Source organism: Xenopus tropicalis, chromosome 3 (genome assembly GCF_000004195.4).
Source record: "Xenopus tropicalis strain Nigerian chromosome 3, UCB_Xtro_10.0, whole genome shotgun sequence".
Lineage (NCBI taxonomy): Eukaryota > Metazoa > Chordata > Amphibia > Anura > Pipidae > Xenopus > Xenopus tropicalis.
This window is the reverse complement of record NC_030679.2, coordinates 137541616-137685794: the sequence shown is the minus strand read 5'-3', so window position 1 is coordinate 137685794 and position 144179 is coordinate 137541616. Positions and strand designations below refer to the sequence as shown.

General features: G+C 43.5%; 5 protein-coding genes across 8 annotated transcripts; 4 read left to right on the top strand and 1 right to left on the bottom strand.

Annotated features, from left to right (window-relative positions):
- The first annotated feature begins 15863 nt into the window (after positions 1-15863).
- Positions 15864-25848, top strand: cdc37 (cell division cycle 37). The gene is made up of 9 exons (NM_001015912.1): positions 15864-15885; positions 18265-18399; positions 19482-19757; positions 20265-20370; positions 20817-20932; positions 21387-21509; positions 21974-22156; positions 23006-23077; positions 25007-25848. Exons 2-9 carry the CDS (start codon positions 18298-18300, stop codon positions 25142-25144), a joined length of 1116 nt encoding a protein of 371 aa, NP_001015912.1. The 5' UTR covers positions 15864-15885; positions 18265-18297; the 3' UTR covers positions 25145-25848.
- An 11986-nt stretch (positions 25849-37834) lies between these two features.
- tyk2 (tyrosine kinase 2) lies at positions 37835-76887 on the top strand. Of its 4 annotated transcripts, none has more exons than XM_004918815.4 (25): positions 37835-37951; positions 50538-50751; positions 51657-51780; positions 53078-53231; positions 54615-54778; positions 55976-56351; positions 60532-60729; positions 61458-61615; positions 62560-62677; positions 63214-63394; positions 65550-65665; positions 65804-65974; positions 66476-66563; positions 67271-67398; positions 67712-67847; positions 68115-68266; positions 68876-69026; positions 69231-69325; positions 69432-69624; positions 70394-70512; positions 70705-70877; positions 72085-72202; positions 73807-73917; positions 74652-74793; positions 76015-76887. In XM_004918815.4, the coding sequence occupies exons 2-24, from the start codon at positions 50574-50576 to the stop codon at positions 74784-74786; spliced, it is 3537 nt and encodes a 1178-aa protein (XP_004918872.1). In that variant the 5' UTR covers positions 37835-37951; positions 50538-50573; the 3' UTR covers positions 74787-74793; positions 76015-76887. The 4 variants fall into 4 exon arrangements, with proteins under 4 accessions (XP_004918872.1, XP_004918871.1, XP_002939720.2 ...); XM_004918814.4 differs by having other exon boundaries at positions 37836-37951; positions 50541-50751; positions 65547-65665; XM_002939674.5 differs by having other exon boundaries at positions 37836-37951; positions 65547-65665.
- A 3881-nt stretch (positions 76888-80768) lies between these two features.
- Positions 80769-93400, top strand: raver1 (ribonucleoprotein, PTB-binding 1). The gene is given in 14 exon segments (NM_001128048.1): positions 80769-81021; positions 84810-84876; positions 84987-85450; positions 85537-85728; positions 86709-86838; positions 87656-87750; positions 88111-88222; positions 88468-88622; positions 88763-88856; positions 88943-89058; positions 90286-90363; positions 90448-90582; positions 91382-91465; positions 92062-93400. Coding segments are annotated over 14 exon segments (2106 nt in total). The 5' UTR covers positions 80769-80784; the 3' UTR covers positions 92209-93400.
- Positions 93401-98828: 5428 nt separating this feature from the next.
- zglp1 (zinc finger GATA like protein 1) lies at positions 98829-110101 on the top strand. The gene is made up of 6 exons (XM_002939670.5): positions 98829-99400; positions 105202-106023; positions 107839-107942; positions 108226-108319; positions 109325-109480; positions 109982-110101. The coding sequence occupies exons 1-5, from the start codon at positions 99093-99095 to the stop codon at positions 109434-109436; spliced, it is 1440 nt and encodes a 479-aa protein (XP_002939716.2). The 5' UTR covers positions 98829-99092; the 3' UTR covers positions 109437-109480; positions 109982-110101.
- Positions 110102-113978: 3877 nt separating this feature from the next.
- icam5 (intercellular adhesion molecule 5) lies at positions 113979-143462 on the bottom strand. The gene is made up of 6 exons (XM_012953003.3): positions 143157-143462; positions 127307-127576; positions 124637-124873; positions 119423-119683; positions 116143-116403; positions 113979-114087 (listed from the first exon to the last, which is right to left on the bottom strand). The coding sequence occupies exons 1-6, from the start codon at positions 143218-143220 to the stop codon at positions 113999-114001; spliced, it is 1182 nt and encodes a 393-aa protein (XP_012808457.1). The 5' UTR covers positions 143221-143462; the 3' UTR covers positions 113979-113998.
- Between the last annotated feature and the right edge of the window lie 717 nt (positions 143463-144179).

Genomic DNA, 144179 nt, shown 5'->3' with positions numbered 1-144179 from the left:
CTCTAGCCTTATTTGTGTATTATGTATATAAAATACAGCATCTCTAGCCTTATTTGGTGTATTATGTATATAAAATACAGCATCTCTAGCCTTATTTGTGTATTATGTATATAAAATACAGCATCTCGAGCCTTATTTAGTGTATTATGTATATAAAATACAGCATCTCGAGCCTTATTGGGTGTATTATGTATATAAAATACAGCATCTCTAGCCTTATTTGTTTTAGGGTTAAGTTCTCCTTTAAAAAACTGGATCCCAGTGAGTATCTATCAGCCTTCCATAGAACTTAAAGCCCCCTAAGTGAAATTGCACCTATGTGAGTGATAACGAACATCCCACAGACCCCTCATGAAATGTATTTTTATTTTTTTCGCTTCTCTTCCCTCATTTCACCTGCAGAAGATCATTACTGGATTCGCCGTGGGCCATAAAAATAAAATATTAAGGAATACCCAGAGATTTCAAAAACAATTTTTTCATCTGTCTCCGAGATTGCGCCTGTTCCTTTCGCGTCTATAGAACAAAGCAATCTAAACATCCAAAGGGACACATCTGGCCTAGTTTAGCTGGGAGTCTATGGCAGGGAGCGGGAAGAACAGATTCATGTGTTTCTATGGCTGCCAAACAGCGCCGGCATCCAGGAGGATTTTACAGCCCTTTATTCCACTTCTATAGGAGAAGCTGCCAGAATAATAACGTCTGAAGGGTTATTCCTACTGATTTCACAAGTTAATGTCACTTTCCTTTTAATTCTCGCTGATTATGAGTGGGATTTGTTATTCTGGGTATTTGCTAAAGGACACCATGACTCCACTGGGTTTCACTGATAGAGAATTGCAGTTTACAATTAAAAGCCGAAGCTTATTTTTAAATTAACCGTTAGTTTGACGTAAATTGTCCCAGTGATAATCTGGGACAATTTGCAATTGGTCTTCATATTTTTTGCCATTATTTAGCTTTTTGTTTAGCAGCTCTCCAGTTTGGAATGTTAGCACCTGCCTGGTTGCTACGGTACAATATACCCTAGCAACCAGGCAGCAGGGCATAAAATAGGGGTAAGCAGGATGTGCCTATGGGGTAATGGTGGTGGGTTTTTAGAAACCATACCAGCTGGGCAGGGGGTGGGCAGCGCCAGATTTCAAATCCGCCCGCCCCGAGGCCTCCCCCCCTCTCCCCAGTGCTCATGCGTGAACAAACCTCCCCGTGCTGCGCTGACGCAAGTGCGCATGCGCGGCCATTTAAACTCCCATACGGAGCAGTGGGGAGAAGTCTCCATTGCTCCGTATGGCCACTAAATGTTAAAATATTGTTGCGGCGGGGCGGCATAAAATTGTGCCGCCCTAGGCCCGGGCCTTTGTGGCCTCGCCACAAATCCGGGCCTGGGGGTGGGTTTACAATAGGATGGGAAGTGATGTAAACGAGCTGTGCAATTGTGTCTCAGGGGCGGAGTTTAGTGATGAGCGATTTTTTCGCCAGGCATGGATTCGCAGCGAATTTCCGCATTTCGCCACTGGCAAATTGTTTTGCGAAACTTCAGTGAAAACTCGCCATAGAAAAATTCGTTGTGCTGTATTTTTTTTTTGTTGCGCGTCAGATTGGGCGTGGTCACGTTAAACTGAGTGCGGTCTTGTCAAAAAAGGGCTCAGTCGTGTCATAAAAAGGGAGACAAAAAATAGATGCGGGCGACAAAAAAAATTGCACGACATATGCGTTTCGCAAATTTTTCGACATTTTGCAAATTTTCTTGCTGTTTCACGAACTTTATGGTGAAACGGGACAGATTCGCTTATCACTAGTGGAGTTTAGTCAACAAAGCCGCATTCTGAGGCATGGAATTAAGTGGATTAGGTGAATATGGAGGGGAGAAAGAGGCGCGCTGGGGGCGGATCTAAGGCAGGCTAAGCCTGGAACTGATATTACAAATTTACTCCTTGCCCCAGTGGAGCTTACAATCTAAATCCCTATCACACCCGCAGTAGGGCCAATTTTATCAGGAGCCAATTAACCTGCCTTTATTGCACATACAGGCCCAGGACAGCACCTTATCCGAATCTGGCCGAACTATAGATTTAGCCTGAGGAAGCTGTGAAACACTTTTGATGTGTGTTGGCTGATGGCTCGCTGCACTGTAAGAGCTATTTGTTGGCGGGACTGAGAAATAAGTAGACAGTGGCATAACTTTGGGGGCCACCAAACCAAATTTTTCTTCTGGGCTCCGCCTCCCCGGCCAAAATTATGGGTCACCTGCTATGTGGAAAAAAATGTGGGTCACCCTTGTCACACAAAATTTCACAGTTGACCAGCCACCTTGTGTGCGGGTCACCCTACGGATGAAGCAGGCCAGGACCCCCCATTCTCTGTAGGTACACCACTGTGAGTAGATCTTTACTATATTGGTCAGGGTTGGACTGGGGGGTGCAGAGCCCACAGGGGCTTCGGCCTCAGGGGCCCATGTACCCCCCAATGACCCACGCCACTTTCACCCCACTGCAGAGGCCCCCAACACCCTCCCCCAAACGCTCCTAAAAGAAACTTACCTGCGGCGCATCGGGGAAGGGAGACGGTGGATCACAGAAGCGCTCTGGGGAGATCGGATCTGGGCCACCGCGGCCCACTACTTTTCCAGTACCCCAGTGGCCCAGTCCGATGCTGATGTTGGTGAGCTAATTGGGATGATCTGATCGTCTGGCCCCCAATCAGTGTTGCTTTTCAGATAAATATTAATTAGGCAAGACCACCCAAGGTCCCTGTATATGGAGCGATGAGCTGCCTACTCAGTTTGGATGGGTCAAGTGGGCAGCTGCTCACTGGCGTAATGGGCCCCCTGCATATGAGCCTAGATCACATTTGAGTCTCTCCAAACGCCTAACTGCCAGTCTGCTATAGAAACCACTGCCACTTGTTAGGGTGCATGGGAGTCTAAATTCCAAACTGGTGAGCTGCAGAACAAAATGATATAGGAACAAAATAATTAAGGTAAAAACAAATTCCAGATTCAGATGAACCAAGCCTTTCAGTAGGATTTGGTAGAATCCGAGTAGATCAGAATCCTGCAGCATGGCCATTCCCTTTAGTCAGTTGTATAACTTGTGTTTCTGCATCATTTGTATTCCTAGTGTGTAAACCAACAGGATTTATTTCCCCTTAACGCTGATTCAGTGCTTCTTTTATCTCCCTGTAGCTCTGATAGTGTCTGGCTTCTATTGTTCTGCCCCTACTATTACAGATCTCTATTCTTCTCTACTATACCCCGAAGCACAGCTTATTCCAAGCATCATTCTTGGCAAATCTTTTGGCTTTTATTTTAATTGGGCCCTGACTGTGTCTTAATGTTCTAAACTTCTCCTTGGTCCCTCAACACTTCCCAGAAAGGCCTGACTTGCCAAAATATCACTTTATTGTCTTTCAGTCACAAAAAAAAACTTAATTTGTTTGTTTGTTACTATAAATCTACAAATATTTTTAATCAGCATTCTATGGTTATTCCTTAGCATAGATAGTTTTACCAGAAAGGTCTATGTAAGTACAGCCATAAGCACTCACAGAGTCCTCTATCAAAAGAAACACAGGATTTCTTGTCTTCCGTTGTGTAAACATGTTCTTTGGTATCAGACTTCTTCTCTCGTGCCTACACCTTAAAACCTTCTGCACTTTACAACTCTTATTTGGATATTTATTAAAGTGTGTATGTCAACATCACCGGTGATGTTACCCAAAGAAACCAATCAGCAATTAGAATTGAACACAAGTCGCCTACAAGTTAGAAAGCAAAAATCTGATTGGTTTCTATGGGCCAACATGTGAAATAGGCTTACTCACTATAATAAATATACTCCTTAGTGAGGGTCCTAACGTCACAATTCCATATTGGGCTTTTGTACAAAGGTACAAAGTTTGTTCCCTATCAAGTAACTAGGAATGCACCGAACCCACTTTTTTGGGTTCAGCTGAACCCCCGAACCCACCCTGAAGGATTTGGCCAAACCGAATCCGAATTATCATATGCTAATTAGGATTGGAAGGGTTTAAAACTGACCATTTAACCCTTTCCAAATGCTAATTAGCATATGCTAATTTAGTTAATTAGGATTCGGTTCAGCTGGGACCATGGATTCGGCCCGAATCCCTTAACCGAATCCAGGATTTGGTGCATCCCTGCTAGTAAACCCACAGTATACATATCCAGCAGGTACTGTAGCACTTGCTGATCTATTGATTGGTCAGTATGGGTCACTGGACATGGAGCACACTTAGGGGCACATTTACTAATCCACGAACGTCTGAAAAGCGTCCGAATGCGTTTTTTTCGTAATGATCAGTACTTTGTGACTTTTTCGCGAATTGGCGCAACTTTTTCGAGCTCTCAATACGAAAGTTGCGACAATTCGCGAAAGTCGTAATGGCTAGGAAAAAGTCGCGACAATTCACGAACGTCATAATGGCAATGAAAAAGTCGCGACAATTCACGAAATTTGTAATGGCTATGAAAAAGTCGCAACAATTCGCGCAAGTCGTAACGGTTACGAAAAAGTCGCGACAATTTACGGAAAACTCGTAACGGCGACGAAAAAAATCGAAAAAAATACGAAAAAGTCGCAAAATGTTAGTTTTCCAATCCGAATTTTTTTCATTCGGATTCGGATTCGTGGATTAGTAAATCAGCCCCTTAGTGCTGTAACATTACCCCCATTTATAGTTACAAAGGCTTCAATAGCATTAGTAATGTTACATCTCTAGCTTGGTTATATGGTCAGTTGGAAGCCTCTAATTAATTAATTAATTGGGCCCTTCCAAAGCAGTGGATGGAGAAGGCCAGACTGATGGAGAGTCTTCTAGGGCATCTTTGCGCCCCTAGAAAGGTGGCAGTTCCTATATAGAATTGCTGGTCCATAATTATCTCTGCACATTAACTCTCTGCACTCGCTATGGTTTCACTCATGCTGCCTAATGCATGTGTATATATATATATATATATATATATATATAGAATTGGTAATATGTTACCATAGTGATCCATATGTTATAAATATGTTTTTATGACCTGTGCTGATCTGAGCTGCAGTCCTGGGCATTCTGGTGATTATAAAGGATAAAAGATACTCTGCAGCTCAGTTTAATTATATCCATTCATTAGAACACTCTCTTGGCACTCACCGATATATGCAGAATTATATAACATTGTCATTTGTTTAAAAGACCAGTAACGCTATAAAAGTAAAAAGTAATGTTTGTATTTGTTTATGCAGCAACTCCAAAAAAAAACAATTTCTTGCCAACAAATTCCCTGTTTATATCTGAAGAGTTTCATTCACCAAGAATCAAAAAGAAAAAAAATCACATTTTTGGGGACAAAGGAGGACAAGAAGACAAGAAATCCTGTGTTTCTTTTGATAGAGGACTCAGTGCAGCGTTTCTGTGAGGGCTTATGGCTGTATTTTCTGATAAAGCTCACTGAGTTTTTACCTTTCCTTCTCCTATGACATGTTGAGGGACAAAGTAGAAGTTTAGGACCTTAAGACACAGTCAGGGCCCAATTAAAATAAAAGCCAAAAGATTTGCCAAGAATGATACTTGCAATGAGCTGTGCTTCGGGGTATAGTAGAGAAAAATAGTTCTATTTCAACTGAATGGCTGCACCCATGACTATACTGCAGCTGAGTTACATAAACTTTAGCAGGTGTTTCTGACACAAACACATGATACTGTATATACTCGAGTATAAGCCTAGTTCTTCAGCACCCAAAATGTGCTGAAAAAGTCACCCTCGGCTTATACTCGAGTCTGGTGCCATGGGTCCCTCCATACTAGCACCCTCTGTCCTTTGTGTGCAAATTAGGCAACCCGCAACCAGACCCTCCAGTGCCCTGGCCTGCTCCCACTAGCAATACTTATTTCCCCCTACGTGTCCTCCGGGACCAGGTCTGCTGCCAGTTTGCCAATGCGCAATAGCATGGGGTAGTACTCATATTGTTTTTGTTGACCCTCTTCTCTGCTTACAGAGCTAGTTTACTGTTTTTCTTTTAAATAAATATTGAAAAACATATACCCCACTGATGCCTCAATTAATGTAATTGTATAGGTATTTATTTTGATTATTGAAACTTAGCAGTAGCTGCTGCATTTCCCACCCTGGGCTTATACTCGAGTCAATACATTTTTCCAGTTTTCTTAGGTAAAACTAGGTACCTCGGCTTATATACGGATCGGCGTATATACAAATGCAGGGGTAACACTCATTAGGGTTGATGCACTAAGGTGCGCTAAAACGAGCGCTATTAATAGCATGCGTTAAAAATGTTATCGCTGTGTGCGGTATTTAAGTCACGAAGACTATTTTTGTGCGGTATTTGACGCAACGCATGCTAACTAACTTGTCGCGTGCACGCTAATTTACACAGGGCACACAAATAGTCGCTGCGTGAGAAAAACGCACGCCATATTAGCCATACACACCATTACTTTCGGAAAACTACTGTACTGAAAATGCCCATTTCCCTGCAAACTGGCGGCTGCATCACTCTGGGGCCAACACAGACTTGAATAAAGTCCATATTTTATTGCCAAAAGCTCATTAACTGTACTTTTCTATAATTACCGCCTGCCTCAAATAGGTGTTAATTTTCGCATAGACTAATGCGATATTTAGCGCATTTAACGCTTCATATGTATTTGTGAATCGTGCATTACTAGTGGGCCCCAGCGGCCCAGTCCGACCTTTGCCGGCGCTCCCCCTACTGACAGTTCCTCCCCGACGCGTTCAATTTATATGCGCTCGGGGAGGATGTCAGGCGGGGGCCCTGTGGGGGGGGTTAGGGGGGCCCCTGGGGGGGGTTAAGAGACGTGGCTGGGGCACCTGCAGGGCCCCTGGGGCGGGAGCCCCGGTGGGCCCTGCACCCCCCAGTCCGACCCTGCTTTTCATTCGCTTATTAATGCAATACGCTAAAATTAACACATTCGGTTGCACGCTATTTAACGCACAAGATAATACTTTAGCGTATCGTGCTTTTTTTTTCGCGCCAATTTTGACACAAAAAGCATGCGATAACGCTTATCGCACTTTAGTGAATCAACCCTATTATATTTAAATGCACATGAAACAAAAAAAATAAAATTCATATTTTATTCCCCTCACTGCTTTGCTATTTGCTGCTGATGGGCCAAATCTTCTGCCAGGGACCTGCATGTCAACATATATATTTTTTTGTTTTTCTTTACAGGAGAAGGAAGCGCCACCTTGTGTTTATCAGATGGAACAGCTCTTCTGTAAATATGATCTGTACGGGGAGTCACAATGTGCGCAGAAGGGATGTTTGAGATTCTTTAGAAGGTTATAAATAATGTCAATGCCATATTAGACTGTTTGTGTGGCCTAAGCTTCTCACCTCTGCCTGAGAACAAAACCCTATTGCTGTAATTGGTGCCCTTAAGCCGTAATCCAATCAGACTGACACAGGGAGGTCAAAATAGAAACATTCAGCAATGGGGAAAGTGTTACATAAAAGAGAAGCTGGTACCCTGCAGGTTGCAGGTAGGATTTTCGGATGCTGGTACAGAGGCAGGTTACGGGTCTTATGTATTTTTCTTATTTTATATTATATTATTTATATTTTACTCCTGTAAACCTTTTTTTTTTTTTTAAACCTTCCTTTCTACCCCCCAAGCGCAACGGCACTTCCTGTTTAATGGTGGTCAGCGAGTCACGGATCATGGAGTTGGGAGTCGCATTGTGAGTCCAAGCAGGTAGAATTGCAAGTCCGGATTGGGTTTTAAATATTGGTTCCATGCAGGACTCTAATACACAATCAGGAGGCAAGAAAAAACTTTAATTTCCTTGCCACCAACCTGCCCCCCCATATCCCCCTTCCAACACCCTGGTTTACCCTTAGGTCAGGCTGGTTAGGTTTGAAATTTGGGGTACTATCGCAGGTTCAATATTAAAGGGGAAGTAAAGGGAATTTCATTGAGTTGGCTTATGTAAAAAATCAAGTAGCAGCTGTATTATTATTATTATTATTAGTAACATTTATTTATAAAGCGCCAACATATCCCGCAGCGCTGTACAATAAGTGGGTTTCATACATTGGACATACAGAGTAACATATAAAGCAATCAATAACCGATACAAGAGAGAAGAGGGCCCTGCCCAAAAGAGCTTACACTCTACAAGGAGACATACAGAGTAACATATAAAGCAACCAATAACCGATACAAGAGAGAAGAGGGCCCTGCCCAAAAGAGCTTATAAGCTGTACACTGAAAGCCATACGGCAGCTGTAAGTGCAAACTAAATACCATCAATGGTTTGTGGGTTTGGTTTCATTTTACGGCCAAAAATCAATCAGTAACACTAATATCAACCCAAATCCATACCTTATATTTTAGTAATTATAAAATAGATTTTATACTCTGCTACTGGCTGCAGCCTTAGAACTTAGGGTTATAAGGGGCCAAACCATATGGCACTTATAGATAGGTGTTTTCATAAGCTATAATAATAGATGCCATACATTTATGCCAGAGTATGTATATAGTGGGTATGACATTCCCATGAACATTAGAATAGCCCTTCTAGGTCTCTGAGGGCTTGATAGGGTTGCCACTGTGGGACAGTCTGGTTTTTACATAGGTGCCCATATCCCAGAGGTCTGAAAACAGGACTAGCCAGTAACTTTTACTGGACTAGATCAACCTGCACTTATTAAAAGTTTAATTTGTCTATACATAAATAGATCCACTTGTTATGTGAGGTCATAAGAGTGGATCTCTGCCCAATTAAGCCACCCCTTTGCAGGGGCCAATCAAGCTGATCCAGTCATTGGGCTGGGGGCCGAAGATCGGGTCCTATGTCCCATGAAGAGGACTCTGACTGCATCATCATGCTGATGTGGTTCTGTGCCTGTTAAATTACCTGCCCAATAGATATCTGGGTGTTTTTTGGGCAAATATCTGTTGGCTGGGCTGTGGGGAAGGGGCCTGTACATGACACCTTTTATTGGCCTATGTATGGCCAGTGATAGACTAATACCATTAGTCAATAAGAGCATAAGAATTTTTCCAAGACTTGTAGCCAATCAGAGCTTTAGAATGTTTGCAATTTAGAAATGCAACAATGAGGCTGCCATATGGCATATCAACATTCTTCCATATCAAACAAGAGGTAATTATTGTGGTTATTATTATTATTATTATTATTATTATTTATATCAATTTATTTCAATCCCAAGTGTGCATTTATGTTTTTTTATTTTCAAAAACCTGTCCAATTAGGCTTAAGAGAGTAAAAATGCATGTTTCCTGTAATAAGGAGTCTGATGACCCCTAGGGCTCAGCTAGTAGTCGCCTGTCTGGAACGCTCGGCTGGCTAATATACGCTGCTACGAGAGCAGACAGAAAGTTGAAGCAGATCAATAGTATTTATGCAAAGCTTCTCCAGATCCCGTATAAGTAGTGTTGGCAAAATAGAAACTCAATAAATATAGGGGAGGCATAAAATATTTACACCTGCGTTCTGCCTGGCGTTCCTTTGCTGCTTAGGCCTCTACATCTCGGTGCATTTTCGTGTCATTTTCTTTGAGCTAATTCAGCATGAAGGCTATTACATTACCAGATATTCAGAAGCTCTTTGTGAGATGCACTGCCTGAAATCCCTAATCATGCTGATAAAGTGAAAGAAATCTAATTGCACGGTGTGTGTGGGAGAGAGTGCAGAGAGCCGGAGATGGCAGGCAAACTCCAAATAATATAATAAGAGCAAAACCCACAGAGCTGCCTTTGGCGGAGGGTCAAAGCGGGTCATCAGCCCCAAATGCCACTCTCTATTCTCTCTATCTCTGGGACAGAGACCAGGCAATGTCTTGAGATGAATGGGAAGCGATTCCTAAAGCAGGGTTAGACTTAGGGGTGCCACCTGTCCAGTTTTGACCCTGACAGTCTAGTTTTCAGAAGGGCTGTTGGGGTCAAAACTGCCTGCCCAGTTTTCCATATTGGGAACACGGGGCAGGACTTACTGAGATTGACGTGGCGATTAGCTGCCCTGTGATGCCACTGACCTGCCCTTCCCTGCCCCCATGACATCACCGACCTACCCCCCCCATCCCTGCCCTCGTAGTATCACCTTCCACCCCCTGCCCAAAGAAAGAAGCCAAAGTGGCAACCATAGTTAAAATGGCCCACCAGAAAACCTGGAGCAAGGTTAGATGGCAGTAGCTAATGACTCGGTTAATTAGAAGATGAGAAAGGAGAAGTGGAAACATATGAGAAGAATTGGCCTGTGGGCCCCTGGAGAAACTGGGGGGGCCCCTGGCATTCCAGTACGACACTGTACAGAAACCAATGCCTGCGCCTTTTGCCTAATGGTGCCATTAAAGGGGGTTATTGATCTTTGAGTTAACTTTTACTGGGCAAAAGAATGCCCTATTCATATGCAATTGCTCTTCATTGTTATTTTTTATAGTTTTGAATAATTTGCCTTCATCTTCTATATCTTTTCAGCTGCCAAATAGGGGGTCACTGACCCCAGCAACCAAAAATACTACTGCTCTGTGAGAATAAAATGTTATTATTAATGTTACTTTGTATTACTTATCTTTCTATTCAGTCCCTCTCCTATCCATATTCCAGTGTCTCAATTAAACCATTGCCTGGTTGCTAAGGTAAACAGGACCCTAGCAACCAGATAGCTGTTGAAATTCCAAGCTTCCAAAAAGCTAAGTAACTGAAAAAACGCAAAACAAAAAATGAAAAACATTTGCAAATCATCTGAGAATATTAATGTCTGTCATACTAAAACTAACCACCAGTCGACAGGTTCTAGTTCAGCTCTTTGTGTCTTCATCACCTAGCACTTTAGTCGGCACACCCCTCCATAAGCTAGTTGCATATAATTAAATAGGAACTCCACCAAAACACAACTTAAGCTTTTTGAAAAGTAAACATAATTTCAAGCACGTTTGCAATATGCATCAATTACAAAATTTGCAGCCTTTTCATGATTTTTAATGTAATAATATGGTTTGGGACAGTTCCCTAAGCCCCGCCCCCTGTTCCCCTGCTGATCTGGCTGACTACTTTGTGACTCAAATAAAATGTAACAGTAGTCGACTGCCCTGAGCCTGCCTTCAGCCTGCATCCTCCCAATCCCACAATCCCCTGCACACGTGATGTCAATAAGGAAAGGGACATCACTGTGCAATGCATTGTGGGTTATGTTGTTCCTGCATGCTGTCTGTCAGCTGTGGAGAAGTTGTTACAATTTGTAACATCAATGTTTTAGTCCCTCCTCCCCTGCCAGGTTTTTAAATGATGCAGAAAGAGTAGAACTGTTTTGCAGCTGGATTTCAGCATATAAATATAGTATTTATTCAGACATTTTGAAGGAACAGACTACAGTGATATGTATATTAGCGGTTTCTGTGTTGTGTGGGGCTCTTTAACACATTATAGGAAGCCGGAAATCTCTTTAATACCCACTGACCTTAGTGCTCTGCCAAGCAGCACCAATGCACCATGCAAGGAGACACAGAGCTTTAATAAAATCAAAGAAATGAATATGTTGTTGCCCAAGGAGAGAATAAGGAAATTGAAAGAGATCAATCCTCTTTTTTTTTTCTCCTTTCCACCTCCAGGGAGCTAAGCCCCTGACAGTTGATAAATCAGCAATAAGGATACAGAGAAGGGAACAAGATCCTGAAAATAAACCCTTGGGTTTTCTTTATGGTTCTGTGTTGACTTTCATAACTGCAGATCTAATGTATGAGTTCATTCTGTAGATCTGTTTCCAGGTGACAGTCTAGCAGAACTTGTTTACTGAAAAGCCCATCATGATGCCCCTGACTGATTAGGAGGCTCTACTAGGTCTTTGATAGGGATTAGCAAGGACTTGCTTGTTAGAGTATTATACAAAGGATTTTGTTAGTAGGAGCTTGCAAAGATTTTAAAACCTAGTACATGTATCGAACCCCTTATCCGGAAACCCATTATCCAGAAGGTTCCAAATTATGGAACGGACATCTCCCATAGACTCCATTGTAATCAAATAATTCACATTTTTAAAAATGGTTTCCTTTTTCTCTGTAATAATAAAACAGTACCTGTACTTGATCCCAACTAAGATATAATTACCCTTTATTGGGGCAGAACAGCCCTATTGGGTTTATTTAATGGTTAAATGATTCCCTTTTCTCTGTAATAATAAAACAGTACCTGTACTTGATCCCAACTAAGATATAATTACCCCTTATTGGGGGCAGAACAGCCCTATTGGGTTTATTTCATGGTTAAATGATTCCCTTTTCTCTGTAATAATAAAACAGTACCTGTACTTGATCCCAACTAAGATATAATTACCCCTTATTGGGGGCAGAACAGCCCTATTGGGTTTATTTAATGGTTAAATGATTCCCTTTTCTCTGTAATAATAAAACAGTACCTGTACTTGATCCCAACTAAGATATAATTACCCCTTATTGGGGGCAGAACAGCCCTATTGGGTTTATTTAATGGTTAAATGATTCCCTTTTCTCTGTAATAATAAAACAGTACCTGTACTTGATCCCAACTAAGATATAATTACCCCTTATAGGGGGCAGAACAATCCTACTGCATTTAATTACTGTTTAAATAATTTTTTTAGTAGACTTTAGGTAGGAGATCTGAATTATGGAAAGTCTATAATAATAATGTAAATCGCCAGTGGGATGGCATACACGTCGCTACGATTTCCGTAAGTTGCCTGAAGTTGCCTTCAGAGGAACTCTGATCAGACAATGCTGATCATTTACCGATAATTGTCTCTACGTTTTAGCAGAGGCAATTCTCAGTACTCTCTTTTGCAGGTTATTTTCTGGCGTTTATTAGCCTTGAAAAAGTAGCTGCTACTAGTAGCTTTGTGTGTCTTCACCCTTAGAAGCTGTAACTAACAGGCTGAGAAGGGACGGTCAGGTTGGCAAAACAGTCAGGTATAGGAACTTCAAGTAACAATTCCTTACAAAACCAGCCCTATCAGCGAAAAACCATTAACATCACCTATAGGTAACGTTTTACACACATTCATATTTTGAAGAGTAGTTTTTAGTGTCAGTATCACTTTAAGGATAATACAATCACCAACATCCAATCCCAATGGTTCCAATGAATATACAGGTAGGCATTTTAATATATAAATAATCTCCCCTAAGTCATTAATAAATAAGGTAAATTAAAATGGACCCAATATATGCAGCGTAGTACAATAAATAAAATACATTACTATTTCCTAATTAAAACAATAGACGAAAATCATGTTCATTGCCAGGTCTGTTCATTATTCCTTCAGAAAAAGGCAGTATATTGGCCTTTAAAATTAAAATGAAATACCTGATCTTTGTGGTGACTCTGACCTGGTAATTCCTATTCTATTGTTTGTCATTGTTTTGGTTCTTTTGAGCGGCGCTGTGTGTTCTCCCCTTTTGCTGAAAAAGGCTGCAAAATATATGTAGGCACTTTAAAACACATTATAAAGTACATCACCTACCGTACATAGCATGCTTAGTGGACATGGTTACAGCTATGTAATTGTGATTACTGCACCCCGTTCCAGAAACCACACAGCTGGCCACACATTGGCCAATAAAAGCTGCCAATTCTGCCATTCCGGACACAGCTGGTAATATATTGGCCCATGTATGAAGTCATTGAAAGGGCCTGCCAGATGATTCAGACAAATTTTAACACTCCCGGCGGGTGTGACCACCTTGATGGGTCTTTGTAGACTGTATGTAGGGGCCAGGGTTGCCAGATTTATTTTTCCAAACTAGCCAAAGTCAGTTCTAAAACCAGCCCAAAAATAGCCAAAAGCCACTCTGAAAATAACCCAATATGTGCAATGAAAAAAATTCTAAAAAAATAAAAAAACATATGGGTAAACCTGCCTTTTTAAAGTGTATAATCACTACCCAGTTACTGGGATGGCTGATAATTCCCTGCCCTCTGTGCCCAGTCCAGTAGTAGTCTGTCACTACAGAAATAGATTCCGAATGTTGCATTAACCCCAGACTTGAAACATATATGGGTGCGTTGAACTACAACTCTCAGAAGCCCCAAGGTATCCTGAGAGTTAAAGCTTAAGGACCAACTGCAGAACTGCCCCCACATCCCAATAGAAAGTAATGGTACAATCACATACCCTATAGAGCAGGGAGCAGGTTGCAGAACATGCAGGTTGAGTCTGAAAGAGCAAAAAAGAATACAAAATGGAGCCTCTGTCTATACTGCCCAACTGCATGCTGGGTATTGATTGTAGTTTTATATTAATCCTAGCTGTAGGCTAATTGTTAGATACAAACTACATTACCCAGCATGCAGTGGGACAGCCACACTAGAGGGAAAAACTTTGGCTAGTTTCCAAACTACAAACCCGCCAAGGCGCTAAAAAATAGCCCAAATCTGTACCTTGGCTGTACATTGGAACCCCACCTGGGCTTTAAACTAGTAGAAGAGTTATTATAAAATTATGCTTTTTTACACTTTGAAATGGCTTTTACAGATTGTTTAAAGGTTAAATATGCTAATTGCACAATTGTGTGTGCTAATGAAGTGTGAGACTATTTAATCAAGTTCAATGCACTTGTTTTTATGCCTGAAGAAGGCTAATTTGGTCATTTGGCCCTGGGGCCAAACTACGGAATTATAATGACGGGTATAGGCAAGTCATTTTGGGGACTGCATCAACGAGCCGATGCGGTCCCAGATCCGTCAAAATTTTTTAACCTGCCCGATTTCAGGCCAGATGTCGGTCATGCAGGCCCGTCGTTCGTGCCCCTACACGGGCCAATAAGCTGCCGAATCGGTCAAAAGGTGCCCATACACGGGCCGATTGTAGCTGCCAATATCGGTCCCTTGGACTGTTTCGGAAGCTTATTGGCCCGTGTAGGGGCAGGAACGAGGAGCACGCCCGACCGATATCTAGACTCACATTGGCCACATATTGATCGGGCAGGTTAAAAGATTTAGTTGGATCGGGGAACGCATCGGCTCGTTGATGCAGTCCCCGAACCAACTGCCCCATTGCCATTATAATTCGATTGGCCCCAGGGCCAAACGATCAAATTTGCCTACATGTTCCCCGATATCACCCACCCGTAGGATCTTCACGTGTATGGACACCTTAAGGGACCGATATCGGCCGCTAAAATCGGCACGTGTATGGCCACCTTAAAGCACAGATCTGCTTGCCTGGCAATTAGGCACATTTGGTAACTGACCCTCAACCAATACCTAATGGAAACCAATTATATATTGCTTCAAAGTGATTTATATTTACAATTGTAACGACAAGCAGTATTTGTATATCCCTTTCTGTTCTCTGGTTTTGCTACATTGTTTCAGGAGTCAGAACCAGCAGCGCAAACAACAGTAACAGCCAGGCAGACGCTGCTTTGAACAAAAATCACAAAATATCAAAATGATTTATTTTTCTTTTTAATGTATGTATACCAGAAAGCTGCCTAGAATTAAGTTAAAATAAAACAGATTCCGGATGGTGTTCCCCTTTCACAATATAAGCAGTTGTTTCATGTTTTCCTCCCCCTTGGGCCGCCTATAATGTTGATTGTGGAAAAACCCTTCGCATACCATCCTATAAAGCCGTTTCTATCTCCAATTCCCCTCCACAAACCACTCCCTACGGCAGCAAGAACAAACCTGCCTGTCTAGCAAAGGCGGAAGTGACGCAAGGAGAATGGAATAGGCAAAAAAGGAAGTCGGCCCGAAGACTCTAGCGTAAGGGCAAATCAGCCGCGTCGAGGTTAAGGAAGTGATGTCATGGAGTGGGCAGGCTGAGGCAGAGAGTGCAGGAGCTTTCCAGAAGCTTGCGAGGGGGCCTGCAGCTGCACCCTGGTGTGCCAGGTAATGGCTTCTTCCCACAGCTGGCTATTTCTCTTATACCTGCCTGCGGTGCTGCTATATCCTATTTACCTATACGGACAGGCTGTTTGGGCAACAGTTTAAGGCATTAAGCAATACTCCCTGGTATAGTGAGCGCTGTTCTTGCCCGGGTAGCTGTACTACAACTCTCACAATTATTGAACATATACTCCAGACTTAAAGTATACTGGGAGTTGTAGTCTAACAATATCTGGGAGCCAGGCTTTATCATCATTAATGGCTGGGGCACAGTATATTATTTTCATCTACCCCCCCCCCCCCCATATCCCTGCCATGTTTCTGATTCTAGTCCCTGACATGTGGCAAGTAAAGCAGGAGTTGGGGGGTCGCACTGTCACATCTGGGGGGGGGGGGGGGTAACCATCAAATATTACATTACTGTTGTTTTTTTGATTTGCCAGGAAGGATGTAGAGACAAAATTATACCAGGAAATTTACTCACCATAACAGAAAAGTAACTTTATATATCCCCCAGTTAGGGGGGGATTTGGGGTGAGTGCTTATTTGTGCCCTGGGTACCCCTGGAACTATAGCAGGGTGACTGTTACCCCAATGTTTCTATATATCTGTAACCTTGTTATGGGCTAAGGGGGCCCAGCCTGAAGGCCAGTTAGGGGGGGATTTGGGGTGAGTGCTTATTTGTGCCCTGGGTACCCCTGGAACTATAGCAGGGTGACTGTTACCCAATGTTTCTATATATCTGTAACCTTGTTATGGGCTAAGGGGGCCCAGCCTGAAGGCCAGTTAGGGGGGATTTGGGGTGAGTGCTTATTTGTGCCCTGGGTACCCCTGGAACTATAGCAGGGTGACTGTTACCCCAATGTTTCTATATATCTGTAACCTTGTTATGGGCTAAGGGGGCCCAGCCTGAAGGCCAGTTAGGGGGGGATTTGGGGTGAGTGCTTATTTGTGCCCTGGGTACCCCTGGAACTATAGTGGGGTGACTGTTACCCCAATATTTCTATATATCTGTAACCTTGTTATGGGCTAAGGGGGCCCAGCCTGAAGGCCAGTTAGGGGGGGATTTGGGGTGAGTGCTTATTTGTGCCCTGGGTACCCCTGGAACTATAGCAGGGTGACTGTTACCCCAATGTTTCTATATATCTGTAACCTTGTTATGGGCTAAGGGGGCCCAGCCTGAAGGCCAGTTAGGGGGGGATTTGGGGTGAGTGCTTATTTGTGCCCTGGGTACCCCTGGAACTATAGCAGGGTGACTGTTACCCCAATGTTTCTATATATCTGTAACCTTGTTATGGGCTAAGGGGGCCCAGCCTGAAGGCCAGTTAGGGGGGGATTTGGGGTGAGTGCTTATTTGTGCCCTGGGTACCCCTGGAACTATAGCAGGGTGACTGTTACCCCAATGTTTCTATATATCTGTAACCTTGTTATGGCTAAGGGGGCCCAGCCTGAAGGCCAGTTAGGGGGGGATTTGGGTGAGTGCTTATTTGTGCCCTGGGTACCCCTGGAACTATAGCGGGGTGACTGTTACCCCAATGTTTCTATATATCTGTAACCTTGTTATGGGCTAAGGGGGCCCAGCCTGAAGGCCAGTTAGGGGGGGATTTGGGGTGAGTGCTTATTTGTGCCCTGGGTACCCCTGGAACTATAGCAGGGTGACTGTTACCCCAATGTTTCTATATATCTGTAGCCTTGTTATGGGCTAAGGGGGCCCAGCCTGAAGGCCAGTTAGGGGGGGGATTTGGGGTGAGTGCTTATTTGTGCCCTGGGTACCCCTGGAACTATAGCAGGGTGACTGTTACCCCAGTGTTTCTATATATCTGTAACCTTGTTATGGGCTAAGGGGGCCCAGCCTGAAGGCCAGTTAGGGGAGATTTGGGGTGAGTGCTTATTTGTGCCCTGGGTACCCCTGGAACTATAGCAGGGTGACTGTTACCCCAATGTTTCTATATATCTGTAACCTTGTTATGAGCTAAGGGGGCCCAGCCTGAAGTCCAGTTAGGGGGAGCTTGAAGACCTCTGTATTAGCTTTTAGTGGGGGAAATTCAACACAGGACAGATAGTCCTTCAATGCATTTTGTAGAGACAAAAAGATTAGAAAGGCTCCATTACCGTTTGGCCCTAGATTCAGTCCTTGATAGTGATGAGGCAGAAGCAGTTATGACAGTAGGTACTAGTAACTGCTGGAATTGCATTGGCTCTGTCGAGGTATTTTGGAGATAATTATGAACACTTAAGACATAAGAGGATCGTGCTTAGGGCCTTATGGATACATCAGGCTTTCTAGACACACAGGAGCTGCTTCTGTAGCAAGTAGTAATATAGACCTTTTATATGTTTGAATTCTTGTAAACAAGTCTTTCTTTATGCCCTTCATTTCAGTGAATCTCTTGTTTGTCTGATCTCTGCTACACAATGGTGGATTATAGCGTGTGGGACCACATTGAAGTTTCTGATGACGAAGATGACACTCATCCCAACATTGACACTGCCAGTCTTTTCCGATGGCGTCACCAGGTAATGCCACATAGGGGGGAAGATTCTCTCTCCTTTCCTCATTGAAAATGTTTTAAAGGAACAGTAACACCAAAAAATGAAAGTGTAAACTAAAATATAATGTGCTGCTGCCCTGCACTGGTAAAAGTTGTGTGTTTACTTCAGAAAGTCTACTATAATTTCTATAAATAAGCTGCTCTGTAGCCATGGAGGCAGCCGTTCAAAGGAGAAAAGGCACAGGCACATAGCAGATAACAGATAAAACACTATTGTATTCTACAGAACTTATCTGTTATCTGCTATGTAACCTGTGTCTTTTCTCCTTTTTTCCAGCTTGAATGGCTGCCCCCATGGCTACACAGCAGCTTATTATATAAATTATTAGGGCTGGGCGATATACCGCTTAATACCGAATACCGGTGTTTTTTTTTTTAAAACTATATTCATTTTTCAGATACCGCAATACCGGGGTGTCAGGGTACTCACCCGTGTGGGCTGGTCTCGCACGCCTCCTTGCGCACGTACATGTCAAAGCGTGCACGTCCGCGACGCGCTGACAGCACCAGTTCTGTGCATGCGTGGGGGGTATTTAAAGCTATCAAACGCCTCCTCCTGTGCTATGTTGTCTGCGGCCTTGCCTGGGAAACTAAGCCTGCCTGATTTACCTTACGACTTTCTGTTGCCGATCCTTCGCTTGCCTGACTCTGATTTTCGATACTGCAGTAATTATTCTCTAATTTATTAGGAAATGGGGTTAACACCTAATCATGCATGGAAAAAAAAAATACCGTCAAATACCGTGACACCGATATAATTTTGAAAAATACCGTGATATAAATTTTTGGTCATACCGCCCAGCTCTATAAATTATAGTAGTGTTACTGTAGCAAACACACCAGTTTTACCAGTGCAGGGCAACAGTGCATTATATATTTATTACTTTAAAGCTCTTTCATTTTTTAGTGTTACTGTTCCTTTAAGCTGTAACATCTTGAATTCATTTCTGTCTCTGTTTTAGTTGTTTGGCCAAGTAACAGGGTTCCTGGTCTTCTGTTTTGTTGCTAAAGTTTAAACCGTAATGTTTGTCCTCCTCTTCTTTCTAGGCCCGCGTGGAAAGGATGGAGCAGTTCGACAAGGAGAAAGAGGAGTTAAGTAAAGGGACCAGCGATTGTAAGAAGAAGCTGGCAGAGTGTCAGAAGAAGCTGAATGACCTAGGCCTTAAGGATGGAGGACAAAGTGACGTACAGAAGCTACAGTCAGACCTGTGTCAGCTGAAGAAGGAGCAGAAGGACTGGGAGAAGAAAGAGAATGAACTGAGGAAGAAAGAGAAGAACATGCCGTGGAATGTAGACACTCTGAGCAAGGAGGGCTTTAGCAAGGTAGGTGGTGTCTTGGGTTATTCTTCTGAATTTAAAGCACTACAACTGTTTTACAAATAAATGTATATTACGCCCCAGCAGACCAACCTTTACAGTATCACTTAGACATAAGTCCTAGAGTCTGAGTGGCCCATTGACATCACCATTCAGGCTGCATTCACTGGACACATTTCCTGTGTCTTCTCGCTTCCTTTTCACAGCTTTCTGGTGATGTCATGGACTGACAGAAAGTGAGTCTGGACAGCTTCGTAGATAGGGTTTACTTCACTCATAAGAAAGGTATGCCTTTCAAATACTGATATTTAAAGGGTACTAAATAAAATGGTTCTTTAAACTTGGGCAACAGCAGTATAGGTTAATGGAGACGGTAGCCCCTTCAGCCTCCTGTATGCGTAGCGGCATTTAACTATTTTACCTTGGCTAGCGTACTATCCCTTACAGATATAGCCAGGTATGCTTTAGTTACATTGCTTTCTAAATCCAATTGCTCCTCTATTTGGCGGACAGAGTGTATTTAACGTAAAATCTGAAAACAAAGAAGTAACAGAGGAGGAGAAAGAACAAAAGCACAAAACCTTTGTCGAGAAGAACGTCAAGCAGCTGAAACACTTTGGTAAGTGATGATCCATTTTTGCAGTCTATACGTTTACCCCTGGGCTCAAAGGGTGAGTGATCACTAATTTTGGGTGCATTTGGCTTCATTGGGTGACTAGTGGTTGTGCAGGCTGTACCCATTATTGGCTTAGAGCCACATCTTTGACCAGTACCTTTATCATTTGTGTACTAAGTCATTTGCACAGAAAAGGGTCCATGTTGTATTTAAAGCCTGTGTGATTGCCCAGGAGGTATCATGTTGATATTGATAGAGGAGTGAGCAATTCCAACAGAGCTTTTCTATGTAGAAACTTTGCACCATTAGAGGGTTCCGAGGTTTGTTTTAAAACCAGTTTACAGGATGAGAGGTTCCTTGTGACCGGGAAATGAAAGGAAGGGACACTTTCTATTATCGATTGCTCTTTACTGAAGCTGTTCCTCCCTCTTTTTTACCCTTTTCTAAAGGTATGCTGCACCGCTGGGATGACAGTCAAAAATATTTATCCGATAACCCTCATCTGGTGTGTGAAGAGACTGCCAACTACTTGGTCATCTGGTGCATTGATTTAGAAGTGGAAGAGGTACAAATCAACATTTTTGTTACTTTAGATAGGTATTAGCACTGCCACCTTGCAGCTCTGGGGTCCTAGATTTGATTCCAGCCAGGGCAGCATGTATAAGGAGTTTGTATATTCTCCTTATGTTTGTGTTGGTTTTCTCTGGGTACCATGGTTCCTCCTACACCCCAAAAAGTAACAGACAGGTTACTCGGCTCCTGATAAAACTGACACTAGAGTGTGTGGTGGACTTTGCTTGTAAGCTCTAGTGGGACAGAGACTGATGTGACTGATGCATCATCTCTTTAAAGCACAGTGGAATATGTTGGCACAGTGGCACTATATAAATAAAGGATAATAATAACTGTACAGTAGTCTCTGTACAGACTATTAAAAATGGGAGTTAAAGGTATTCTGTAAAATGCCATGATGGAACCATGATATCAACTCTATCCACTGTTTTTCTCCCTTGTCCCAGAAACACGCTCTTATGGAACAAGTCGCCCATCAGACCATTGTTATGCAGTTTATCCTGGAGCTGGCCAAGAGCTTGAAGGTGGATCCCAGGGCCTGCTTCCGACAGTTCTTCACCAAGATTAAGGTGGGTGCTAATAAGGAGCTTATATCTAGACCTTTCCAGCACTGCTTCTCAAATATGCCCAGCTCTGATTTTTAAAGTATAGCACAAATTTCTTGGCTATGACCTCTTTGCACAGATCTAGTCCTTTGGTTGTCCGGCTGAAAGTCTGTGTCCTAAGGGCCTAAGACTGCAATGCAATGCAGTGAGCTCATTGGTTCAATATCTAAATGCACATAGAAAAATAGCATTGTCTTTCAAAAAATACAAAATCAATAAACCTAAATTATGAACCAAGTTATGGTTTTTGCATGAAGATGTCGGCATCACTTTAAGATGCTTTTTGGCACTGATCATTTTTAAAACTAAAGTAAAACTAAAGACTTCTTACTCACCATTGCCACAGTCGGCCATATCCTGTCTTTATTATACCAATACCTGCATTAAGAGCGGAGATTTGAAACTGCCCACTGTTGTTACTTTCACAGACTGCAGACCAGCAGTACATGGACGCGTTCAATGATGAACTGGAATCCTTCAAGGGCCGAGTGAGGGAGCGAGCCAAGGTTCGAATAGACAAGGCAATGAAGGAGTACGAGGAGGAGGAAAGGAAAAAGAGAATCGGTCCAGGCGGTTTGGATCCCGTGGAGGTGTATGAATCTCTCCCATCTGTAAGTGGTGACTCTCTCTCTGTAGGTAGGGATTTAAGTGGTGCTTTATAAACATGACATTTTCCCTCCGCCAAGTTTTGTTCCAGCAACTTAGTGTGGAAGGGCTTGCTTTGTTTTTTAGTACAGATCCCATATGAGTTCTGTTTATCAGATATCAGGGGTGCAAAGGTATTTATTTGCCTTCTGTACACTGCCACATAACCATTTATCAGTCCCAGTCCCACAAAACCACCTATCACATCCCTATGGTCTCACATAACCACCTATCCCATCCTCAGGGTGAACACACATGGAGCTACTAGTAGCAGCTACTTGTTGTAGCTACTAAAAAAAGACAGTGCTGATCATTTACTGATAACTATCTCTACGTCTGTTTGAGCAGAGGCAATTCTCAGTATTGTCTGTGGCAGAATTAGGGAATCTACATACATTTTAATGCAGTGAGAAGGAATGATTTCTGCCACCTCATGCCCTCTTACCCTGAAGACAGGAGAAGATTTCAGTGTTGTATAGAACAAAACAAATTCAGAAATTTTCCATTGCTAAACATGCCCTCTAGTGGTAGACCTAAGAATAGCACCCAAGCAGGAAAAATGATAGAAAGTCCCAATGTAGCTAGGGCAAGAAAGCAGTTCTAATGTGTAGCGCTGGCTCCTTCTGAAAGCTCAGACTCAGGCACAATGCACTGAGATGGCGCCTACACACCAATGTTACAACTAAACATATACATTATTTGCTACGTAAACAATGTCATTTAGTAATAAAAACTACACCTTAAAATCACAATAGAATCCCTTTAAGTTTTTTTAGCCAACGCAAACCAGTCATTTTATTCTGTTTCTTTTACAGGAGCTTCAGAAATGTTTTGATTCTAAAGATATTCAGATGTTACAGGACACCATCAGCAAAATGGACCCAACTGTAAGTTAATTGGGACACAATTGCAGGACCACAGCTTTTCATTTCAGTCAGATTTCCCATTGAGCTCCCCACCGGTGATGCAATGAGCAGAGATTCACTGTAAGTTCTAAGGTGGCCACATAGAGGATGATTTTTCAGGTTATCCTGCTGATCAGTCTATGGGCCCCACAGCTACATACGGTATGAGGCCAAATGTGGACACCTACCTGTCCAACATTTCATTTTAAGAGCAAAGACATTAAAGGAAAACTATACCCTAAATATATTACATAAATAAGCTCATATGTAAAACCCTGTGTTATCTAAATAAACCATTTTCATACAAATATACTATTTTAGTAATATGTGCCATTGGGTAATCCTAAATAGTAAATTTACATTTTAAGAATTAAGGGCCGCCCCCTGGAATCATAGGATTCACAGTACACACAAACAAGCCAAGGCACACATACATGCTAGGCCCCATCAGCCAATGAATGGGCAGAGTTCTGCCTTTTGCTCCCACACTACTTCCTGTTACAGTTAGAGCTGCATTACTTCCTGTCAGGTGATCTCTGAGGGAGCAAACAGCCCTTCACAAAATGGTGGATCAAGGTAAAGGATGTAAAAGGCCAATATTATATTATTGCCAGTTTGGGGAGATTCTTTAATAGGTCACTTAACATAATATAAACTGTCTGTTGGTTAAGCATTCATTATGTGGGTGTAGTTTCCCTTTAATATGAAGTTGGTCCTCATTTTGCCCATAAAAGAGCCTGTAACTTGCACTCTTTTGGGAATGCATTTTGGTGGGATTTGTTCACATTCATACGGAAGAAGGTAAGCACTGATGGGGCTCAGGCCTAGATGTGGCGTTTCAGTGCCTCCCATAGGTGTTCAGTTAGGTCAAGGTCATGGCAAACCATCTCTGTATGTATATGGGGTTATTATCTTGCAGTTGGGGGAGGTGCCATATTGATTACCTTGGCTGTGTATAAAAAAAATTCTTAGCATGCTATGCTGTACTATAGTAATAATGGTGTTAGCAAATAGATATTACTGTTGCATCTTTTACATAAACAGAGACACAGTGCTTGACTGACATGTGAACTCTGAGAATCACTCATGTATTATAAGGGATAATGTACCCCCTACTGTAAATGATAAGGATATTAGCAGTCACTGAGGGGTTCTGTGCCCATATAAAGGCACAAGGCTGCAGGCTGAGTTATACAGGGAACTCTGAGTATCACTCATGTATTATAAGGGATAATGTACCCCCTACTGTAAATGATAAGGATATTAGCAGTCACTGAGGGGTTCTGTGCCCATATAAAGGCACAAGGCTGCAGGCTGAGTTATACAGGGAACTCTGGGTATCACTCATGTATTATAAGGGATAATGTACCCCCTTCTGTAAATTATAAGGATATTGGAAGTCACTGAGCTGTTCCATAAACAAACCAAAAGACTATAGTCTTATGGAAGTCTTATGTTTTATCTTTTACATAAGTTCTAGTGAGTCATCTGACACATGTCACTAAGCACCCATACACGGGCCGATTCTAGCTGCCAACATCTGTCCCTTAGACTGTTTCGGCAGCTTATCGGCCTGTGTATGGGCACTAACGACGCACCTGCCTGACAGACATCTGGCCTGACATTGGGTTAGTTGATGCGGTCCCCAAACCAACGGGCGCCCATACCTGCTGTTCTAATCCGATCGTTTGGCTCCAGGGCCAAACGACTGAATAAGCCCAATATCTTCCACCCATAGGTGGGGCTGTCGGGAGAAGATCCGCTCGCTTGGGGACCTCGCCAGGCAAGCAGATCTTAGCGTGTATAGCCATCTTAACTGATGACATCACTTGTCTACTTTACAGTTATCATAGTTATTCATAGTATTTTATTTTTGTTTTTAATCAACATATTTATTCACTTGCATTGCAGGAAGCAAGATTTTTTATGAAGCAGTGCATTGACTCAGGACTTTGGGTTCCGAATGCAAAGGGAGGAGATGGTACGGAGCCTGAGGCTCCTGACTCAGAACCTGTATATGAAGAGGCCAAGAGTGAAGCTGCTGACTAGATGGAGACTTCATGAGAGACCAGAAGTGGCCAATGGCATTATCAGAAGAGCTCCAGATAGAAATAGGTGGAATTAGCTGGATCCCCAACAGAGCTACTGGCCCATAAGAGGTCCTGCTAATACTATTTATCTTTTTTTTTTCTTTTTATGTGAACATCATAAGGATTATATACATAGAAGCAGCCCCCGTGAATTGTGCATGAATAGATCATTCCAGGGATGGCTGATTCAGGAAAGAACACAACTTCTATTCAATAACACATTGTGGCTTGTTAAATGTCAGTGGGATTGGGGCATAATATTGCCTTTTACTGAAGCATTATGATTGGCTTACCACAAGCTGTTAATTGTCTGTTACTCTGTGTTCTTTTACCATACAAAGGGAAACTAGTACTACCTTGAAATTATGGGTTGCTAATTGTAAACCTTCCTCAAAACAATGGCTTTTTATATTTTCTCCCTTTCTTTTCATCATGTTAATTCAAATTTGTAACACAATTTCAGTTTTCCACTGATTCCTGCTGCTATGAACTTACTGAGAAACCTCCAGATCAGCCAAACGGTGAGAGAGCGTATTCACCTTTGCTGGAAACTGCAGTGATCTATTCAATATCTGTTTCTATTTAGTCCCTTTAGTCTGTTCTGCTTCTGCACTGGGGTTAAGATGTGATAGCACTGAAATAAATATACATTGACTTTTCCACATTGGCTTGTATGCTGCCGTACCTCTTTTTTTATTTCATGAACCTAATAGCACAAAAGACTGTATGCAAAAAACACAGAGTAGTAGGGTTTCCAGGAAGGTCAGTCTGGAGAATATTCTCACTTGAGCAAGGATATAAGTAAAACACAACAGGAGGATTATGGGAACATGAAGGTTGGGCCCATGGCATTTGAGGCATGACTGAGCCATTAAAAGGGGTGTTGGCTTAAAAATTAACTAACATGATGTGGAGCTTGATATTCTGAAACAATCTGCAGTTGGTCTTCACTTTTTATTTTCTGTAATATTTACATTTTTTAGCTATTTGTTTAGCAGCTCTCCAGTTTGGAATTTCAGCAGGCATCTGTTTCTGGGGTCTAAATGACCCTATCAATCAGGTAGTGGTTTGAATGAGAGACTGAAATATGAACAGGAGAGGGGCTGAATAGAAAGATAAGTAATAAGAAATAACAATAACATTGTAGCCTCCCAGAGCAACAGTTGCTGGCTGCTAGGAAAGCTTGAAAGAATCGGAAGAAAAAGGCAAATATTAAACTATAAGGGGGGAAAAAAAGAGACCAATTAAAAAGTTGCTATGAATGAGCCATTCTATAACAAACTCATAGAAGTTGTATGGAAAATGGGCAAACCAAAATCTTTCCAAAAAATTCTATCTGGCCAACCCTGCTTTGCTACTGCCTTACTATGAGGCACAGAGAAGCGCAACAGGGTGGGTGGGTTAGGGAAGGAGGGCTGTGCCAAGGACGGAAGTAGTATTAACTTATCCAAGACTGAACATAAAGAGTAATGGTACTCTTGTAGTCTTTATACAGGTATGAGATCCGTTATCTGGAAACCCATTATCGAGAAAGCTCCAAGTTACGGGAAGGCCATCTTCCATAGACTCCATTTTTATCAAATAATTCAGATCTTTAAAACTGATTTCCCTTTTCTCTGTAATAATAAAACACTAACGTGTACCTGATTATATCTAAGAGATAATTATCCTTATTGGCAAAACAAATCCTATTGGGTTTATATAATGTTTAAATGATTCGTTAGATGAAGGAAAGGCTAAATCACTTGGGAGGCGAAATGTCAGGAGAAAACTGCACTGGTCAGGGGTTAATGCAGGGGAGCAATCTTTTTTTTTCCTTTTGAGGAGAGCATTCTGTATAACAGGTCCCATACCTGTACTTTGTGTCATTGTCACAGACACCAGTACATGTATGGGACCTGTTATTCAGAATGCTCGAGACCTGGGATTCAACCATTAAATAAACCAAATAGGGCTGTTCTGCCCCCAATAAGGGGTAATTATATCTTAGTTGGGATCAAGTACAGGTACTGTTTTATTATTACAGAGAAAAGGGAATCATTTAACCATTAAATAAACCCAATAGGGCTGTTCTGCCCCCAATAAGGGGTAATTATATCTTAGTTGGGATCAAGTACAGGTACTGTTTTATTATTACAGAGAAAAAGCAAATCAATTTAAAAAAAAAAAAAAAAAAATAGAATTATTTGCTTATAATGGAGTCTATGGGAGATGGTTTTTCCATAATTCGGAACTTTCTGGATAATGGATCCCATACTTGTACTGAAGAATTTTTGGTACAAAAAGCATAAAAAAAACATGGCATATGAAGTAGCCAATATTACTTAGAGAACCAAATGCCATACGGTACCTTGCCTCTGAAACCTGCTTGCTTCTATCCGTTGTGTTTGCTTCCTTTAATCACCCAAGGAGCCCCGGAGGATTGCCCAGGTAGGCGTTATTGGCTTTTTCCAGTGACTGACATTGCACCTTCATGTTTATTGATCTGCAGACTAACCGTTAAATGTCATCACAAGAAGGCTTTCACGTTTAGAAATTGATTCAAATAAATGGCACTGTGAAATAAAGGATATTCCCCAATCGTCGGCAACACTGTACATAATCTCTCTGAGCTGCTGCTTAGTCGGACCAGGTTGTAAAGAAACACATTTAAATGAAATGCTGCGTTGGCACATTAACCACTTAATACACAGCAATTTTATGTTCAATAATATATTTTGCACATTTGATTAAATTTCTGGCCAATGTGTAATCATCCCTCCATGTGCTGATCTCTTAGAAGGGTTTGATTTATTAACCTTTGGAATGAGAAAGACCAAACCACATTATAACTTAAAAAGGTAAAAAAGCATCACCAAAATAAGGTTAATGCTTTATCACCCTATATTTAATATAAAGTGTATGTTTAGGGAATGCATGGCATATTGGCTATAAGACCCAGTCCCTCTACAATTCAATACAGAACCAGAAATTTAGCTTGTAATGCAGTCAGAATAAAGAGAGGTCAGAACACAGCTAAGGCCATGTTTCAGAAAGCAGTGATTTATTAAGGACAGAAAGCCGAGAACAGGGTATTTTTTGTAGGGTATTCCTATATAACACTAGGCTCTTGTTCCTTTAGACAGCCCACAATGCACCTGTTTAGTCTGTAATGTGCAGTTCCAGGAAAGGGAGTCTCAGCAGTACCTGCTAATACCATGGTCAGGTACAAGAACAGGGTGAGGGGGCAGGCCTGGGCTGGCAATCTGTGGGTTCAGGCAAATACCAGAGGGGCTGCTGTAAGGTGCCATAGACACTCACTATTTATTGGGCCTATGGGGGGCTGTTTGGGCCTCTGTGTACTGAAAATCAGGCCCGGACTGGCAATCTGTGGGTTCAGGCAAATACCAGAGGGGCTGCTGTAAGATGCCATAGACACTCACTATTTTTGGGGGTGCTGGGAGGCTGTTTGGGCCTCTGTGTACTGAAAATCAGGCCCAGACTGGCAATCTGTGGGTTCAGGCAAATACCAGAGGGGCTGCTGTAAGGTGCCATAGGCACTCACTATTTATTGGGCCTATGGGGGGGGGCTGTTTGGGCCTCTGTGTATGAAAATCAGGCCCGGACTGGCAATCTGTGGGTTCAGGCAAATGCCAGAGGGGCTGTTGTAAGGTGCCATAGACACTCACTAATGATTGGGCCTATGGGGGGCTGTTTGGGCCTCTGTGTACTGAAAATCAGGCCCAGACTGGCAATCTGTGGGTTCAGGCAAATGCCAGAGGGGCTGCTGTAAGGTGCCATAGACACTCACTATATATTGGGCCTATGGGGGGGCTGTTTGGGCCTCTGTGTACTGAAAATCAGGCCCCGACTGGCAATCTGTGGGTTCAGGCAAATGCCAGAGGGGCTGCTGTAAAATGCCATAGACAGTCACTATTTATTGGACTGTTTGGGCCTCTGTGTACTGAAAATCAGGCCTGGGCTGGCAATCTGTGGGTTCAGGCAAATGCCAGAGGGGTTGCTGTAAGATGCCATAGACAGTCACTATTTATTGGGCCTATGGGGGGGCTGTTTGGGCCTCTGTGTACTGAAAATCAGGCCCGGACTGGCAATCTGTGGGTTCAGGCAAATGCCAGAGGGGCTGCTGTAAGGTGCCATAGACACTCACTATTTATTGGGCCTATGGGGGGGCTGTTTGGGCCTCTGTGTACTGAAAATCAGGCCCGGACTGGCAATCTGTGGGTTCAGGCAAATGCCAGAGGGGCTGCTGTAAGGTGCCATAGTCACTCACTATTTATTGGGCCTATGGGGGGGCTGTTTGGGCCTCTGTGTACTGAAAATCAGGCCTGGACTGGCAATCTGTGGGTTCAGGCAAATGCCAGAGGGGCTGCTGTAAGGTGCCATAGACACTCACTATTTATTGAGCCTATGGGGGGCTGTTTGGGCCTCTGTAGACTTGAAATGCCAGGAACTATTTTAAATCCCAGTCCGGACCTGGTGAGGGTGTGTTTTACAGGAACAAAGTAACACTGAGTGCCAAAAAGTAGTATACAGCTAGGACATATGTAGGTACCTTACTAAAATACCCCACTCTATCCTACACTTTTCTTATCCTTTAAAACAACTTGAGACCCTAGACGGTAATAGCTTCATGGGTCCTTCATCTCCAAGATAACAATGTTGCTTAATGGAAAACACTAACCACTATATATAAATAAAGGCACTAAATTTGCCCAGGAGCAGTAACCTATGGCAACCAATAAGGTGTTTGCTTTTAGACAGGTGACCAGCAAATGCCTCCTGCTGAGGGGCTGAATAGAAACATAAGTAATAAGAAATAGCAATAACAATAAAATTGTAGCCTCCCAGAGCAACAGTTGCTGGCTGCTGAGTCAGTGACCCCCTTTTCAAAGCTGGAAAGAATCAGAAGAAAAAGGCAAATATTTAAAAAACTAGGAGAAAAAATGAAAAGACCAACTGAAAAATAGTCCATGGGTAATTATCTCATACTCCAAATAATGGAAATGTCTGATTAAAAAGAATCATTTTATTTGATGGCATTTTCTTACAGCAGTACATTGATTTCCGTTAATTTTGCTTAATGTTATTAATTGGATCAGAATGGAAATCTAATTATGGCAAGGGAATGAGACTATTACGGAGTGGGAGAGGGTAAATAATAAAGAAAGATTACCGAGGGAACCTTATTACACACAGCAGTAGCTGAATCACGCCAAATCAGGGCAGCAAATCAGTACAGACACTTTCCATTCTAATATTCATGCTTTGCTTCTGGCTCATGTCACACTGGAGCAGTACCCAGCAGTGATGAAACGGCACTTTCTTAGTAAGGCACCAAAGTTACCTTAATAGTGCAAGGCAGAAGGTAAAAGATTCTTGGCCACATCCCTAGAGATATCAAAGCATTTAACCCAGCAGGGAGTCCAGGGTTGGACTGGGGGAAGAAGGGCCCACCGGGGCTCCCGCCCCAGGGGCCCTGCAGGGCCCATTACCCCCCCCCCGACGTCCTCCCCTCCAATGCGTAAAATTAACACGTCAGGGCAGGAGCGGTCAGGCATGGGGAGCGCCGCAAGGGTCGGGTCTGGGCCGCCAGGGCCCACTAGAGCTGGGGTCCACCGGGATTTTTCCCGGTGTCCGGGCGGCCCAGTCCGACCCTGAGTGAGTGCCCCCCCAAACCATGCTTTTATCGCTTATAGGACACATGGCCATGGTTAGTTGTGTTGGAGCAGACTTTGCTGTACCCTGTTATTTATGTAAATGACTCCAACTGCCTTCAGATTTCATTGTGAGATAAAGGGTTGTAGGTTGGCAAACACTGATATGTACTGGGGAAGGCCACCCGCCTGGTTTTGACCCAGACAACCCTGTTTTTGGGATCAGAACTGCCTGCCCGGTTTTCCAAATTAGAAAACTGGGCAGGACTCTCCTAGATTGACGCGGCGACTGGCCACTTGCCACGTCATAGTCCCACCACTTGTGATGCCACTGTCCCCACCCTATGATGTCAAGGCCTGCTGCTTTCAGAAAAGGTGGCAACCCTATGGAGGCACCTTAATTAAAAATATATTTTTTTTAAATTTTTCATTGAAAACTCTAATGTGTGTTTTTTTTTATTAAAGGCATTATTAAAGTGCATTATACTCATAAATTTCTCCCAAAACCCTACTAGCCCAGCCCATCTGTTCCACTTCCTGCTGCCTCCTTTCCCAGGCTTTTTGGGGGGGGGGGGCACGCAGAACTCAGCACACTGCACTGTAGGATAGGAACCAATCAGCAGCTAGCCTGACCTGATAGAGAGCTGAAGCCTGTCTTTGCTTGTGTGACTGCTGGGCTGTGATTGGCTTTCCTTCTCCTACTGTGCTTCTGGCAGGGACCGCTAGGACACGCCCACCCCTCGTTTGAAGCACAGACCATAGGACTATAGGAGATCTATGTAAGCTCCAATAAAGGGGCCATATTTAAGGATTACTATCATTTTTAGCCCACAGTGAAAGCTGGCACATACAATATTCATTATTGCCTACAAGTTTGGGCAGGGGGGAATAAACCTGAGCTATATGTTTCCTCGACTCTTAAAAACTCTCATAAAACATGATAAAACCCTCAAACACATAAAAATATAATATATTCATCTTTAAATGGATAATTCAATGAATCTGCATTAGTCTCAAAAAGTTGAATTGAAAAATAGCTTGAATTTTGCCCATACAACTCCCTTTGACTTCAACTTGAACTCGCCAGTTTTTAGATGGTAAATTGTTATATTCCAGTTTCTCGAGTTTTCTGCTCTTACATCTGGAACATTTGTGTTCTGGAACTTTGAATTTGCCATTTTTGCCACCTTCACGGGAGGAAATTCTAATTCAGTGTTGCTGTGTCAGTGAGAAATACCGCGTGATAAGGGTCAGACCAGAGGATTTCCTAGTTGGCTCAAGCCAATCACTGCGGGTTGTTATAAAAACCTGCCACTATTTATATCTAACTCCTGTGAGAATGAGCATTTTTTCTGTTAGGCCGTAGGAAACCTTGTCCAACACTGTGTTAGGCTCTGTTGTTGGGTTTGGAGCCCACAGGCTGGAGCAGCTGGAGAGCTGCATGTGGTGGGAGCAGGGATCGCGGCGGATGGATGGCTTTAGGGTCAGGAGAGTAACAGTGCAGGAGGTTAAGGGGAGGATATGGAACCACAAATTTACTGGTTGGCAAGAACACTGCCAATAAATTTGTATGGCCAGCACTGGCCATAGTTGATGATTTTATTATTGCAGCTGATGTGTGGGTCGGACCTGGCCGGAGGTTGAGAAGAGACGAACACTTGATCCTGCCCTCTCCTTTTAGCTGATGTTGGAAAGGGGCAAGCTCCAGAAGCACTATCCAACCAACAATAAAGCTTTCCGGAGCCTATCTGCAGCACATAAATGAAAAGTTTTTTGTGTTTCAGTAGCAGTCCATTTTTTTGGTCAACACATCACTATCTGGGACTTAATTTTATGGCCAGGAGCCTATGACCAGGGGGCCTGGTGACCAATGGGTAAGTAACTGGGGGCTTTCTAGCTTAGTAGTATGTGTGTATATGCTGGTATAGAACATACAGTGGAGGAAATAATTATTTGACCCCTCACTGATTTTGTAAGTTTGTCCAATGACAAAGAAATGAAAAGTCTCAGAACAGTATCATTTCAATGGTAGGTTTATTTTAACAGTGGCAGATAGCACATCAAAAGGAAAATCGAAAAAACAACTTTAAATAAAAGATAGCAACTGATTTGCATTTCATTGAGTGAAATAAGTTTTTGAACCCCTACCAACCATTAAGAGTTCTGGCTCCCACAGAGTGGTTAGACACTTCTACTCAATTAGTCAACCTCATTAAGGACACCTGTCTTAACTAGTCACCTGTATAAAAGACACCTGTCCACAGAATCAATCAATCAAGCAGACTCCAAACTCTCCAACATGGGAAAGACCAAAGAGCTGTCCAAGGATGTCAGAGACAAAATTGTAGACCTGCACAAGGCTGGAATGGGCTACAAAACCATTAGCAAGAAGCTGGGAGAGAAGGTGACAACTGTTGGTGCGATTGTTCGAAAATGGAAGGAGCACAAAATGACCATCAATCGACCTCGCTCTGGGGCTCCACGCAAGATCTCACCTCGTGGGGTGTCAATGATTTTGAGAAAGGTGAAAAAGCATCCTAGAACTACACGGGAGGAGTTAGTTAATGACCTCAAATTAGCAGGGACCACAGTCACCAAGAAAACCATTGGAAACACATCACACCGCAATGGATTAAAATCCTGCAGGGCTCGCAAGGTCCCCCTGCTCAAGAAGGCACATGTGCAGGCCCGTCTGAAGTTTGCCAATGAACACCTGAATGATTCTGTGAGTGATTGGGAGAAGGTGCTGTGGTCTGATGAGACCAAAATAGAGCTCTTTGGCATTAACTCAACTCGCTGTGTTTGGAGGAAGAAAAATGCTGCCTATGACCCCCAAAACACCATCCCCACCGTCAAGCATGGGGGTGGAAACATTTTGCTTTGGGGGTGTTTTTCTGCTAAGGGCACAGGACAACTTATTCGCATTAACGGGAAAATGGACGGAGCCATGTATCGTGAAATCCTGAACGACAACCTCCTTCCCTCTGCCAGGAAACTGAAAATGGGTCGTGGATGGGTGTTCCAGCACGACAATGACCCAAAACATACAGCAAAGGCAACAAAGGAGTGGCTCAAGAAGAAGCACATTAAGGTCATGGAGTGGCCTAGTCAGTCTCCGGACCTTAATCCAATAGAAAACCTATGGAGGGAGCTCAAGCTCAGAGTTGCACAGAGACAGCCTCGAAACCTTAGGGATTTAGAGATGATCTGCAAAGAGGAGTGGGACCAACATTCCTCCTAAAATGTGCGCAAACTTGGTCATCAATTACAAGAAACGTTTGACCTCTGTGCTTGCAAACAAGGGTTTTTCCACTAAGTATTAAGTCTTTTTTTGTTAGAGGGTTCAAAAACTTATTTCACTCAATGAAATGCAAATCAGTTGCTATCTTTTATTTAAAGTTGTTTTTTCGATTTTCCTTTTGATGTGCTATCTGCCACTGTTAAAATAAACCTACCATTGAAATGATACTGTTCTGAGACTTTTCATTTCTTTGTCATTGGACAAACTTACAAAATGAGTGAGGGGTCAAATAATTATTTCCTCCACTGTAGCTAAAATGCAAGGGTACTTGGCATACAGGATGGTTTCAGTCGTTTTGCAATGGAGGCGGTTTTTGAGAGTTTGGAGCCACACATTTGGGCTGCTGAAAAATATAGTAGGCAAAGTGCCCCCAATCTCCTGATGGGCCATGACAGAAATGGCAGTGGCCTGGGAACTGCGTGCGCCGGCTCTCCCTCCTCCCAGAACTGCTATGGCAGCGCACTCTTTTCCTTATTTTAATGGATGAATAAAGATTGAGTTTTAGAAGTATATCCTGTTGTCCGGTGTGTTCAGCGTTACCGCTACAAATTTGGATTTCTCCCTTGGCTGCGGGTTCGGGGCCTTGGGCACCCGGACCATCTCTGGACTGCGGTGAGCATATTCAATGCACATATGAACGTTTATATACTTTGGATCTGGTGATTGACCCGGGGTTTTCACACCTGGGTCCTCGGCTGTACTTGGTACGGTCTTATCTTTGATTTACCTTAACATTAGTTATACCGAATGATCGCATATTTAATTATTTGTTTATAGTTATTGTTTAGGTGCATTTCTCCTTATAGTGTTGATATGGCAGCGCACCCACCCCAATTGCAGAGGGGAGTGTAGAACATGGCAGGGGGGCCGCCAGGTGGCAGCCGCAGTGGGCCTCGGACAACCCAGTCCAACATTGCTTCGACATACCATGTTATTAGGGATGCACCGAATCCAGGCTATTTTTGAAGGATTCCGTTCGGCCGAATCGAATCTGAATCCTAATTAGCATATGCTAATGAACGGCAATTTTTAACCCCTTCCGATCCTAACTTGCATATGCTAATTAGGATTCAGATTCGGCAGAATCCGTCAGGGTGGGTTCGGTGCTTCCCTACATGTTATGGCCCCTGATCTGCCCAAAGCAGCCTGTTTTCTGAGCTAATGCGGGTGTGTTTCACTAGCATGGGTAATCTGTTTGAGTTGTCTAAAGTACACCAAGGGGCTGATTTACTAATCCACGAATCCGAATAAATCAGATTGGAAACTAACATTTTGCAAATTTTTCGTATTTTTTGCGTTTTTTTCGTCACCGTCGCGACTTTTTCGTAGCCGTTACGACTTGCACTAATTGACGCGACTTTTTCATAGCCATTATGACTTTCGTGAATTGTCGCGACTTTTGCATAGCCATTACCACTTTCGCGAATTGTCGCAAATTTTTCGTATTGAGCGCTCGAAAAATTTGCGAAAAAAAGTCTCAAAATACCGATCATTACGAAAAAAACGCATTCGGATGCTTTTCGGACGTTCGTGGATTAGTAAATGTGCCCCTAAGTGTGAGGACACATGGAGCAACTAGTAGCTGCTACTTGTCGTGGCTACTAAAACAGACAATGCTGATCATTTACTGATAATTATCTCTTATACTGATAAAAAATCTCAGTATTGTCTATGGCAGGGGATTTTCTGGACTTTAGTAGCCATGAAAAAGTATCTGCTACTAGTAGCCCCATGTGTCTTCACCCTAAATCAGTGGCATAGAGCTCTACGGGGCAGGGAGCTCCATCCTCTTGTGTCTTTGACTCTTAACTTATTGCAACTGTATCTTTTATTTATCTGTATTTATTGTTATACTTTGTATCTATTATTATCTTAATAACCCCGTTTGTATTAATGTATTCTACTGTACAGCGCTGCGTACATAAGTAGCATTATAAATAAAGATATACATACATACATAGTAAGAGACACTAAGGGGCTGATTTATTAACATTCAAACTTAAGGTTTTGCTGAAATTCATGTTTTTTGTGCTAAAATTAATGAATTTGAGTTTCTGAGACTCGAATGTTCAAGATTTATTAAGTGAATATACAAATTTGACATCTAAAAGTCATATAGAAGTTAATGGTAGTTGTATGTTATTTCTTCAATTTGAGTTTTTGAATTGATAGAAAATAAAGAGTAGAATGTAATTTTGCTGGGTTCAAGCTTTTTTTCCCCCTGGTTTTACATTTTAGACATTCAAGTTTTTTTTAATAAATGATTCCACATTTAAGTTTGGTAATTTTTCAAGTTTTTTTTTTTTTTAAATTTGAAGATTCACAAATTTGAATCTTAAGGTCCCCATACACGGTAAGATCCGCTCGTTTGGCGAGATCGCCAAGCGAGCGGATCTTCCCCCAATATCCCCACCTACGGGTGGGCGATATGGGGAACTCGAAGTTAAAAAAAAAAATAATCCGATCGTTTGGCCCTGGGGCCAAACGACCGGATTATATAGGCGGCAATGTATCAGTCGGTTCGGGGACCGCATCAACGAGCCGATGCGGCCCCCGATCCGACTGAATCTTTTAACCTGGCCGATGGATATCTGGCCAATTTCAGGCCAGATATCGGTCGGCCAGTCCGCTCGTTTCTGCCCCTACACGGGCAGATAAGCTGCCGAGTCGGTCCAAGGGACTGATATCGGCAGCTATTATCGGCCCGTGTATGGGGGCCTTTAGGCTAATGCCAGACGAGGTGTAAGACGGATATTTCCAGCAAGCGGAAAAGACTAATCTCCCCGTGTGCCAGAGCCCTAAGGGCTCTGGCACACGGGGGAGATTAGTCGCCCGCGACTAAACTCCCTGTTCGCGGGCGACTAATCTCTCCGAGTTGCGCTGACCCGCCATCCCTCCGGCGAACATGTAAGTCGCCGGCGGGATGGCACACGCGGCAGCGCGATTTCCCGAAATCGCCGAAAAAGACTCACGATTTTCCGCTTGCTGGAAATCTCCGCCCTACGCCTCGTGTGGTATTAGCCTTAATAAATACACCCCTAAGGTTCATTTATAAACACAGGCAAATTTGCACCTGGACTGTAACCCATGGCAACCAATCAGATAATTGTGTTCAGTGTTTAACCCACAGCTGGTTAAGAGATATCTAATCACTGATTAGGTTACTGGTTAGGCGCAAATTGCCCAGTGACCCCCACCAGGGGTCATTTATTAACACTGGGCAAATTTGTACTTTTATCAGTGAATTGCTTGTTTTTAGTCAGCTGCAGACAGAGCAAAGGTTAAGATTTGGTTGCCATGGGTTACTGCCCTGGTTTCACAAATATATATATGGGCGACACAGAGAACAGCTTCCATCACAGCACAGCAATTTCAAATAAACAACAGAAGTTTTCACTTTTTGGCTAAAACGTTGCTACATACTGTAGGCTGCGTTGCCTGCCGGGAAGCCATTCACCCCAGGACTACAATAACACTGTACTGTTTCTCACAGGATTTCCACACACCAAAGGCCACACATGCAAACATCACGCCTCAAGCCAGACTACGCTCCATAAACAACGTAGGTAAAAAAAAACAACACTTCCTGTATTGGTCATGTGCTCATAGACCTGGGCAAGCCCCCTCCTGGCTGCAGCCAATAGCAGTGGTGGCGAATGCCTTTATTGGCCAATAAGCGATTTACGACTGCCGGAAGAAGGCGTTGTTAAAATCAGCCCCGCCCAAGTAGCGTCAGGTTTGCTTGTGCCATGACAGACGGAATAGTGGGGTACTCAGCGAAGTAGCACGACGGGTCATGTGACCGCGCAAGGTGAGTTTAGGGACCTAAACCTCCTAATTATCCCCGCCTTACTCATAATTAGCCACGCCTCTTCTTATTTATCACCCGTTGTCTTCCTAGTGACTCCTCTAATTGTTATTATGGCTTATTCTGACACTCTGCACTTATTGGCCGAGTCCCTCCTGTATGTGCATCAAGGTGTGACGGGCTTCTTATAAAATGACTGGGGCATCCGGGCAATCTGTTGCTTCTACTGGTGTATATATATTATTTTATAACTCAATTACCCTTTTGTTTATTTCCCACAATCCTTTTCTGGCTGGTAGCAGCCCGGTTAGTAGCTTATCAGAAATCACTGGGGCCCCTCACAACAAAATTTTCTGGGCCCCCATCCTCCCGTGCCCTGCCCCCCAATGGCCCCTCCCATCAGTACAAAGGACATGCAGACATTGGAAGCCAGGGCCCTTCAGCTCCCACCACCCCAAGCATCCTCCGGTCTCCCCTGCTCCCACCAGCATCCTCCAGCTCCCCCCCCCCAGCTCCCACCAGCATCCTCCAGCTCCCCCCCCAGCTCCCACCAGCATCCTCCAGCTCCCCCCCCCAGCTCCCACCAGCATCCTCCAGCTCCCCCCAACATCCTCCAGCTCCCCATCAGCATCCTCCATCTCCCCAGCTCCCACCAGCATCCTCCAGCTCTCCCCTCTTGATATGTGCCCCGGCTCCCCCCTGCATCTGCACAGCTCCCCCCCAGCGTACTCCTGAGGCTCCCCCCCCAGCATCCTCCAGCTCCACCACAAGCGAATTCCCCCAGCCCCCCCCCCCCACGGCTTTCTCCAGCATCCTCCTGCTCCCCCACAAACGACTTCCTCCGGCCTCCCTGCAGCTTCCTCCGGCATCCTCCAGCTCCCCCCGCAGTGTCCTTCCTCTGACTCCCCTGCATCCATCCTGCTGCAACCAATCAAATTTCCCACTGGCCACCAATGACAGGGCCCGTAGTTCTTTAAAGAGGGCCCGAGCTAAAAAAACTGTATCACGGCCGAGCCCCCTTTAAAGTGACGATCGTCCGGGCCCGGGACAACTGTCCCCCCTGTGCCCCCCTGATGGCGGCCCTGGGTTTGGGCTTGCCATGGCTAGACTGGTCCCTTTCTTGAACATAGGTGGCTGATTAGTAAGACAAATGCTTTAAGGTGGCCCAAAACCAGTGCAGGCAATATATGATTGACAGCTCAGATTTTTAATTACTATTACTTTACCTTTCCATTCAGCACTTCCTAAATATCACCTACATCGCAAATGCATAAGATATTGGGGTGATACAAAGCTTTGCCTTAATAACAGTAATTACAAAATGGTGCCGGCCTGCTAGCTGGGACTGTAAATTCCAAGACTGAAGGAAACAATAATAATAATGTATATAGTGTAAGTAAAGTTTATCTTGCTCAACTAACATGATAGAAAAGGATTTGGAATTATTTCTTAGGGTGACAGGTCCCCTTTAACCACTGTGAGTTATGGATACTACAAATAGCCCAAATCAGACCCTCATTGTTACCAAAATGTCAACTCCCCCTCTAAAAAAGGCATCTGAGCTTGGCTCCTAATGCGTGTGTGTGCATATACCTTTAAATATCACTGTAACCATTATACCCCTCTGCCTGCAGAGCTGACAGAACAAGGGCTTTGTGCCATGGACTTGTATGATCTTCTTGTATATCCTGTATTTATAGTCAATTACTAATGGTGGGGGGCTGGGACATTCTTCTCTGCAGGTGGAAAAAATACCAATGTGCAAATGTGAATTTTCGGTCGGGAGTCCTCACTGTGTGCACATTGAAAGGTGGAAGCCATTCATGCCATTATTTATTACCCCGGGGCAGATCAGCATGGATTGGTGTTTTAACTGCCAATAGGAAATTCCCTTAGAATAAGGACTAATAGAACTCTCAACCCTATTGGTTGTGTAACCAGGAGGAATAATAGATGAAAGTGTGCAGTATTCCATTTGTATTTCCATCTTACTGTGCCTTGGCTACATGTGGACTGTGAGGCATTCTAGGTAATCTGTTATGTACTTATTCTTGAAGGACAACCAAACTCAAACTCAATTTCTCTCTAGGGGCCTCTCCCCATCCCCAGCAAAGAAACATGGCATGGCTCTTCTGCCACATACCGCTCTTGAAAATGTAGAGTTGACCAGTGGGACTGGAGGATACATTGACTGACTCTGCTGTCAAGTAGACCAGATACACTTTGGCCCATGGCAAAAGTACTGGTTGTAGAATAGGACCTGTGCCCTTTCCTTCTTGTATGGCTAGGGGCCATTCTTCTCAAAAGCTGGCACTGTGATGAGACCGACCAGCTAGGGTTGCCACCCAGCTAGTATTTTACCGCCCTTGATATGCCCCAATTTTACCTTTTTTTCCCCCTTGATCCTCTGCATCACTCCTCCTCCGCATCACTCATCCTCCATCGGCCCCTGTGTCATAGCTCTGCCCCTTTTATGTCACTGTCCTACCCCCTTTTGTGCCCCCCCCCCCCCCCCCGCAGGCCAGTACAAATTTAGAAAGGTGGCAACCCCTTCTATTTATGAACTAGATGGTACAGTGGGGCGGAGGGCTCATAAGACCTGCATGCAAGGGGAATTGTGTGGCAACCCTTTTCAGGGGTTCAGATCTAGGAAAGGTTATTGTTCCCACAGGATTCTGGAAGCTGGGGTTCATCAGAAGCTAGGCAGCTGTATATTGGGCATCTGAGAAACAGCTAAACAATGGTTTAAAAGCTTAGAATAGTTTAAACTCTAGTTTATAGTAGTGCTGGGCGGTATACCGGTAAAAACCGATCACCGGTTTTTTTTTTGAAACCGATATGAATTTTCTACATACCGGTGTGCTGAATACTTCCGGGTGCGCACGTGACGTCAGCGCGCACGTGACGTCAGCGCGCACACTCTACAAAAGCGCCATCGCTAGGACGCATTCAGAGTCGGATACCAATGTGAGCTGTCGGGGGGTGCCTGGCCAGTAATTATATTTTATGTGAAGGGGATGGGGTTGTGTTTGGGGGGGATGGGGTTGTGTTTGGGGGGGGTGGGGTGGGGGGTTATATTTATGTGAAGGGGATGGGGGGGTGTTTGGGGTGGGTGGGTTATACTTATGTGAAGGGGATGGGGTTGTGTTTGGGGGGGGTGGGATGGGGTGGGGTGGGGGGTTATATTTATGTGAAGGGGATGGGGGGGTGTTTGGGGTGGGGTGGGGTGGGGGGGGGGTGTGTGCGGGTGTGTGCGGATGGGGGGGTGTTTGGGGTGGGGGGGTGCGTGCGGATGGGGGGGTGTTTGGGGTGGGGGGGGTGCGTGCGGATGGGGGGGTGGGGGGGTAGTGTGCGGATGGGGGGGTGCGTGCGGATGGGGGGGTGGGGGGGCTGCGTGCGGATGGGGGGGTGTTTGGGGTGGCGGGGGGGGTGCGGGTGGCGGGTGTTTGGGGTGGTCACCTAATCATGCATGGGGAAAAAAAAATACCGTCAAATACCGTGATACCGATATAATTTTGAAAAATACCGTGATATAAATTTTTGGTCATACCGCCCAGCACTAGTTTATAGGTGAGAGAATGGGCAGAAACAGCCACAAAACCTGCTTGTAACCGATGGTGATCTGGGGTGAGGACCCTAATGTCTGTATAAAAGCCTCAGAACCATCAGGGGTCCGTAAAATGGGTGTGTCCAGCTTTGACCCACAGTGGATGTGCCAGGGTATCAGATGCAGGAACAGCCAGTGCTGTGGCCATAACCTGTACTAACCTTTGTACTAGTTATTTGTAACAAATTGCGGCAACTAATTGCCCTGTCTGTCTTTGCCCTAACAAGGGCAACTGTTGCCCTAAAGCAGCATTTAGAGTAGGGTGACCAGATTACTTTGAAAATTCAGGGACACTTCTAGAAAATCCAGCTGGCAGGGCTGAACTGATTGCAGTTTAATTTAAATACAATCAGTGCTGTCCTGCAACATGTATTTATTAGACGTGGCCCTGAATTTTCAAGTCATCTAGTCATCCTAACTAAGGGGCTTATTGATTATATTTATTTATAATTTACAGTGTGAAAGCCAACATCACTGGTGATGTTGTTAGCAATGGTTAATGGTCACCTACAAGTTAGAAAACAAAAGCAATGATTGGTTGATATTGACAACATCAACAGCGATGTTGGCTGCATTAGACACCATAATAAATATGCCTTTTAGAGTAACCTTAGAATACACACAGGGCAGGACTGGAGTTTGGTTGGGGCCAGGGCCCTCAGCAGCAGCAACGATGCAAAATAAATTTTTAAAAAACACGGAATATCAGTTACATTTGCAAACTTACCACCTTGCTCCTGCATAAATCCTTCCATTTTTAGTCTATAAACAACAGGACCTATTAGGATGAAGACACACGGAGCTACTAGTAGCAGCTACTTGTCACGGATACAGTGCTGATCATTTACTGATAACTGTCTCTATGTGTTTTAGCAGAGGCAATTCTCAGTATTGCCTATTGTCTACTAAGTTTCTCAGTGTGTCTTCACCCTTAAGGCCCCCATACACGTGCCGATAGTAGATGCCGATATTGGTCCCTTGGGCTGATTCGGCAGCTAATCGGCCCGTGTATGGGCACTTCCGACGGGCCTTCCCGACCGATATCTGGCCTGAAATCAGCCAGATATCGATCGGGCAGGTTAAAAAATGTAGTCGGATCGGGCACTGCATCGGCTCATTGATGCGGTCCCCGGACCGACTTTACCTATGCCCGTCATTATAATTTGGCCCTGGGGCCAAACGATCAAATTACCCTGCATTCTCCCGATATCGCCCACCCGTAGGTGGGGTGGGGGATCTGCCAGTGTATGGGGACCTTTAGGCCCACCCTGCTTTACCCTAGGCATACCCAATTATGCACTGCCGTTAGCTCAGTATATTAGCCTTATATTTATCTGTACAGGTATGGGACCTGTTATCCAGAATGCTCGGGACCTGGGGTTTTCTGGATAAGGGATCTTTCTGTAATTTGGATCTCCATAACCTAAGTCTCCTAAAAATAATTTAAATATTGAATAAACCCAATAGGCTTGTTTTGCCTCCAATATGGATTAATTATATCTTAGTTGGGATCAAGTACAGGTACTGTTTTATTATTACAGAGAAAAGGGAATCATTTAACCATTAAATAAACCCAATAGGGCTGTTCTGCCCCCAATAAGGGGTAATTATATCTTAGTTGGGATCAAGTACAGGTACTGTTTTATAATTACAGAGAAAAGGGAATCATTTAACCATGAAATAAACCCAATAGGGCTGTTCTGCCCCCAATAAGGGGTAATTATATCTTAGTTGGGATCAAGTACAGGTACTGTTTTATTATTACAGAGAAAGGGGAATCATTTAACCATTAAATAAACCCAATAGGGCTGTTCTGCCCCCAATAAGGGGTAATTATATCTTAGTTGGGATCAAGTACCGGTACTGTTTTATTATTACAGAGAAAAGGGAATCATTTAACCATGAAATAAACCCAATAGGGCTGTTCTGCCCCAATAAGGGGTAATTATATCTTAGTTGGGATCAAGTACAGGTACTGTTTTATTATTACAGAGAAAAGGGAATCATTTAACCATTAAATAAACCCAATAGGGCTGTTCTGCCCCAATAAGGGGTAATTATATCTTAGTTGGGATCAAGTACAATGTACTGTCTTATTATTACAGAGAAAAAGGAAATCAGTTTTAAAAATTAGAATTATTTGCTTATAATGGAGTCTATGGGAGACGGCCTTCCCGTAATTCAGAACTTTCTGAATAACGGGTTTCCATAAGGGATAAGGGATCCCATACCTGTGTAACGTTTCCCAAATGAATGTATTCTATTGCTGTAGCTCAGAGAGGGGGTACAACAACATGTATTTATTATATGAATACAATTCCACAGATAAAAGGGATGGAGCATCTGTAGGCTTTAAGAACTGGGCATGATTTGTGGGTTTCCCCTTTAAATAGAATATTAGCTTCGTTATGCAAATAATCTCTGGGTGGGTGCTGCAGAAGTGTTTCGACTGTACTTTTGCTCATAAGCCTTATTCATCACTAATGCTGTGCTCTTACTGTCAGTGTGTATCGCTTCCTAAAGATCTCTATGCTGATTAATAGTTCTGATTAAAGCGAAAAAATACCCATTTCTATCTTATCTGTAATACAGATACACATGAACAAGACATGAATGACTTCTAATTATCTAATTGTACTTGTCATTGGTTATTTTGGCAGATTATTGTGTCAGTGATGTGACTTGTGATGCAAAGCACATTGAAACCTGTGTAATAAGACAAATATGTCACCCCTGTAGCTTGGGAGTTCCCTGACCTTCAGCTATGAGTCTTTATGTGACCACAGAACTCCTCAGTCACTTTTTCTTTACATTTACATGTAGTAAATTTAGTATGAAATATTTCTTCTACATATTTAGAGTGAGAGATGCATTGTCCCTTATAATACATGAGTGATACTCAGAGTTCCCTGTATAACTCAGCCTGCAGCCTTGTGCCTTTATATGGGCACAGAACCCCTCAGTGACTGCTAATATCCTTATCATTTACAGTAGGGGGTACATTATCCCTTATAATACATGAGTGATACTCAGAGTTCCCTGTATAACTCAGCCTGCAGCCTTGTGCCTTTATATGGGCACAGAACCCCTCAGTGACTGCTAATATCCTTATCATTTACAGTAGGGGGTACATTATCCCTTATAATACATGAGTGATACTCAGAGTTCCCTGTATAACTCAGCCTGCAGCCTTGTGCCTTTATATGGGCACAGAACCCCTCAGTGACTTCTAATATCCTTATAATTTACAGTAGGGGGTACATTATCCCTTATAATGTTGTGAGGGTGCCATTGATCGTACCTTTCCTTCTCCTTTAATGCATTACTGATACTAGGGATGCAATGAATCCTAGCCGGAATCCAAGTGGCCTGTCTGAACCAAATCAAGAACCCTTGTGACTTTAGAGTACGTGGTTACGGAATGTGATTATTTGATTTCCCGGGATTGTGCTAATTTGCATATGTAAATAACGATTTGTCATTCTGTACTGCCTTTGCCAGGGTAGAACATGAGGTGGTGCTTCTGTTGCCATATTGGTGTTAAACTGGTAATATGACAAGGAAAATAAAAACTATGTTGATTGCAAAAGTGGAACCTGAGCAATATTACATGAAGTACAGGTATGGGATTCGTTATCCAGAAACCCATTATCCAGAAAGTTTCAAAGGAAGCTCCCATAGACTCCATTATAAGCAATAATTCTAATTTTTAAAAATGATTCCCTTTTCTCTGTAAAAATAAAACAGTACTTGTACTTGATCCCAACTAAGATATAATTACCCCTTATTGGGGGCAGAACAGTCCTATTGGGTTTATTTAATGGTTAAATGATTCCCTTTTCTCTGTAATAATAAAACAGTACCTGTACTTGATCCCAACTAAGATATAATTACCCCTTATTGGGGGCAGAACAGCCCTATTGGGTTTATTTAATGGTTAAATGATTCCCTTTTCTCTGTAATAATAAAACAGTACCTGTACTTGATCCCAACTAAGATATAATTACCCCTTATTGGGGCAGAACAGCCCTATTGGGTTTATTTAATGGTTAAATGATTCCCTTTGATTTTTAGCAGACTTAAGTTATGGAGATCCAAATTATGGAAAGATCGCTTATCCGGAAAACCTCAGGTCCTGAGCATTCTGGATAAAAGGTCCCGTACCTCTCTTTAGTAACTTCCATTATCTGCTTGTGTCTCTCTGCACCCCCTGCTTATTCATACCATCCCCTCCTGTTACCATACACTGCATATAATCGGGCCTGAGATCACAGCTCCCCTACCTCTGCCTCTGCCTCATTCTGTTAAACCGGCCCCTATCTTATCTTCGTTTCCTGAATGTTTTATTCTGAAATATTGTTTCTTAGAAACACGTCACCTTCAGCATCTTGCACCCCTGAATAGCATTACCATGTGCTCCATTGGCTGGAACTGCCTGTATAGCTGCTTCTCTGTGCCCCAAGGGGAAGGCAAATAAACCATTATTCATCTGCTTTGCGCAGTTAGACGTTATTAATCACTCCATACAACTTCATTTGGGAATGAATGATTCGGTTGGATAGGAGTTTAAATAAAATGGTCTTGGTAAATCTAAAGCTGAGTGGTAACCTTCCCTAGCTCTGCTTAGTAAATAATCTGCTTACCCTAAAATGAACTTTTAGTAGGATGTAGAGAGCTGTATTCTATTGTGTAGTTAGACTTCATTTTCTATAGGTTGAACCTACTATATAACAACCTAAGACTGCTCTTCTGAGCACTTTTGCAATTCTTATAATTTCTCAGAAACTCACCTTGCTGTTTTGTCCAGGCAAAAGTAAAGATGGCCATTCACCTTAAAGGGGTAGTTAAGTTAACTTTTAGAATGTTATAGAATAGCCAATTCTAAGCAACTTTTCAATTGGTCTTCATTTTCTATATTTTACAATTATTTAATTATTTGCCTTTTTTCTTCTGCCTCTTTCCAGCTTTCAAATGGGGGTCACTGACCCCAACAATCAAAACACTATTGCCCTGTGAACAATTTTATTGTTATTGTTACTTTTTATTACTTTTCTTTTTATTCAGCCCCTCAACTATTCCTATATCTGTCACTCTCTCAAACCACTTCCTGGTTACTAAGGTAAATTAGACCCTAGCAACCAGATAACTTCTGAAATTACAAATCGGAGAGCTGCGGAACAAAAAGTAAAATTAATGAAAAAAACTACCAGTAATAAAAAAATGAAGACCAATTGCAAATTGTCTGAGAATAGCACTCTCTATATCATACTAAAAGTTAACTCAAAGGTGAGCAACCCCTTTAACATCAACTTATTTGTGATCTTCTGATTCATTCAATTGCCCCAAAACAATCAAATTATGACAAATGGTATAGAAGCCGTGCAACCAAGGATTGCATCAATGAGTCTATGCGTTCTCCAATTCGACGGGAGAATCAAACTTGCCCAAACCACACCTGACTAATTATCGTCCGCTTATTGATCATGAGGATCTCATATATGGGCAGCTAAGCTGCTGCATCAGACTAAAGGGCTCCAATCGGCAGCTTAAATCAGCCCCTCTATGGCCACTGTTACTGATGCTGGAAGTGTCTTTTGATGCTTCTGGTTCCTATGGCAACACTGGACCAAAATACACCCATAACTTAAATGGTTTGTTTTATTACTTGTAATTATTTAGCTTTTTGTTTAGCAGCTCTCCAGTTTGGAATTTCAGCAGCTATCTGGTTGTTAGGACCAAAATTACCCTAGCAACCAGGCAATGGTTTGACTAAGAGGCTGGAATATGAATAGGAGAGTGCTTGAATAGACAGATAAGTAATAATAACAACAACTAACAATAACCTCCTGGTGAAAGCCTGAAAGAGTCAGAAGAGAAAAGCAAATAATTAAAAAAAGAAAATAACTAATAAAAAATTAAGACCAATTGAAAAGTTGTTGAGAACTGGCCATGGCTATGGATGATGGGCTGCTGACAGCAGAACAGTAAAGGCAAACAGAACAGCAGGTGGCGCTGTTTCGATTTCATTACATCAGTTGCGTAAAACCCACTAATATCTGGAAAACTAAAAAAAAAAATAAGGAAGTCTGAAAAGAAATTAAAAAATGAAAATAACAATTGCAATAAAATGAAACCTTGCTGTTGTTCGGTTATTTGGATTCCAAGGCCTCCCCCCCAGCAAGGAAGTAGTATTTTCACTCCCAGGTTGGAAATAAGCAGATAGCATTGCCAATAATGAAAAAAAAAACCATACAAAATAAATAATGAAGACCAGTTGAATAGCTGAATGGAATAAGCTTGCCTATTACTAAAAGTTCATTTAACAGTTAACTTCCCCTTTATGTACTGACACAGGGGTTGTGTGCAGACTGAGCTTACAGATGTTTCATTGGTAAGAGAGGGGAAGTTCTATTGTGTTTGAGATTGGTTTCTAGAGAAAGAACTCAATACGCACTCATTGTAGCCCGAGTGGAGGAAGTGGCTGCTAGTAGTCTCTCTGACTCCTAGGCTGATGCTCTACATGAACTGTGTCTGATGAGAAGGCTACTAAGTGTGTACTGAGAAGTGCATGGTGTGTCTAAGGGAAGTGGTTAGCCGGATTGTATCGCGCTCAGATGGAAAATTACGAGGTGGAAAGTAAGTAAATGTTACCTTTGCTTTAACAATAATTTGGTGAGAGAAGATGCTTCAAGGGAATAGACCTATTAAAAAAAGCTTGTGAGGCTACATTGTTTCAGGAGTCAGAACCAGTAGTGTAGCAAAAATAAGCAGTAAGACAGATACTGCTTTCAATTGCCCTTTCACTTCAAAACCAATGAAAATGTGCATTCATTGTTGCTTAGAATTATACGTTCTTTCGAAAATGGATGCAGATCCCCTAACGTGGTGCAGGAGAGTATGTGCTAGATGTAAGGGAGGATTTATGCATTGGGAGTATATATACAGAGGTGTAACAAAAACTGCTGGGGGGCTCAGGGGTGTAGGGGGCTTTTTGTGATTAGGTAGATGGTCAATTTCAGTATAACAATGGCATTATCATTAACTTCTTAATGATATTAATGAAAATTCAGTAATAAAAGACTTTTCACTCTCTGATAAATATACTCCATAGTACTGAAAACAATATGCAATGACGTCTAGTACAGTAGAATTTTTCTGGGGGGTGGGGGGAGAGTTGCTTGATATGTGATTTGTGAATATGAATTCAGATGATCGTCTTCTTTCTTTTTCTTTCATGGCAGTCCTGCCCTGCTTTATGGCTGAGATTCTAGCTATCTGTATAACAGAGCATTCTGTCACAGTGGCACAGATCCTATCTGATCCCCCCATTGTAAGCAGCAGTCCTGCCCTGCTTTATGGCTGAGATTCTAGCTCTCTGTATAACAGAGCATTCTGTCACAGTGGCACAGATCCTATCTGATCCCCCCATTGTAAGCAGCAGTCCTGCCCTGCTTTATGGCTGAGATTCTAGCTCTCTGTATAACAGAGCATTCTGTCACAGTGGCACAGATCCTATCTGATCCCCCCATTGTAAGCAGCAGCCCTGCCCTGCTTTATGGCTGAGATTCTAGCTATCTGTATAACAGAGCATTCTGTCACAGTGGCACAGATCCTATCTGATCCCCCCATTGTAAGCAGCAGTCCTGCCCTGCTTTATGGCTGAGATTCTAGCTCTCTGTATAACAGAGCATTCTGTCACAGTGGCACAGATCCTATCTGATCTCCCCCATTGTAAGCAGCAGTCCTGCCCTGCTTTATGGCTGAGATTCTAGCTATCTGTATAACAGAGCATTCTGTCACAGTGGCACAGATCCTATCTGATCCCCCCATTGTAAGCAGCAGTCCTGCCCTGCTTTATGGCTGAGATTCTAGCTATCTGTATAACAGAGCATTCTGTCACAGTGGCACAGATCCTATCTGATCTCCCCATTGTAAGCAGCAGTCCTGCCCTGATTTATGGCCGAAATTCTGTCAAATAGAAGTGTGCCATAGAATCTGGCATAGATTCTATCTCTGTAAATGTTTTTAGAATTCATTTTTGGGATTTTTGCAGATCATGCCCTGAGGGGGGGGCAGCCATTCAAAGAAGAAAAGGCACAGGTTACCTAGCAGATAACAGATAGGTGTTGTAGAATATAATGGAGCTTTATCTGTTATCTGCTATGTAACCTGTGCCTTTTCTTCTCTGAATGGCTGCCCCCGGGGCTACACATCAGCTTTGGTTATATGACCTATAGTAGTGTTTCTGAGGCAAACACACAACTTTTAACAGTGCAGGGCAACAATATATTATATTGCAATAACTTTTATACACTATCCTTTTATTAAGTTACTGTTCCTTTAAGGTAGTGGCACCTGGTGGGATACATTTAAGCATTTTACCACCTGCCCGTTTCCAGCTTAGAGGGTGAGGGGCAAAGCATTTCCATTTAGACTTCCTCGGTAATTGTGACCCTGCTGGCGCACCAACTGGTCAGGTGATTTCCATTTGGAATTTCATCCTGGTTGCAAAATGCCTTAACCCTTAAAGGCCTGTGTGTGGGTCAGATTTATTCCAGCCAGAGGGATCTAAACGGCTTCTATAGACCATCTTCCCATCCCATTGGTACTGTTCTGCTGATGTCTCATGTCCACACGTGTCGCAGAGGCTTCGCCTGCAACTCCCCCATTACCGCAATCCTGATTGGCTGCAGGGGCTGCACCTCCCTCTGTCTTTGCTTGTGAGTGGCTCATTCAGGCTGTCAGCTGAACAAGTTAGTCAGAATTTCTATTGCCCCTTTAACCCCAGCATCCTTATGGCTGAATAAGAATGCTGGGATATTTTTATTATCAGTATTGGGGAAAGTGCAGGCCAGGTATCGTGCTGCTGTATACTCAGTGTATATGCCTGGTTTCATGGTGTGACTGTCTGTATAGTTGGCTTTATATGTATTGGCTGATAGGTAAATCCCCACATTCCTTATATTGAGTGTTTGTTCCCAGCAGGAAGCTAAGCGCTGGTCCCTCCCCCTCCCAGAGATGGCTCTTTGTCAGTGTGCCGTGAAACACAGTGAGTCAGACATGGACGGCTGCAGCTTCACCCCGGCCGGGCTCAGAGTCTTTCTCTATTGGAGCAATGGCAAGGAGCACTATGTCACGTATAGCCAGGGAGAGATCACGGCCGAGGATGTCTGCATCCACATATCAGAGAGGCTTGGTAAGTAACGGATAGAAGGGCTTGCTGGGGCATGTCATTCCCACTGCAAGAGATGGAGTCTGCCCCTCCCACTGCAGGGTGATACAGTGACACAGACAGGAGGGGGCTATGGGACACGGAGTCTGTCCCTCCCACTGCAGGGTGATACAGTGACACAGACAGGAGGGGGCTATGGGACATGGAGTCTGCCCCTCCCACTGCAGGGTGATACAGTGACACAGACAGGAGGGGGCTATGGGACACTGAGTCTGCCCCTCCCACTGCAGGGTGATACAGTGACACAGACAGGAGGGGGGCTATGGGACATGGAGTCTGTCCCTCCCACTGCAGGGTGATACAGTGACACAGACAGGAGGGGGCTATGGGACACGGAGTCTGTCCCTCCCACTGCAGGGTGATACAGTGACACAGACAGGAGGGGGCTATGGGACATGGAGTCTGTCCCTCCTACTGCAGGGTGATACAGTGACACAGACAGGAGGGGGCTATGGGACACGGAGTCTGTCCCTCCCACTGCAGGGTGATACAGTGACACAGACAGGAGGGGGCTATGGGACACGGAGTCTGCCCCTCCCACTGCAGGGTGATACAGTGACACAGACAGGAGGGGGCTATGAGACATGGAGTCTGTCCCTCCCACTGCAGGGTGATACAGTGACACAGACAGGAGGGGGCTATGAGACACGGAGTCTGCCCCTCCCACTGCAGGGTGATACAGTCAATGTAAGAGATTCCAGGGCATTTATTATAGTAGAATTAATGGTTTAGGACAGGAACCAAAAAAGCAATAAATATGGCAGCATTCTAGAAATACCAAGCTGGATTTAGTACATCTATGCATGTATGATATACAGCAGTTTGAAAAGAGAATGTATTTAACTGAGAATATTTTGTTTTTGTTTAAGGGATCACACCTCTTTGTTACACATTTTTTGCTCTTTATGATGTGCATGGAAAATACTGGTATCCTCCCGACCATGTGTTTACTGTCACAAAGGATATGAAACTGTTTCTCCATTTTCGCATGAGGTGAGAGGATTTAATTTCCTTGAGGTGCCTGTAACTCCTTTTGTTACATAAAACCCCTCTCTATAACTCCTCCTATTGCTCCATATAACCCCTCCCTATAACTCCTCCTATTGCTCCATATAACCCCTCCCTATAACTCCTTCTATTGCTCCATATAACCCTCTCTATAACTCCTCCTATTGCTCCATATAACCCCTCCCTATAACTCCTCTTATTGCTCCATATAACCCCTCTCTATAACTCCTCCTATTGCTCCATATAACCCCTCCCTATAACTCCTCCTATTGCTCCATATAACCCCTCTCTATAACTCCTCCTATTGCTCCATATAACCCCTCCCTATAACTCCTATTGCTCCATATAACCCCTCCTATTGCTCCATATAACCCCTCCCTATAACTCCTCCTATTGCTCCATATAGCCCTTCCCTATAACTCCTCCTATTGCTCCATATAACCCTCCCTAAACTCCTCCTATTGCTCCATATAACCCCTCCCTATAACTCCTCCTATTGCTCCATATAACCCCTCCCAATAACTCCTCCTATTGCTCCATATAACCCTCCCTATAACTCCTCCTATTGCTCCCTATAACTCCTCCTATTGCTCCCTATAACTCCTCCCTATAACTCCTCCTATTGCTCCATATAACCCTCCCTATAACTCCTCCTATTGCTCCATATAACCCCTCCCTATAACTCCTCCTATTGCTCCATATAACCCTCCCTATAACTCCTCCTATTACTCCATATAACCCCTCCCTATAACTCCTCCTATTACTCCATATAACCCCTCCCTATAACTCCTCCTATTGCTCCATATAACCCCTCCCTCTTACTCCTCCTATTGCTCCATATAACCCCTTCCTATAACTCCTCCTATTGCTCCATATAACCCCTCCCTATAACTCCTCCTATTGCTCCATATAACCCCTCCATATAACTCCTCCTATTGCTCCATATAACCCCTCCCTCTTACTCCTCCTATTGCTCCATATAACCCCTCCCTCTTACTCCTCCTATTGCTCCATATAACCCCTTCCTATAACTCCTCCTATTGCTCCATATAACCCCTCCCTATAACTCCTCCTATTGCTCCATATAACCCCTCCATATAACTCCTCCTATTGCTCCATATAACCCCTCCCTCTTACTCCTCCTATTGCTCCATATAACCCCTCCCTCTTACTCCTCCTATTGCTCCTTTATTTCGTCTCTCTATCACTAACTCTTATTCTCTCCTATTGCCCTGTAAAATCCCAGGTATAAGTACATTTATATTTTCCTTTTGCTTTGCAGGTACTATTTCAGGAACTGGCATGGTATGAATGAGAAGGAGCCTGTTGTTTTTCGCAATGTTCCAAAGAGCAGAGATGGCAGTGAGGACAGGAGCCGCATTGAGCAGGCAGGAGCTATCCTGGATTTGGCTTCTTTTGAATACCTTTTTGAACAGGTAATAACAGGTGCTTTGTTAAGCTGTGAGTTACTAATTCGTCTGTCCAGATATTACTTGGAAAATGGTATTTTAATTATAAGGTTTTGGAATAGAAAGTAATGTATCTGATGGATAGGGCCTAGTGTATCAGCCTAAGGGCACAGGAGCTAAATAACAATAAGAATCCATGTTTCTTAGTGTTCGCTGTATCCTCAAATTCTCTTTTGGTTCCTGTTCTTTCTTAGTGGCTCTGGGTTTCTGTATTTAGTTACTGTCTTAAGGTGGCCATACACTGTAAGATCTGTGCATTTGGCAAGTTCGCCAAGCAAGTAGGTCTTCTCCTGATATGCCCATTTACTGGTTGGCGATATAGGGCTTTTTCGATCATTTGGCACTGAGGCCAAACAATTGAATTTAAACGGTGGGCATAGGCACCATTGGTTCGGGGACCACATCAAAGAGCCGATAAGGTCCTCAATCTGACATTTGGAAATGGGAAGGGAGCAAGATAGCAGTTCCCGGTAGATTAGTTATGTGCAGGCCTTCCGCAACAGCGGGTTGGGGCCATCAACTCAACATCAAAAGCAAGTCGCGGCCGCAACCTAACTGAGCCCCACTACTGGGTCTGGCAGCATCTCTTTATTAGCACGTGCCTGCCCCCTCAGTGATGTTATAGGACGAGCAGGCTAGGGTCAATAAATAGATGCAAAGCCGCAAGCTGGTGCGGGTGGAGAAGGGACAGGTTAGGGTTGGGTGCGGGTCGACAAATAGTTAACCCACACATCACTACAGTAGATATCAGAATAGCACTGAATAGTAAGAAATCCAAGTCTGGCTTGGGACTCCTCCAGTTACATGGGAGTAGGAGAAACAATAGGTTAGCTGAAAGCAGTTCTAATGTGTAGCGCTGGCTGAAAGCTCAGACTCAGGCACACTTTACTGCTGCGCTGCAAGTTGGAGTGATACCCCCCACCCTCACCCCCAGCAGCCGATCAGCAGAACAATGGGAAGGGAGCAAGATAGCAGCTCCCAGTAGGTATCAGAATAGCACTCAATAGTAAGAAATCCAAGTCCGGCTTGGGACTCCTCCAGTTACATGGGAGTAGGAGAAACAATAGGTTAGCTGAAAGCAGTTCTAATGTGTAGCGCTGGCTGAAAGCTCAGACTCAGGCACAATGCACTGAGATGGCGCCTACACACCAATATTACAGCTACAAATACATTTGTTGGTTCAAGAATAAAAGTTTAAATGGCAGAGGGAATTATTTGCTATGTAACAGTGTCATTTAGAAATAAAAAGTACCCCATAAAAATCATGACAGAATCCCTTTAAATTGGGATGGTGGCCATGGGTGAGTGAGTGGCACGCTTACGAATGATCCCCTTTGCTCTTTACTACAGGGAAAGTTTGACTTTGTGAATGATGTGGTGTCCCTGAAGGATTTCTCGATGGAGCAGGATATCCACAGATTTAAGAACGAGAGTCTTGGCATGGCCGTGCTTCACTTGTCTCATATCGCCATAAAGAAGAAAGTGTCTCTGGAAGAGGTGGCAAAGCAAATTAGGTACAAAGCTTTATATGTTCCATTGGGGAGCCTGGCCCTTTAAAAGTGGGCTTTAGCAATTTTGCAATTGGTCTATATTATTTATTCTTTATAGTTTATGAGTTATCTGCCTTCCTTCTCTATCCTTTTCCAGCTTTTAAATGGGGGTCACTGACCCCAGCAGGCCTTTATTTTTTTGAGGCTACAATTTTATTGTTATAGTTACTTTTTATTATTTATCTTCCTATTCAGTCCCTCTGTACAATAATTTTCCAAAGGGCTCTAAAGTCTCTTTCAATAGGTGGTTACGCCTGTAACTAAACTTGGAGTGCAGCCCCGGACATTCTAGGACAATCTGCTTTTTTTTTTTTTTTTCTATTTTGTGCAGTTATTGATTTATTGGGCTCTTTGTTTTCAGCAGCTCTTGCAATCTGCAGTGTAAACCTTTTTTCTGGTTTTTCGGGTCCCACATACCAGTTAGTGGTTTAAATGGCAGAATGATGGATAGGAAAGGAACTGATTATATAAAGGAAAAATATCACTGGGGGTTAATCTTGTTTGTTAGTCACTTTAAGCAAAATAGCTACCCGTTTGCCCTGTGCCTCCTGTGAAACATCCAACAAGCCAGGGGTATCCATTTTCAGTGTAAAAATAATACTGGGTAAAATAGACAGACTGTGCAAAATAAAAACATATTTGTAATATAGTTAGGCAAAAATGTAATCTATTAAGGCTGCAGTGGGTAGATGTCTAACATAATAGCCAGAGCTCTACTTCCTGCTTTCAGCTCTCTAACCTCATAATTAGTCAGTTACTTTAGGGGGGGGGCACATGGGACATGGGAACAGTTCAGTTAGTTTGTGAGCACTCAGGTCAGATTCAAATGCAAACTAACTGAATAGTTGTGTCCCATATGCCCCCCTCAAGTCACTGATTGGTTCTTGACTGCTAACAGCTTAGAGAGCTGAAAGCAGGAAGTAGAGTTCTGGCTATTATGTTAGACATCTGCTCACTTCAGCCTTTATAGATTACATTTCTGCCCAACTAATTAACCCCAAAATGTTTTATTTTTACACTGAGCTGCTCCATTAATGGGCAGCATGGCCATTTTTCTTCTGCTCCCTGTGTTTTTTGCATAGGCTTGAACTGGGTGCATTCGGAGTTCACACGAACTTCCCTTTTAATTTGGCTACAGTGTTTTTTTTTTAATCTTAACAGCTTCAAGGAGTGCATCCCAAAGTCATTCTGCCGCCAAATCCAGCAGAACAATTACCTCACCAAATTCCGCATGAAGAATGTGTTCAAGAAATTCGTCCGCCGTTTCCACCTTCATACCGTAAGCCCCGGAAAGCTGAACGAGGAAGACATCATGTACAAGTACTTGTCAACCTTGGAGAACTTGGCACCTCGCTTAGGCTGCGAGGTTTTCAAGGCATTGTCATTGGAACTGCCAGCCGAGGGAGAGAAGCTGCCATTTTACTTAAACGGGGGCTACATGGAACATACAGACACTGTGAACAGGGAACCAACCAGCACTCATCAGGTTATGGTGAGCGGGATGGAAGGAATCCAATACAGAATCAGCAAAGAGGAGGTAGGTGTAGTGTGTATAATGAATACTAAAGGCTGATGGGAGATTTGTTCCTTTCTCCCACAGTACCCAAACCCCACTGGCTACTAGTACTACATGCTGCAGTAAGGAGACTGAAGGGCCTGATTTTCAGTACACAGAGGCCCAAACAGCCCCCCATAGGCCCAATAAATAGTGAGTGTCTATGGCACCTTACAGCAGCCCCTCTGGCATTTGCCTGATCCCACAGATTGCCAGTCTGGGCCTGATTTTCAGTACACAGAGGCCCAAACAGCCCCCCCATAGGCCCAACAAATAGTGAGTGTCTATGGCATCTTACAGCAGCCCCTCTGGCATTTGCCTGAACCCACAGATTGCCAGTCTGGGTCTGCCTGGAATTCTTTAATGTATGTAGCCGAGGGAAACTGTTGCTAAAATAAAAATATAATATAGGATTCATCTCGTTAAATTATGATGTTTCTAAATATAATCAATTGAAAATTCTGTATTGTTTCTGAGATAAGATGGTTAATCTTCATGCAAGAGTCCGATTTTGATTGGCAGTTAGGTCAGTACACTGGGGCTGCTCCCTTTGCTGAGACAATGTATTAGTGCTAAGTAATCGACTCTGACACAAAGCTGCATGTAGAGAGACAGATTGCTGATAGGGGGAGAGAGAGAAGAGGAATTTAATTCAGAAAGGAACAATATTTTGAACTGATTATATTTAGAAAAAAACATATTACATTTTCATTTTCTGAGGTACTTCTCATTATATATGTTTCAGTAGCTATCTGGTTGCTATGGTCAAAATTACCTTAGCAACCAGGGAGTGGTTTGAATGAGAGACTGGTATATATGAATAGGAGAGGACCTGAATAGAAAGCTAAGGAATGAAAAGTAACGATAACCATAAAACTGTAGCCTCACAGGGCACCCCCTTTAAAAAATATTCCAGTTTATGCATCTTACCACAAATCTAAAAAAGAAAGGGAAACAATTAAAGCTATTAATAATCAGGCAGAAAATTCATTTTGAAACTATGAACTTTGCAGTAAATGTTTTAAAGCAGGAATAGGTTTAGAAAAAGGAAACACACTTAGCGAAACTAGAAAATGAGGAATTTGTTCTAAATAAAGTTAGAGAAACCCCAAAATGTTCAGTGTTCAGTGCGGAAAACATTGGCTGACTGAAATGGTGATGCATTGGTTACTGGGGAAGCAGAGAGGGCAGATGTAAGGTTTCCTCAGTATATGTAATAGAACAACTACTGTCAGTGTGTTTGCATTGGAGTAGTATATGTATCGGTCCCATTAACCAGAAAGTTCAGAATTACGGAAAGGCCATCTCCCATAGACTCCATTTTAATCAAATAATTCACATTTTTTAAAATTGTTTCCTTTTTCTCTGTAATAATAAAACAGTACCTGTACTTGATCCCAACTAAGATATAATTACCCCTTATTGGGGGCAGAACAGCCCTATTGGGTTTATTTAATGGTTAAATGATTCCCTTTTCTCTGTAATAATAAAACAGTACCTGTACTTGATCCCAACTAAGATATAATTACCCCTTATTGGGGGCAGAACAGCCCTATTGGGTTTATTTCATGGTTAAATGATTCCCTTTTCTCTGTAATAATAAAACAGTACCTGTACTTGATCCCAACTAAGATATAATTACCCCTTATTGGGGGCAGAACAGCCCTATTGGGTTTATTTAATGGTTAAATGATTCCCTTTTCTCTGTAATAATAAAACAGTACCTGTACTTGATCCCAACTAAGATATAATTACCCCTTATTGGGGGCAGAACAGCCCTATTGGGTTTATTTAATGGTTAAATGATTCCCTTTTCTCTGTAATAATAAAACAGTACCTGTACTTGATCCCAACTAAGATATAATTACCCCTTATTGGGGGCAGAACAGCCCTATTGGGTTTATTTAATGGTTAAATGATTCCCTTTTCTCTGTAATAATAAAACGGTACCTGTACTTGATCCCAACTAAGATATAATTACCCCTTATTGGGGTAGAACAGTCCTATTGGGTTTATTTAATGGTTAAATGATTCCCTTTTCTCTGTAATAATAAAACAGTACCTGTACTTGATCCCAACTAAGATTTAATTACCCCTTATTGGGGGCAGAACAGCCCTATTGGGTTTATTTCATGGTTAAATGATTCCCTTTTCTCTGTAATAATAAAACAGTACCTGTACTTGATCCCAACTAAGATTTAATTACCCCTTATTGGGGGCAGAACAGCCCTATTGGGTTTATTTCATGGTTAAATGATTCCCTTTTCTCTGTAATAATAAAACAGTACCTGTACTTGATCCCAACTAAGATATAATTACCCCTTATTGGGGCAGAACAGTCCTATTGGGTTTATTTAATGGTTAAATGATTCCCTTTTCTCTGTAATAATAAAACAGTACCTGTACTTGATCCCAACTAAGATATAATTACCCCTTATTGGGGGCAGAACAGCCCTATTGGGTTTATTTAATGGTTAAATGATTCCCATTTCTCTGTAATAATAAAACAGTACCTGTACTTGATCCCAACTAAGATATAATTACCCCTTATTGGGGGCAGAACAGCCCTATTGGGTTTATTTAATGGTTAAATGATTCCCTTTTCTCTGTAATAATAAAACAGTACCTGTACTTGATCCCAACTAAGATATAATTACCCCTTATTGGAGCCACAACAATCCTATTGGGTTTAATTACTGTTTAATTCATTTTTTTAGCAGACTTAGGGGCACATTTACTAACCCACGAACGGGCCGAATGCGTCCGATTGCGTTTTTCGTAATGATCGGTATTTTGCGATTTTTTCGGAAAATTTTCGCGACTTTTTCGTTACCAATACGATTTGTGCGAAAAAACGCGAGTTTTTCGTAGCCATTCCGAAAGTTGCGCAAAATCTTGCGATTTTTCGTAGCGTTAAAACTTGCGCGAAAAGTCGCAATTTTTTCGTAGTGTTAAAACTTGCGCGAAACATCGCGCTTTTAAGTTTTACCGCTACGAAAAAATCGCAAGATTTTGCGCAGCTTTCGGAATGGCTACGAAAAACATGCGTTTTTTCGCGCAAATCGTATTGGTAACGAAAAAGACGCGATAATTTCCGAAAAGTCGTAAAGTCGCCGAAAAAGTTGCAAAATGTTCGTTTTCCAATCGGAATTTTTCCAATTCGGTTGGAATTCGTGTCTTAGTAAATCAGCCCCTTAAGGTAGGAGATCCGAATTTCGGAAAGACCCCTTATCCGGAAAACCCCAGGTCCTGAGTATTCTGGATAACGGGTCCCATACCTGTACAGAAGGCTAAACATAGACTGTCCTTGGCTGATACGAGAGGTTGTTTATGTGTTTAGACTAAATTAAATGGGAAAAACCCTAATTTTGTAGGCAATTATGAAGATTAATATATGGTGCTGGTTTCACTTTGTGCTAAAAATGAATCCTATCTGTAAAAATTGCACCTTTATTGGAGCTCCCTATAGATCCCATCAGTTCTCTGTGTTTCAAATGAAGAGTGGGCCTGTCCTAATGGTCCCAGCCAGAAGCACAGTAGGAGGGGCAGAGCCAATCACAGACCAGCAGTCACACAAACAAAGACATGCTTCAGTTCCCTATCAGGTCAGCCTAGCTGCTGATTGGTTCCTATCCTACAGTGCAGTGTACTGCGTGCCGCTGGACCCCCTGCACATCCAGAGAATTCAGCCAGCAGGAAGTGGAACAGATGGGCGGGACTAGTGGGGTTTTGGGGGAATTTCTCAATAAATCAGTCTGAAACAAAACTTTTTTAAGCACAATCCTTCTATATTTAGATGACTATAATTCACTGGTACATCCCTAATATTTATAGGGTATGTGAATTAAGTACTCAGCCATCATGGGGGGAGTCTAATGAGTCTGACCAGCTAGGGAGAAAGCCAGTAATATTCCCCATTAATCCCAATGGCCGCAGGAAAGATCGTAATTTGTATGGCCCCCTAAAGCTCAGTGGTCATCCTCTAGTCTATTATTCGTTATTTTATAAATTATTATTATTTCATTATTTTGTTACTGACATTAAAGAAGATTTTGAATGGTATTTTCTGATGTCTGAGAGTTGGGAACAGGACATTTGGTGACTGTGTGGTGCTGGGGGGGAATACAAGCACCTATTATAATACTGTCATTTCTGTGTTTAGGAGGACACTGAAACCAGCACCCAGAGACATTACTTCAGCAAGAAAAGCCGGGTAAAAGGCCAGAAGGCATTAAAGTCCCAGCAGCTTCCAGGAAAGAGCGAACCCAAATGGGTGACATTTTGTGACTTTCAGGATATCACGCACATTGTCATCAGCAAGAGCAGAGTCAGCGTCAGCTGTCAGGATAACCGCTGTCTGGTGAGATAACCTTTCACTATGTGGCAAATCAACAGCCATGACGCTCCCTCACCTCATGGCCTCATTAAGGGATATTGGCATCACTTGCCCTTTAAAAAATCTTCATCCAGCATAGCTGTAAATATGCGTTTCAGATAAAGAGCAACTGTCTTATAATATTACGATTGGTGTATATGTAGAATCGATGCCATAAAGCAACACTGGGCAGATGCTGTTTTACCAGAAAGGAACAGAAGGCAGCCACAGTATTTGGAGTACATTGAACAGTTCATTGTAAAAATGAAACTGGGTAAAATAGACAATGTCTTCATGATAGTTAATGAGGCAAAAATGTAATCTATAAAGGCTGGAGTGAACAGATGTCTAACATAATGGCCAGAACACTACTTCCTCCTTTACAGCTCTCTAAGCTGTTATCAGTCAGTAACCAATCAGTGACTTGAGGGAGGGCCATATGGGACATAACTGTCAGTTAGTTTGCTATTGAATCTGTCCTGAAAGCAGGAAGTAGTGTTCTGGCTATTATGTCAGACATCTGCCCACTCCAGCCTTTATAGATTACATTTTTTCCTAACTATATTAGAAATATTTTTTGTTTTACCTAATTTTTACACTGAACTGTTTCTTTAAGACAGCTTTGTTTTGCTTTACCTTAAGGTATTGTGTTGTACATTCAATATGGATAAGCCATGTAGGCCTGACAGATCCTTTTATTTTCTGGTTCTCAGGAGATTGCTCTGCATTCCTGTGAAGATGCCTTGTCGTTTGTATCGCTGGTAGATGGATATTTTAGGCTGACAACTGATTCTAACCACTACCTTTGCCACGAGGTCGCCCCCCCACGTTTAGTGTTGAGCGTGGCAAATGGAATTCATGGACCCTTGCAGTAAGCACCTCCTATTGCTCTATAACCCCTTCCTTTGACTCCTCCTGTTGCTCCTTATAACCTCTCCCTATAACTCCTCCTATTGCTCCATATAACCCCTCCCTATAACTCCTCCTATTGCTCCATATAACCCCTCCCTATAACTCCTCCTATTGCTCCATATAACCCCTCCCTATAACTCCTCCTATTACTCCATATAACCCTCCCTATAACTCCTCCTATAACTCCTCCTACTGCTCCATATAACTCCTCCTATTGCTCTATATAACCCCTCGCTATAACTCCTCCTATTGCTCCATATAACCCCTCCCTATAACTCCTCCTATTGCTCCATATAATCCCTGCCTATAACTCCTCCTATTGCTCCATATAACCCCTCCCATCGCTCCATATAACCCCTCCCTATGACTACTCCTATCGCTCTATATAACCCTCCCTATAACTCCATCTATCGCTCCATATAACCCCTCCCTATAACTCCTCCTATTGCTCCATATAACCCCTCCCTATAACTCCTCCTCTTGCTCCATATAACCCCTCCCTATAACTCCTCCTATTGCTCCATATAACCCCTCCCTATAACTCCTCCTATTGCTCCATATAACCCCTCCCTATAACGCCTCCTATTGCTCCATATAACCCCTCCCTCTAACTCCTCCTATCGCTCCATATAACCCCTCCCTATAACTCCTCCTATCACTCCATATAAGCCCTCCCTATAACTCCTCCTTTTGCTCCATATAACCCCTCCCTGTAACTCCTCCTTTTGCTCCATATAACCCCTCCCTGTAACTCCTCCTTTTGCTCCATATAACCTCTCCCTATAACTCCTCCTCATATTGCTCCATGAAACCTGCTATTACTACCTTAATTGTTCAGAATAACCTTTCTCAGTGCCTCTTTGTTCATTTAATCATTCTGTATCTATGTCAATGTTTTTACAGGGAGCAGTATGTTGCCCAGAAGCTGAAGCGAGAGGAGCAGGAGGAGGGACTGTACATTATTAGATGGAGTGCCTTCAGTTTCAACATCATAATCATGGCTGTAAAGAGTGTTACCCAGGTGAGAATGAATGAAGCATTCCGACACACCTGTATGGGAATTTTCACTAGGAATAAATCTCTTTATTGCGCATGAACCCTGTTTTGTGCTCACTTTACACACATCAACCATTGGCTGGACTGTAGAACGTTGACACGCTTCAGGCACAACCAATGTAAAGTAGATTGGGGTGGGTCCAAACTACACCCATGAATAACCTTGAAACTTATACACAGTACTTAGTGATGTGATTGGTTATAGTTGGTGCTTGGTCACCTGACTTACTAAAATTTGTGTATTATAAAGACAATATAACCCCACTTTAAAAACTTAAAGCTCTATAACCTCTTTCAAAGCATTAGGCCCACCACCATGGTCACAGAGCTCCTTAGAGACTTCTTATATACTTATATTTCTCAGTGGGGGGTAAATATTACCCTGTCATTCTATGACATTCTGTGGCACCCACTAAATTACACATACACCCTTGTATTGTGCTTGGACAACCTACTGGAAATTGTGAACAACTGACCCAGCAGTTCCATGTTTTATTGTAGAGCAAAGGGTTCACCTACAAGCAGTTCAAGATTGAGAAGAAGGGTGGAGTGTTCTCACTCGAGGATTGGGATCGTGAGTTCCACAGTGTAAAAGAATTAGTGGAAAGTCTTCGGGGCTGCACCCTGAAATCTGGAAAGGACACCTTTACAGTGAAGAAGTGCATCTTGCCAAAGTCTGGAGGTGAGATAAACATAGAGGAGCATAACGTGACAAAATCTCAATGATTTCCATATAAACGCTAGCTTGAATCAAGGCAAAGTGCAAGGGGGAATATGCAAAGCTTGCGGGGTCAGTAAACTAAAATGTTAGTTCTAGTAAATGTTTGACTACAGCTTTCATCATCTGGAGGGATAGAAGTCAGGACCCTTAAAGGGGAACTTTACCCAAACACAAGCTTTTTAAAGTGGACCTGTCACCCAGACATAAAAAACTACCCTGTATAATAAAAAATGTATAATAAATCCTTTTCAAATTAAATAAGAAACCGAAATTCATTTTTATATTAACACATCTATACCCATTATAAAGGCATTTAAAAATCACAGCTGTCAATCATATATTGCCTGCCCCGCCTCTATGCCTTGGACCGACTCAGCAGCTTATCTGCCCGTGTAGGGGCAGAAACGAGCGGACTGGCCGACCGATATCTGGCCTGAAATTGGCCAGATATCGATCGGCCAGGTTAAAAGATTCAGTCGGATCGGGGGCCGCATCGGCTCGTTGATGCGGTCCCCGAACCGACTGATACATTGCCGCCTATATAATGCGGTCGTTCGGCCCCAGGGCCAAACGATCGAATGATTATTTTTTTTTAACTTCGAGCTCCCCGATATCGCCCACCCGTAGGTGGGGATATCGGGGGAAGATCCGCTCGCTTGGCGATCTCGCCAAACGAGCGGATCTTACCGTGTATGGGGAGCTTTAGGCATAGAGGCAGGGCAGACAAGTACTTTAACTTTCAATTCAGCTCTCACTTTCCCCCTCCTTCCTAACCATCTAATTGTGTAGCCAGTGCATGAGCCTGGGCATCTGGTCCCCCATTCTGGCACATACCCAAGATTTTGGCATGATACAAAGCTTGCCTTAATAATAGTGTCCACAAAATGGCACCTGCCTATTTGCTGTGATTGTGTAATTCCAGGACTAAAGTAAACAAGATTTATATTATTTATATAATGTAAGTGAAGTTTATTTTGCTTAACATACACAATAGGAAAGAATTTCAAATTATTGATTAGGGTGCCAGGTCCCCTTTAAGAAAGTAAACATAAATTCAAGCAACTTTATAAATTGATGTATAAAAAAGGGCATTGACTCAAGGGATGAGAACATAATTTTGCCCCTTTATAGGTCCCTGGTAAGGCCTCACCTTGAGTATGCAGTGCAGTTTTGGGCTCCAGTCCTTAAGAAGGATATTAATGAGCTGGAGAAAGTGCAGAGACGTGCAACTAAACTGGTTAAGGGGATGGAAGATTTAAACTATGAGGTTAGACTGTCGAGGTTGGGGTTGTTTTCTCTGGAAAAGAGGCGCTTGCGAGGGGACATGATTACTCTGTACAAGTACATTAGAGGGGATTATAGGCAGTTGGGGGATGTTCTTTTTTCCCATAAAAACAATCAACGCACCAGAGGTCACCCCTTTAGATTAGAGGAAAGGAGTTTCCATTTGAAGCAGCGTAGGTGGTTTTTCACGGTGAGGGCAGTGAGGTTGTGGAATGGCCTTCCTAGTGATGTGGTAATGGCAGATTCTGTTAATGCCTTTAAGAGGGGCCTGGATGAGTTCTTGATCAATCAGAATATCCAAGGCTATTGTGATACTAATATCTACAGTTAGTACTAGTGGTTGTATTTATAGTTTATGTATGTGAGTGTATAGATTGGTAGGTGTGGGTTAGGTGTGCTGGGTTTACTTGGATGGGTTGAACTTGATGGACACAGGTCTTTTTTCAACCCTATGTAACTATGTAACTATGTATATTGCAATGTAATAATAGGGTTTGGAACAGTTCCCTAAGCCCCGCCCCCTGTTCCCCTGCTGATCTGGCTGACTACTTTGAGACTCAAATAAAATGTAAAAGTAGTTGATTGGCCCCAGACTTCATCATTGAAATCCCACAATTCCCTGCACACATGATGTCGTGTTGTGTGGGTTTTAGTTCAGAAACTAGAGTTCCCCCTTAAATTGCTAGATCTTTTTCTCTGATGGAGGAACATGAAGGTACTGTATAAAAGGAAATACATTAGCAGGAGATGTAGGAAAAGTTGTGGCATTAAATGAACTAGTACAATAGAGGCACTGACTACAGAGGACTGATCTACCTCTTTTTTCTAGAAGTTTCCAACTTGACTATCTCCAGGAGAGGGAAGAACAATAGGGAGAGAACAGTGTCCAAGAACCTCAATCTGAGCCAACTCAGTTTCCACCAGATCCGCAAACACGAGATTTTGCAGGTTGGTCCATTCTTTTTCCCTATATCACCCACTTACATCTATAATAGATTTATACTTCACAGACAGAATATGGCTTATTGGTGTTTTATATACAGTTGTGCTACCAGTGACTAATAACATTGTTCTCTTCTCGTACAGAAATCCCACCTAGGGCAGGGCACTCGCACTAATATTTATGACGGGATGCTCCTGGTGACCGAAGGAAGTGAGCACGAGTCTGATTATGAGTCAGGGGAACTGAATAACAATTCTCATGATCTGAGGGTGGTTCTGAAAGTTCTGGATCCCAGCCACAGAGACATAGCGCTGGTAAGGGAGAGTCATGTTAGTCTTTTTCTTTGTTCCAAGTCTTTTTTCCATAATTTCTCTAGCCCACACCTCCTTCCACATAAACATGCTTGCAGCTGTGTTTCCTTCTCCCTCTGCTAAAACACACGTAGAGACAATTATCAGTAAATGATCAGCATTGTCTTTTTTAGTAGCCACGAGAAGTAGCTGCTCTGTGTTGTCTTCAACCTAATAGTTTACATGACTAATCTCCCCGCAATGCCATCCCTCCGGCTAGAATGTAAATTGCCGGTGGGATGGCATATGCAGCTCCTCGATTTGCCGAAGTTTCCTCTCAAAGCAACTTCGGCAAATCGCGGCACCATTGTGGAGAGATTAATGGCGCCACTAATCTCCCCATGTGTCACAGCCCTAATGCTTACTGCCACCCAGATTTCCTTTCCATCCTTAATGATCTTTATCCCTTTAGTTGTTTCTCAATCCTTCCTTACACTTTGTATATTTTTTTTCTCTCTGCCCTAGGCTTTCTTTGAGACGGCAAGTTTAATGAGCCAGGTCTCCCACATCCATCTTGTGTTTGTCCATGGAGTTTGTGTTCGAGAGTCTGAGAGTGAGTTACCAAGTCTTTTTTCCCTAATTGTATAGGTTTAAAACCAAGACAATAATGACACACATTGGATTTTGTTTTAGAGGACGCTATTGTTAGAAGAGTTTTATTTCTGACCAAAAAAGAATTAAAAGTTGTGCTGCTTTAATATTTTATGGTATGGGGGCCTCCACATAATGAGCCAAGAAGGAGGCACAGTTTGGTTGGTAGGCCTTGAATCCTAGAGCACCATGTCATGTTTGATAATGAGGTAGTCTCACTAGGCAGCAATATGACAGAGGTGTAACTATAGAGGAAGCAAACCCGGCAGTTATCCCCCATAATTCAGGGGACCCAAACTGTGGGGTCTGCTTCCTCTACATTTGTAAAGTCTTCCCTCTATACTTGCAAGTAGTAAAGCAGCTGGGGAGGGAAGACTCAGGCAGGCAGAAGATATCGGTTGGAAGTGGGCAAGTGGGGGGCTGGGTATGGATTTTGGGGTTGGGGAGGGCGGTGCACACTAGATTACGCCACTGCAAGATGACCTAATGAAGACCATGAGAAAAAGGCAATCCCACTGCAGAACAAGGTTACCCTATGGCATGCTATAAAGCCTTGGCCCCAGTAAGAAGCAAGGTGACCTGATTGTGTGTAATAAAAGTGCACACTCAGTAAGGGAATAAGGTGACTTTATTAAGGTGAATTATCATGTCAATTTTGCTTTTCCCAAGATATCATGGTGGAAGAGTTCATTGAACACGGACCTCTAGATGTTTGTTTGCGGAAAGACAAATTAAAGATCAAAGCAGAATGGAAGTTCACTGTAGCCAGACAACTAGCAAGCGCCTTGAGCTACCTGGTATGTCTAGAAACTGAGTTGTATATAATTTATCATAGTAACAGGCTGATGAATGTGCCTAAAAAAAATATATATTGCCTTTTGCCAATTGCTTAATAAAACAAACAACAACAAAAAACTATAGGGTTTTGTATGTAAATATAATGAGCTGCTGCCCTTTGCAGATAAAAACATTGATATAGGGCTATGGGGCAAACGTTTATGTAGTAAATAGCTGTGTAGAATACAATGGTTTATTTATTTACACAGGAAAGAAAAATAGGAGTCAAACACATTCAGAAGTAATGCCATTTTTTGTTCTTTTTTTTCACAGGAAGATAAGAATTTGGTTCATGGAAATGTCTGTGCAAAAAATATTCTGCTGGCCAGAAAGGGTTTGGAAGAGAACTCCTCTCCGTTCATCAAACTGAGTGATCCCGGAGTGACATTCACAGTCTTGTCCAGAGAAGGTAGAGATTTCCCTTTTAGCTGCTTGTATATGATACATACAGGGGTGGGGTTGGAGGCGGTAACTACAACTGGGCCGATGCAATAGCTTTTGGTGCAGGCAAATGAATAAGCTTTTCTGAGCATAGGGATGGATTCTCAGCCTACGTTAATCCGCAAGCCGAGAATATGCCCCGCGTGGCATTGGCCTCAAGCACCCAGTGTGCCATAACTGCGGGCAGATAGAATGCTGCTCTCTACAATGAAACTGTGAATCTGTTTCTTTGTAGAACGTGTGGAGAGGATCCCATGGATTGCGCCAGAGTGTGTCCGAAACATCTCTAGTCTTAGCACCACCGCTGATAAATGGAGCTTTGGGACAACCCTGCTGGAAATATGTTTTAATGGAGAAGTCCCTCTGAAAGAAAGGACGCCCCCTGAGGTAGGGAGGACTTGAATGACCAGTTAGAATAGTTATGGAATGAGACTGCTCAGGTATAAGGAGGAGTTATAGGGAGGGGTTAAATGCAGCAATAGGAGGGATTATATGGAGCAATAGGAGGCGTTATAGGGAGGGGTTATATGGAGCAATAGGAGGAGTTATAGGGAGGGTTATATGGAGCAATAGGAGGAGCTATGGGAGGGGTTATATGGAGCAATAGAAGGCGTTATAGGGAGGGGTTATATGGAGCAATAGGAGGAGTTATAGGGAGGGGTTATATGGAACAATAGGAGGAGTTATAGGGAGGGTTATATGGCGTAATAGGAGGAGCTATAGGGAGGGGTTATATGGAGCAATAGGAGGAGTTATAGGGAGGGTTTTATGGAGCAATAGGAGGAGTTATAGGGAGGGGTTATATGGAGCAATAGGAGGAGTTATAGGGAGGGGTTATATGGAGCAATAGGAGGAGTTATAGGAAGGGTTATATGGAGCAATAGGAGGAGTTATAGGGAGGGGTTTAGCAGTATAAAGCATTAGAAGGAGTCGTATGGAGTCCTTTACCATGAAGAGTTCTGTTTCTTTAAATCTGTATTTGATCCATTATTCTAGAAAGAGCGTTTTTATGAGAAAGAGCTGGGTCTTCCAGAGCCTTCCTGCAAGGAGCTTGCTGACCTTATTGGCCAGTGCCACAATTACAACCCAGAGGGAAGACCCTCTTTTCGAACAATCCTCAGAGAGCTGACTCAGCTGCAGCCTGACGGTGAGTGGGATAAAAATGCAACAGTATTATATATTCCTATACACACTGTCATAATCAGAAAGGACTGAATGGAATAGCCAGTGCCAAAGCATTTATGTGTCCTTGTTCTCTAGCAACGGGCTTAGTCAGTCCATTCCTCTTTAGATCCCTTGTGAAAAGTTGTGTATTTTCGACAAATTGTATTTATGTTTATTTATTTCACAGTTCTTCCAGACATTGCCACCATCAGCCCAGTCTCCATCACGGATCCCACAGTGTTTCAGAAGCGCTACCTGAAAAAAATCAGAGAGCTGGGAGAGGTAATCCATCTTAATACCCCGAGTGCTCTTCTGTCTGCTTATCCCCTCTAGTTCTTTACGAAGAACTCACCATGTTCTCGGCTTAACTTCCTCACTTTTTTTTCAGGGCCACTTCGGCAAAGTCAGCCTCTACTGCTACGACCCCAACAACGATGGCACGGGAGAAATGGTGGCTGTGAAGTCCCTAAAGTCTGGCTGCAGCCAACAACTGGAATCCAGCTGGAAAGGAGAGATCAAGATCCTGAAGACTCTTTACCACGAGAACATTGTCAAGTACAAGGGATGCTGCAGTGAACAAGGTCAGCCAAAGCGATGCTGCCAGAACATAATTAACTTTAATATTATATGGACATTAATGTTTTGTTAACCTTTAAATTGTGCCTCTCTCCTACCAAACTACTAAGCTGCACAATGGAGGGTCAATTGGTTTTGCTCAATTTGTTTTGCACGTGCAGAATACATTGGGTGCTGCCCTCTTGTTTAAAGGGGTGGTTCACCTTTAAAGAAGAAGGTAAGGTACAATCACTGGGGGGGTGCCAAAATGTTAGGCACCCCCCAAATGCTCCCACCTGTGCTTCAGTGATTGGCCAATTTGGTTAAACCATCATCTCATTGGCTCCCTTCCTCTGTATAAAGGTGGCCATACTCGTTCAAATCTGCTCACTTGGCACCAAGCGAGCAGATCTTCTCCCGATATCCCCCACCTATGGGTAATTAGAACGGCGGGTGTAAGTGAAGTCAGTTCGGGGACCGCATCAACGAGCCGATGCGGTCCCCGATCTGACTACATTTTTTAACCTGCCTGATTGATATCTGGCCGATTTCAGGCCAGATATCGGTCGGGCAGGCCTGTCGTTAGTGCCCCTACATGGGCCGATTAGCTGCTGAATCGGTCTAAGGGACTGTTATCGGCAGCTAGAATCGGCCAGTGTATGGCCACCTTAAGTCCAGCATCAGTTCCCTGTACCAGCAAGAACTGATATGATGCTCATATTGGCTTCTAAGTTGCTCCGGCTCCTGATTAATTACTGGAATTTAACATTGACAGATATTTGTATTTCTTCACAGGGGATAAGATAGTTCAGCTTATTATGGAATATGTGCCACTGGGAAGCCTTCGAGATTATCTCCCCAAACACAATGTGAGCCTGGCCCAAATACTACTGTTTGCACAACAGATCTGTGAGGTAAGACCTCTTTTTTATTTTTTTTTTTGGATGTAGTTTAAAAATTGTACATTTACATGCATATTACTGCTTTATTTGATCCAAAAACAAGTCATTTTGGGGGAAATAAGGTCCACCTATTAGTGCTTCACACACCCTCCATGTATTATTTAAACGTGGCAGTATGTTACTTGGCATTTCTCTCTCACACAGGGAATGGCCTATCTCCACTCTCAGCACTACATACACCGTGATCTCGCTGCCCGCAATGTCCTCGTCGAAAATGAAAATGTGGTGAAAATTGGAGATTTTGGGCTGGCCAAAGCTGTCCCAGAAGGCCATGAATATTACAGGGTCAGAGAGGATGGAGACAGCCCGGTTTTCTGGTAAAGTCCGGCGTTGATCTATAAAATATATGTTTTTATTTTTAATCGCTACAAACTGGCGGATTGGCTGACCAGTATAGCGGCTCAGAGCTGATGGAGACCAAGCATGCAAGCCTGCTAATATAATAACAATGAAAAGGAATAGTAAATTGATGTAAGCGTTACAGCTTACCGTTTTCAGCAGAGCATCCTAAACATTCAATTTTTTGATGGCTTTATTTCACCCCAGTGAAATTTGCCCAAAGTTTAAGCCCTACCCTCCTATCTGTCCCTGCTCTGCGCTGTCATTGCTTGATATGGAAGTTCCATAAGGTACGTAAACTGTGTAAGTTTAGGGGCCCAAATTATTTTGCTGTGAGGCCCAATAACTAGTTTGTAGTAGTTCATCAAAATAGTAAAAATGATTAATGTGCTAATAAGTCAGTTTTTTAATTGGGAGGTCAGTGGAGTTTATACATAAGTTATATAGGTTTCTTTTGCATAAGTTACGTAAATTCCAATGGGCGTTTTTGTCCTACTCTATTTTCTGCCAGATGGCACTGTCAAACAAAAATGTCCCATCATGTGCCATAGACCTAACTGATGTTCAGTTTCGACATGTTTGTGATAGACTTCCATGTATTCATGGGGGGCCCTTAAAAGAAAACTGTACCCCCAGAATTGAATACTTAACCAACAGACAGTTTATATCATATTAAGTGGCCTATTAAAGAATCTCCCCAAACTGGAATATATATATCAGTAAATATTTCCCTTTTACATCCTTTCCCTTGAGCCGCCATTTAGTGATGGGCTGTGTGCTCCCTCAGAGATCATCTGACAGGAAGTGATGCAGCTCTAACTGTAACAGGAAGTAGTGTGGGAGTAAAAGGCAGAACTCTGTCCATTCATTGGCTGATGGGGCCTAGCATGTATGCGTGCCTTGGCTTGTTTGTGTGCACTGTGAATCCTATGATCCCAGGGGGCGGCCCTTAATTCTTAAAATGGCAACTTTCTATTTAGGATTACCCAATGGCACATACTACTAAAAAAAGTATATTTGTTTAGATGAAGCAGGTTTTACATATGAGCTGTTTATGCAATATATTTTTATAGAGACCTACATTGTTTGGGGGTATAGTTTTCCTTTAAAAAAGGTATCTGTGGGGCCCACATGGCAAAATCAATCCAATTTTTGTAAGTGGTTCTGTTTGCTTCTCCACCGTAGGTATGCCACCGAATGTCTAAAAGAGTGTAAATTCTTCTATGCTTCTGATGTTTGGTCGTTTGGGGTCACTTTCTATGAGCTCCTGACTCGCTGTGACTCCTATCTCAGCCCCCCCTCTGTAAGTACATTGCTTTGTGATACAGACTTTGCCACAGGTCTAGTAAGTGAGGGAATACAGGGGTAGGGGAGATAGCTCTCAGTACAAGTGAGGGAATACAGGGTTATGGGAGATAGCTCTCAGTACAAGTGAGGGAATACAGGGGTAGGGGAGATAGCTCTCAGTACAAGTGAGGGAATACAGGGGTAGGGGGGATAGCTCTCAGTACAAGTGAGGGAATACAGGGGTAGGGGAGATAGCTCTCAGTACAAGTGAGGGAATACAGGGGTAGGGGAGATAGCTCTCAGTACAAGTGAGGAATACAGGGGTAGGGGAGATAGCTCTCAGTACAAGTGAGGGATACAGGGGTAGGGGAGATAGCTCTCAGTACAAGTGAGGGAATACAGGGGTAGGGAGATAGCTCTCAGTACAAGTGAGGGAATACAGGGGTAGGGGGGATGCTCTCAGTACAAGTGAGGGAATACAGGGGTAGGGAGATAGCTCTCAGTACAAGTGAGGGATACAGGGGTAGGGGGGATAGCTCTCAGTACAAGTGAGGGAATACAGGGGTAGGGAGATAGCTCTCAGTACAAGTGAGGGAATACAGGGGTAGGGGAGATAGCTCTCAGTACAAGTGAGGGAATACAGGGGTAGGGGAGATAGCTCTCAGTACAAGTGAGGGGAATACAGGGTAGGGGAGATAGCTCTCAGTACAAGTGAGGGAATACAGGGGTAGGGGAGATAGCTCTCAGTACAAGTGAGGGAATACAGGGGTAGGGGAGATAGCTCTCAGTACAAGTGAGGGAATACAGGGGTAGGGGAGATAGCTCTCAGTACAAGTGAGGGAATACAGGGGTAGGGGAGATAGCTCTCAGTACAAGTGAGGGAATACAGGGGTAGGGGAGATAGCTCTCAGTACAAGTGAGGGAATACAGGGGTAGGGGAGATAGCTCTCAGTACAAGTGAGGGAATACAGGGGTAGGGGAGATAGCTCTCAGTACAAGTGAGGGAATACAGGGGTAGGGGAGATAGCTCTCAGTACAAGTGAGGGAATACAGGGGTAGGGGAGATAGCTCTCAGTACAAGTGAGGGAATACAGGGGTAGGGGAGATAGCTCTCAGTACAAGTGAGGGAATACAGGGGTAGGGGGGATAGCTCTCAGTACAAGTGAGGGAATACAGGGGTAGGGGGGATAGCTCTCAGTACAAGTGAGGGAATACAGGGGTAGGGGAGATAGCTCTCAGTACAAGTGAGGGAATACAGGGGTAGGGGAGATAGCTCTCAGTACAAGTGAGGGAATACAGGGGTATGGGAGATAGCTCTCAGTACAAGTGGGGGAATACAGGGGTAGGGGAGATAGCTCTCAGTACAAGTGAGGGAATACAGGGGTATGGGAGATAGCTCTCAGTACAAGTGAGGGAATACAGGGGTAGGGGAGATTTTTTTCCCCTTTTTAATAGTAATGTGTTTAAATGTGCTGAGCTAAGCATTTGGATAATATGCCTATTTTGAAGGTTAGAATTCTGGTTCCGAATGTGCCGTGCAAACAAATCTGTGTTTATCATCCAAATGATTCCAACACAATGGCTCCCTGAGATTATGTCCTTAACCTTGTGCCATTATAGAAATTCATAGAGATGATCGGGGTCACCCAGGGACAGATGACGGTAGTGCGGCTGATTGACCTGCTGGAGAGAGGTCAGAGGTTACCGTGTCCTAGCGACTGCCCGCTGGAGGTAAGCAGAACTGAATACTGCTTTGTATTGTGTTCCTGGGGTTGTTTGATAAAGGGCTGTCCTGACTGTCTACAAAAAAACGAGCAGAGTGTTAATCAGTGCTCCAAAAGGGAAATTACATAATAGTTGTATGTAAAAAATAGTTATACAAGAGGGAAGATGCCAACAGGGCACCCTAGGTTGTGGGTGTATGATAATGTACATGAAAAGGATGTGGGTTCCACAAAAATGTATGAAAAATAATCAAAATGTATTTATTTAGGTCAAGGAAAAACCTAATGCATTTCATGCCTGTTGGGGCATGTATTCATAGACTAATGGGCACACCCCTGTATGTGGTTTTTATAAGGGTTATTATATTGTGTTCTTTAATCTGATTGGCCACAACCCCTATATAACCCATGTACAGGGGTGTGCCCATTAGCCTATGAAAACAGGTCCCCCAACAGGACTGAAACGCGTTAGGCTTTTCCTGAATTTTTAACGTAATCTTTATTATTTTTTATTCATTTTTTTGGGGAACCTGCATCCTTTTTGAGTATCTATCCTGTCTGTCTCTAAACTGCCTGCAAATAGGTATTATCATCAGAGTAAAATTGTTAAACTTGTGGTTGGCATGTAACTGCTACTATAAAGCGGCAAGTCTGTCTTGCTTTATGGCAGGCATTCTGTACATACAGGGGTAGTCACTGAACCCCCAAGGACATAATCCTTTTCCATTTTTTCCCCACCAGATCTATAAGCTGATGAAAAACTGCTGGGAGACAGAAGCAAATTTCCGTCCAACGTTTAATCACCTTATTCCAATCCTGAAATCTTTTGTCAATACCTACTCCACCCAGGCCCCATCCGTGTTTAGCCTGTGCTAGAATTACAGTAAGTATGATGGAAACTAAAAGTGGCCATACATGGGCAGATTTTAGCTACCAACTTGGCTCCTTCAGGCTGGCAGCTTATCGGCCCTCCGATGGGCCTATCTGACCAATATATTGGTCTTTTAAAAATCTCATTGACCATTTGAGCTTGTTAATGTGATCCTTTTCGCCGACAGCCTGTATCCCTGTCCCCAAGGGCCAAAACGATTGGATCAGCCCGATATTGCCCAAGCTCAAGGTGGGCATGTGGGGGAAATGTAGGGCCAGCTTTACCTACAGCCCGTGTTAGCGCAGTTTTACTGGAGACAAGGTAGTTGGGTTGCCCAAAAGAGGGTGTATGTTAAATCAGGATATAGCTAAAACTGTGTCGGGGTATAGGGGGCAATACATTCCCTTTCTGCATTTTAGCTGGTTCCACCCACAGGAACAGGATTGCTATGGCCAAATTTACCCTAGCTACCAAGGCAGTTAATTGAATTCTCATTCAATTAACTGCCTTGGTAGCTAGGGTAAATTTGGCCATAGACTGGAATATAGGTAAGAAAGGGACTAAACAAAAAGATAAGTAAAAAAATGATCAATAAAATTGTTCACAGAGATTCTCTGAAATAATAACAAAAATCTGGTGGACATCTACAATGGCAAAACTGACTGCACTCATCCACCACAAAATGGACACATACGAAAAAACTTGGGCACCCTGGACCACATGGACCGATAACCAAAACAACCAATCATCTAATTAAACTTAAAAACGGACAAAATCAAGGAAAAATCCCAGAAGCCAACCTAAAGCCTAAACTAAAAGAAAAGGAAAAAAAAAAAAAAAGACTATCCGAATAAAAACGACTAAGCGAGAGTCCAACCCCCCTTCCCCCACACCCTCAACCCCCTATCTAACCCCCACCCAACTTTCTTTAACCCCCCCTTTCCTTTTTCCTTCTCTTTTGTTTCATATATTTCATATGTATTTTACCTTGCTGTAAAACAACCAATAAAAACAAAGTTAAAAAAAAAAAAAAATTGTTCACAGAGAAATAGATGTTTGGCTGCTGGGGTCAGTGACCCATTTTTGAAAGCTAAATGAAAACCAAGAAAATTCAAAAGCAATACAAAATGAAGACCAATTAGAAAGGACATTTTCTAGTTTACATTAGAGGTACACAACCCCCTTTAACGTGTAATTCTTTCAACTAATCTTTTGACATGTTTCCCGTTACAGTATGGAGAATACAGTTTGAAAGTCCTGAACCAGAATCTCCCACAACAAGAATGTTTGTGAATTGGGTGAGACTCCATGGGTGCATTACAGAAGAGGACACACAATGCAAGTGAGGATAAGCCTTGTCCCCGCTGGGTTTCCAAGATGGCCGTGCTGTGGTTTAAAGCTCAGATTGCCGGAGCTCAGTCCCGGGCCCCAATCCTATGGAGGAAGAAAGTGGTTCTGAATACTGAAGTGGTCATTCCCAAAGAGAGCCAAAGGGATTTGTCCGTTATGTGTGTTTTAGTGGAATAGTGCAATTGTGATTTCCAAAGAACTGGTATCACTGTGACGGGTTCAAGTATCCTCGGGATCTTTTTCCCACTTAAGTGACTCAATGACTGTGACTTGTGCAATGATATAACCGCTCAGGCTAAGCTGTACTCGGATATTAAGGACTGATGTCCCACCCGCGAGCGATGAGTCTGACACAGTGGCCTTCACTTATTTCATTTGTATTGCCAGATATCAAAGGCAACTAGTAAAATAATTCGCTGTTAAGAAATCAGTCGCGCCAGAGTGACGAGCGAGCTTCGCTTACGCTAGATGTTCGTAGCAGCGAGCTACTGTTCCTTTAAAGCTATTTTAACACCTAAATGGTTAGCCATATTTTTATTTTCCCTGTGCTACGCAGACGGCAGCTGCTGCGCATGTTACATATGAAGAGAATTGTATGTCACTACGATGTGCCTCTCTGGGCTGGATAATATGTATTTCAGTCTGTGAATTCTGTTTGTCAGTGCTTTTATTCCTGCCTTTGTCAGAAGACGGTTTTACCATAACTATGCTGTTCAATTGTATATGAAATAAAACCTATGCATACGGTTACTCGTATAGAAGCAGCCTGTGTTATCTTGTTCGCTGGGGTGGCACCGTGACCAGGTACCCAGTCTTTCCCCACAGCATCACAGAGACACTCCAGTTTGTTCTACGCCAGTAGGAAAGTTCCATAAGAAAGATACCAAGAAGGAACATGATGCCAGGGATCTACAGATACAGCAGTCCTGCCCCCCCATAGTAAGCAATAGTTTCTGCATTCTGTCACAGAGGCACAGATCCCCATTGTAAGCAGCAGTCCTGCCCTGCTTTATGGCTAAAACTCTAGCTATCTGTATAACAGAACATTCTGTCACAGTGGCACATATCCTATCTGATCCCCCCATTGTAAGCAGCAGTCCTGCCCTGCTTTATGGCTGAGATTCTAGCTATCTGTATAACAGAGCATTCTGTCACAGTGGCACAGATCCTATCTGATCCCCCCATTGTAAGCAGCAGTCCTGCCCTGCTTTATGGCTGAGATTCTAGCTATCTGTATAACAGAGCATTCTGTCACAGTGACACAGATCCCCCCCCCCCCATTGTAAGCAGCAGCCCTGCCCTGCTTTATGGCTGAGATTCTAGCTATCTGTATAACAGAGCATTCTGTCACAGTGGCACAGATCCTGTTGTGCCAGTAAACACATGGAGCAACAGAGGAAAAAAGGCTAGAAATGTAAATTCTACAGTGTCGGCAGTCAGGTCAGCTGACACTGTAGAATTTCTGCCACACTCAATCTGCTAATGAAGAGAGAAATAATGATAGCACAGCTTAGCAGTGCCAAGGAAACAACTCTGCAGCAGGATTAAAAATTTAATTTTAACTTTTTGTTTAGCTGCTCTACAATTTGGAATTTTAGCAGCTATCTGGTTGCTAGGGTGATGTTAACCTTAGCAACCAGGCCATAATTTGATAGACTGGAATATGAGTATGAGGGGGCTTGAAAAATAAAGATGAGTAATAAAAAAATAACAATAAAACTTTAAGCTCACCGAGCAATAGAATGATGTAGAAGAGGAAGGCAAATAATTAAAAAAACTATAAATAATGAAGAATTGCAAAGTTGCCAGGAATAGAACATTTTATAACATATCTAAATAAAAGGTGAACCAAGCCTTTAACAAAATATCTATGGTTATATTTTATACACTACATGGTTATATTTTATACACTATATCTATGGTTATATTTTATACACTTTCCCTTTTAGTACTTCCTGTTTCTAGCGAGTCACTGTTAGAAGATAGAAAGCTAGTAAAACAAATTACATCCGTATAATGAACTTTTCCTTATCTCAAAGCCTAACGAAAGCTGCAACTTGGGGTTTGTTTATACAGAGCTTACAGACATGGATAAGAATCTTGTCTTGGGGCAGCACAATACCAGGGGCAGTAAAAAGACAAGGAAAGTGTCAACCATTGGGGGGGGGCTAATACCATGCACCTCCCAGTGACTTTAATCCCTTACCTCTTACCCCAGAAGGACTTCTTTAAAGCAATACTGTCATGGGAAAACATGTTTTTTTCGAAACCCATCAGTTAATAGAACTTCTCCAGCAGAATCCTGCATTGTAATCTGTTTTTCAAATGCATAAAATATTTTTTTATATTTAATTTTGGGGCTAGCCATATTCTTAATTTCCCAGGGTGCCACAGCCATCTGACCTGTGCTCTGATAAACTTCAGTCACACTTTACTGCTGTGCTGCAAGTTGAAATTATATCACTTCCTTCATTTGCCCCCCAACACCTGATCAACAGAACAATGGGAAGGGAGCAAGATGGCAGCTCCCAGTAGGTATCAGAATAGCACTCAATAGTAAGAAATCCAAGTCCGGCTTGGGACTCCTCCAGTTACATGGGAGTAGGAGAAACAATAGGTTAGCTGAAAGCAGTTCTAATGTGTAGCACTGGCTCCTTCTGAAAGCTCAGACTCAGGCACACTTTACTGCTGCGCTGCAAGTTGGAGTAATATCCCCCCCCTCCCAGCAGCCGATCAGCAGAACAATGGGAAGGGAGCAAGATAGCAGCTCCCAGTAGGTATCAGAATAGCACTCAATAGTAAGAAATCCAAGTCCGGCTTGGGACTCCTCCAGTTACAGGGAGTAGGAGAAACAATAGGTTATCTGAAAGCAGTTCTAATGTGTAGCGCTGGCTGAAAGCTCAGACTCAGGCACAATGCACTGAGATGGCGCCTACACACCAATATTACAGCTACAAATACATTTGTTGGTTCAAGAATAACATTTTAAATGGCAGAGTGAATTATTTGCTATGTAAACTGTGTAATTCAGAAATAAAAAGTACAGTACACCTTAAAAATCATGACAGTATCCCTTTAAAAACTGTGGCAGCCACTTGCGCGTCCGCAATATATGGTGCTAAGGCAGGTCTGTGCATACGCCAAGTCTAAAGGGGCACATGGAGATGCCCGAGAAGCTTGGTGGAGACAGCACTGGCCCACCCTGCAGAAAACCCCAGAGGAGGTCAGTGCCCATTTTAAAGAAGAGGGTAAGAGGTAAGCGATTAGAATCACAGGGAGGTGCGCAACAAATGGACAGCCCCGGTAGGGTTGCCACCTTCTCTGGGAAAGGGGCCTTCAAGATATTAGATTATCAGGATCAATATCTAATGCCAGGCCAGGGGAGCAGAAGATGTTTTTGGTTCAGTGTCGGACTGGCCCACCAGTATAACAGGAAAACTCCCGGTGGGCCCAGGTGTCAGTGGGCCCTCCTGCTCCTGACCATTTGGCCTGCTGCATGGCCATTCCCTATTTCTTAATGGAAACAAAGAGGAAGAATAGATGCTAGCATGTAAATAAAAGATACTAGGAGAATAAAGAGCTTGGGTGAGGAAAGGAGGCAAAATAGTTTGGGCCCCTTAGATCCCAGTCTGACACTGCCTGCAGGGGTTGTGGGGGCTAAGGCGCAGGCCTATTGAGGGGTACAGGGCCCCCAGGGGTGGCAGCACCCCCAGTCTGACACTGTTTTGGTTGGTGGGGGCAGGGGAGGGAGGATTTGCTGCATGCTGGGCCCCTTTTTGTGGCCCAATAGAGCTCCCCTGAAGCCCACCAACGCTGTCCCTCTCCTGCCCAAGCCGCCCACCCCTGCTCCTTTGTTTAGCCACAACTTCAAAACCAGACCTGGCTCCCCCGGTTCCGACACCTACGCGCCAGGCCAATAAAATACCAGCCAGGGGGCAACCCTAACCCCCAGTGACTGAGGGGAAGGATTTTTTTCCCCTCTGCTGCAAATTAGAGAGGCTTCAGATGGGTTTTTTTTTGCCTTCCTCTGGATCAACTAGCAGTTAGGCAGGTTATATATAGGCATTATGGTTGAACGTGATGGACGTATGTCTTTTTTCAACCCAACTTACTATGTTACTATGTTTCCCTGTCCCACTCCAAATTCCTGCTCTTTCTACTGGCTCAATTAGGCCTTCATAAGTGCTAAACACATGGCTAAATACAAAATATGCATTAAAACAGGCAAAACATTTTCAAAATGAGTTCAATTTATTATATTTGTTATTATTTAGCTCCCATTTAATGTAATGTAAACAAAAGTAAAAAAAAACAAAACATTTCCCACATAGTAAAAATCACTATTGGGAGGGCCACTGCCCCATAAATGTGCTCCCATGTGTTTTCCCTCATCCCTTTCCCAGAGGTACAATGACAGCTGTGTATCTATTACAACACGTTCAGCACTTTGGCCACAAATGTTCCACTCAGCCCCTTGCTCTGGCTTAACTGACAACAGGCCCCGCCCCTCTGTCGCCATGAGAACGGCATCGGAGGCGGGGTTGCATCTAAAAGAACCAATGAACGCGGGCTTCTCCGCACGGTTTAAACTCGACCAATGAGAGCTGACGCACAAGTGTTGTTCTTGAGGTAGGCAAGTTTCCCCTTAGCAAGATGGCGGCGGCCGTATCCGTTAGAGCTCGAACTGGTGAAGGGGGACCGGTACCGGTGGTGGGAAACCGGGGCTGGAGGACGGAACGGGACTCGGCGGAGTCTGTAGGGTCAGAGGAGCAGATGGAGTCCAGACTGGAGCCGCAGGAGATTCGGAACCGGGTGGAGAGGATGAGGAGGGAAGTGAGGAACCGGAGGAAGATTCTAATTAAAGGGCTACCCGGGGATATCACTAACCAGGTGAGTAGGGCTGAGGTACGGTGGGTCCTGCCTTCTGGGGTTACTGTGTGTAAGGGACAGTATCCCTTAAACTTTAGCTGATAAGCTGTTACTAGACTACATTACCCAGCATGCTCTTCAAGACTGGCCCAGATAAGCACTGTGTATCTTCTCTCCGGCCTCTAGGGTCGGTCACACATGCCCCCAGCCCTAACAGGTGTAGTAGATAAAATTGATATTTGTCAGCATATACACAAGCTATTGGAACCCTGGGACTCTTCTTGCCTTGGCAGGGGGTGCTGGGAGGTAAATAGTGTTCCATGATGTGTATATACTCTCCTTTTTGTATATAGATTGTAAGCTCTGTGGGGCAGGGAGCTCCATCCTCTTGTGTCTTTGACTCTTATCTAAACTGTATCTTGTGTTTATTGTTATACTTTGTATTTAACTATTATCTTGGTAAGTGTGATGGTGAAGACCCGGAGCTACTAGTAGCAGTTACTTGGCGTGGCTACTAAGAGACTGCTGAAAATTTACTGATAATTGTGTCTGTGTGTTTTAGCAGAGGCAATTCTCTGTATTGTCTATGGCAGTGGATTTTCTGGTGTTTAGTAGCTGCTACTAGTAGCTCCATGTGTCTTCGCCCTTATGTAATGGTTGGAAAGCATGGACAGGGCTGCCCTGCATTTTATAACTCATCATGAGATTGTGAAGACACACGGAGCTACTAGTAGCAGCTATAAAAATAGACCATGATGATTTACTGATAATTGGCTGTGTGTGTTTTAGCAGGGGCAATTCTCTGTATTGTCTATGGCAGTGGATTTTCTGGTGTTTAGTAGCTGCTACTAGTAGCTCCATGTGTCTTCGCCCTTATGTAATGGTTGGAAAGCATGGACAGGGCTGTCCTGCATTTTATAACTCATCATGAGATTGTGAAGACACATGGAGCTACTAGTAGCAGCTACAACAATAGACCATGACAATTTACTGGTAATTGGCTGTGTGTGTTGTCTATGGCAGGGGATTTCCTGGCATTTTCCATGACATTTTCCTTCTGTACCACTTATATATCTGTGATTTTATTGCTAGTTCCACTCTCCCCACATGCACAGACCCTGCATTATCTCATGGAGAGCCAACCTGTGGCTTTTGCAGCTGCTATGTTCCCCCCCCCCCAACCCCCACGTTTGGTCAGGATTGTTGGTCAGCAGTTAGTGCAATATGAGAAGGGACTGGTTCTACCCTGTCCCTACTGTCTTACCACAATAGTGTTCTCTGTGTAAAGCTAGACATACGTATACAGGTATAGACCTGACGTTTCCAGGATAAGGAGCCTTTCCATACATTCCATCACCGTACCATAAGTCTGCTAAAAATAACTTCAACATTAACCCCAATTGGGTTGTTTTGCCACCATTATGGATCCATGCACATTAGTTACCATGAAGTAGTAAAGCTTTGTTTTATTACTAAAAAAAAAAAAAAAAAAATAGATGGAAGATGGCCTTGCTGTTACTCTGGATAACGGTTTCTAGACCAGAGATACCATGTATGTGTGCAGGCTGACAATTGAGTGTATCCTTGTAGTCTATACAGACCCATCTGGAGAAGAACCCCCAATTGGGCAGGCCCCATACTTATAAGGCAGTCCTTTTCAAATGCTTTTGCTATGTCTTAAGGTCCCCATACACTGGCAGATCCGCTTGCTTGGTGATGTCGCCAAGCGAGCGGATCTGCTCCCGATATCCCCACCTACGGGTGGGCGATATCAGGAGAATCCAGGGTAATTTGATCGCTTGGCCCGTCATTATAATGACGGGTATAGGTAAAGCCGGTCCGGGGACCACATCAACAAGCCGATGTGGTCCCCGATCCGACTAGATTTTCGGGCAGGCTCGTCTGAAGTGCCCATACACGTGCCAGTTAGCTGCTGAATTGGTCCAAGGGACCAAGGGGCCTTTAGACAGTAACAGACTTACATAGAACCCAATAAGGCTAAATAGTTCTGAAAATGTAATTCCTCTCTACAGGATAATGCATGTATAATAACCAAATTGTGGGCTCAATGCAATAATTTTACCCCAGGGCATGATACATGTAGGGTAAGTTGCACAGGATGTTATGGAACCACCGTCATGTCTCCCAGTGGGATGTGTTTGGCTTGTGGCAGTACAGCCGGCTGTGCCCTGTGGCAGAGTGCCTAGATGTGTATGTTCTATAGTGGCCCAGGAACGTGGCACCAAATCCCATAGCTTAGTTTATATCCTGGGTAAAGCAAAACAAGCTGGAGTGAGTGTAATTGTTCTGCCCATTGTAAATAGACCCTCGCCCCACTGACGGCAGAACTTCTCCCATTTGTTCCAGTGAGCGCTTCTATCAGCTGCATTTGGCTTGTGATGGGGAAATGTCGTTGTCTCCTTTCAGGACAGACACTGGCACATTAACATCCATTCACTGTCTGCACAACAGCTTTCTGCCTCTCTATTGACTAGCATATGCCCCTTTCACTGGCCCCCTGACAATGGGATCCTTCGTGAAATCCATCCCACCCCCTCCTGAACCATGCACAGTGCTGTCACCTGACTGCCCACCTCACCCAGAATCATGCGGCGCTCTGTGCTTTCTCCAGGTCCAGAACCTGTCAATGTGCTCAGCATTTTCCCTTTTTTAATTCTCTGCTCAGTACCCAGACACCGATTCTATTTTGTGGAGCTTGTACTACATGCTAGTAGGGTAAACTCACTAAGGTGATTTTATATATACGGATTTTATATACCAAGAATCTTCAAGTCATGCAGGTAAACCAGGTCTGTAGGTCCCAGTGAAGCTTACAAGGCAAAGGTGGCCTTACACGGGCAGATTTATGCTGCCCGCTCGGGTCCTTCACACCACTTCGAAAGCCTATCTGTCCATGTATGGGGCTCTCCGGCAGGCCTACCCAACCGACATGTGGCCAAAAATCTTCCAGATGGGCAGGTTTGATTTTACCATTGGCTTTTTGATTACAATGACGAGACTACAAGCTGTCTGAGCAAGGACTGCATCAGATTGCTTGGCCTTAGGGCGTAACTATTAAATTAGTCTGATATCGTCCACCTCTAGTTGCCAAATGAGCAAGTCTTGTAGTGTATGGTTCCTAGCCTTGTGCCTTTATATGGTTACAGAACCTCTCAGTAACTGCTAATATCCTTATCATTTACAGTAGGGGGTACATTATCCCTTATAATACATGAGTGATACTCAGAGTTCCCTGTATAACTCAGCCTGCAGCCTTGTGCCTTTATATGGTTACAGAACCTCTCAGTAACTGCTAATATCCTTATTTACAGTAGGGGGTACATTATCCCTTATAATACATGAGTGATACTCACAGTTCCCTGTATAACTCAGCCTGCAGCCTTGTGCCTTTATATGGGCACAGAACCCCTCAGTGACTGCTAATATCCTTATCATTTACAGTAGGGGGTACATTATACCTTATAATACATGTGGGATGCCCAGAGTTCCCTGTATAACTCAGCCTGCAGCCTTGTGCCTTTATATGGGCACAGAACCCCTCAGTGACTGCTAATATCCTTATCATTTACAGTAGGGGGTACATTATACCTTATAATACATGTGGGATGCCCAGAGTTCCCTGTATAACTCAGCCTGCAGCCTTGTGCCTTTATATGGGCACACAACCTCTCAAACTTCTAATGGCATTATTTTCAACAGTGGGGCACATTATAAATGTAAATTAACCAAAAAAGACTCCTAAATGTTGCAATTGAGGTTAATGCTTTCTTTCTGTTCTGCCTTTGCAGGAAGTGCATGACCTTCTGGGAGAATATGAGCTCAAATACTGTTTTGTGGATAAATACAAAGGAACTGGTGAGTGCTGTGCCCCCTCCTCATACATCCTACCATAAATGAATGGGTATCCCTAGAACCATCTTGCATATGAAATGCTTATGCTATTTTTTTTTTTTTCTTCTATGTAGCCTTTGTAACACTTCTTAATGGGGAGCAAGCTGAATCAGCCATTCGCCGTTTCCACCAGACACACATACGTGACCGGGAAATCTCTGTGCAGCTTCAGCCCACTGATGCCCTTTTGTGCATTGCCAACCTGCCTCCTAATTACACTCAGCAGCAGTTTGAGGATCTCGTCCGCCCCTTCGGTAACCTGGAGCGATGTTTCCTAGTCTACAGCAGCACCACCGGCCGCCCAAAGGGCTATGGATTTGTGGAGTACATGAAGAAGGACTCTGCCTCCAGGGCTAAGTCTGACTTGCTGGGCAGGCAGCTGGGCTCTCGCACTTTATATGTTCATTGGTCTGATGTCAACCAGCTGACTTATGAGTTACTCCATTCCCACTGCCTACTGGTGGAGCAGCTGCAGGAGTGTGATATAGGGGATCTTAGGGAAGCCTTCTCCAAAATCTCCGCTCCTTCTTTCTGCCAGGTATGGATAGGGTTAGAAAACAATGAAAAGTATCCATTTTAATTAACATCATGGCCATTAATGACACCTCTTTTCATGCCATACAGCTGGCGTATGGGCAGGATGGTCAGTATAAGGGATTTGCAGTAGTGGAGTACGAGTCCGATACAGTAACTGAAATGGTCCAGCAGCAGATGGATGAATCGTCGGTAGCTGGGAGCAGAGTACGGGTATCTTTCTGTGCGCCCGGCCCGCCGGGGAGAAGCATGCTGGCTGCACTGATTGCTGCACTAGCAATGGTGAGTTTAGTATGTGACCGCAAGGGCAATGGAAAGTGGTGTCTCTTCACTACACCATGGGTGCCTAAACAGCTGAGGCTGCTTTTACTATTCCCCACAGCCCACACCTGTCTTTAGTCACATAAATTCCCTATGTTGACAGCACCACAGCAATGCATTCCAGGTTTTTATAGGATCTCCATTTCGCTAAAGGCAAAGAAACCAGTGCACCGCCCCCTCCGCAACCGCATCACGACCACGTGACTGAATTTTACGGTTCCTCTGTATCGCGTCCCTGTGATATTTGCAGCTACTAACTTTGGCCGAGTCACTTCTGTTCTCAGCTCGGATGTCAGTGATCAGAGACCAAGACTGTTGGCAATAGGCTAGGACTATGGGTCTGCTTCCGGCGGGCATGGGGCTGCTCACTGATATGCGAGATGGAAATGGCAGTGAGCAGATCTGGATGTGTTATGATGGGACACATTTTCAGGCATATGGGAGGGGGGGGGGGTCATTTGCAATAGCATGAAACAAAAAAAAAAAATGGGCCCAGGGGTGGTTTAGTAGACAGTGTTTCAGACCCAAGGCACCATTTAGTCTTGGCTTAGTAGCATGGCAGAAAGCAGCTGAGGCAAGAGTAGAAGGTTTGCTGTAATATGTCCATTTCTCATGGTCGATAGTGAATACTGACAGATCTAGTGACTGGGGGGCCTTAGGAGAAGCCTGGTTTGAGAACCTCTCGGGGGAAGTTAGATAATTTATAATCAAGTGGATCAACCTAATATGCCCTCATTTTGTACATAAGGGATTGTCTTGGGACCCTATAAAGGGGTTGTTTACCTTTAAAATTAACTTTTAGTATGACCGAGAGCTTGATATTCTGAGACAATTTGGCCATTCTAGAACATTTAACTGAAAGGTGAACCACCCCTTTAGGTGACTGGCACTGCTTTAGACGGTGGGTACTACTGATTAATGTTGTTGCTGTCTCTTTGCAGGCACTGAATCGGGGAAATGGGCTTCTCCCAGAGCCCAACATCCTACAGATACTGAGCAGCTTGGGTTCCCCAGCCACACTGCAACTCCTACTGAACCCTCTACTTAATGGGGCAGCAGGGAACAAACAAGGTGAGTACAGACCAGCTTGCAACATGGAGGTTATTGGTGCCAAAAAAAAAAAAAAAAAAAAGATGGGTTGTTATATATTATATGAACAGGATTTACTACTGAAGTACAGGGCTTTAAGCTGGCCATACATGCACCGATAATATCGTACGATATTCAGTGCGTGTATGGCAACTCGACGACTCGCCGATGGGGTGGGTTAAAAGATTTTACTCGGGCTTAGGGCTGAATCGGCAGAAGGAGGTAGAAATCCTATTGTTTCTACCTCCATATCTGACGATTCAGCCCTGAACATCAGTGAAGGTTTGGAACGATCTTTCGTGCGATGGTCGCACGAAGGATCGAAAATCGCCATGTGTGTGGTCAGATTTAGGGCTATGGCACACATGGTATATTCTCCATTTTTAGACTACATTACGGCACAGGTACTGGACCTGTTATGCAGAATGCAGGGGACCGGGGGGGGGGGGCCGTCCAGATAAGGGGTCTTTCTGTAATTTTTATCTTCTTACCTTGTCTACTGTAAAATCATTTAAATAGGATTGTTCTGCCTCAAATAAGGATAAATTATATATTAGTTGGGGTCAGGTATAAGGTACTGTTTTAATCAAATAAGGATGTTTTCCCTTTTTCTCTAATAAAACGGTGTCTATGGAAGACCCTTCCATTATCCAGAAAGTTCTGAATTACAGGGTTTCCGGATAATGGATCCCATGCCTGTACCGATAATTTGTGTTCTGATTCATGTAAATGGGACACAACATTGATGGTTTCTAATCTATCTATTTTTTTTTTTTTTTTTTTTTTTTTGTTACTACAGGACTTCTGGGAGCAGCCCCAGCATTACCTCTCCTAGCCAATCCTGCTCTCTCCACTGCCCTGCTTCAGCTTGTCCTGCAGGCACAAACTCCTCAGGTAGGAAACCAAACACTTTGCCATACATGCCAGTTGTGGCAGCACAACAATGACAAAAACAGTGAATAAGAATTTAAGATGCAAAAGTCTGACTCTTGGAAATGGATCATTTCAGGAAAATTGAATTTTTACACAGATCCTTATTTTCAAAGTGGGCTTTTGTATTAAATGCTTGAGCCCCTAGTGGTGGGATTCAGTTATTGCAAATGCCTGATACTAATAGTATTCTAAGATGTAATTGTATTATTTCCTGTATAATGTCAGTTTACAGTAAGTTGCCACAGCTGATCTCCCTCAATCTTGCATTAAATTCCTTTGCTAATCAATTGATTTGCCCATGTACTTTACATCTTTCTGCAGAAACCTGGTATTCTTGGTGACTCTCCTTTATCATCTTTGTATGTTGCCATGGGTCTGTCCCCCCAGCTTACACCCCAACCTGGAAAGAACCTGATGTCCGATTTAGGAGTTGGTAATTATTTTCTTCCATGTTCGTTGTACTTCCCTCACCATCTGGTTGCTAGGGTAATTTGGACCCTAGCAACCATATAGCTCCTGCAACTTCAAACTGGAGAAGTGCTTTACAAAATTGAAATAATTAAAAAAAAAAAAAAAAAAAAACACATACCGAAGACCAATTCCAAACTCAGAATATTACTCTACATAATACTGAAAGATAACGCAAGCACCTTTTACCATTTTTTTTCCCACCATTAGCTGGCCCAGTCCCTTCTGTTGGACTGCCCTGTGACCTGGGTGCCCCAGCTGCACAATCTTTCCTGGGGCAGTTAGGCCCTGAGTGGGACAGCCCCCCTCCTACTCCGGTTCTTGGGTCTCTGTTGGCTGGACTTCAGAAACAGGGAGATTCTGGGGTAAGAAAGATATATAAACTGTTCCCCTTTATATATTTACTGTTCCATTATTTGTAACGGTAACTAAGGTGCCTTTTGTAGAGAGAAGGAACCCAGTTTTCCTGCAGTCTCACTTGCTAAATATATGCCGCCTTTTGCAGATGTCCCTTTTGGGAGAACCTCCCAGAGATGTGAACATTCACAACACCCCGTTTGGGAACTATCCGAGCCAACTCCCCAGCAGCGGCGCAATGGGTAATTGGGCAGTGGGTTAATGGGTTGGCAGTTTGGAAGAGAAATTGAACACTGTGGATTAATTGTATTTTCTCTGCTTTGTGCAGGACCTCCCAGTAAACCAGCACCTTTTAAACAAAAGCCCATGGGGACCCGGAATGCAAGCGTTTCAATGCAGGATTCGTTGCTGACCCCAACTGATAGTTACTCGTTTGACTATCCGGTAAGGAGCAATAACTGGCTGTTCATGCATATTATCTACTATGTAGTTTTTCATTCTTATTGACTAATTGTGCCCTGTAGAAACCTAACTGGGTTTAGCAATTATTATGTACTTTAAAGGAGACGTGTAGCATGAATGAAACACCACTACCACCTAATCTTGTACGCAATAATGCCTGTGTAAGCTTTCACTCGGGGCTTAAAAAATTCCCCCTCATGTATTTTTATAGACTTGCTAGATCCCTGTCCATATTTCAAATGAGGGGTGGGCATGTTGTGATGTTTACCTGTCCGAGGCACAGGCAAAGGCAGGCTTCAAACCTTTGGTTCCCATTCTCCAGTGCAATGTGCTGGATCCCTTGCACAGACAGGGAAAGGGCTTTTGGAGTAATTTGCAATAAATCAGCCCAATTCCTCCTCAATTCCCAATTCCTCCTAAAGGAACAGTAACACAAAAAAAAGTAATTAAAATATAGTGTACTGCAGTCCTGCACTGGTAAACCTGGTGTGTTTGCTACAGAAACACTACTATTGTTTATAAATATATAAGCTGCTGTGTAGCCCTGGGGGCAGCCATTCAAGCTGGGGGGGAAAAAAGGAGAAAAGGCACAGGTTACATAGATAACTGATAAAACCCCATTATATTCTACAGAGTTTCTGTTATCTGCTATGTAACCTGTGCCTTTTCTCCTTTGAATGGCTGCCCCCAGGGCTACACAGCGGGGTATTTATATAAACTATAGTAGGGTTTCTGTAGCAAACACCCCAGCTGTACCAGTGCAGGAATGGCTGCCCCCGGGGCTACACAGCGGGGTATTTATATAAACTATAGTAGGGTTTCTGTAGCAAACACCCCAGCTGTACCAGTGCAGGAATGGCTGCCCCCGGGGCTACACAGCGGGGTATTTATATAAACTATAGTAGGGTTTCTGTAGCAAACACCCCAGCTGTACCAGTGCAGGAATGGCTGCCCCCGGGGCTACACAGCGGGGTATTTATATAAACTACTATAGTAGGGTTTCTGTAGCAAACACCCCAGCTGTACCAGTGCAGAATGGCTGCCCCCAGGGCTACACAGCGGGGTATTTATATAAACTATTGTAGGGTTTCTGGGGCAAACACACCAGTTGTAGCAGTGCAGGGCAATAGTACATTATAATTTTATTTGTAATTTTAAGTTTTTACACAAATATGTCAAACTTAATGTTGATATGGTTTCTTCCACCAGGATCTGCCACCCCATAGGTATTCCCAAAGCAGAGATCATATTGTGCCCAGCCTGGGAAGCTACGAGTCCCGAAATAAGGTAATATCTCTTATAAATTTGTTCTGATATTTATCTTTTTGTGCTGGATGGGCTGTGTTCAGAGTTACCCTTTCTCTCTCGCAGGTATCCCCGCCTTCTAGATTTCGGGAACGCAGTAATAGCATGCCGCCTCCTCTCCCTCCATTCAGTGCTGGTTCTCCTACTTCTTACTTTACCAGCGGCTTGCAAGCCGGGCTCAAACAGACCTACCTTAACAAAGTAAGGGCTCAGCTGTCCTGTGTGGTCCCCCATTCTGCATAATCAGTTTTTGCATTTCTGCCTGTGTACTGAGGCTTTCTGCGTTCTACCTGTCATGATTCACACACTATCCTAAATTCAGTGTTAATAAGCTTTAAACTGAGAGACATATTTTAATTGTGTAGGGTTAAGTGGGGATTGGGTTTTTTTTGGGGGTATATGGAGCTGAATGAAGTGTTTGATCCCATTGCTTCCAATTTGCATGAATATTTTGCTTGTTATCTTTTTTGTCCCTATAATCTGTCATATGAGTATAAGCTCCTGTGCCTTACTTGTATTCAAGTTAGGCCCTGGCATTTCAAATAGAAGCCCAAACAGCCCCCTAAATAGTGGTTTATGGCATTTGCCTGAATCGGCAGATTGCCAGTCCGGGCCTGTAGTGTAGTTTGAGCTGTAGCAATGCTTCCCATCTTAAGTGGTTCCCTGTTAACATTGTAGTTAAACATTTGAGCACTGAGTCTATACAAGCTGTGTGTGCCCTTAGTCTTCCTGTTATCATGTGCTGTATTCTGTTTCTGTACTTGCAGTTCAGTATTGCGGTCAATTCTTAAACCCCAACACTCTTTATTAGAGCTTGAGTTATTTATATATATATATATATATATATATATATATATATATATATATATATATATATATATATATATATATATATATATATATATATATATATATATATATATATATATATATATATATATATATATATATAATTATTCTACTATGTTATAGTCACAGCATCTCCTTTCTCTATGTGCAGGCAGTGGGCATGCCACCGAGCAGCCCCGGTGGAGTACCTCTGGGAATAGAAGAGCTCAGCCCCCCATCTGGGAATGTATTTAAGGTAAGCTGCACTTCTTTTGACTCCTATCACAGGAGGCAGATTTGGGTTTATAAAACAAAAACCAGACAACTATATTCATCTCCCCTTCCCCCAACACGTCTCATCTGTTCACTCAGATTTTACACGTCCTAAAAACCTACAGCCCCCTAGAATAACATGCCTTTCTCCTTGCATTCAGATTTTATTTTGTTTCTCTATTCCAAGCAGCTGAACTGCAGTTCTTTTACCGACTTCCTTGTCTAGTGTGAAGCTCCAGCCCCTTTTGCTTTCTGAGCCCACCTTTTTATTGAGGTGCCTACTGGGCATGCTCACTGCCTCAGCTCCAATTAAAATCAATCAGGCACGTGCAGTAGGCACCTCTTTGAGGATCATCATAATTGGAAAGAGTGGTGGTGTTTAGGAAGCAAAAGGGATGGAGCTTCACTAGACAAGTTGATAAAAGAGCTGCAGTTCAGCTGCTTGTGATAGAAACAAAATTAAATCTGAATGCCTCGGTTGGTGTCTCTTTAAGACTCCCTTTTGCCTTTACATTAGACTCTAAAGACTTTCATACCCTCTGTATAACATTTTCTGTAAATCTTTTTCTCCCCTCCCAGACTCCCATTGGAGCCCAAAAACGAGGCTTTTCGCACTTAATCCCATCGCCAGAGCCCAGCCCCGAGGGCGCGTATATCGGACAACACTCACAAGGCCTTGGCGGTCACTACGCGGACTCTTACCTAAAGCGGAAGAGGATATTTTAGCGCCAGAGTGTGCTCGCTGCCTTCCAGACGCAAAGTGCCGCTCTCTCCTACGCCATGAAAGGCTCTTGGTTTTTTTTCTGTTTTATGCTGTTTACAAGAGAAGCACCAGTAAAGGCCAAGATGGACGCCTGACTGTGCCAATGCACAGGAAATGCCGGAACGAGCGATTTTCACCATTTCCATTCTTTGCGCCTCGGTGTGACTTAGACCTAGTTTCTTTTCTTTTAAGTTTGCTTTTTGTTTTTAACTTAATTTTTAAGTGTCCTGTATTAGTTGAACCCCCTTCCCTTTTGCCGGCAGAGTGAGGGGGGTAGATTGTCTCTTTGTTCCAGTAAGCTTTCTTTCCTGAAATTGCTTTTTTAATTTATATTGTTTATTTTTTTGTTTTTTTTAGATCCACTGCTTGTAAAGCTCTGCCGCTTTCTCACTTTCCATCTGTCCCGGTCTGTTTTTATTGTGCTGCGGTTCAGGAGTTTTTTTATTGCCTTTCTGAGCCAAGCAGGCCAGTTGTTGTTTTTCTGCTAGCCCTTATTGTGCCTCCATGCAGAGCATTATGGGATGCTGCTTTAATAGCCAATGGCAGCTTGCAGCCTGCAAATCCAAAGGTTCTTAGCGTTGTTTGTGGATTATTTTTGTTTTTAATCCCCCTGGTTACACATGCACCTATCGGGCATGATGCCCACGTTCAGCTTTACTGCCTGCAGTTGCAATTGGTCCGTGCATAGATGCAGCTTGGGCAGACCCAGAAATCCTGCTTTACTCTCACTGCCCTGATGTAGGGGCCCAGTATCTGACTGCCTGCTGACTGCCTTATTGTACTGCAACTGACAGCTTGTGCATATTGGCCAGCTAGTGTATTGCCCCCAAGGGGGGAGGGCATTGAGTTAAGAAAATGAATATACTGGGATCATTTCTGTATCTTGAATGATTTTATCTTTTGCTTTATTCCAGGTGTTTATGAATGTGTTTTCCTCTTTTTAAACTGGTACCCCCCCCCCCCCTGTTGTCTTGGTATAGCTGAGCAGCTATTGGTGGGTTACATCTGATTGTCCCCCTCACCCCCTGGCATTTTCCCAAGCACTACATCCACCCCCTCCCTGTACCCTGGATCTGCTTCTGTCTGATATGTAAAGTGTACAGAGTCTGTTATCTCTACCAAATGTAAATCTATGTATAAAGTGTTTGTTCTGTATGCCTGTCTCTGTGCCTATCAATGCTATAACATTGGCTTCATTTTATAACAGCCTGTCCCTTAGGGCAAAAACACACGGGCGATTAGTAGCCGCAACTTTTTAAAAAGTCACTGACTATACTGCGCAGTGAAAACTCGCAAGCGTTTAGGCGCAGCAGCTTCTATTATATCCTATGGAAGAAAAGCCCCTGCGATTAGTCACTGCGACGAACTTCATTAAAAGTTGCGGCGACTAATCGCTCCATGTGTCTTCGCCCTTAAGGCTAATGTCCCACGTAGAGACTAGTCGCCTGTGACCGATGCCTGCTACTGCGGGCAACTAATCTCTTTGCAGGAGGAATTAGTCACGGGGCATCTAATCTGTGTCGGACATTGGCCTTAAATCAGAGATTGATTCAGATCTGCCGTTTCCACAAGCTGCCATTGGATTATAACAAAGTGCCCCCTTAGCGGGTACTGATCCTCTGTAGTAACATTACTACCCAACGCCGGCACCCTGTCGGTTACAACCCATTTAAACGGGTGGTTCCCCTTCCAGTTAACTTTTAGTATGTTATAGAATGCCCTAATAATTTTGCAATTGGTCTTCATTATTTATTCTTCGTAGTTTTTGAGTTATTTGCCTTTGTTCTCTACCTCTTTCCATCTTTCAAATGGGGGCTTACTGGACCCCAGCAGGCAAAAAACTATTGCTGTTTTATTTACTTCTCTACTCATTCACTCCCTCTACAAATACTTACTCCAGTCTTATTTAAACCGCTGCCTGGTTACTAGGGACCCTAGCAACCAGATAGCTGCTGAAATCTCCTAGTGGAGAGCTGCTGGGGGGGGAAAAAAAGCAAAATAAAATAGAGTATCACTGTATACATCATACTAAAAGTTAATTTGGTGATGAACAACCCCTTCAATACGGCCGCTACCCCGGGGCACTTGTTTAGAAATGAAGAATTTTTGTAAAAATGATAGCTATTTATATATATATATTTGATATCTCCGGTCCCGTCGGTGTAATGGAACCCTCTGGAGGTGGCGCTGGCGGAGACCGGGGCAGAGCCGGGCATTGCCCTGCAGGATCAAGCCACACACTGCCTTACACTATGAACAGCTTTCTCACTTTTTATATCCCACGAGGTGACCTCTAAACTGTGAATATTTCACTTATTTTTCTTTTGTGTATCTTTCTCTTTTAAAATAAACACTGCCTGTACAATGCGTTGCCGGACTCTGACCGCCGTGGGGCTGATCCGCGCACATCCGTTTGGCACAAATTTCACTTGTAATGATTTTATATATAAATATAGAGGTTTTTTTTTTCTCGATGTAAGTTTGAATATGTACCAATCACAAGCGGAGGAGAATTTGGTTGAAGAGAGATTATATAAGTGCTGGGTGTCCTGCTATACATATCTATATATATCACTGCTGTGAAATGAGAAAATAAAATTGGTCAAGAACGTTGGCTTTTTTTAGTTTCTTGATCTTTTTAACAGATTGACCAACAATATCTTAATTAAAGGGGAAGTATATAGGGGGGGCAACTGATTACTGTACACTGGGGATCCCCAACTTTTTTTTTTTTTTTTTTTTTTTAATTGTGAGCAACATTTCAATGAAGAAAAAAAATCTGGGGAGCAACACAAGCTCAAAAACTTTCCTAGTAGGTGACCAATAAGGACTCAGATTGGTTAATTAGTAGCCCAATGGGGATTGGCAGACTACTAGTGGCTCTGTCTAGCAGTACACATGGTCTATATGTCATAAATGGGAAAAAATGGGCACCAACTTTGAGGCCACTGGGAGCAACATCCAAGGGGTTGGGGAGCTGCGTGTTGCCCCCGAAGGTTGGGGATCATATATCTTCCTGTACCATTAGCTAGAGATGAGTCCTGACACTGGTAAAGTGGTACTCTCAGGTATTAGATGTTAATGGACCCTTAAAGAAACAGTATCACCAAAAAAGTAATGTACTGTTGCCCTTCACGGGCAAATGTGTGGGTCAGAAACTCTACTATAGCTTATATTAATAAGGTAGGGTAGCTATTCAAACTAAAATTGGGTTAAATGGCACAAGTTACATAGCAGATAAGCTCTGTAAAATACCATTGTATTCTACAGAGCTTGTTATGAAACCTGTGCCATTTAAGCCAATTTCAGTTTGAATGGCTGCCCCCATGGTTATTTTATATAAACTATTATAGGGTTTTTGTAGCAAACACATTTTATCAGTACATTATATTTTAAATACTTTGATACATTTTAGGTTTTTTTTATTACTGTTCCTTTTAAGGTACAGAGTGGAGCCCAGTAGCATTTGCACTATTGAACTTAAAGGAATACTGCCATGGGAAAACATGTTTTTTTCAAAACCCATCAGTTAATAGAACTTCTCCAGCAGAATCCTGCATTGTAATCTGTTTTTCCAAAGTGCAAACAGATTTTTTTTATTTAATTTTGAAATGTCACATGGGGCTAGCCATATTCTTCATTTCCCAGGGTGCCACAGCCATGTGACTTGTGCTCTGATAAACTTCAGTCACACTTTACTGCTGTGCTGCAAGTTGGAGTGATATCCCCCCCCCTCCCAGCAGCCGATCAGCAGAACAATGGGAAGGGAGCAAGATAGCAGCTCCCAGTAGGTATCAGAATAGCACTCAATAGTAAGAAATCCAAGTCCGGCTTGGGACTCCTCCAGTTACATGGGAGTAGGAGAAACAATAGGTTAGCTGAAAGCAGTTCTAATGTGTAGCGCTGGCTGAAAGCTCAGACTCAGGCACAATGCACTGAGATGGCGCCTACACACCAATATTACAGCTACAAATACATTTGTTGGTTCAAGAATAAAAGGTTAAATGGCAGAGGGAATTATTTGCTGTGTAACAGTGTCATTTAGAAATAAAAAGTACCCCATAAAAATCATGACTGTATGCCTTTAAGAAACTTTAAAGACTCCTCAGGCAAAATGAGGTTGCACAGAGCCATTGTATTGGCATCCCAGGCTCTGAACTACTATTGGACTGGCTCAATTTACCTATTGATTTTATTTGGATGAGCCCAGATAACATATTTCCTGCCCCACTAGCTTAGCACATCACTTTAAAGGGGAAGACCACTCAAATATAACTTCAGTTTTTTTAAACTTAAACATATTTTCAAGCAACTTTAAAATATACATCAATTAAAACACGTGGGGCTCATTTATCAACAGTGGGCAAATTTGCCCATGGGCAGTAACCCATAGCAACCAGTCAGTGATTACCTTTTTTCAGCCAGCTGCAGGTAGAACAATGAGTGTAACAATTTGATTGATTGCCCACTGTTGATTAATGACCCCCATGCAGCCTACTTTGAGACTCAGCCTACACCCTCCAATTCCCTGCTCACGTGATGCCAATAAGGAAAGGAACATCCCAGTGCAATGCATTGTGGGTTATGTAGTTCCTGCATGCTGTCTGTCAGCTGTGGAGAAGTTGTTACAATTTGTAACATCAGTGTTTTAGTCCCTCCTCCCCTGCCAGGATTTCAAATGATACAGAAAGAGTAGAACTGTTTTGCAGCTGGATTTCAGCATATAAAATGGGATTTATTGAGACTTTTTGAAGGAACAGAGTATAGGGATAGATATATTAGGGGTTTCTGTGTTGTGTGGGGCCAGAGTTCCCCTTTAATTAGTTATTTAGGAGGAAGAGTCCGGTTTAAAGGGGGTGACACTGCTATTTGAATGCAATTTCCAACAATCCCAAAGAGAAAAATGGTTCTGATTGGCTGGATCAAACTAAAGTTGCAGCATCCTACAACTTCTAACACTTCTCAGGAACAGATCAGATGAGCTCACAAAACAGCAGGGAACATAATAGGTGCAGACGCTGCAGGCTGCAATGACTTTCAAGTCGAGTGATTACTGGAAGCCACACAGGCTCCAAATAGTTCTGGTTATAAAGGCTGCTGTGGCCTTGTCATGTGACCAGTTGGGCCCAATTAAAATGCAGGTGTAGCTGGGCTGGCCATAAATATATTTATATATATATATTTCTATAGCCTGCACAGCTAATTAGCAACTCATTCACAAGCACAGACTGCAATGGATTCTGAGCAGCCATGCAGCACACATTGGAACTAATTGCTAATTAACAATGCAGAATGTGTTGCTCACAGGGCCTGTATAAAGGACTTTTATCAGCCTTACAGAACTCACCGCTGATTGGTTGCCACTTTATTTTTCTTTATTATCCCTACAGTTGCACAAGCAGTTCTGCAGCAGCAGGTCCAGACTGCACCTCCCCCACTAGGTATAGCACCAATTTACACCTGTTTGCATTGGTTACACACAGGCTACTGATCTCTGGGTCCTTAACCTCTAGGTCCTGCCACTGGGGGGCAGTTTCCCTTCAATGGGGCACATATTGACTGGGCAGCAATAAAGCACCAGCTGCAGTGTGGTCCTGTTGGGGCAGTCAGTATGGAAACCAGTGCAGTCTGCAGCATGTAGATAACTGTCCAATGTGGATCCAACATTTGCTCAATTATAAGGGAAGGTGGGGGGAGCAATAGTTCTACCTTACAGATAATTAACTAAATGCCTCCTGCTGGGGACCTAGGATTCTGTTAGGGGGTTTCCAATTAAAGGGGAAATCTGCCCTGTTTCCCTAAAGGAGGGAGCACTTTTGATTAAAAAAAAATTAAACTCATAGCAGCAGAATAGAATGTAGCCCTGACCCACCAGTACTGATTGGGTTACTGCCCCAGATTAAAGCCTGTCCTGCTAAATCTCTGCAAAGAGGGACAACTTGTCCTTTAAAGGGGAACTCACCCACATTGTTGTTGCATGGTTAAATAAAATATAACTAAGCAACTTTCCAATATACTTTCATTCCAGGGTGTTATGTGTAAACGTTATAGTAATCTTAAGCCATATCTGGTTTTATTTTCTGCACCCAGAGAATATAAAGGGGTCCCCCACTACTTTTAATAGTAGCTACACCCACACATAAAGCCATAGAACAGTGGGGAATGAGTGTATATTGTACAGTTGCTTTCATTATGGGAAATGAACCATCATCAATACACAAACACAATGTCTCTATCTCTCTCCCCAGACACTTGGGGTAGAATAAAACCCAAATGTGAAACAGCAGAACAGAGGGGGCTCATTCAGGGGCCCCACAGGAGGCAAACCAGCAGCCCAATAGAAACCCCATGCCATTTAGTGATCCCCATTAACACTGACCTTCCCTGCAGAGGGCCTGCCCTCATTAAGGGCCATACTTATATAGACTGGCCAGGCTTAGGGGCCAGGGGAGGAGCAGCTAGCCCCCACCAGGTGATTCCCATGCAGGCCCTCCTGCTGGCTCCACCTGCCCTGTTAACCTGTTAACTGCTGAACTCCTTCAGCTCCATTCTTCTTTTTTCCCCTTACTCAGAGCCAACGTTACAGCAGATGAGGGGTTAATTCTCTTTTTGCCCCAGGCCATACCCCCATAACATGGAGTTACATTTTTATTATGTATCATCAGACCAGGACCGACCCCTTAGCACAGGGAATCGCTTGAGGTGAGAGATCTTACTCCAGACTCCTGGGTGACTGAATGGTTGGGATGGCTGTGGCCCCCAGGGATTAGGGGCCCAAGAACGCCATATTCCAATCCCAACTCCCTGGATCAAAACTGACAATCGGATCCCCATCAGATCTGATCGGATGAATATGGAGAGCACGTTTTTCGTAGAGGGGGTCTACCCAGACTTTACTCTGCTGGAGGAGGTGCTTTTACCCCCCTGTCTGGAAGCGAATTCCTGCTCGGAAACTCATCAGATAAGTGAGTGGACGAGAACAGGTGCGGAGCCGCAGTACGTAGAATCACCACAAGGTGTCGCTGTTGGAAACGGCCCGCCAAGCGCATCGAATTGCGAAGCCAGAGATCTACCAGCAGGGGGCGTAGGATCTAAACGAGCGAAGCAATACCGAGCTGCGGTCACCAGGGGGAGCAGGAAGAAGCGTAAGAACAGGTGTGCGAGTTACAGGGAACAGGTTGGGGGCAGGTAACGGGGTGGTTCGTATTGGGGGGCAGTGAGGAAAGCAGAAATATAATGGGGAGGCTTATATACCTGTGCTCTGGCAAAGGGCAATTATGTGGGGATAATGGGGAAGATGTGTGGGTAACTGCCCAGCGCAAAGTGTATGAGGAGATGCCATTACCCCCTGTGACATTATAGCCATGTATAGAAACGGCCCCCTATATAATAATAACACCGGGTGGGGGTGCCCAGTTACACCGGGTACATGGGGCCCTGGCACCCCGGGGCGGGCAGACCTGTAGTTACTGAGACCCTTCCCTTGTACATTGGTACTGTATTTATATCTGTGCGCCTTTATGTGCGCCTATTCACAGAGCGGCGCTGTATGAGCCCGGCATGTACATGTGTGTATATACATTAATGTTATTATACACTATATAATGTACTGACTGAGGCGCACTGACTGCTCCCCTGAATATACTGAGGGGACACAGCGGTACCTGAGCTACCTGGGGTCATAGCGAGGTCACGCCGTCACCCAGCAGCGCCCCCTGCAGGCCTGAGAGAGGGGCTCTACTGAGGGGATTCATTGGCTTCAGCCTGGCAGCGCCCCCTGCAGGCCTGAGAGAGGGGCTCTACTGAGGGGATTCATTGGCTTCAGCCTGGCAGCGCCCCCTGCAGGCCTGAGAGAGGGGCTCTACTGAGGGGATTCATTGGCTTCAGCCTGGCAGCGCCCCCTGCAGGCCTGAGAGAGGGGCTCTACTGAGGGGATTCATTGGCTTCAGCCTGGCAGCGCCCCCTGCAGGCCTGAGAGAGGGGCTCTACTGAGGGGATTCATTGGCTTCAGCCTGGCAGCGCCCCCTGCAGGCCTGAGAGAGGGGCTCTACTGAGGGGATTCATTGGCTTCAGCCTGGCAGCGCCCCCTGCAGGCCTGAGAGAGGGGCTCTACTGAGGGGATTCATGGGCTTCAGCCTGGCAGCGCCCCCTGCAGGCCTGAGAGAGGGGCTCTACTGAGGGGATTCATTGGCTTCTGCCTGGCAGCGCCCCCTGCAGGCCTGAGTGAGGGGCTCTACTGAGGGGATTCATTGGCTTCAGGCCGGCAGCGCCCCCTGCAGGCCTGAGTGAGGGGCTCTACTGAGGGGATTCATTGGCTTCAGCCTGGCAGCGCCCCCTGCAGGCCTGAGAGAGGGGCTCTACTGAGGGGATTCATTGGCTTCAGCCTGGCAGCGCCCCCTACAGGCCTGAGAGAGGGGCTCTACTGAGGGGATTCATTGGCTTCAGCCTGGCAGCGCCCCCTGCAGGCCTGAGTGAGGGGCTCTACTGAGGGGATTCATTGGCTTCAGCCCGGCAGCGCCCCCTGCAGGCCTGAGTGAGGCGGCTCTACGGAGGGGATTCATTGGCTTCTGCTTGGCAGCGCCCCCTGCAGGCCTGGAGGCGGCTCTACTGAGGGGATTCATTGGCTTCAGCCCCGCAGCGCCCCCTGGCACAGTGGGACTCTATATATCAGATATACCCCTGGCACAGTGGGACTCTATATATCGGATATACCCCTGGCACAGTGGGACTCTATATATCGGATATACCCCTGGCACAGTGGGACTCTATATATCGGATATACCCCTGGCACAGTGGGACTCTATATATCGAATATACCCCTGGCACAGTGGGACTCTATATATCGGATATACCCCTGGCACAGTGGGACTCTATATATCGGATATACCCCTGGCACAGTGGGACTCTATATATCGGATATACCCCTGGCACAGTGGGACTCTATATATCGGATATACCCCTGGCACAGCGGGACTCTATATATCGGATATACCCCTGGCACAGTGGGACTCTATATATCAGATATACCCCTGGCACAGTGGGACTCTATATATCAGATATACCCCTGGCACAGTGGGACTCTATATATCAGATATACCCCTGGCACAGTGGGACTCTATATATCGAATATACCCCTGGCACAGTGGGACTCTATATCGGATATACCCCTGGCACAGTGGGACTCTATATATCAGATATACCCCTGGCACAGTGGGACTCTATATATCAGATATACTCTGTGGGTGCTGGTCAATAAGCTGGTGGTGGATCTCATCTCTATTCATTTTCTTATTTGCTTCCCCTCCAGTGATTTTGGCCTATGGAATATCTATGGCCATGGAATTATAGGAATGATAATATATGAACATTTATGTTCTGTAAGCAAATAAGCAACTGCAGTGCCACGTGCAACATTGGCATGGGTTCCCTTCCCTGTCACCCCCAAACAGCGATACCCCCAATCTCTGTCTGATCACCACAAGTCCATGCTTGTTAATTTGCCACCCCCAATTTATTGTGAGCATTCTAACTTATTTTGAGTAGGAATACTTTCTATTTGTAAGCCAATAAAAATGTACTGAAAATGTCAAATTGCAGGCCAAAGGTTTGCACAAACTGTGCTTTTTCCCATTGCCGCTCTCTCTCCGTATTAAAGAGAACAAATGATGTACTACTACTGCTGCTGGGAGTTGTACATAACATCCAGGAGGCTGTAGTAGGCTACAATATCCATAGTAAATTCTTTGAAAAATGGCTTGCAAAAGCACACCGGACAGCCAGGAAATATATTAAAACTTTAGTCTTTATTCATATTCTTAAAACCTTTATGCCTGTAGGCGTACAGCATATTTCCTGGCTGTCCGGTGTGCTTTTGCAAGCCATTTTTCAAAGAATTTGATTGGCTCCCTCAGGCTACGGGTTTGGGGCTCTGAGCACCCGGACCACACACCGACGGCGGTGAGTTCTACTTTATTGTGTGATTACTTATTGGAAGTTGGAGTTAGATGCACTCGGTGATGGGCCTGGGGTATATACACCCGGGTCAATACAACTGTTAGGTACTTTCTTCAGTTAATCAACTTATTTAACTATTTAACTAATTATTTAATTCGGTTAATCAACTTATTTAACTAATTATTTAATTTTGTGCACATATATTCTAGATTAACATGTATATTTATTTATTTATTACTTATATTTTCCCTTTGTTCTCTTTTGATGTTTACAATATCCATAGATAAAGAATGCCAGAGAGTGAAGCATTTACACATTAACACTACATTGTTATTTATATTATTGCCTAAGCCCTATCACTGGGTAAAGAAGAAAGCAAAATGAAACCCTAGATACGTTGGTTAAATAAAAAAGAAAGCAGAGCATTCAGCATTGTTGCAGAGTCATGTAAAATGTCAGTTTAAGTAACAATATGAATCTTTGCACTGCACTGAGCCTAAAAAATGGCTAGAAAAGCTGTATTTTATAGCCCAGAAGTACAGCAGTCTTGTAACAGTAATGATTCGGGCCCTCAAAGTTGTCCCCAGCAGCTCCACATCTTGGCTCTTGTAAGGCCACCTTTTGTGTGTCTGTGGCACTGCACATGCTCAGTGTGTTTCTGGGAAGTGAAGCTTAGGGGTCATTGAAATTCATTTGTAGAAAGTGAGGTTCAGGCCCAGACTGGCAATCTGTGGATTTTGGCAAATACCAAAGGGGCAGTTGTAAGATGCCGCAGACAGTCATTATTTATAGGGTTGGTGGGTGGTGGGGGGGATTGTTATTTTGAATCCCAGTCTGTCATGGAATCTAATGGGACAGGGCTGATTATAGAAAAGAAACAGTTTTCTATGCCACCATGTGTTGTGAATCTGAATTCATTACTAATCAGCTTGATATTGAGAATTTTGTATTGTGTATATACTGCCAAATATTGAATCCCTACCTGATCCGATCACCCACGTGCAGGGCCAAAACAGACAGATACCAGCACTGGCCCGAGGGCCAATAACTGGATCCTTCTGCTGGCCTGGCAGGATTTTGAAGCCTGCCCAATAGATGAGTTGCTGATTTTCAGCCCAATAGATGAGTTGCTGATTTTCTGCCCAATAGATGAGTTGCTGATATTCTGCCCAATAGATGAGTTGCTGATTTTCTGCCCAATAGATGAGTTGCTGATTTTCTGCCCAATAGATGAGTTGCTGATTTTCTGCCCAATAGATGAGTTGCTGATATTCTGCCCAATAGATGAGTTGCTGATATTCTGCCCAATAGATGAGTTGCTGATTTTCTGCCCAACAGATGAGTTGCTGATTTTCTGCCCAACAGATGAGTTGCTGATTTTCTGCCCAACAGATGAGTTGCTGATTTTCTGCCCAATAGATGAGTTGCTGATTTTCTGCCCAATAGATGAGTTGCTGATATTCTGCCCAATAGATGAGTTGCTGATTTTCTGCCCAATAGATGAGTTGCTGATTTTCTGCCCAATAGATGAGTTGCTGATTTTCTGCCCAATAGATGAGTTGCTGATTTTCTGCCCAATAGATGAGTTGCTGATTTTCAGCCCAATAGATGAGTTGTTGATTTTCAGCCAGATGTCGGCCAGGCAGGCAGTTCCAAACACCCAATATGCAGGCCAATAAGCTCCCGACTCAGCAGGGGTGTTTTTGGCCCCTCCAATACCGATCCCCCTCGCCCCCCGGCGTAAGCGCCAGAGGGGCTGCATCACTAGTGCGCACTCTCTACACTAGCAGAGCCAAATTTACTTTTTAAAAACTGGCAATTTGTCTCTTAAAGTTACCAGGAATGTTTTTTTTCTGCCCTTGGTAACCTTGAGTTTCTCAACTCGCCTTATGGTAGCAGCGCCACTGTGACTCAGTATTGAGGGCAGGCCTGGATTTGTGCCAAGGCCACAAAGGCCGGGCCTTGGGTGGAACACATTTAGGGGCAACATGCCACCCAGCCGCACCTAAATTTGCTCACATACCCAGTGCTCCACATGCACGATCCTGAGAGGGGGCGGGCCTCTGGGGGCCTTCACAACAAATCCGGCACTGATGGAGGGGCCAAGTTGGCAGCTTTTATCAGCCAGTCTATGGGCAGCTTTGCTTTTAGTGGACGATGCAAGGACTGGATTTGTGCTCCGAGGAACTCCTCTATCATAAATGGCTGGATATGATGTTCATTGGAACCAGTAAATCACTATATAGAATGGTTGTGATGTCAGCTCTTTCCCAGCACAGCTTGATAATTACATCAAGGTGACTTCCCAGTACAGGTTGACAATCCCAGCATCAAAAGGTATCAATGTAGTTCAGCTGTCACATGGTGGACAGATTGCAGGTTGTTTGTGGTCACATATGCACGGAGGATACGGTGTATGTTATTTTAGGGATGGGGGGAGGTTAGGAAAAAGGTACTGCAGGGTGCCAAATCTTCTGGAATGCTTCCCATAAACATGTTAGGGAAAATGACTAAAGGAATGACTGGGAAATGATGAAGGAAGCAGATATAGAAGCCAAAATCATAATGAGCAGTTATTGGACCACACAACAAAATCCCTACATTTTGGGAAAAAGACTTTTAATTAAACCGCATACCCAGGCCTTGCCACTTCTTGGGTCCCCCAGCAATTTCAGGGTCAACTTTCTCTATAGTTACATCCATAATAGAAGAAGTAAGATACAGCAGGCGTATATTCTGGGATGGAGTCTTAGCTGATGCTGAAATCTGCTCATTGGGTTTGGCTGGATCTGGCTTATGAATCTATATCTGTGGAGGGACCAGAAATAGTCAGTGACCAAACTTGATTTCAATGTGCAATAGCACAAAACCTGAACTGGATTTTTTTCTTTGTCTCCAAATTTCCTCTATCCAGTAAGGACCCTCAAAGCGTTGATTGTTGCATGTTTGGTAAATCATATTACAAAAAATGTAACAAATCTTCCAAATTCTATTTCCTAAAGGTGCAGTGAATCTAAAGCCCCGATCAGGTGTCCCTCACGTAGACAAGTCAGCAGGTCCCAGAAGCAAAGGGAAAAAATGGAATATTTGATACAAACACCCCCAGAACCTAATATTCTATACCTCATGCAAGAAAGTGCAAAGTTTCTTCCTGAGTTGGAAAACCGAGTGTGTGACCCGTCCTGCTCAGAAGAGCCTCGTGGTGTGTATGGAGGACTCTATGTCCCTTCTAGAAAGCCTCCGGGCTCCACCTTGCTCAGCACAAATCATTCCTCACTAAATTACAATGCCATGGAACTGTTAAACCTCATCAGTACCAAGTGTTCTGGTTTGCATAAATTAGATGGAGACCAAGAAATGGTAAAGGAAGACACAAGAGTAGGAGTAGGCGAGGCGAAGAACCTTGTTGGAGGAATGGTGAAGGCAAAGGAAAATGGTTCTCCTACTGCGGAGAAAGAACATATTGCCATTGAGACTCAGAAAGATGAAGAAAGAGTTCCGGAAAGGCAAGATCCTTCCTTGAAAAGCATAGCTACAGAACAGTCTGTACCCAATGCAGCAGTCCCTTGTACTTCAGGTAAAGTACTCATGAATGCAGGAGATGAACAGAGAGAGGACAAGTCTCTGGAAGGGGTGAGCGCCCTTATAAAGGCTTCTTTAGATCAAGAGCTGTGTAGGAGGAAGACCCCAAGGAAACAGAGGACTCCATCCAAAAGTATGCAAAAGCTTGACCCCTCGTTCCAAGGAATCGAATTTCAGATGCACTTGAGTTTAGAGAAGGAGAGTTGTGGGGATTATCGGCTCATAGCGACATCGCTTTACAGGTATATGAGATGGACTGGGATAGGGTTAAACCCATAGAACCCTTGATAAAGTGGATTTGATGTGGAGGCGATGATGGATAATATGCTATTAGACTCTTCATTGTGTAGTCTGAGGGACAATAGAGCATGTCGGGGTGCTAGGAGGGTGTAATTTTCCTCTTGATGGAACTCCTCTTGTAACCGATTAGATAGCTTAAGTCAGTGCTGTCCAACGTCTGTGATAGTAAGGGCTGGATTTTTTCTGGCCTACATGGTGGACAGGCAATAATGGAAGACACTCCCCTTTTAAAGGAACAGTAACACCAAAAAATGAAAGTGTATAAAAGTAACTAAAATATAATGTGCTGCTGCCCTGCACTGGTAAAAGTTGTGTGTTTACTTCAGAAAGTCTATAATTTATATAAATAAGCTGCTTTGTAGCCATGGAGGCAGCCATTCAAAGGAGAAAAGGCACAGGCACATAGCAGATAACAGATAAAACACTATTGTATTCTACAGAATTTATCTGTTATCTGCTATGTAACCTGTGCCTTTTCTCCTTTTTTCCAGCTTGAATGGCTGCCCCCGTGGCTACACAGCAGCTTATTATATAAATTATAGTAGTGTTACTGTAGCAAACACACCAGTTTTACCAGTGCAGGGCAACAGTGCATTATATTTTTATGACTTTAAAGCTCTTTCATTTTTTGGTGTTACTGTTCCTTTAAGACCATACTCATTAATGGTGGTAGCACTCAAAAACAAAAAAAAAACCCTAATTGGTTGGTGCTTGCTGCAGGGATCTCCCCATCACTGATATGTGAAAGAAGTTCATTAAGTCATATTAAGCCACACCATTAATTCCATGTGGCTCCTTCTCCCCTGTGGATAGCACGACAACCCCAAAGCATAATTAAATACCTTAGGGACCCCCTAATAACTATTTCCAAAGTAGAGTGTGGCACACACAGGCAGCAAAGGGCAGGCAGAGTATGGCACACACAGGCAGCATAGGGCAGGCAGAGTATGGCACACACAGGCAGCATAGGGCAGGCAGAGTATGGCACACACAGGCAGCATAGGGCAGGCAGAGCATGGCACACACAGGCAGCATAGGACTGGCAGAGCATGGAACACACAGGCAGCATAGGGCAGGCAGAGTATGGCAGACACAAGCAGCATAGGGCAGGCAGAATATGGCACACACAGGCAGCATAGGGCAGGCAGGGTATGGCACACACAGGCAGCATAGGGCAGACAGAGTATGGCACACAGGCAGCATAGGGCAGACAGAGTATGGCACACACAGGCAGCATAGGGCAGGCAGAGTATGGCACACACAGGCAGCATAGGGCAGACAGAGTATGGCACACAGGCAGCATAGGGCAGACAGAGTATGGCACACACAGGCAGCATAGGGCATGCAGAATATGTCACACACAGGCAGCATAGGACAGGCAGAGCATGGCACACACAGGCAGCATAGGGCAGGCAGAGCATGGCACACACAGGCAGCATAGGGCAGGCAGAGCATGGAACACACAGGCAGCATAGGGCAGGCAGAGTATGGCACACACAGGCAGCATGGGGCAGACAGGGTAGGGCAGGCAGAGAATGGCACACACAGGCAGCAAAGGGCAGGCAGAGTATGGCACACACAGGCAGCAAAGGGCAGGCAGAGTATGGCACACACAGGAGGCCAGACAGATGGGGGCACAGTTGGACAGCACTGCCATAAGGTTATAATACTATTATTATTTAGTAGGATGTTAAGGTAAGGGTGTACCTATAAAGTAAATATTCCTGGGGTCAATTTATATTATGTTTTTTATTCAGCAAGAGGAAGACTCGCCATGGGAGCATAAAATCCAAACGCAGGTTAAACTCCATCTCATTGTCGAGCAGCTCTGAAGATGATCAGCCTTCTGTACTGACAAAACGTACGCACATTTGGCCTCTTATTGTGACAGTTTTCATTCTGAAATAAAAAAATGTTATAAAGTGCCGCACAAAAGCATTTCAGGCTCTTTGTCATCATATCATTACAAACTGACCAGAGAGACGACAAGTGCCCTTGGTGTAGGGATTTAGAATACACAGTCTTAATATAGCAAAATGGCATTTCAGTGGAAATGTCAGAGCTACAGCAATGGACGTAGTATTGACTTAAACGGTGTGAATTGTGATTGGATAATGAGGTTTATTTCTCACGTCTCCCTTTAGAGAGCAAACGATGTGCATCTTGCAAAACCCAGAAGACCCCTCTCTGGAGAGATGCTGAGGATGGGACACCTCTTTGTAACGCATGTGGGATCCGGTACGTTCTATACACTATATTCTAAGTGGGCCGTATTACCCTTTCCAATGTTCTCCTATTATATCACATGAGTCTGTTCTACCGCCACTCCCATTTCAGCATCTTAAAGGGGCGGTTCACCGTTTAGTATGTTATAGAATGGTCAAATCTTGGCAACTTTTCAGTTGGTCTTCATTTTTATTTTATATAGTTTTTTAATTATTTGCTTTCCTCTTCTGACTCTCCTTCAGTTTTCAAATGGGGGTCAGTGACCCGGGCAGCCACAAAACTATTGCTCTGTGAGGTTACAGTTTTGTCGTTATTATTATTTTTGATTACTAATCTTTCTATTCAGGCCTCTCCTATACATATTTCAGCTTCTCGAACAAATCACTGCCCAGTTACTATGGTAATCTGGTCCCTAGCAAACAGATAGCTGTTTAAATTCCAAACTGGAGAGTTGCTGAACAAAAAGCTAAATAAGTTAAAAACCACAAATAAGAATGAAGACAAACTGTAAATTAATTTAGAACAGCACTCTCTACAACAGGGGTCCCCCAAACATTCAACAATTTCCCGGGGTGGCAGTTATAGTCTGTGATTGGCTATTGGGAGCCCTTGCATGGACTGGCAGCCTACAGGAGGCTCTGTTTGGAGTGCACATGTTTTTTTTTGGGAGCAACATCCAATGGGTTGGAGAGCAACATGTTGCTCCTGAGCCATTGGTTGGAGATCACTACTCTACAACATACTAAAAGGTAGTTTAAAGGTGTACAACCCCTTTAATCTCACATATTATCTTGCTTCTTATAGTCTCTCCCTATTACAGCTCCTATTGCTTCATGTTTCCTCTACCCCATATCTCTATATGTTGACCCCTATATCCTCTCCCTATAGATCCCCTTCTTCCATTATTTTACTTAACCCCTCCTTATAAAACTCCATATAATCCAACTTGGCAACTCCATGTGTTGCTCCATATGACCCACCTCTCTACACATATTTGCTTTACTACATTTTCTGAAGGTATAAGAAATATGGGGTGAGATGTTCCGACTGCTGGACCATCCCTAAGAAAGATGGCAAGACCTACTCCAGATACTGCGGTTGTGGGGGGACCTTCCGAGCCCCAGTTTAAGAAACCACATTACACACTGGTGTTGCATAGATTTATGAACTGAAGTGAGTATTGCCTTGTGCTTTTACTGATCTCTCGATGTTTTATGGATCCCAAATCTTATTTTTATTTGTTTTAAAGGCTAACGACAAGAAAGCTTGTACCATAGTCAGCCAGTGCTTTGTGATAATCTTATAATGCCATTACAACTTCTTTACATCACACCTATCCCATATATTATGACACTACTTGCTTTTCCTAGAGAGAATGAAATGTAGAGTAGAGGAACTGCCGCTAGCAAAGCCATGGGAACATCTTGTACATTTTCAATATTTTATGATTGTATTGCTGCTCAGCAGCTGTTGTGGCCCAACAGTTTTCTAAAGAATCGGAATTCCCCCAGGGCAGAGAGAGAGAGGGCATTTATCCTGTGTGCCCATAATCCTAGGGGCATCGTGGGTGGGAATGAAAGCAGATACTGGGGAATGATTTTAATTTCAGACTGAATACAGAGCTTGTTTTTACTGATAACTAGTCCACATTCTCTCTTGTTCTTTCTTTTTCAGGTTAGCGGCCATTGTTCCCTGTTTTGTGCCATGTGCTTAATCAAATCCCATGACACGGTTTACGTTGTAAGACCAAAGGAAAGTTTGGTTGAAACATAATAAAATATTTATATTGTTGTATCTGTGTGTGCTAATCTTCTTCTGCAGATATTCAGTTGGCGTGGAACGGAGACTGCCCATTGGCTTTAGATTTAATAGGTACAGTATAGTTTGGACGTGGCCAACACAGTGACTACCAGCCTGAAAATCACTTATTGAATCCAGGGTCGGACTGGGGTGTGGAGGGCCCATCGGGGCCCGCGCCCATAGCGCCCCCTCGCAGGACCCCCCCACGTCGGGCAGGGGGAGAGCCGCAAAGCTTGGGTCTGGCCCGCCCGGGGCCCACTAGAGCCGTGACCCACCGGGATTTTTCCCTGATTGAATCCAATGCAGTGGTATCTGTAGGATCTTCATTTGAGTATTAATCAGTGGTTTAAATAGATGTTAGTGGGCCTCACAACAAATTCAATTTAGGGCCCCAAAACACTGGTAAGGTGACCTATTCTACCAAGATATATTGAAATTGCTTATTAGTTAGGGCCTTACTGGGCCCCCCTGCAACCGCAGTGCTAGCTTTCTCTGTAGTTATGTAGGTAATGGATCTCTGAAACTAATGCTAAAGCTCTCTGGTGAGGAAAGTATTCCTACTAACTAATCTCCAAAGGCCCCTTGGACCTGCTTCTATCATTACCTGCTGCTGATGTATCTTAGTAACTAGTTTGCAGAACAGATCATAAATAAAACCTGGAACTGTTTTCTAGTTAGCACTATCTATGGAGGACACATAGTCTGGCCCTTGGCACCCCATGAGTTGCAGTGGTCCTATACAGTGTTGCAATGTGCTGCCAGACAATATTGTTGGAGTAAAAAAGACAGCTTTTTTGTTAAAGTTTGGCTTTTCCCTCTAATGCTCAAGAAGCAACCGGTCCTGGCGTATCAGGTAAGCGATTACAGATTGTAATTGCTTACCTGATACCCCAGGACCGGTGCTTCTGTCAGCAGAAAACTGCACCACCCTGGGGTACCTGCGAGCGAGGGATCCTCTTTGGCTTAAAATGTTGGCACCCCCCTGTTATTGTACCTTTCCTTCTCCTTTAATGCTGGGAGTCACTGGGCCATTCGAAGCCAAGGATCACTGTGTCATTAAATGCTGGGAGTTACAATGTCATTTTATGATGGGAATAACTGTACCATTTTATGGGGATATTGTATTATTTTGTGGTGCAAGAAGGCAAGAGCATTGAGTCCCATGTGGTTACAAAGTGAACATCAGCCATACCCATGACCAGGGTTGGACTGGGCCGCCGGGAAAAACCTAGTGGGTCCCGGAAGCCCAGACCCAACGCCTGTTGCTGCTCCCTCGGCCGCCGTTGTCCTCCCCTGACGTGTTTCACTAATGCTCACTCGGGGAGGACATCGGGAGGGGGCCCCTGAGGGGGTTAGGGAGGCGTGGTGGGGGATGCGGCTGATGAGGCCCACCTGGTGGTAGCCCTGGTGGGCCCTGCACCCTCCGGTCTGACCCTGAACATGACTTTATAATTTAGAGACCTGGTGGGTAGATTTGTCTCCATTAAAGGAGGCCATAGCGTAGCAATAGGCATTTACCTTCTTTTACGGTAGAAAGAACTCTGAAGACCATAGAATAGTAACCAAAAAATAGAATAGAAACTAAAATTAGCACTGAAATGTCTAAAACCAAAGGTTTATTAAATACCATCTCTAAACAAATGTGATTTGTCAGCTCATCTGTAGCCGGAGGCAATATAGTGTATTGGGTTGCATGTCCCCTGGGATCTCTCCATAAGACCCATATGTTTGGGTTTTATGGCTAATTTCAGTCTTAGGGAACAGACCTCAAAAAAAGAGTGGCACCAATATAGTTAAACCTACATGGTCATAGACATGTTTTATTATTTAGCCCAACTATGCAAAAAATAATTGAATGCAGGTTAAGAATATAATGAGGTCATTGGTTACTCACATACACAGGCGAATCCCATTACCCATATCTCATATGACTGCACTAAAGCATTACAGACCCAACACACTCATATTGCACTTCTAACATGTTTTCTGCAATGTCCTTTGGGCACAATGTGCATGTAATAAAATGAGATGGCAACACATATGTCAGACTAGGGTTGAAGTTTTATTCATATTTTGTATAATGTCTCTATGGGCAGTACTGCCTAGTGCAGCAGCTCAGTGCAGAGAAGGACTCTAGGCTTAACTTTATCATGTTGCTCACTTTCCCTCACACTCATTCTGGCCCAGTTTGCCCGTAAGCCATACATCATAAGATCTGTGTGTTTGGTGATCTTTTTCCCCAATATGCCTACCTATCTGGCCAATGATTGGATCACAATGACAGGGATAAAGGCTGTCAGGGCTAGGACTTCATCAATGATCTGATGTAGTCCTCAATCCGATGGGAAAATCAAACCTGCCCAAACGACATCTGACCTCTTTTTGGCCCAAATGATCGGATCACAATGATGGGCATACAGGCCGCTGTGGCAAACACCACATCACAAGCCGATACATTCCTTGCCCCAATTGCATTTTTAAACCAGTCAACATCTGACTAAAGGTGGCCATACACGTAGCAATTTTCAATCTTTCATGAGACCAAGATCGTTCCCTCCTCTGATGTCCAGGGCTGAATCGTCAGATATGGAGGGAGAAACAATAGCAATTCTACCTCCTTCTGCCGATTCAACCCTGAACAAAGCCCAGATCAAAATCTTTTAACCTGGCCAATCGGCGAGTTGACCGATATCCGCAACCTTTTGCGATATTGGTCGCCTTGTCGAGCCGCCATACACGCACCGAATATCGTACGAAACAAGGTTTTGTATGATATCATCGGTGTGTGTATGGCCAGCTTAATTCTCAACCAGATATTGGTTGGGGACAGGGCCGGAACTAGGGGTAGGCAGAAGAGGCAGCTGCCTAGGGCGCAATGATTGGGGGGCGCCAAGCAGCAGCCTCTCCTGCCTACCCCTAGTGCTACTTTGTCATTGCCTCCGCCGCTTGTCATTAGCGGTGGAGGCAATGACCGATCTAATCGCATCCCCCCCCCCTGCACCTCCTTCTGTGCTTTGGCGCGCATGCGCCGTTCAGGGGGCGGGGAGGTGGGCGGAGTTGGCCGACCGGGTTGCCTAGGGCACCTGGTTGGCTTGGCCCGCCCCTGGTTGGGTAGGCCCATTGGAGGGCCCCATACAGGGGCTGATGAGTCAACTTTTATCAGCCCATGTATGGCCACCTTAACTCTTTTGATTTCAATGCCATTTTAGCCTTGAGGCAACTTTAGAACCTTGCCTTTGGGAACAATTTCCTTGGCTGGCAAAAACCCACTCCTGGTAACTTTAGGAGCTAAATATCCAATTCTTTATCCCGAAAGGTGTCTCTCTTTGTGAGCACCACTGCATTCTGTACCAACAAATCTGCCTTCCCTGGAGGTAAGAGTGGGGCAGTGACATTAATTTACAGCGCTACCCATTATCCTATTTTTGCTCTAACCCCCTCTCTTATTAGGTCTTCTGCAAGAAACATATTATTTCTGCTGTGGTCCATTTCAATCGCCTTTGTTTTTATTTGCCAGATCACAGACACCGTTGAGAATGAACAAGCAGTTTCACTGCTCTAATAAGATCAGTACGTGCTGGGAAAGTGAGTGAATTGTATTGGCAGACCGGTTGTTAACAAGGTATGCTTGCAATCCAACCTCATTCTCACCCTTGCTTCATTGGGGCTAAGCATTTCCCGTCCCCACCCTCCAAGAGGGGTCAGCCATCAATACAATAGGGGGATAGCTTGTCTGGAGAAAGAGAAGGAATTGTAGGGAGAACTGAAGCAAGAAAAAAACCCACTATAGAAACTGCTAAATAGAACTAAGTATGAAAATTGACAATTAACTTGGACAGAGTTTGGATTTGAAAAGAAATATTTGAGCCCCTGACTTTATCCATAAAACCTTTAATGCACACAATACATCAAACTGGCTGGAATCAGCATTAAAAGCACCTTGGCAAAGAGTGTCTCTGGCTTGAATCCTCTGTTGGATCCTGAAACAAAACAGAAGAAAGAAAATAATCACTAGATCATTTGTAACAGAACCTGCAAAAATAATATTTTTACATTAAATGTATAGAATGATGCCAAAACCAGGTGTAAGCGTATTCAGCGTTAAACCAGGGTTCAATGCAATTGGTCTGTTGGGCCAAGTTCTGGCATCAAAGCATGAATGTGATAGGTTAAGTGGGTTTAGTAAATCACTGGTGTACTAGGGGTTGAAAACAGCACCACAGATAAAATAGATAAAACTAATAAAGTTAAATAAAAGGAAGTTGCTCAGAAATATATTTGGTTGGTTATTACTTTTATGTACAAAATTGTATGGCAGTAAGTTTTGCAAGAACCTGTAAATGGGCCTGGCCAACTATGATTGGTTTTGCTGGGGAGAACAGAACCTGCAGCTGTGGGGGGCTGCAAAAATAGCCTGAACCATCTATCCGAAACACTGTAATCCAGCATGAACCATTCTGGATTTACAGTGTTACAGATACATGGTTCAGGCTGGCGTTACAGTGTTACAGATACATGGTTCAGGCTGGTGCTACAGTGTTATACATGCATGGTTCAGGCTGGCTTTACAGTGTTACAGATACATGGTTCAGGTTGACATTACAGTGTTACAGATACATGGTTCAGGCTGGATTGACAGTGTTACAGATACATGGTTCAGGCTGGATTGACAGTGTTACAGATACATGGTTCAGGCTGGTGCTACAGTGTTACAGATACATGGTTCAGGCTGGATTGACAGTGTTATAGATATATGGTTCAGGCTGGCACTACAGTGTTATAGATACATTGTTCAGGCTGGATTTATGGTATTACAGATACATGGTTCAGGTTGGCATTACAGTGTTACAGATACATGGTTCAGTCTGGTGTTACAGTGTTACAGATACATGGTTCAGGTTGGCATTACAGTGTTACAGATACATGGTTCAGTCTGGTGTTACAGTGTTACAGATACATGGTTCAGGTTGGCATTACAGTGTTACAGATACATGGTTCAGGCTGACTTTACAGTGTTACAGATACATGGTTCAGGCTGGATTGACAGTGTTACAGATACATGGTTCAGGCTGGCGTTACAGTGTTACAGATACATGGTTCAGGCTGGTGCTACAGTGTTACAGATACATGGTTCAGGCTGGATTGACAGTGTTATAGATACATGGTTCAGGCTGGCGTTACAGTGTTACAGATACATGGTTCAGGTTGGCATTACAGTGTTACAGATACATGCTTCAGGCTGACTTTACAGTGTTACAGATATATGGTTCAGGCTGGATTGACAGTGTTACAGATACATGGTTCAGGCTGGCGTTACAGTGTTACAGATACATGGTTCAGGCTGGATTTATGGTGTTACAGATACATGGTTCAGTCTGGATTTACGGTGTTACAGTTACTGTACATGGTTCAGGCTGGCTTTACAGTGTTACAGATACATGGTTCAGTCTGGATTTACGGTGTTACAGTTACTGTACATGGTTCAGGCTGGCGTTACAGTGTTACAGATACATGGTTCAGGCTGGTTATCAGATTACAACCATGGATTCATGGTTAATGTGCTGTATAATAATACTGATAATGTACTAATCGATAATGGTTTGCCTGTCCCGCAGAACATTACAAATGTATGGACAATGAAGCACTGTTCTGTTTCTATAATGAAACTCGGTTTTAACAGTGAAGATGTGCTATATAATAATCCCAGTATCTATACACTGATAATGCAATGTTATACTGCATAATGGTTGGTACCTGGATGATGAGTATAATAATAAACAAGCAATGCTCTATGGTACAATGAGCATCCTTTAGATACAGAGTATCATATATATATAATATATACATATATACAGGGACCAACACAAGTTTAACAGTCAGATTTCCTAAAGGGGAACATTACTGGGCAAGATGGTATTTACTATTATATGGGTACTGGATGGTGGGCCAAGAGCAACAAAACATACCTAGTCACTAATAAGACTCAGAAGCAGTAGGGGAAGATGCAGGACTTGGAATCACAGCCATGACATTACCTGATATAGTGATCACCATTCTCTGGACGTCTACCCCGTATGTGTTCTGAGCGATGCAGGTGTAATTCCCCTGGTGAGCTGGCATTATGCCCTGTATGCTGATAATACGCTTATCAGGAGAGATGGTTGTCTCAGACACTGGGGTTTCCCAGGTATAGGTGGGGAGGGGGAGGCCATCTGCCTCGCAAGTCACAGTCACATTGTCCCCCTTAGACAAAGGCAGCGGAGGTACAACTTCAAACTTGTATATTCTCGGTTTGACTGAAGCAAAGACAAAATGTAACACCATAGTCATCATAAATATACCCATATACATATATCCATATACTGTACATATAGCCATATACATATAGCCATATACTGTACATATATCCATATACATATAGCCATATACTGTACATATATCCATATACTTATATCCATATACTGTACATTATTAACATTTATTATTAACATTTATTTATAAAGCGCCAACATACCCCGCAGCGCTGTACAATAAGTGGGTTACATACATTGGACATACAGAGTAACATATAAAGCAACCAATAACCGATACAAGAGGTGAAGAGGGCCCTGCCCAAAAGAGCTTACAATCTACAAGATGTATCCATATACTGTACATGTATCCATATACTTATATCCATATACTGTACATATATCCATATACTTATATTCATATACTGTACATATATCCATATACTTATATCCATATACTGTACATATATCCATATACTTATATTCATATACTGTACATATATCCATATACTTATATCCATATACTGTACATATATCCATATACTTATATTCATATACTGTACATATATCCATATACTTATATCCATATACTGTACATATATCCATATACTTATATTCATATACTGTACATATATCCATATACTTATATTCATATACTGTACATGTATCCATATACTTATATCCATATACTGTACATATATCCGTATACTGTACATATATCCAATGTTCTACTGAGGGCACAGCTGCTTTACAGCCTGCCAGGTATCTCAGCTCTATATAGTCATACTATAGTAATGAATAGTAATACACTATTATATATATAATAATAACAAGTAATGTATAATATATATATACTTTTTGTGTTGCTAGTTCCCCCATTTGTACTGATAACCCATTCCCTGACAGCCTCCGGAAATGTTCCTGGAGTGTTTTGTTAGGTAATAACCTTTTTCTTTTTATTTATAAACCCTCAAGTTGCCAAAAGAACAGATCTAGACAAGAGTAGCAGAACTAGCATAATAAACATTTTTTGATTAATTTGTGGGTAAAGGTTCCATCCCTCCCCTTAATAATTAGCAGCAGGAAGGAAATGCTGCCATACTGACCATGTAGTATTGTATACATTTATACTACTGTACCAGTGCCAATTGAGGCCCCGCCTGTACTCCTATCCAGCAAGGCTTAGATCTATGTAGGAATATATACCGTGCCAAGATTTGATTTGGGACCTGCGAGTTCCTTTACTCCCCTTTCCTCTGCAATATTAGTCTCTCGGGTCCCTTCGTATTGCACCATGTCTGTTTGCTCTCAGGCTGGTTCTATGACTTTGAGATCAGTTTCCTGCAGATAACTGGATTACAAGTCGTCTTATTTACAGGCGCTACTCTCCCATGGAAATAACAAGCTCTGTGCTATAAGTTCTTACCCACTGTAAGTTCAGTTTCCTGAAAAACATACGTTCCTTTGTTAATGTGAGTGCTGAAGAGCACTCAGAGTGGAGAGTGCTGCAAACTTGCACAGACACTTCAATTAGTCCTTGGATCTCCTACTGCTCTATGTTGGCGGCAGAAGAACGTCTGGTCCTCTAGTGGCTTCTCATACAGTGACATGAAGCCTAGCCCTGGCCACGTGCCCACCAACTCCACCACCCTCCACCCAAACATCTATAGGTTCAAATTCATTCAACTGCAAGTTTGTTACAGTAACACCAATGAGAACTCTAGAAGAAGAGTGTTTGTATATATTATCTGCTTTAGGGAATGACACCAATCTGACTTTTAGTATGATCAGGGGTCCCCAACCTTTCTTACTTGGAGAAGAAGACTTGGAGAGCAACACAAGCACCATAAAAGTTCATGGAGGAGCCAAATAAGGGCTGTGATTGGCTATTAGGGGCCTCTATGCACCCTATCAGCTTACAGGGGGATTTATTTGGTAGGAAATCTTGTTTTTATTCAACCAAAACTTGCCCCCAAGTCAGGAATTCAAAAATAACTCCCTGGTTTGGGGGCACTGAGAGCAACATCCAAGGGGTTGGGGAGCAACATGTTGCCCCCGAGCCACTGGTTGGGGATGTAGACAATGATGTTTTGAGGCCGTTTGCAATTGCCTTTCCTCTTTTCTTATTTGTGATTTTTCAGTGATTAAGCTTTTTATTCAGTAGCTCTCCACTTTGGAATTTCAGCAGCTATCTGGTTGCTAGGGTCTTGTTTTTCCTTAGCAGCCAGGCAAAGTTTTGAATAAGAGACTGGATGTGGACCGGCCCACCAGGATACTAGGAAAACTCCCGGTGGGCCCAGGGGTCAGTGGGCCCTCCTGCTCCTGACCATTTGGCCTGTTTCATGGCCATTCCCTAATTCTGAATGGAAACAAAGAGGAGAGATAGATGGAAGGATAGATGCTAGCATGTTAATAAAAGAGACTAGGAGAATAAAGAGGTTGGGCGAGGAAAGGAGGAAAAATAGTTTAGAGAGTGGGATTATAATTTAAGATTTTTCTAGTGGGCCCCTGGGGTCCTAGTTTGACACTGAATAGGAGTGGGTCTGAATAGGAAGATAAAGATTAAAAAAAGTAAGTATTGCTCACAAAGAGCAATACATTTTAGCTGCCAGGGTCATTGGCCCTCAATTGAAAGCTGGAAGAATCATGGCTGGCTTGAACCCAAAGCTAATGGTCCCAATAAAGGCAGTGTAATGAAAGGATTGGTTTGGCCACAGGGGCTGGGCATATTTTCTGACGCATTTTGCTTCACGGCATTGCTGGGTAATAGCAGCAGCCTGCAAAGCAGCATCCTCCATAACTATTCTTACTATACAAACACAAAAGGGAAAAAAATAAAGATAATGTGGCCCTTTAAACCCGCCACTTGTCTGCAATTACAAATCCAGACAAATTGAATTAAGCATTTAATTTAGGAATAAAAAAAAGGTTGTTCTTGGCCAACAAACACCCACATAATAAAATGCCATTTGCTGTTATATTATCTGTTGATTTTATATTCTGACCTGAGACAACGGGCACTTACCTGGTTGGTAGATAGTCAGGGTCTGTGTATCCTCCCCGTGTTTGTTCTGAGCTCTGCAGACGTATGTTCCGTAGTTTCCCTGCTTCACCCCCGGGATTGTGATGGTTCGGTTGTCAGGAGAGGTCTGGATTTCTGCACTTGGACCTTCCCATGTGTAAGTGGGAGGGGGAATACCCTCTGCCTCACAGGTAAGAGTGACGTTTTCCCCTTCAGGCACAGGGGGGAGGGGCACGGCACCCAGGTTTAATATTTTAGGTTTGTCTGGAAATAATAATATAACATTGAAAATTAGAAACCTTTCAAATCTTACAAAATAAAGTGAGTGTTACTTTTGATTTCTTATGTTCCTATTTAGACCCTCTACAATACTTTCTCCAGTCTCTTATTCAAACCACTGCCTGGTTGCTAGGGAAAATAAAACACTAGCAACTAGGTAGCTGCTGAAATACCATACTGGAGAGCTTCTGAACAAAAAAGCTAAATAACCATAGAAAATAAAAAAGAAAGATTAATTGCAAATAGTGATGGGCGAAATGTTTTGCCAGGCATGGATTCGCCGGGAATTTCCGAGTTTCGCCATTGGTGGATTGTTTCGCGAAACGGATGAAAAAATTCGCTGCGGAAAAATTCGCCCTACGTCCAAAAATTGTCGCTGGCGTCAAAAAAGAATAGTTGCGGGCGTCAAAAGAATAGCCGTGCAACAAAATAATAGGCACGGGCGACGAAAGAATAGCCGTGTGATGAAATAATAGCCGCAGGTGACAAAAGAATAGCCGTGTGATGAAATAATAGCCGCTGCCGATGAAATAATAGCCACGGGTGACAAAATAATAGCTGCAGGCGACAAAAGAATAGCCGTGCGACGAAATAATAGCCACTGGCGATGAAATAATAGTCATGCGACGAAATAATAGCCGCTGGCGACTAAATAATAGTCATGCGACGAAATAATAGCCGCTGGCGATGAAATAATAGCCGTGTGATGAAATAATAGCCGCGGGGGACAAAAGAATAGCCGCGCGACAAAATAATAGCCGCTGGCGATAAAATAATAGCCGCGGGTGACAAAATAATAGCTGCAGGCGACAAAAGAATAGCCGTGTGACAAAATAAGAGCCGCGGGCGACAAAATAATAGCTGCGGGCGACAATTTTTTTTTGCCGCTCGACATTTTCGCCGAATTTTTCGCCATTTTGTGGATCTTTTGAAAGATTCGCAAATTTTCCGGCGAAGCAAAACAGAACAGATTCGCTCATCACTAATTGCAAACGGTCTTGGTATGACAAAGCTCCTCATCTGCCAGAGCCCTTATGGAGGCTGTATCCAAAGGTTGCTGCTCAGCAGGAAATCAGCGCAATTTAATGACAGTTTTGGCCCCTGGATAACTGTTTTATTCCACTGTTATCATTTACTTCTACTGCAGGAACTCCCTGACTAATTAATCCAGAACAAGCAGAACAAGTACAGCCAACTCCCTAATATGGGATATTTGGTGCAGTCCATGCAGAATCCGAGTCTCAGGTCAATGGCCGGTTTGGGAAGGGTTTGTGAGATCGTTTCCCATACCTGCCGCTGCCAAATGTAATATTTTTAGAGGACCTTTGTAATATTTGGCCTTGCAAATCCCAAAATGGGTTGATTTTCTCCAGTATAATGTCCCAAAAGCTCACTTTTTTTAATCTAAAAGGTATCACATAGGCTATATTTTTTTACATCAATGGAGTTTAACCTTAAATCTGATTGATAATCTCATGTAAGTGAAAATCTCCATCTGGAATGGACTTTTATTTACCCTCTGTAGTGAAAAAATGCCTTTTATGACCCCAATGGGGGAATGCAATAAAAAGTGCAGAGCTTGCTACTGCTCTGCTCCTAAAGCTGGCAATTAGCAGCAAGTATTTTTTGGTTGCTCTTTGCAGGGTCCGACTTGACCAAAGGGAGCCCGTTAAAAAACATGGTGGGCCCCGGCCCTTGTGGGCCCTGCGGATGCCAGCCAGTTCAGCCTGCTCCCCAGCTGTGGCCCCCGCTGGCCCGCTCCTCCCTCTCCCCCCACCTGTGAGTCTGCACTGCCCCCCTTTGCCTGTCTGGAACTGCAGGAGGGGACCCCCAGGCGGCATCCCCCGTTGGGCCCCAGGCACCCCAGTCTGGCACTGGCTATTAGTTACTGTGCCTGGGCAAACACAAGTGCCTTTTATTACATATGGGGGCATAAGGGTATCTGGACCAGTCTCTAGATCATATATGTCAAACACAAGGCCTGGGGGCCAAATCCAGCCCCCCTGGCTGTTTTATGTGGCCCTTGGTGAGTGAGTCTGACCATCCAACCTGATCAATTCCATTTCCCTCACATAGTAACTAAGACTAAGGGGTATATTTATCATGCTGTGTAAAAAGTGGAGTGAAGCATTACCAGTAATGTTGCCCAAGGCATCCAATCAGTATTCAGATTTCAACAGTAGCAAAGCATCTTTTGGCTGCTATGAGCAACATCACCGGTAATGTCTTACTCCACTTTTTACACATTGTGATAAATATACCCCTTAGTATCTTACTAAGTATATTAAAAAAATTTGCCCCGCGACTTAGCCTGTGTTTTAGATTTCGGCCCCCTTATGTGATTGAGTTTGACACCCCTGCTCTAGATCAACATTTGAGCCCTAAGGGGCACAAGAGCAGTACCCCTAATGCTCATACATGGAGTGTGGCTGGGCTCTGCGCCTTGTGCCGGATAAACACAGGGGCAGAAGGTAGGACAAGGCCCTGTTGCTGCCCACATCTGCCACTGCAACCTGCATCCACTTGGTCTGTCGTTCGAAAGCAGCCATCTATTGGTTTCTATAGGTTACTAGACCTGCTTTGCTCCTGTATACATTGCAGTTGCTCCTGTGTATCCAACAGCAGGAATCCCCTCCAGCGTACTTTGTACTGATTAATGATGAATATTTTATAGAGCTTAGAATAACAAAACCCATGTCACAAAGGTGCTTCATTAATAAGTCTTCTCTTTATAAAGCCAAGGGAGCACCCCGACTCATTTCATGCAGCGTCTATGCATAGATATATGTGTAGAGTATATAAATACCAAATATATTAATTCAGATATGTCAGTTATATTTTCGTGATATTGACATTTCCTGGGCAAAACCAAAGGCAACTTCCATAGACAAAGTGTTTCGTGTTGAAGGGAATGGGATGCGGCTGCCTACGGAAACTGCCACTTTGGTTGCTGACGTTCTCCCACCACCTCTCCCAGAAGTCTATATGATATAAGCCGGCTGCCGTCCTCTCTATAAATCAGAATCGTGCGAGTGGAACACTAAACATGAGCGCCATTAACTGTATATATTACTAGGGCTGAAACCCCCTCCTGGAAATTGTATTAGTAATAATTACAGGCCACATGTTCCTGGACTTCTGCTGAGTTATATATCGCTAAAGGAAGGCTTATTTTTACTTCTGAAGCCGACCTGATGGGTTTCATACGGCCTGAGATCCTATTTGGAACGGAAATGCGTTGTAATCTCTGTTCTTTCCAATGTTTTCTCATTTTTTCTCAGGGGACCCAATTAAGCTTCACAGTGCAGAATTTGGCTCACAAGCCTTTATTTAATTACTATTTTGTATCGAAGAAGGAAACTCTCATTATAAGAGGGGGTATGGAGACCTTCACACAGCCCATGCATCATTGGGCCCCATGTGTAAAGGATTCCTGCTTTATCCTAAGATGCATATCAGAAGTCCATAAAGGTGGCCATAAAGGTGGCCATGACAGGCCTACCTGACCTTAAATTGGCATGTCTTGATTGGGCAGGTTTGACTTTCTGTTGGATTGGGGGTCTCATCGGCTTGTTGATCTGGTCCTCAGTCCAACTACGTCCATACCTGTCATTTTGACTCAATTGTTTGGCCCTAGGGCCAAACGATTGAATTAGCCCAGTGTCACCCACCTAAGGTGGACATATCAGGAGAAATCTGCTCTTTTGACAACCTTGCCAAACGAGCAGATCACAACGTGTACGACCCCCTTAAGAAGGCTCAATAAGAACAGTGCAACCCATAATGGGCACTAAAGGTCCTAATAGGGATTGTAATGATCACCTTTGAAGAACCAATATGGATGCTTTTATGGCATCCTACTGGTACCCAGCCTTCCCTTGAGATCCTTGAATAGCTTGAGGCATTGTGCCTCCCTGTACGGCCGAATGTGCTACTCAGCTATAACACTCGCAGCCTAGGCAACCTACTCGCAGCAGGATTCTGCCAACAAAGAACCCCATGCAGTGCTGTGGCAAGTGGAAATAGTTGGGCCCAATCCAGCAGCGGATTTAGGTGTAAAGAGTGTGAGATAGAAGGTATAGAAGTAGGCCATTCATTTCTTGTTGAAGTGCAACTCCCTGCAATAGACCTGAACTTCAAGAACATCTAAAGGACCACAGGTTGCACAGTCTGACTTGGTTGTCAAAGGGAACCACTGCAAAAAAAGAAACATTTAATATAAACTTCATCACATGGAGCCATATATAATCAATAGCACTAAATGGTGTTTCCAGTGCCCTCACACTAAACAAATAATGTCTTAAATCAGCTAATGCTAGCAACTATTGTTGGGCAAATAATAATCCAGATTAAATGTGCAAATATAATCCACCCATAGCAACCAGTGTGTATCATAGCGACCACACAGCAGTTAGCTCTTATTGGCCCACTGCAGTTGAAATAATAAATTGCCCCGACTGGGTGCTGTAAACTACCCCTCTGTGTTATAAGAAACCAGCTAATTAATTATCTGGTAACGTCAATGAAGATTCTCATTCATCCAGGCCATGATATACAGTATCTAGTAGAATTAAGTCTAAAACAACTGGACTTTGAAACTTGGAGTTTTTCTTGAAAACGTTTCACCACTCATCCGAGCGGCTTCTTCAGTTCAAATGACTGGTAGGGAATTCCCCGGTATTTAAACTCTTGATGGTAGTACAGTCACAGACATCCAATCACAATGGTATCTGGTAACAAACTAGAGAGTTATATGAAATGAAATGTGACTATATTCTATAGCTAGTAGTTCTGCCTGCCAATGTCAGATACTAAAGCGGAAGCACCAGTTATGGCTTCCAGGAATGAACAAGCAATAAGGCCCCACCCATGTGCCCAGAGGCCCCACCCATGTGCCCTAATGCCCCACCCACATGCCCTGAGCCCCCACATACTTACATTCCACTGTCACTGTCACTTTCGTTGATGTCATATCAAAACTATTAACTGCCTTGCATTCCTGCCTGCCGGCCATGCTCCTGGATACATTGAATTTCTCTCCTTCTTTCACCTTTATTTTGTTGAAATAGCAATGTACTACAGGGGGTGTGTATCCCTCAGCTTTGCACTTTAAAGTCTCCTCGTGTCCCTCCACCCAGGTAACCTTCTCTGGGCAGTCTGTGAACTTGGGGTCAGCTGGAAATGAAAAATTAAAGCGTCCATTATATAGAGCGAAGAAACAAGCACAGACAGAGGGTTATATGGAGCAATAGGAGGAGTTATAGGAAGGGGTTATATGGAGCAATAGGAGGAGTTATAGGGAGGGGTTATATGGAGCAATGGGAGGAGTTATAGGGAGGGGTTATATGGAGCAATAGGAGGAGTTATAGGGAGGGTTATATGGAGCAATAGGAGGAGTTATAGGAAGGGGTTATATGGAGCAATAGGAGGAGTTACAGGGAGGGTTTTATAGAACAATAGGAGGAGTTATAGGGAGGGGTTATATGGAGCAATAGGAGGAGTTATAGGAAGGGGTTATATGGAGCAATAGGAGGAGTTATAGGGAGGGGTTATATGGAGCAATAGGAGGAGTTATAGGGAGGGGTTATATGGAGCAATAGGAGGAGTTATAGGGAGGGGTTATATGGAGCAATAGTAGGAGTTATAGGGAGGGGTTATATGGAGCAATAGGAGGGGTTATAGGGAGGGGTTATATGTAGCAATAGGAGGAGTTATAGGGAGGGGTTATATGGAGCAATAGGAGGAGTTATAGGGAGGGGTTATATGGAGCAATAGTAGGAGTTATAGGGAGGGGTTATATGGAGCAATAGGAGGGGTTATATGGAGCAATAGGAGGAGTTATAGGGAGGGGTTATATGGAGCAATAGGAGGAGTTATAGGGAGGGGTTATAGGGAGCAATAGGAGGAGTTATAGGGAGGGGTTATATGGAGCAATAGGAGGAGTTATATGGAGCAATAGGAGGAGTTATAGGGAGGGGTTAAATGGAGCAATATGAGGAGTTATATGGAGCAATAGGAGGGGTTATAGGGAGGGGTTATATGGAGCAATAGGAGGGGTTATAGGGAGGGGTTATATGGAGCAATAGGAGGAGTTATAGGGAGGGGTCATATGGAGCAATAGGAGGAGTTATAGGGAGGGGTTATAGGGAGCAATAGTAGGAGTTATAGGGAGGGGTTATATGGAGCAATAGGAGGGGTTATAGGGAGGGGTTATATGGAGCAATAGGAGGAGTTATAGGGAGGGGTTATATGGAGCAATAGGAGGAGTTATATGGAGCAATAGGAGGAGTTATAGGGAGGGGTTAAATGGAGCAATATGAGGAGTTATATGGAGCAATAGGAGGGGTTATAGGGAGGGGTTATATGGAGCAATAGGAGGAGTTATAGGGAGAGGTTATATGGAGCAATAGGAGGAGTTATAGGGAGGGGTTATATGGAGCAATAGGAGGAGTTATAGGGAGGGGTTATATGGAGCAATAGGAGGAGTTATAGGGAGGGTTATATGGAGCAATAGGAGGAGTTATAGGAAGGGGTTATATGGAGCAATAGTAGGAGTTATAGGGAGGGGTTATATGGAGCAATAGGAGGGGTTATAGGGAGGAGTTATATGGAGCAATAGGAGGAGTTATAGGAAGGGGTTATATGGAGCAATAGTAGGAGTTATAGGGAGGGGTTATATGGAGCAATAGGAGGGGTTATAGGGAGGGGTTATATGGAGAAATAGGAGGAGTTATAGGGAGGGGTTATATGGAGCAATAGGAGGGGTTATAGGGAGGGGTTATATGGAGAAATAGGAGGAGTTATAGGGAGGGGTTATATGGAGCAATAGGAGGAGTTATAGGGAGGGGTTATATGGAGCAATAGTAGGAGTTATAGGGAGGGGTTATATGGAGCAATAGGAGGGGTTATATGGAGCAATAGGAGGAGTTATAGGGAGGGGTTATATGGAGCAATAGGAGGAGTAAGAGGGAGGGGTTATAGGGAGCAATAGAAGGAGTTATAGGGAGGGGTTATATGGAGCAATAGGAGGAGTTATAGGGAGGGGTTAAATGGAGCAATATGAGGAGTTATATGGAGCAATAGGAGGGGTTATAGGGAGGGGTTATATGGAGCAATAGGAGGGGTTATAGGGAGGGGTTATATGGAGCAATAGGAGGAGTTATAGGGAGGGGTCATATGGAGCAATAGGAGGAGTTATAGGGAGGGGTTATAGGGAGCAATAGTAGGAGTTATAGGGAGGGGTTATATGGAGCAATAGGAGGGGTTATAGGGAGGGGTTATATGGAGCAATAGGAGGAGTTATAGGGAGGGGTTATATGGAGCAATAGGAGGAGTTATATGGAGCAATAGGAGGAGTTATAGGGAGGGGTTAAATGGAGCAATATGAGGAGTTATATGGAGCAATAGGAGGGGTTATAGGGAGGGGTATATGGAGCAATAGGAGGAGTTATAGGGAGAGGTTATATGGAGCAATAGGAGGAGTTATAGGGAAGGGTTTTATGGAACAATAGAAAGAATTATATAGAGTAATTATAATGACAAAATGTTTTTCTTGGTATGTGGTACATTTGCAGTTACAGGGGGGAGATAATATTATACAATACTCACTATGGACGTAGATTATTTCCGTCTTACTCTTGGCTACAAAATGAGCCTCACATGTAACCTCCGTGCCGTGCATTTGACTTGTGGCATCCAACTGGCATGTTGTTACTGGAGGGGGTCCCTTGTCGTTTCTACACTCTGAGAAATTCACTTTTGCAACAATCTGTAGCACCACATCCAGCGTTTCATTGGTGGGCAGCGAGCAGGTGATCTCCGTGCTTTCACCATCTAATATCTTTTCCTCCAATTTTAAGACTGGAGCCAGAAGGGATGCTGGGATAAAAAATAGAAACAACAATGTCTATTTCTCTTTTGCCCCCTTTTTGCCAAAGTCTGTTTCGCCTGGTTCTGACATCCGGCATCAAATAGCATGCGTTTTTTCATATTTAAAGTGATATCTTTATTTAAGTTGTAAAACATAGTTGACATATTTGAATTTGAAATTATCTACCTCCTTGTATTGTTACTGACCTACAAAGATTTGTTTAGACATAGACTCAATTTTAATCAAATAATTCAGATTTTTAAAATTGATTTCCTTTTTTTCTTTCAAAATAAAACAGTGCTTTGTATTTGATCCCAACTAAGATATACCGTATATACTCGAGTATAAGCCCATCCGAATATAAGCCCAGTCACTATTTATTGGGCCTATGGGGGGCTGTTTGAGTCTCTGGGTACTTGGAATGTCAGGGCCTAATTTGACTCCCAGTCCGGGCCTGGGCACCAATTGGTTCTGGTTCAGACTTATCTGATTGTGTGCAAGATACAATGTACAGGGTATAAGGAGCGGAACTGAGTGATTACAAACAAGCATTCCTTCTATTTATGTGGGGGGGAGAATGGAAAATATTGTGTTTAAGTTGAGGCCACTGTGTGCTTGCATTGTGCTGCTTTCCTGTTACTGCTGGTGTGGAGTAAACGCTACGTGTGGGAGAGGAATAGGAAGCTCCTTGGCTCTTGTGATGTTGATTTCAGGGACAGTAACACATTGTGCCGGGTGAGAATTAGGCCTGAGAAAAGGCTGCAGGGGATTTGTATGGGCACTGCTTGCCGATTGCCTGTAACTTACTGACAATTAAAGCTATGGGTAAATATATGGGTTTACTCATTTGCCCCTGTTACAAGGTGCCTAGGAGTAAGAGAGTCCTGGAGTCAGGGCTGGGACTAGGGGTATGTAGAAGAGCGACCTGCCTGGGGCCCAACGCTGGGGGGGTCAGGCAAGTACCTCTCCTGTCTAACCATGGCCTGCACTCCCTTTCCCCACTGCTTGTCATTCCGCGGAATTCACACCAAACCCCTCGTGCATCCATGCTTCTTTTCATGTAGAGGGGGAAAGGATGCAGGGGAAAGGTGGTATGGTCACAGAACCTCTCAGTGACTTCTAATATCCTTATCATTTACAGTAGGGGGTACATTATCCCTTATAATACATGAGTGATACTCAGAGTTCCCTGTATAACTCAGCCTGCAGCCTTGTGCCTTTATATGGGCACAGAACCCCTCAGTGACTGCTAATATCCTTATCATTTACAGTAGGGGGTACATTATCCCTTATAATACATGAGTGATACTCAGAGTTCCCTGTATAACTCAGCCTGCAGCCTTGTGCCTTTATATGGGCACAGAACCCCTCAGTGACTGCTAATATCCTTATCATTTACAGTAGGGGGTACATTATCCCTTATAATACATGAGTGATACTCAGAGTTCCCTGTATAACTCAGCCTGCAGCCTTGTGCCTTTATATGGGCACAGAACCCCTCAGTGACTGCTAATATCCTTATCATTTACAGTAGGGGGTACATTATTCCTTATAATACATGAGTGATACTCAGAGTTCCCTGTATAACTCAGCCTGCAGCCTTGTGCCTTTATATGGGCACAGAACCCCTCAGTGACTGCTAATATCCTTATCATTTACAGTAGGGGGTACATTATCCCTTATAATACATGAGTGATACTCACAGTTCCCTGTATAACTCAGCCTGCAGCCTTGTGCCTTTATATGGGCACAGAACCCCTTTAGTGACTGCTAATATCCTTATCATTTACAGTAGGGGGTACATTATCCCTTATAATAAAATGCAGTTCTATAAAAGAGCCCATTGTAAGAACATATTTGTAAAAGGACCCTGGAGTTCTTTTAGACCTTTCTTCTTGTCTTCTGAAGACACAATATTTTTAAATCAAAGAAGCAAAGTCATACAGTTGGAGTCAATAAAAAGCAATGACCTTGCAAGTACATCCCTATAGCCCCCCCCCATACTGATTTACATGACTTTCCCTAAAACCCGACAGCCAATTAAATATTGCCTTGTGAGAGTGGCCCCCAGTCAAATCATTGACACCATTACCCAGAAACCTATCAGTTTATATTGCTTTCCCTGTGACTGGGTGAGTTTGTACTGACTATTGCTGAATCAAGGTCCTTTTTAGTAGAAGGAATTTCCAGCTCTGTCTTCCAAGAACAATATTAGTGTTAGGGCTGAACTTGCTCATAAAAAAGCCCCTTTCTGTAAACATCTTGTACAAGCGGCGAAGGCACAGTCTAAACAGGGCACTGACATGAACCTAAAGTGCAGTAACTGCCATCCTTGGGGTATTGATGCTTAGAGAATACGGCACGCTTCTGTTTGTCGGGGACTGTTGGGGGTAAATATAGGGCAATATCACATCTAGAATATTACAGAGCCCATAAACCCTTAGGAAGATAAACTCTTTTTATTAACATATCTCATTAGACAGGGTGTTGGTGTTCCCTCTACTCTTCTCTCTACCTACTCCCCCCCCAGCAGTTTCATAGTGCAAACCCTGAATCAAACCCCCAATTCGGTTCCTACTGAAAGAGGCGGAATATTGATGGAATCCCAAAGCGAATCCTGTATTTTGGATTTGGTGCATGCCTTATTATTACCCCCCATTATAAATACGGTAATCAGATTTGCCCCATACAGATGCAGTGCATGAAGGGGACAGGAGGGGATAGCACAGTGAGGGGCAGAGAGTCTGTTATGGAGCAAGTTGTGCAATGTTAAACAGCCGCAGACTGCAGTGATATATATAATGTTTCTTTTCTTTGATGTTTCTCCAGTTTATGTATAAATGTTATGGACTTCACAGAGGGAATGTTTAACTGCTTAAATTCATTAGAAAGTAAATTCTCCTCCGTCAGCCAATTCCACAGAAATAACATTGTCTGGGTTATTCTTTGTTCATCACCGTTTATTTATATATTTATCCTATTAAGATGAATTGATCACCATCCCCCCTAACTACTTTATTGGCACCATATTGCTTGGTACACTGACTCCCTATGGTTCCTGCACATCTCTGTTATCTCTGCTATTTTGTTCTTTTATTATGAGCTGATAGGAGCACTAAGCAGAGCCCAGATTAGAGTGTCAGCGAGGGAGCTACCTGCTCTGTTTGGTTAGGGGATGGATATACAGCAGGGAAAGGGGGACGTATTTCCTCTACCAATAAGATCTCCTTGACTACATTTTACCACACCTTTATTATCCTTTTTATTTCTAAATGATACTGTTTACATAGCAAATAATTCACTTATTGTGCAAGTTTTAGTGCTAAAAAACTAAAAATCAAACTCGAATGTTGATAAATCACCCCTAAACCTATATTTTGCAAACCTGGAAAGTATTTAGAGATGCCGTGTGAGACATTTGGAGATGCCAATGGCGAAATGCGGTGGGCCCTGAATCCCCCAGTCCGACCCTGACGCCAGCCCTAAGGAGGCCTTCGAAATGCACTAAGTACAATAAAAATAACAGTGTCTTAAATGTCACATGAAGAATATTACATTGCGAAATCTGATTTTTATTGTTCTTATTTATGTAAAAAAAAATGTTTCCGTCTACAGCTTTTATTACATCTCCCCAAGTGAATGTTTTCCTGCACACTGAGGGCATCAGAAGTTCAGTAAGAAATAAAATGAAGAGCTGCGCAGGGGCAGAAACAGCTAAAGAGGCAGAAAATGAGATTCTTATGGATTATTTAATGGTTAAATAATTCCCTTTTTCTCAGTACCTGTACTTGGTCCCAACTAAGATATAATTACCCCTTATTGGGGCAGAACAGCCCTATTGGGTTTATTTAATGGTTAAATGATTCCCTTTTCTCTGTAATAATAAAACAGTACCTGTACTTGATCCCAACTAAGATATAATTACCCCTTATTGGGGCAGAACAATCCTATTGGGTTTATTTCATGGTTAAATGATTCCCTTTTCTCTGTAATAATAAAACAGTACCTGTACTTGATCCCAACTAAGATATAATTACCCCTTATTGGGGCAGAACAATCCTATTGGGTTTATTTCATGGTTAAATGATTCCCTTTTCTCTGTAATAATAAAACAGTACCTGTACTTGATCCCAACTAAGATATAATTACCCCTTATTGGGGGCAGAACAGCCCTATTGGGTTTATTTAATGGTTAAATGATTCCCTTTTCTCTGTAATAATAAAAAAGTACCTGTACTTGATCCCAACTAAGATATAATTACCCCTTATTGGGGGCAGAACAGCCCTATTGGGTTTATTTCATGGTTAAATGATTCCCTTTTCTCTCTAATAATAAAACAGTACCTGTACTTGATCCCAACTAAGATATAATTACCCCTTATTGGGGGCAGAACAGCCCTATTGGGTTTATTTAATGGTTAAATGATTCCCTTTTCTCTGTAATAATAAAACAGTACCTGTACTTGATCCCAACTAAGATATAATTACCCCTTATTGGGGGCAGAACAGCCCTATTGGGTTTATTTAATGGTTAAATGATTCCCTTTTCTCTGTAATAATAAAACAGTACCTGTACTTGATCCCAACTAAGATATAATTACCCCTTATTGGGGGCAGAACAGCCCTATTGGGTTTATTTAATGGTTAAATGATTCCCTTTTCTCTGTAATAATAAAACAGTACCTGTACTTGATCCCAACTAAGATATAATTACCCCTTATAGGGGGCAGAACAGCCCTATTGGGTTTATTTCATGTTTAAATGTTTTTTGTTTTTTTAGCAGACAAAACCCTCATACATAATGTTATCAGCTGTTATTTCCTTTACACATTGGGACATGGGAGCTGCGTAACTACTGTAGAAAAGGCAGACGAATACAGGTTTCCCACCGCTAGATCGTAGTTTAACCATCTCATTCATGGGGAACACAGAGACAGAGGCTCCACCACCACTATGAGCCATGGGTTCTATGGATCTAAAATAAATAACGTATTGCAACACATTATATAACATATAACCTGTGGGCTGAGCCCCGTCCCACATCAGCTTGTTAGTAATACAACGCTGTTCTGCTTATCACCATATAACATTTGTTCTCATTATTGTTCTACAACACATCCTGTGAGGCTTGCCCAAAGAAAACAAGATACTAACCGCCGAGAGCAATAACAAATCAGTTCAAGAATGTTTCGGAAAGTTCCAAGGGAGCAGGTACTTGCTGCAGACAATGTGTAGGCCGTTACATCCTCTATTATTGTACAGAACAAATTTGAACGGATTTCATTAAGATTAAGGTATTGCCTCCCCAGAAGCCTGACTGTTATATAGTGTATAATGTACCACCTATTGTAACATATAGGGATATTATAAGTCACCGAGGAGTTCCTTATAATATATAGTGAATAAAGTACCCCCTATTGTAACATATAGGGATATTATAAGTCACCGAGGAGTTCCTTATAATATATAGTGAATAAAGTACCCCCTATTGTAACATATAGGGATATTATAAGTCACCGAGGAGTCCAGTGACCATATTAAGGTATAAGGCCAAAGGCCGAGTGTTTTTATACAGGTCATGGAACTCCGAGGTGACTTCTAATATCCTTATATTTTACAACAGGGGGTTCTTTATTATAATATATACTGTAAGTTTTAGCGAGTCATGTGACAAAAATGACATCACTAAGCTCCGATTATAACTGATGACATCGCTAAGCCCCGTTTATAAGGATATAATTTACAGTTTAGTCCCATAGGGAAAAGACCAAATTGTACATTATATATACATATTTTATTATGTTCTCCATTGGCAAGTCTTCTATTGGTTGCTAACAAAACAACATTTTCAGTGTTTTTGCTGTGTTTTGTGGCTCTAGATTTATCAGTAGTCCCACCACAACAAGCTTTGGGTCGCAAAGAACTCTTCAATAAACTTGGGTTTCTATAGAGCCCTTCGAAGTAATAAGAACAGAAGAATGTGCTGGATTCAAACCCTCTCGGAGGCATGTATCCATCATGTTCCATTTGGTATCTCGGAGAACATATACCCTGTATTATATTGTAGATTGGAAGCTCTTTTGGGCAGGGCTCTCTTCACCTCTTGTTTCGGTTACTGATTGCTTTATATGTTACTCTGTATATCCAATGTATGGAACCCACTTATTGTACAGCGCTGCGGGATATGTTGGCGCTTTATAAATAAATGTTAATAATAATAATATTACTGACATGCCCATAATCTCTGCCCGGCACAGATGTATGATGGGAAGACTTTGGGGCAGCAGTAATAGGACAAGGTTGAGCGTAACTCATTTGGCTTATCCCCAACTTGTTTTCTTACTCACTCAGCCAACACATTTACACTTATGGGCAGCTTTGCAAAGACTTCTCACTCTTATATCATAAAGTCCCCATAGACTTTAATGCTAAAGCTACATGTGAATTCTAGTGCAGCCAGAGAAAGAATTCTACTACCTGCTGCCTCCTTTCCCAGGCTGTGCAGGGGGGCTGGCGGCACTCAGCATATTGCATGGTAGGACCGGAACCAATCAGCAGCTAGGCTGACCTGATAGGGAACTGAAGGCTGCCTTTGCTTGTGTGACTGCAGGGTGTGTGATTGGCTGTCAGGCCCAGATTTGTGGAAAGGCCACAAAGGCCCGGGCCTAGGGCGGCACAAGTTTAGGGGCGGCATGCCGCCCCGCCACAACAGAATTTTTAAATTTTGCTCCCATACGGAGCAGTCGGGGCCTCTCCCCACTGCTCCGTATGGGAGTTTAAATGTGCGATTGCGCATGCGCATTGATCGCGCATGCGCACTCGGGGGGAGAGGGCGCTGCGCGATTGCGCATGCGCACTCGTGGAGGGGGCGGGGGCGGCCTCAGGGTGCCGCGAAGTCCCCCTCCTACGGTGCTATAGGACACGCCCACCCCTCATTTGAAACACAGACAGGGACCTGAGAGAATCTATAGGGGGCTCCAACTTTTTTCCAGAAAGTATTAATTTTATCCCAAAGTAAAACCAGCACCATAAATTATTCATAAATGCCAACAAGATTACGGCAATGTGGCCAATGGCTGGATCCCTTCCTCAGGGTCTCACTGGCAGCATGTGAGGTGAGCAGGGCTGCTGTCATTCATCTATAAGGCCACCGCCCCTGATCCTCCCAGTTGTACCCCAGATCCATTCTCACCAATTATGGGTGGAACTAGGGCTACGAAGGACTCCTACCTGGCCACCCCACAATGTCAACCTTGAACAGGAGCGGTGTGTTGAAGAGCCAAGGGCTCTGTAGCGTTTTGAGGGATTGCATTTGAATTACATTTTCTTTTATTTTGCAAGGGTGGAGTTCCCCTTTAAATGTAAGACGCTGTGACCCCAGCAACCAGAAAGAAAATTCAGTCTGAGGCCAGATTTATTGGATATACTTATCTCTTTATCTGGCGGACTGTCATTAAAGTCGCTGACGCTTAGGGGCTGATTTACTAAGACACAAATTCGAATCCGAATTGGAAAAATTCCGATTGGAAAACGAACATTTTGCTACTTTTTCGTATTTTTTGCGATTTTTTCGGCGCTTTTACGACTTTTCAGGAATTATCGCGACTTTTTCGTTACCAATACGACTTGCGCGAAAAAACATGAGTTTTTCGTAGGCATTCCGAAAGTTGCGCAAAATCTGCTGATTTTTTCGTAGCATTAAAACTTGCGCGAAAAGTCACGCCTTTTTCGTAGCGTTAAAACTTAAAAGGCGCGACTTTTCGCGCAAGTTTTAACGCTACGAAAAAATCGCCAGATTTTGCGCAACTTTCGGAATGGCTACGAAAAACTCGCGTTTTTTCGCGCAAATCGTATCGGTAACGAAAAAGTCGCGATAATTTCCGAAAAAAACGCAAAATACCGATCATTACGAAAAAAACGCAATCGGACGCATTCGGCCCGTTCGTGGGTTAGTAAATGTGCCCCTTAGAATCAGAATGCAGTTTATATTCAAGACAAGAGTTTATATGTGAAATAACTGAGAGTTATTTAAAATAAAAAACCTACCACAAACTGCTCTAGAATAGCAATCTGTACAGGAATGGGGGAATGTCCACCCAAAAACATCTTTGAATAATGAAAAAAAAAATATATAACAGCCAAATACGCTTTCAATAGCAATTATATTTACAAATCATTTGAAAGCCAATAACATTTATAATGGGTGTATATTGGGAAATGACTTAGAATGACATGTTCTTTTATTATATAATTTGAACAACACGTTGGTGCTATATAAACAAAGGATAATAATAATTGGCTTTTTTCTCAGCCCCAGATTTGTTATATAAGGATTGGCTAGTATTAATATAACTTGAGGAGCGAACAAAGAGAAGGTAATTGCATTTAAACAGAAGTTTGTTTGTTGATCTGGGCAGAGGTTTATGTATTGATTTAAGGCACGTGTAGTCAGAGCCCGGATGAGCAGATGGATTGCAACCAAAACTGTTGTAAGAACTGCAAAGAAACAACTGTATAAATGAGTACCGTATATACTCGAGTATAAGCCGCGTTTTTCAGCAAAATGTGCTGAAAAAGTCTCCCTCGGCTTATACTCGAGTCACAGCCTGATCTGTATCCCCATGCTAGCGATTGCTGCTGCCCCGCCAACCCGACAGGCTACCCTGACACCTGCTTGTAAACGGAACACTCTCCCGTTCCCTATAGGTCCGTGAGGCAGTTAGTAAAACCTAACTGACCTATAGGAGGAGTTGGCTTTGCAGGCAGGCCGGGCACAGTGATGCATGAGCAGTCAGTCAGGAAATGATCTGCTTCTGAAGCGACCCTGCCGGCTCACACCTGAAATAGTAAGTGAGAATAGAAGTGTAACGGCTAGCTTCACTACTCACGTCCCAATTTTTTTTATTTTACTGGCAGTTTACTGCGCTGGTCTGAGAGCACCCATGGGCGCAGGCCCTGTGGATCTTAACGCCAGCGCCGGATTTGTCCTTCCGGCACCCCAGGCCACCCTCGTTGGTCGCCCCTAACCCTCGTGTGCGCATGCGCGAATGCGGAACCACCCCCGTGTGTGATGCACGAACGCGGAACAATCCCCCCCCAGCGCTAGATAAAGTGAGCTTGTTCTTGCATACTGGGTTGGACAGGTCCCAGCCACTCTGCCGCCAGCCCACAATGTGTACCCTTTCCCTTTAAGAGGAGAACCGTACTGGAAGCAGCAGGCCATGCAGTGACACTTACAGATCAGGCAGAATCTGGTTGTGTAGGGACAAAGCACGGAGCCAAGTGATCTGTGGTACATGCTACACACGCACAGCACTGACAGTCTCTCCAAGGTACTAGTAATAGATATATATATATATAACGGTTCCCATTATAGTTGATACATATAGATCCTAATTATAGTTGATCATAATTGATTAAAGTTAAACACATATCCTATGTGTTTCACTTCCATCAATCAAGAATTACCTATAATTAGTACCTGAGTACAGTATTTACCAGTATTAGCAATACTGATCAGGTATATCCATATCATGTGATCAGCATTGCTAATACAGGTGAATACTGTTAATTATTATTAATTACCATAGTTTAAAGTTGGACACATTGTTAATACCAATCAAATTGATTATTGAAACTTGGCAGTAGCAGCTGCATTACCCACCCTGGGCTTATACTCGAGTCAATTAGTTTTTCCAGTTTTCTTAGGTAAAATCAGGTACCTCGGCTTATATTCGGATTGGCTTATACTCGAGTATATACGGTAGATCTATGTGTGTATACAGACCCACAAGTACAGCGGCCCATTGTTGACTCCTGGCTTGGAGCTTCTGGAAATAATTGATTTATTTGTTATTTTTGTATGTTATTTTCTGTTGCGTTCCTTCCTTGGCAGAGTAAAACAACACAATGCTTTGAGCAGATACAAACATCACTTGGAAGCTTTGGCCCCACAGCCCTCGGGCAGCTTCTGCCTCACAAGACAAAGTCCCTGTGTCTGACTGGGAGTCTCGCTGACAAGGAGATTGGAACATACAGGGTTAGTTTAGAAGCAGTGTGCGATGGACGAAGGAACAGTAGGAGTTATAGAAGAATATACAGCTGAAAATAAGTGTAACGGTATCAATGTCCCCCTGGCAGTGCCATAGAAGCAGCGTAGGGGGTTCCTCACGGTGAGGGCAGTGAGGGGGTTGGGGAATGCCCTGCCGGGGGATGTTGGGTAGGGGGTTCCTCACGGTGAGGGCAGTGAGGGGGTTGGGGAATGCCCTGCCGGGGGATGTTGGGTAGGGGGTTCCTCGCCGTGAGGGCAGTGAGGGGGTTGGGGAATGCCCTGCCGGGGGATGTTGGGTAGGGGGTTCCTCACGGTGAGGGCAGTGAGGGGGTTGGGAATGCCCTGCCGGGGGATGTTGGGTAGGGGGTTCCTCACGGTGAGGGCAGTGAGGGGGTTGGGAATGCCCTGCTGGGGGATGTTGGGTAGGGGGTTCCTCACGGTGAGGGCAGTGAGGGGGTTGGGAATGCCCTGCCGGGGGGTGTTGGGTAGGGGGTTCCTCACGGTGAGGGCAGTGAGGGGGTTGGGAATGCCCTGCCGGGGGATGTTGGGTAGGGGGTTCCTCACGGTGAGGGCAGTGAGGGGGTTGGGAATGCCCTGCCGGGGGATGTTGGGTAGGGGGTTCCTCACGGTGAGGGCAGTGGGGTTGGGGAATGCCCTGCCGGGGAATGTTGTAATGGCAGATTCTGTTAATGCCTATAAGAGGGGCTTAGTATAGAAACTGGTATACATAGTCTATATGTGAGTGTATAGATAGGCCAGTATATGTATGTGTGTGTATATATAACAGCAACAAGAGACCCCATGCACTCACTCATTATTAATGCATATGGGACATTAAGACAGGGTTGGAATGGGGGGTGCAGGGCCCACCAGGACTGCCACCCCAGGGGCCATGCAGGTGCCCCCGCCAGCCGCATCCCCCCGCACCCCATTACCCCCGGCTGAGCCTCCCTAGCACCCCCCCCAGCAGGGCCCTGCTCGATGTCCTCCCCCGAGCGTGTGTAAGTTTAACATGTCAGGGGAGGGACACCGTCGGCCGGGGGAGCGCTGGCAATGGTCGGGTCTGGCTCGTCAGGGGCCACTAGGGCCGGGGCCCACCAGGTTTTTTCCTGGTGTCCCGGTGGCCCAGTCTGACCCTGCATTAAGACATTCTGTGCATTAAGCTACCAAGAAATGCCCTCCCCTTTAAACATTAAGGGGGAGGGTAGAGTCCCTCTTGTTGTTGAGATATATATATATATGAATTTTGTGGTCACAGCCTCATTGCACCCCCACCTAATGGTTTAACATTTAGTGGTGAGTACAGCTTCCCCTTTGCCTTATATACAGTATATATATAAATAAATAACTGCAATAGAGGCCAGCACTCACAGGACTTTTTTTTAAAACGGCATCATCCAAAAATAAACGTTTTACAGAGCAAACTGAAGCATGGTTCTTTATTTGTCCGACGTTTCAGTTCCAAACAGGAACTTTCATCAGGTTCTCCCTGATGAAAGTTCCTGTTTGGAACTAAAAACGTTTTTTCTTGCACTAGCACCCGCGCATTTATTGGTTTGTAAGTGGTGTGCTACCTATTGCTTGGACTGTATATATATATATATTAAAGTCTGTTTAATGTCTGCACTCCAATGCAAAATATTAACACAGCAGGGTGTACAGTCAAATGAAATAAAATATTAATTAAATAAATATACTGTATTAAAAAAAAAGTTTTCAGACCAGCACCCCCTTATTAAAACTTCATGCTTTTATTATAAGCACATTGCACAAAAAGGACCTTTCTCAAGGATATATACAGTGGCTTGCAAAAGTATTCGGCCCCCTTGAACTTTTCCACATTTTGTCACATTACAGCCACAAACATGAATCCATTTTATTGGAATTCCACGTGAAAGACCAATACAAAGTGTTGTACACGTGAGAAGTGGAAGGAAAATCATACATGATTCCAAACATTGTTTACAAATAAATAACTGCAAAGTGGGGTGTGCGTAATTATTCAGCCCCCTGAGTCAATACTTTGTAGAACCCCCTTTTGCTGCAATTACAGCTGCCAGGCTTTTAGGGTATGTCTCTACCCGCTTTGCACATCTACAGACTGAAATCCTTGCCCATTCTTCTTTGCAAAACAGCTCCAGCTCAGTCAGATTAGATGGACAGCGTTTGTGAACAGCAGTTTTCAGATCTTGCCACAGATTCTCCATTGGATTTAGATCTGGGCTGTGACTGGGCCATTCTAACACATGGATATGTTTGGGTTTAACCCATTCCATTGTTGCCCTGGCTTTATGTTTAGGGTCGTTGTCCTGCTGGAAGGTGAACCTCCGCCCCAGTCTCAAGTCTTTTGCAGACTCCAAGAGGTTTTCTTCCAAGATTGCCCTGTATTTGGCTCCATCCATCTTCCCATCAACTCTGAGCAGCTTCCCTGTCCCTGCTGAAGAGAAGCCCCCCCAGAGCATGATGCTGCCCCCGCATATGTGACAGTGGGGATGGTGGGTTCAGAGTGATGTGCAGGGTTAGTTTCCGCCACACATAGCGTTTTGCATTTTGGCCAAAAAGTTCCATTTTGGTCTCATCTGAGCAGAGCACCTTCTTCCACATGTTTGCTGTGTCCCCCACATGGCTTGTCGCAAACTGCAAACGGGACTGCTTATGGTTTTCTGTTAACAATGGCTTTCTTCCTGCCACTCTTCCATAAAGGCCAACTTTGTGCAGTGCACGACTAATAGTTGTCGGACAGATTCCCCCACCTGAGCTGTAGATCTCTGCAGCTCCCCCAGAGTCACCATGGGCCTCTTGGCTGCATTTCTGATCAGCGCTCTCCTTGTTCGGCCGGTGAGTTTAGGGGGACGGCCTTGTCTTGGTAGGTTTACAGTTGTGCCATACTCCTTCCATTTCTGAATGATCGGTGGAACAGTGCTCCGTGGGATGTTCAAGGCTTTGGAAATCTTTTTGTAGCCTAAGCCTGCTTTAAATTTCTCAATAACTTTATCCCTGACCTGTCTGGTGGGTTCTTTGGACTTCATGGTGTTGTTGCTCCCAATATTCTCTTAGACAACCTCTGAGGCCGTCACAGAGCAGCTGTATTTGTACTGACATTAGATTACACACAGGGGCACTCTATTTAGTCATTAGCACTCATCAGGCAATGTCTATGGGCAACTGACTGCACTCAGACCAAAGGGGGCTGAATAATTACGCACACCCCACTTTGCAGTTATTTATTTGTAAAGAATGTTTGGAATCATGTATGATTTTCCTTCCACTTCTCACGTGTACACCACTTTGTATTGGTCTTTCACGTGGAATTCCAATAAAATTGATTCATGTTTGTGGCTGTAATGTGACAAAATGTGGAAAAGTTCAAGGGGGCCGAATACTTTTGCAAGCCACTGTGTATATATATATATATATATAAATAACTGCGATAGAGGCCAGCACTCACAGGACTTTTTTTTAAAACTGAATCATCCAAAAATAAACGTTTTACAGTAAATCATGGTCAAATATAAACAAAAGAGGATCCTCTTTTGTTTATTTTTGACCATGATTTACTGAAGTCCTGTGAGTGCTAGCCTTTTTTGCAACTGTATTTTGTTATTTTGCATTAGCACCCAGGCAGTGACCCCTTTTAGGTGGAGTGCTACCTCTGTTGGAACTGTATATATATATATACACATATACACACTGGGGGTTCATTTGGAAGGGCTGAACTTGATATACTTTGTCTCTTTTAAACCCAAATTAGAACTAATATAAGACGGATAAGGAGCCTACAGAACACGTTGCCTCTACCAGAATAAGTGTTGGCCATAAAGGACAAGAAATGATCAAATTCCTATCAAGCTTTCTAAGACTAGGCTCCCATCCGTAACCCATGTCCTACCTCCCTACCCACTTCTCACTTGGGATGGAACATTCCCAGAGCCCCGTACCTACACATACTCCATGCACCAAGTCTTGCACATATGCACCCCGCTATTGTCTTTTCTTTTTCCCATGGATGAAGATGTACAGGTCACATGGTTGCTCTGCATTTAGTCACTGATTCCATTAGATCCCCCCCTTTCGGACTCATGACCAATAGTTATTAATGATGGTGACCCTTGAAGCATTTATGACTAAGTGAGAGTCCCATTTTCCAAGATGGTGGTAGTGATTTGGGGCAAGAGTATAGAAGTGACCCTAGAAGCCAATGTTCAGAGGGTCTATTCCGGCACATTAGGGTGGGGGGCAGTGTACATAGTAAAAACTCTGAAAAGCACCTTTTCTCCTAAAGGCTAACGGCACCACCCTTTGCCTTTCTTTCTCCTTTAAAGAGAAGTTTGTCTTCCAGTCCTATTTGACGCTACAGGGGATATTCACAAACCCTTCTCCTGAGTCCATGGATTCCATTTCCTATTGGGACTCACCCAAAACAAACTATTCAGCATGTCTTACGCAATGCACTGGTGCAGACATATTCTCCTGTTAAAGGGGATATAAACCCCCAAATAGCAACTCTTCAATATCTATATTAGTTTTTCAAAGCGTAATGGCCGTATCTATCTTTCCCCATTCAATTCTCTGCAGAAGGCAGTTGACAGCTGCTACATTATCTTTAGGATACGGAACCAGCAGTGCAGAAAGGGAAATACTGCTTTCAATAGCATAATTATATTTATAAATAAATTTAAAACCAGTGAAAATGTGTAGTATATGATGCTGAGAATATTCCCAGTAAGCAGCATTTTGTTGGGAAGTTTACATTCCCTATAGTGGAACCACTAATGACTGTTTATCGTTATTCCTACAGCGCACACAGTTTTATTCTTTGATTATATATCATATTATATATATATATATAATATGTCATAGTGCCTTAGTGCCATAGTGCCTTAGTGCCATAGTGCCATAGTGCCATAGTGCCTTTGTGCCATAGTGCCATAGTGCCATAGTGCCTTAGTGCCATAGTGCCATAGTGCCATAGTGCCCTAGTGCCATAGTGCCATAGTGCCATAGTGCCTTAGTGCCATAGTGCCTTAGTGCCATAGTGCCATAGTGCCTTTGTGCCATAGTGCCATACTGCCATAGTGCCATAGTGCCATAGTGCCTTTGTGCCATAGTGCCATAGTGCCTTTGTGCCCTAGTGCCATAGTGCCATAGTGCCCTAGTGCCATAGTGCCATAGTGCCTTAGTGCCATAGTGCCATAGTGCCTTTGTGCCCTAGTGCCCTAGTGCCATAGTGCCATAGTGCCATAGTGCCATAGTGCCCTAGTGCCATAGTGCCATAGTGCCTTTGTGCCCTAGTGCCCTAGTGCCATAGTGCCATAGTGCCATAGTGCCATAGTGCCCTAGTGCCATAGTGCCATAGTGCCATAGTGCCCTTGTGCCATAGTGCCATAGTGCCATAGTGCCATAGTGCCTGCTCAGCGGAACATGCGGATAAATCCAGGGCAGTAACAACATCATTGGCTTTTGTTTTTGCTTTCTCCCTGGAGCAGAGACTCTCCGACTAATGAAAAACAGAACCATAGGATTTTGCTAAAACTTACTGTTTACTTGATAGACGCTTAGTACGCAGAAGGCAGCAAAAATCCAGAGGCAGGGAATATCCATAATGTGCACAGATGGGATTTCATGTACAGAATGGCTCACATGGAAGCGAAACCTCCGACTTATCACACACTTTGTCCAAACAATAGGGGGAAGGAAGTTTGATGTGCAGAAAATGTGTTGTTCTTGTCAGTGCCCTGCTGGGGTTCCGCAACTGTTTCCCTGCTGCAGGGAATGGCAGCTTGTAATTGTGCTCTGGAAATAGAGATGCCTGGGGCTGAAGGAAGGGGAACTGTAGGAGGGTTATAGCTGAGGGTCTATGGACCTATGGGAGGAGTAATACAGAGGGGTTATATGGAGCAATAGGAGGAGTTGTATGGAGGGGTTATATGGAGCAATAGGAGGAGTTATAGGGAGGGGTTATATGGAGCAATAGGAAGAGTTATAGGGAGGGGTTATATGGAGCAATAGGAGGAGTTATAGAGAGGGGTTATATGGAGCAATAGGAGGAGTTATAGGGAGGGGTTATATGGAGCAATAGGAGGAGTTATAGGGAGGAGTTATATGGAGCAATAGGAGGAGTTATAGGGAGGGGTTATATGGAGCAATAGGAGGAGTTATAGGGAGGGGTTATATGGAGCAATAGGAGGAGTTATAGGGAGGGGTTATATGGAGCAATAGGAGGAGTTATAAGGAGGGGTTATATGGAGCAATGGGTGGAGTTATAGGGAGGGGTTATATGGAGCAATGGGAGGAGTTATAGGGAAGAGTTAAATGGAGCAATGGGAGGAGTTATAGGGAGTGGTTATATGGAGCAATGGGAGGAGTTATAGGGAGGGGTTATATGAAGCAATAGGAGGAATTATAGGGAGGGGTTATATGGAGCAATAGAAGGAGTTATAGGGAGGGGTTATATGGAGCAATAGGAGGAATTATAGGGAGGAGTTATATGGAGCAATAGAAGGAGTTATAGGGAGGGGTTATATGGAGCAATAGGAGGAATTATAGGGAGGGGTTATATG

Excerpts from the sequence above, each read along its gene's own strand:
- zglp1 (XM_002939670.5), top strand. The coding sequence starts at position 99,093 with ATGAATATGGAGAGCACGTTTTTCGTAGAGGGGGTCTACCCAGACTTT. Across the intron at positions 107,943-108,225 it reads GCCTTCTGTACTGACAAAAC|AGAGCAAACGATGTGCATCT; the intron begins GTACGCACATTT and ends GTCTCCCTTTAG. Across the intron at positions 108,320-109,324 it reads TGTAACGCATGTGGGATCCG|GTATAAGAAATATGGGGTGA; the intron begins GTACGTTCTATA and ends CATTTTCTGAAG.
- icam5 (XM_012953003.3), bottom strand. The coding sequence starts at position 143,220 with ATGGATATTCCCTGCCTCTGGATTTTTGCTGCCTTCTGCGTACTAAGC. Across the intron at positions 124,874-127,306 it reads GGAAATAATCTACGTCCATA|CTGACCCCAAGTTCACAGAC; the intron begins GTGAGTATTGTA and ends TTTCATTTCCAG. Across the intron at positions 119,684-124,636 it reads AGTGACAGTGACAGTGGAAT|ACAAACCTAAAATATTAAAC; the intron begins GTAAGTATGTGG and ends TATTATTTCCAG.
- cdc37 (NM_001015912.1), top strand. The coding sequence starts at position 18,298 with ATGGTGGATTATAGCGTGTGGGACCACATTGAAGTTTCTGATGACGAA. Across the intron at positions 18,400-19,481 it reads TTTTCCGATGGCGTCACCAG|GCCCGCGTGGAAAGGATGGA; the intron begins GTAATGCCACAT and ends TCTTCTTTCTAG. Across the intron at positions 19,758-20,264 it reads GCAAGGAGGGCTTTAGCAAG|AGTGTATTTAACGTAAAATC; the intron begins GTAGGTGGTGTC and ends TTTGGCGGACAG.
- tyk2 (XM_004918814.4), top strand. The coding sequence starts at position 50,574 with ATGGCTCTTTGTCAGTGTGCCGTGAAACACAGTGAGTCAGACATGGAC. Across the intron at positions 65,666-65,803 it reads GCAAACACGAGATTTTGCAG|AAATCCCACCTAGGGCAGGG; the intron begins GTTGGTCCATTC and ends CTTCTCGTACAG. Across the intron at positions 69,326-69,431 it reads AAATCAGAGAGCTGGGAGAG|GGCCACTTCGGCAAAGTCAG; the intron begins GTAATCCATCTT and ends CTTTTTTTTCAG.